This window comes from Neolamprologus brichardi, chromosome 22, assembly GCF_056152115.1.
Source record: "Neolamprologus brichardi isolate AB-2024 chromosome 22, ASM5615211v1, whole genome shotgun sequence".
In the NCBI taxonomy this organism is placed as follows: Eukaryota; Metazoa; Chordata; class Actinopteri; order Cichliformes; family Cichlidae; genus Neolamprologus; species Neolamprologus brichardi.
This window is the reverse complement of record NC_142124.1, coordinates 17,645,094-17,788,430: the sequence shown is the minus strand read 5'-3', so window position 1 is coordinate 17,788,430 and position 143,337 is coordinate 17,645,094. Positions and strand designations below refer to the sequence as shown.

The 143,337-nt window shown below is 41.0% G+C and overlaps 8 protein-coding genes and 1 pseudogene across 15 annotated transcripts in view; 4 read left to right on the top strand and 5 right to left on the bottom strand.

The window, feature by feature from the left end:
- Window positions 1–34,459: 34,459 nt before the first annotated feature.
- lratd2a (LRAT domain containing 2a) lies at window positions 34,460–36,376 on the bottom strand. The gene has a single exon (XM_006787799.3). It carries the CDS (start codon window positions 35,915–35,917, stop codon window positions 35,093–35,095), a length of 825 nt encoding a protein of 274 aa, XP_006787862.2. The 5' UTR covers window positions 35,918–36,376; the 3' UTR covers window positions 34,460–35,092.
- A 2,387-nt stretch (window positions 36,377–38,763) lies between these two features.
- fam91a1 (family with sequence similarity 91 member A1) lies at window positions 38,764–66,282 on the bottom strand. Of its 3 annotated transcripts, none has more exons than XM_035906580.2 (24): window positions 65,873–66,282; window positions 64,680–64,764; window positions 63,741–63,892; window positions 62,305–62,362; window positions 59,897–59,964; window positions 59,178–59,291; window positions 58,548–58,638; window positions 58,032–58,094; window positions 56,758–56,864; window positions 56,579–56,617; window positions 54,243–54,355; window positions 53,838–53,947; window positions 53,264–53,376; window positions 52,845–52,931; window positions 52,519–52,648; window positions 48,263–48,411; window positions 47,480–47,614; window positions 45,241–45,354; window positions 44,952–45,024; window positions 43,305–43,451; window positions 42,701–42,799; window positions 42,369–42,492; window positions 42,189–42,258; window positions 38,764–41,176 (listed from the first exon to the last, which is right to left on the bottom strand). In XM_035906580.2, the coding sequence occupies exons 1-24, from the start codon at window positions 65,942–65,944 to the stop codon at window positions 40,991–40,993; spliced, it is 2,499 nt and encodes an 832-aa protein (XP_035762473.1). In that variant the 5' UTR covers window positions 65,945–66,282; the 3' UTR covers window positions 38,764–40,990. The 3 variants fall into 3 exon arrangements, with proteins under 3 accessions (XP_035762473.1, XP_006787863.1, XP_006787864.1); XM_006787800.3 differs by having other exon boundaries at window positions 42,701–42,802; window positions 65,873–66,281; XM_006787801.3 differs by having other exon boundaries at window positions 42,701–42,802; window positions 53,264–53,373; window positions 65,873–66,281.
- Window positions 66,283–70,166: 3,884 nt separating this feature from the next.
- klhl38a (kelch-like family member 38a) lies at window positions 70,167–75,971 on the top strand. Its single transcript, XM_006788091.3, has 4 exons — window positions 70,167–70,377; window positions 72,788–74,144; window positions 74,246–74,351; window positions 74,541–75,971. Exons 2-4 carry the CDS (start codon window positions 72,789–72,791, stop codon window positions 74,840–74,842), a joined length of 1,764 nt encoding a protein of 587 aa, XP_006788154.1. The 5' UTR covers window positions 70,167–70,377; window position 72,788; the 3' UTR covers window positions 74,843–75,971.
- Window positions 75,972–78,288: 2,317 nt separating this feature from the next.
- spire1a (spire-type actin nucleation factor 1a) lies at window positions 78,289–111,069 on the bottom strand. 6 transcript variants are annotated; one of them, XM_006787802.2, is made up of 20 exons: window positions 110,578–111,069; window positions 106,204–106,235; window positions 93,629–93,895; window positions 91,830–91,955; window positions 89,110–89,184; window positions 88,775–88,939; window positions 88,543–88,629; window positions 87,276–87,405; window positions 86,443–86,484; window positions 85,067–85,114; window positions 84,598–84,752; window positions 84,093–84,174; window positions 83,860–84,002; window positions 82,741–82,764; window positions 82,006–82,035; window positions 81,231–81,368; window positions 81,048–81,118; window positions 80,532–80,559; window positions 80,270–80,421; window positions 78,289–80,180 (listed from the first exon to the last, which is right to left on the bottom strand). In XM_006787802.2, the coding sequence occupies exons 1-20, from the start codon at window positions 110,921–110,923 to the stop codon at window positions 79,919–79,921; spliced, it is 2,403 nt and encodes an 800-aa protein (XP_006787865.2). In that variant the 5' UTR covers window positions 110,924–111,069; the 3' UTR covers window positions 78,289–79,918. The 6 variants fall into 6 exon arrangements, with proteins under 6 accessions (XP_006787865.2, XP_006787866.2, XP_006787867.2 ...); XM_006787803.2 differs by lacking the exon at window positions 82,006–82,035; XM_006787804.2 differs by lacking the exon at window positions 86,443–86,484.
- Window positions 111,070–112,502: 1,433 nt separating this feature from the next.
- On the bottom strand, window positions 112,503–116,283 carry si:ch211-215i13.3 (uncharacterized). The gene is made up of 3 exons (XM_006787806.2): window positions 115,987–116,283; window positions 115,629–115,753; window positions 112,503–113,990 (listed from the first exon to the last, which is right to left on the bottom strand). Exons 1-3 carry the CDS (start codon window positions 116,123–116,125, stop codon window positions 113,865–113,867), a joined length of 390 nt encoding a protein of 129 aa, XP_006787869.1. The 5' UTR covers window positions 116,126–116,283; the 3' UTR covers window positions 112,503–113,864.
- A 907-nt stretch (window positions 116,284–117,190) lies between these two features.
- On the bottom strand, window positions 117,191–127,673 carry atp6v1c1b (ATPase H+ transporting V1 subunit C1b). The gene is made up of 13 exons (XM_006787807.3): window positions 127,522–127,673; window positions 125,154–125,334; window positions 124,963–125,030; window positions 124,694–124,779; window positions 124,474–124,568; window positions 124,152–124,243; window positions 123,266–123,364; window positions 121,562–121,630; window positions 120,428–120,520; window positions 120,014–120,107; window positions 119,681–119,778; window positions 119,460–119,583; window positions 117,191–118,089 (listed from the first exon to the last, which is right to left on the bottom strand). The coding sequence occupies exons 2-13, from the start codon at window positions 125,283–125,285 to the stop codon at window positions 117,991–117,993; spliced, it is 1,149 nt and encodes a 382-aa protein (XP_006787870.1). The 5' UTR covers window positions 125,286–125,334; window positions 127,522–127,673; the 3' UTR covers window positions 117,191–117,990.
- Window positions 127,674–128,869: 1,196 nt separating this feature from the next.
- Window positions 128,870–130,173, top strand: LOC148096744 (uncharacterized; annotated as a pseudogene).
- A 3,923-nt stretch (window positions 130,174–134,096) lies between these two features.
- Window positions 134,097–140,183, top strand: azin1b (antizyme inhibitor 1b). The gene is made up of 11 exons (XM_006787808.3): window positions 134,097–134,311; window positions 135,081–135,224; window positions 135,402–135,599; window positions 135,745–135,918; window positions 136,173–136,345; window positions 136,443–136,656; window positions 136,791–136,865; window positions 137,053–137,218; window positions 137,338–137,447; window positions 138,245–138,462; window positions 138,549–140,183. The coding sequence occupies exons 3-11, from the start codon at window positions 135,498–135,500 to the stop codon at window positions 138,622–138,624; spliced, it is 1,308 nt and encodes a 435-aa protein (XP_006787871.2). The 5' UTR covers window positions 134,097–134,311; window positions 135,081–135,224; window positions 135,402–135,497; the 3' UTR covers window positions 138,625–140,183.
- A 3,082-nt stretch (window positions 140,184–143,265) lies between these two features.
- The window catches only part of adnp2b (ADNP homeobox 2b), a 10,551-nt gene continuing 10,479 nt past the window's right edge, over window positions 143,266–143,337 (top strand). Inside the window, exon 1 of the mRNA XM_006787810.3 lies at window positions 143,266–143,337. This exon is cut by the window's right edge and continues 226 nt beyond it. The gene's annotated coding sequence lies outside the window, so the exon portion shown is untranslated.

The following is a 143,337-nucleotide window of genomic DNA, read 5'->3' as shown; positions in this document are numbered from 1 at the left end:
CACAATTCACAACAGTCACTGCTCCCTCTACAGTGTTGCTTACAGTTAATTAATAAATAAATACATGAACAAATTTACACCCAAAATGTTAACTTTAAGTAGCTTGATTACATGGAAATTTTCCATGTCATTTAGTTACAAAATGCAAAACATTACATTTAATGGAATCTGGTCAAATGACATTTACTGGATTGGTGTACATTCAGTTTATACCGAGCATTTTTCCGTAATGATTAATTGTTTAAATAAATAAACCTCTGATTTTATATATTTCTGTTGCATTTTATTCAAAATTATTGCTTCATGTGTATTTTATCAGAGCAAAAGAACTGTTTTGGTGCAAAATTAAAATTAAAATTCATTAAACACAGTGATCACCTAATTCTCCTACGTGAATCGCAACCTTATCGTGGTGGAGGGGTTTGTGTGTCCCAGGGATCCCAGGGGCTATGTTGTCTGGGGGCTTTTGCCCCCTGGTAGGGTCTCCTATGGCAAATTGGTCCTGGGTGAGGGACCAGACAAAGAGCGATTCAGAAGACCCCTATGAAAAAAACATCGAGGGAACAGTTTACCCTGCCCGGGATAGGGTTACCGGGGCCCCGCCCTGGAGCCAGGCCCGGGGAGGGTGCCCGAGGGCGAGCGTCTGGTGGCCGGGCCTTAGTCCATGGGGCCCGGCCGGGCACAGCCCGAAGAGGAGACATGGGCCCATCCTCCCGCAGGCCCACCACCTGCAGGAGGCGCCATAGGGGTCGGGTGCATTGTGTGCCGGGTGGCGGCCAGGAGCGGAGGCCCTGGCGGACTGACCCCCGGCTGCCAAGACTGGCAATAGGGACATGGAATGTCACCTCTCTGGTGGGGAAGGAGCCTGAGTTAGTGCGTGAGGTTGAGAGGTACCGGCTAGATATAGTCGGGCTAACCTCTACGCACGGCTTGGGCTCTGGAACCAGTCTCCTGGAGAGGGGCTGGACTCTGTCTCAGTCTGGAGTTGCCCCTGGTGAGAGGCGGCGGGCTGGGGTGGGTATTCTAATATCCCCTCGGCTTGCTGCCGGTACGTTGGGGTTTTTCCCGGTGGACGAGAGGGTTTGTTCCCTGCGCCTTAGGGTCGGGGAACGGGTCCTGACTGTCATCTGCGCTTATGCGCCGAGTGGCAGTTCGGAGTACCCAGCCTTCTTAGAGTCCCTGGGGGGGGGGGTGCTGGAAGGTGCTCCACCTGGAGACTCTGTTGTCCTGCTGGGAGACTTCAATGCTCACGTGGGTAACGACAGCGAGACCTGGAGGGGCGTGATTGGGAGGAACGGCCTCCCTGATCTGAACCCGAGCGGTGCTTTGTTATTGGACTTCTGTGCTAATCACAGTTTGGCCATAACGAACACCTTGTTCGAACATAAGAGTGTCCATAAGTGCACGTGGCACCAGGACGCTCTAGGCCGTAGGTCGATGATCGATTTTGTAATCGTATCACCAGACCTGTGACCATATGTTCTGGACACTCGGGTAAAGAGAGGGGCTGAGCTGTCAACTGATCACCACCTGGTGGTGAGTTGGATCAGGTGGCGAGGGAGGACGCTGGACAGACCTGGTGCACCTAAACGTGTAGTGAGGGTGTGCTGGGAACGACTAGCAGAGGCCCCAGTCCGCGAGATCTTCAACGCACACCTCCGGCAGAGCTTCAACAGCATTCCGAGGGAGGCGGGGGACATCGAGTCCGAATGGATCATGTTCAGCGCCTCCATTGCTGAAGCTGCTGCATTGAGCTGCGGCCGCAAGGTGGTTGGTGCCTGCCGTGGTGGTAATCCCCGAACCAAATGGTGGACACCAGAGGTGAAGGGAGCCACCAGGCTGAAGAAGGAGTCCTATCGGGCTTGGTTAGCCTGTGGGACTCCGGAGGCAGCCGACAGGTATCGACAGGCCAAGCGGAATGCGGCTCGGGCAGTGGCTGAAGCAAAAACTCGGGTGTGGGAGGAGTTCGGAGAGGCCATGGAAAAAGACTTTCGGACTGCCTCGAAGAGGTTCTGGCAAACCGTCAGGCGTCTCAGGAGGGGAAAGCGGTGCTCTACCTGCACTGTGTATAGTGCTGGCGGAGCGCTGCTGACGTCGACTGAGAAAATTGTCAGGCGGTGGAAGGAATACTTCGAGGACCTCCTCAATCCCACTGACGCGTCTTCCAAGGAGGAAGCAGAGTCTGGGGATGAGGGGAATGACCCGCCAATTTCTGGGGGCGAGGTCACTGAGGCAGTTAAACAACTCCTTGGTGGCAGAGCCCCTGGTGTTGATGAGGTCCGCCCCGAGTTCCTGAAGGCTCTGGACGTTGTAGGGCTGTCCTGGCTGACACGCCTCTGCAATGTTGCGTGGAGATCAGGGGCAGTACCCGTGGATTGGCAGACCGGGGTGGTGGTCCCCATCTTTAAGAAGGGGGACCGGAGGGTGTGTTCCAACTACAGGGGGATCACGCTCCTCAGCCTCCCCGGGAAAGTCTATGCCAGGGTGCTGGAAAGGAGAGTTCGTCCGCTAGTCGAACCTCTGATGCAGGAGGAACAATGCGGTTTTCGTCCTGGTCGCGGAACACTGGACCAGCTCTTCATCCTCTCGAGGATACTTGAGGGTGCATGGGAGTTTGCCCAACCAGTCTACATGTGTTTTGTGGACTTGGAGAAGGCATTCGACCGTGTCCCTCGGGGTGTCCTGTGGGAGGTGTTGCGGGAGTATGGGGTGTCTGGCCCATTGCTACGGGCCATTCGATCCCTATACAACCGTTGTAAGAGCTTGGTTCGCATTGCCGGCAATAAGTTGGACTGGTTCCCGGTGGGTGATGGGCTCCGCCAGGGCTGCCCTTTGTCACCGGTTCTGTTCATAATTTTTATGGACAGGATTTCTAGGCGCAGCCAAGTGGCGGAGGGCTTTCGCTTTGGTGGCCTCAGGATCTCATCTCTGATCTTTGCGGATGATGTGGTTCTGTTGGCTTCATCGGGTGAGGGCCTCCAGCTCGCACTGGAGCGGTTCGCAGCCGAGTGTGAAGCAGCGGGAATGAGGATCAGCACCTCCAAATCTGAGGCCATGGTTCTCAGCCGGAAAAGGGTGGAGTGCCCACTCCGGGTCGGGGATGAGGTCCTGCCCCAAGTGGAGGAGTTCAAGTATCTCGGGGTCTTGTTCGCGAGTGATGGGAGAAGGGAGCCGGAGATCGACAGACGGATTGGGGCTGCAGCTGCAGTAATGCAGACGCTGCACCGGTCCGTCGTGGTGAAGAGGGAGCTGAGTGTAAAAGCGAAGCTCTCAATTTACCGGTCGATCTACGTCCCTACCCTCACCTATGGCCACGAGCTGTGGGTAGTGACCAAAAGGACGAGATCGCGGATACAAGCGGCGGAAATGAGCTTCCTCCGAAGGGTGGCTGGCATCTCCCTTAGAGATAGGGTGAGAAGTTCAGCCATCCGGGAGGGGCTCAGAGTAGAGCCGCTGCTGCTCCACATCGAAAGGAGCCAGCTGAGGTGGTTTGGGCATCTGGTAAGGATGCCCCCTGGGCGCCTCCTGGGTGAGGTGTTCCAGGCATGTCCCACCGGGAGGAGGCCCCGGGGCAGACCCAGGACACGCTGGAGAGATTATATCTCTCGGCTGGCCTGGGAACGCCTTGGTGTTCCCCCGGATGAGCTGGAGGAGGTGGCTGGGGAGAGGGAGGTCTGGGCCTCTTTGCTTAGGCTGCTGCCCCCGCGACCCGGCCCCGGATAAAGCGGATGAAGATAGATGGATGGATGGATGGATAAACACAGTGATCACCTAATGGGTCTTCTCTGTAGAATAATGGAAAGGTCAAGGGCACATTTAACATTGTTCTGAGCTAGGTTAGGGCCAGCCAAGATCTAGGGTCAAACCTTTCTTAGATTAAGATTCTTCATGTTGATTCCAACCTGTCTCCATATTTATCATGCACAGTATGAGGATTTTACCAAGTGATGTGATGGTTTAAAATGTCACTTTGCTGCACAACTTGCACATGTTAGTTGCGTTGCTGGAGGGAGTGGTCATATTAGCTGGTTCCCACATTAGGAGGGCATGTTTGGGGCCTTCCCGTCACCATTGCGCTAACATTACAGTCACTGCTATGGCATGCTGATGTGTTTCATGCTTTTTATGGACTTTGTTTAAAAATGACCATGTACTCATAAAACTCCAGAACTGTATTTGGTGTTGCAGGAGATTAATTTGTCCTTGATTTGATTGTGGTTTTCTGACAAGAAAACTTTCTTTCTGTGCCTTACACATTACAGTAACCTGTGTACTGTGATGGATCATGAGCTGAATGGGCTACTAAATCATTGATGTTGTGGTTTTATTGCTTAGTTTGAGCAAAACGAGACACTGTAAATCATCAAAACTGAAACTTGGGACTGTTTTCTGACCAGACCATAAATCTTTAGATTTATGTTTATTGTTCATGTTTCTAGCATTGTTTTTCCCATCCTATGCATCTTATGCACTCTTACTTGTACATATAAGCCTGTTTACTTGACATGAATCTTATTTATTCCCGTTATTGGGGCATTGCTGTCTCATCCTTGCATGCTACCATCATGAATGGTAAGAAATCAGCTGCAGAAATGTGATTGTCACACACAAAATGGCACCACCTCTTAAAAACACTGCTCCATAGCTGCTGGTGGTCAAAAGTACAGCAGGGTAATCACAAGAATAATCAGCAAATTAATCAACAGCGACAAAACTCGTTACCCTTGGAAGTAAATTCATTTTTACAAGAAAACATGGAAAAGTGTAATTATCTTTTTCTGACAGCATGAACCTCCACTGGAGGTAAATGGAAGTGTTTGGGTGTTGTAAAACATGGAGGAGCAGGATCAGGGAACATCTTTCTGATGAGGTTATGCCCCCTGGGAGTGTGTGTTATGATCATGATTGTTTTCTATTCAGAATGAAACACATAAAAACATTAATAGGACATTAAAATATGCTGATGACATGGCAGTAGGAGGTCCGGTTTACATGATTGTTTTTATTGTGGCTGATCTACAAAAATAAATCAGTTCAAGTATCATGAATCTATCTCTCCTACTGATCAACAAGCTTGTTGTGAACTGTGTGAACCTGTTCTACTTTTCCTCATTATCTGTCATATATGCACTCCAGTGGCACATACTCCTACTGAACATGGCCAAAGTTCAAAAAATGAAATCAGTGTATGTGCAAATAATAATAAAAGTTCAGGCTTCAGACAGCCAATCAGAAAAAAGCTGGCTTAAAGGGAGGGTGAGTTACAGTGTGCTGTTTGCACCAATTTCCAATATAAGACTTATATGCACCAAAATGAGTTTGATGTTAGTATGAAGTCATACATCTCTACAATAGTGACGGGCAAGGTTAGGTGTTCCCGAACTGCCTGCAAATTAACATGATACATAGTCAAAGGAGCTTGCAAAGAAAAGCGTCTGGACTTCTTTAAGTTGCTTGAAAGAAGTCCAGACGCTTTTCTTTGCAAGCTCCTTTGACTACGATGACCTGGATAACTGAGAACCTTCACAGACAACATGATACATACACTCATCAGACTCATCATTGGGTACACTTGTTCAACTTCTTCCAGCTGCTCTCCTCCTGAGATTATTGCCTCTTCCTGGCAGCAAATTAGGAAATTTTAAGTGTTAAGCAAATATATAAACTGCAACACTATGGAGCCACTAACTGTTCAACTCCTCATTACGACAAATATATAATCAGCCAATCACATGGCAGCAGCTCAGCGCATTTAGGCATGTAGACCTGGTCAAGACAATCTAGTGAAGCTCAAACTGAGCATCAAAATGAAGAAGGTGATTTAAGTGACTTTGAACATGGCGCAGTTGTTGATGCCAGACAGGTTGGTCGGAGTATTTCAGAAACTGTTGCTCTGCTTGGATTTTCCTACACAAACATCTCTAGAATTCATAGAGATTTGTCAGAAAAAGAGAAAATATCCAGTGAGCTGCAGTACTCTGGACAAAAATACATGTGGTGGAAAATCATAGATGTCCTACCGATAAATCTGTGTGGTGCTCAGTACCTCAAACATATCAATATTTGAGATATTTATATATAAAACATTATTGAATCTGAATAATTCAGGCAGTTTTGAAGGGAAAAGGTGTCCAACCCAATACTAATGAAATATAACTAATGAAGTGGCCGATGAGTACTACATATCAGTAGTCAGATGTAAAGACAGATAAGAACAGTATAAACTTGTTTTCATTGTAATCTTTTATTTCTATACAATGTTACAAATTATCTGCAGGTTAAGTGAGTATGGACTTTGGCTTAACTGATATTGGGGTTATGTTGTTACTCGGAATGAAGCACTGCGCACTATGCAGTGCAAACAGACATCAGGAATTTACAACGCAGATAACAGCTTGAGCTTGATGATAACAGATCGTTCCACTGGGAACAATAGTTAATTACATTTTTCTTTATCTCCCTGTAGTTTGCATTCTTCAAAACCACAGTTTAGATAAACTGTTGATTGTTGTAGCACTAACACCCTATATATGGGGAGTTGTTATTTAGCAGCAGAAAGTTTTAAAGAGATTATTAAGCTGTAGGTCTTGAGGCAAAAATATGTGTTTTTAAAAAAGAAAGAACGAAAGAACGAAAAAAGAAAAGAAAAAAGAGGGAGAGAGACATTTATTAACCAAAAATAATGAGAGCAATGAAAATTGCCCTAGGAAGCAAAACTAAATACAAGGAAACTTAAACAAAACTTCAGGGAAGCGCAGTCTCACTGCTCTCTCAGTGTCTATATGCATGCCCTAGATCAGGGGTGTCAAACTCAAATACACAGTGGGCCAAAATTCAAAACTGAAACAAAGTCGCGGGCTAACGTTAATATTTATTGAAATATATTTATTCCTCCAGATATAAGAATGAATCTTTTCTTATGGACTCAAACACGTTTTGCTGAAAAACTGAATATGGAACAAGCAAAGCTTAATACTAAACAATATATATATTAGCTGTATAATACCAGTAGGCCAGCTCTAATAGTAATTTGGTATGGCTTCACGGGCCAAATGTAATTAGGCTGCAGGCCAAATTTGGCCCGCGGGCCAGAGTTTGACACCTATGCCCTAGATGTAAGAATATATATATGCACTGTGCATCCATATGTTTGCAGAATGACACTTGGTTATGTGCAGTTGCTCACTGCTCTGAACCAAATCATGGGGTTTTCCCATGATGCACCGAGTGTTTATTCCTTTTTCATTCACCTCTTTTCACTCTCTGTGTTTATACACTGTGATTTAGTTATTATTAACCTCTGGCTCTCTTCCAGTGTTTCTTTTGTCTCCCCCCCTCCTTTGTGGCAGATGGCTGCCCCTCCCTGAGTGTGGTTCTGCCAAAGGTTTCTTCTTGTTAAAAGGGAGTTTTTCCTTCCCACCGTTGCCAAGTTATGGAGCCCCGCAGGGGACATGGGAGAAAGAAAAATTAAGACGGACTTCTGCGAGATCTCGCAAAACAAACTCGGGATCTCGCAAAACTTTTGCGAGATCCCGAGTTTGTTTTGCGAGATCTCTGCTTTTTTCGTCAAGTTAGTCCCAAAAGTCCGTCTTAATTTTTTTTTCTCCCATGTCCCCTGCGGGGCTCCGTACCAAGTGCTTGCTCATAGAGGGGCAGCATTTTTGTAGGCTCTTTACCTTACACTATAAAACACCTTGTGGTGACTGTTTACCTTGATGCTTTAGAAATAACATTTAATTGAAGTTATTTGAATTAATAACAGCTGATATTCAGAATCACAGGTGATCCACAAATAACGGACAGAAGTTAAAATATTGAGCTCAGTCTAATTAACAGATAAGCTCATACATCAGAATAACTACAAAAAGTCATTCAGTGCTCAGCGATCACTCACTCCACTGATAATATTTGGAAACAACATGTTGTGAGAAGAGGACAGAGTCAAAATCCTTTTATAATCTTAAAAACCAAATTTGAAACATTATTCACTTTAATGCTGTGTCATTACAGTGAAAAGGCAAACATAATGTTAATGTTACCTCAAGCATAGTTTACTAGGGATTAGAACCGGTTGGAACATTTCATATGTCAATTACAGTCAAATTCCAGAAGAGGGCGGTGTTTTCATGTATCTGCCACATTGTCCCCTTTGGCTGCAGGAGTGTTAGGTTAGGATTAAGGTAAACAGCAATGTTAATGTTATAAAGAAAAACATTTCATTATGAATGAACATGTAAGTGTGTTGAAATCTACCAAACAGAAGCATTTTAAATTTCCCACCACGATCATGAAACATCATGAAACAAGATCCGATCTGTGTTTTAGGGGGGTCTTAATGCACAGCAGACCAGAACTGTTTGGTTGCTAAAGTGATCAAGTCTGAATCAGTGACGTTCAATGTGTCATCACATTAGTCATAAGGATGAAAAAACTCTTAAATTATTTACAGTGGCACCTTAAAGGCTTCTTCTCCTGCGCACGCCGCGGTTATTATCTTGAGAGCATCTGCATGTTATTTCGCAGTTTCATTAGCATTTGTTCCTCTTAGCCATAAAGAAGATTACTAAGTGTCACATGAACCTAATTTATGCTTCAAATACTGGCAGTGTATGATGAGTTCTTTCCAATAATCTTCTTTGAGTTCACGCCAGAGAAGCGTGCTTGAATTAAAATGGCAGGCAGAGGGTTCAACTTCTAACAGCTGTGGAGTCATTTGGAGTCAGTTTCCATGTTTCATATAAAAGCGCACATTTATCATGTGAGTCATCATAAGCCAGGCCACGACAAGGTGTTTAATAGGCGTGCCATAGCTGGGGTCAACGAGAGCTATTGAGGTCACCTGAGGCAAGGTGTCAGTAGGGACTGCAACACCTGGGAAGGCCAGACTGCATTATATAGCTGGTGTCATAAGCCACCGCCTCTCTTCAGCTGTGGTCATTCACAGTGGATATTGTTGCCTCATTTACTCCTCTCTCAAACCATCAGTCTTCTTGGCTGTTTACATAGGAGAAACCAAACAGTAGCCCAGTAATGACCAACGCCTCATGTAAAGACTGATTAATAATGGGACGAAGACTTCAAGGACCACCTCCAAGGCTCCCACTGTGGGTTTAAATACCTGGAACTCTGAGATTTGTTTTAGAACTACAGAAGAAACTTCTTCACAAACCCAAACAAGTCCAACTGCCTTCTTTCTAAGAACTTGAAAAATAGCTGGCGTTGTTTGCCTTAACTAAAGCAACATTCTTCATCTACTGCTATTTTCCTCCAGTTGTGCTGCTCTTTGTCTTTCTTACATCGTGAGACACTGGTGAACCTGCCTTTTCCATTAGACCACATGTGTCTCTTGCAGTGCAGAAAACAGAAAGAAAGAAAGGTTTAATTCAAGCTGCCAAGCGTACAGTGCATGCTCTACATCCCACAAACACTCATCATTGCATCCATTTATCTCCAAAAGCTGAGGCACAATAGAAAATAGGCTCTATGTCATTTCAGGCATGGAATCCACTGTATGTTTCCCGTGCAGTTTCCTAGAAATGTGTTATTCCACCGCCAGCTCTGTGCATTCAGGCTGTGGTGTTGACACTGACATCACTGACTCATACGAGGTGCACCTGAGCATTCGTGTCATTCATGAAACCCTGCTGACACAAAGCTCTGAATAATTCTTTGTTTTTAATGCTGACATGCTGCACTTACATTCCCAATCCTGATTATTTCTGGTCAAAGTCACGATGGCCTCGGGTTCCCCCAGCATGTACTGAGTTGAAGACTATTGTTATTTTATGCGCTCTAAAAGACGTTGGAGAAACACAGGTGCAAAACCAAAATCAAAGTGTGGAAAGCAAATTGTCCTTTTATTCTCTGACTCCCTTCGAGATGCATCGCGTTTTTCAAGAGTGACAGGAACTTCAGCAAGAGGCCTCGAAACCTCTACAAATAACAGACAAAAAAGAACAAAACAACAAAGTGAAACAAGATGTTCAGCTACCTCTTTAATCCTCGAGTACAGTGGTGTCTTTGTCTTGTTGGTGATACTGAAATGAAGGGGTGCGCCGCTGTCATCCTGCAGAGTGTTTTTACTCAGAATCGCCCTCTCATGCATGTCACTCATGCTTCAAAGGGCACGTGGTATCTTGTGCTTTCAGGGCTGCCTTGTTTAGAAGCCACAGTGTCGACCACCCAATACCTGACTTTTTATTTTCCCCCTGCAGACCCGAGAGCTTGAACACAATCACCGCCATAGACCCGCATCTGTGAGGAGAATAGAAATTAAGCAACTTTGTGTTTTTCATCATTTATGGCATAAAATGTAATCTGGAAGGAGTTGATTATTTCTTATTGAAAGGTACAAAACAGCTTCCAAAATGTGAAAGAATATAAATGAGAAATTAAACACTGAACAGTAAGAAACTTCTCGAGGATTAAAATATGTCCATTAAAATATGTAAGCAGTTCTCCTTGAAGCCCTGATATGTTGTTTTGTGTGTTGCATGAAGTTGTGTGTTGGACAAGCTGCTTCATTCCCACCCCCATGTAAAAAGAAAAATCGATAAATCAGCAGTTTCCCAACTAATGTGAGAGGAAAAAACATTGCACCGACCAAAGGAATTAGCTCAAAATGAAACAAAGAGCACAGTGTAGGGGGATTGGCCCGGGCCACACGGCCCCGTGTTAGCTGAATGAGTATACTGTGGCTGTAGCTGCAGCCTTTCATGTCACTGGGCTTTGTAATAACTCTTGTTCTCTAAAAATGCCCATTAGCCAACTTGCTGCTCATTTCATTTCCAGGATTAGAAGTGGAGCACATAGGTCCCTTTGTACTTTGGAGGAAAAGCACAGATCAGCTGTACACAGCAGCGGCATTAACCTCTCCCCTGCTCCTGTACTTACACCCTAAACTGCACGCTTGAGAGGACAGTAGCGAAATAAGAGGTCGGAAGTACATTTAGAGGAACTGGAGTATCTATCAACTTTATACTATTACACTAATAAGCAGCTACATTTCAGAGGATTGCACTGCTGTAATTCCAGAAATATAGAGTTAAATTACTTCTGTGTCGCCATATGGCTAATTTGAATCTAATTTAAATGTAAATGTAAATGTTAATGGAATGATGATCATCAGTTAAAAGAAAAATCCAGTAATAAAATTAATATATTTGCAATTTTTTTTAAAAGAGAAAGGGATTCCGAGCATACTACTTTTTTATAGAAAGTATAAATTACTTATATTTGCACACAATGACAGAATTGTTTCAGAAACAAATTAAAAACTAGCAAGTTTCAATATTATTAGCCCCATTTTATTGAGCCATAGTACAACCACTGCTGTGCAATGATGCGTTTTAACTTTGTGATGCTCTAGCCTTGTAAAACAAGTTAAAACAGAGGGTTATCTACCAGTTTACACACAGTATAAAACTTCAGCGAGGGTTTGAGCTGTCACTCAAGAAAGCATCGTGCCAAAAATAAAAGAAGTCAGTTTACACTTAAGAAAAAGAATTATTGATGCTCACAAAGCAGGAGATGGATATACAAAGTTATCGCTGCATTCCCAAGTGTCAACTGTAGTGAGGAGTATCATCAGAGATTACCACACAATAAACTGGTTAGAGATGTGGCCAAAGACCCCAGAACCACTGCCAAGAATCTACTGGATAACTTGATAGCATCACTGGAACACTGAACAGGATTGGACTGCGAGGTTGCAGACTGAGGAAAACTGCTTCAATCTAGATGGATGTATGGTAAGGACAACCTGGAGAAAGATTATGTATACTGTAACTGTTTCTGTTGCCTTTTGCTGTAATCTGCTTTGCCACCTTGTGTGAAGCACTTTGATGGACACTGTTCTTTTTAAATGTGCTATAGAAATAAATATTGATTGACTGATTCATACTGATTTATAAATATTTTGTGTTATTATTCCTGTGGGGATACTTCAGTGTGTCTGGAACTGGAAATCTCATCAAGACGGAAACAATTGTGAAGAAAGAAGGAAATGTGAAGACTTCAACCAGCCAGTTGAAAAACTGGGTCTGAGTCATATCTTTGTCTTCCAGCACGACAGCGATCAAAAACATACGTCACTCCTGGTGAAAAACTACTTCCAGACAACCAAAGTGAACTTGAGTTCACATGACATGAGTGGGCTGCATAATGCCCTGACATGAATCCCAATTAAAATCTGTGGGATGAATGAAGACAAAGCTAAATGTCAGATTACCATCAAATCTGGAGAAGCTTGAGAGATCATCAAATAGACGGGGATCGCTCAGGAGACGTGTGTAAACAACTAGCATCAATAAAACTACCATGCTTAGAAAAGCTGAGCTAAAAATTCATTTGTCATATCCTTTTTGCGTCATTATGGCAAACAATTGCTTTTTCAATCAGCAGACACATAGCATTTATCATTTACTTGGATATCAATCAAATACTTACTCTCTTTTAGCTTTGTGTTTACCAAACCATGCACAACAATGCAGAAAATCTCTCTTCAGATGCTTCGCCAGCTTGTGGCCAGCTGTCTGCCTGTCGTTTGGTGCCAAACAGGTAAGGCACTGCAGGTTTTTAACACTTTTTTTGACTTTTTCACTGAAAACACGTTTCTTGCTGCGTATAAAAGCCGCAAGAGTCATGAAGGAAGTTGAACTGAGACTTGAGCAACTAAGTAAGAATGAAACTTGCACGCTTGAATTTACTGTGCAGAAATGTGGGGCATAAAATCGGCCCTTAAAAACAATAATTAAAAAAAAAAAAACAGTCAGCCATACAAGGATTGTGGAATTAAAAAAGAAGGAGTGATATTTTGTTACACCATGAGTAGCTTTAGGGTTATTAAGCAGGAACTGAAAGCTTGTTGTATAGCAGTTGTAGGCTTTAGTGGTGTGTGAGTGGTGAAGATTATGTTTTTGAGCAGTATGTTATATGTGAAAAACTGTGGAAAGCTGCATGATAACAGAGTTGTATTAAAAAAAGAAGACATGCACTTTTTACTTCTAATGTTATTATTAATTTAACAAAAATGCAGAAGTGTGTAGCAGTAAGTGCACCTCGTGATTCAGCAGCTTGCAAAACCACCATTAGCAGCAATAACTTTAAGTAATCCTTTTCTGAATAACTTTATCAGTCTTTCAGAGCATTGTGAAGAAATTCCTTCAAGCTCAGCGTTTTTAAGGTCCCGCTACAGCATTTCAATCAGGTTGAGGTCTGGACTTGGACTGGCTTGTTGCAATATTTTGAATCTTTTGTTTTTCAGTCATTCTGTAGTACGTTTTCTGCTGCGCTTGGAATTGTTTTTCTGTTTGGGCCAAGCTTTAGCTGTCAAAGAGATGGTATACAGAGGACTTCTCTCAGTGATTCTAAGACTCTCAGGCCCTGTGATTACACAGCAAGCCCAAGTATGCTGTGTTTAATCTTCACTAAACGTGGTGCTGTACATTATTACCAGACATATATACTTTGTCTAATCTGGCCAAAGGACATTATTTCAGAAGTCATGTGGTTTGTTCTGATGCTGCTCTGCCATTTTCTTCTGAAGACGCTGTCTCTTGGCAACCCTTCAGTCCTTTTTGCAGTTTCTCTGATGCACAGTCTGACTTTAGGGTAAATTTCCCGGGGCATTCACTCCTGGAAAGAATGGAAACTATTTTCAGTATTTTCCAATTGCGAATAATCGTTCTCACTGCAGAATAATGGACTTCTAATTGTTTGGAAAAGGCAATATAACCCTTCCCAAACTTGATAGGCAGCAGCAATTACTTCATTTTACTAAAATCACTGCTGATGTCTTTCCTCCTTGGCATTGTGTTAACACACATTTGAATGCTCCAAACCAGCAAACTGGCAAAACTTCAAGATCCAAGTGTTGCCACTTGGCAGCCATCATGGCAACGCTAATGTTTTTTTTGGCTGACCCCCCCCCCCCCCCCCCCTTTTTTTTTTTTTTTCTTTTTTAACTCTTCTCAGCATCATTAAGTATATTGGTTTGCCAGCAGCACAAACAGGCCCAACAATACTGTAGCATGGGCATGCACTGCAGTAATGATTTGGTATGCCTGCCAGCACACAGCTGAAAGTGTTATCAACCTCAAAGGTTCAATGCGCTTCATGTTTCCAGGTTTCATTGTTGATGGGTAGAGCGGGGCAGGTGCTATCAAAAGCATTTAGGAATTCTCCTTTATTTTTCTGCTTGGGATTCTTTGAGTGCCACGGCTCTCTCATTTAATTTGCCTGATGGGAATTTATTGGAAGGTTAAAATACACAAATTTCTTGACCTTTATTCAGGATTGTCCTTTAATCCAGTAGTTGTTCCATAATCAGTGGGTGGATAGCTTGGAGAAAGTGAAAACATTTAATTGAGTAATAATATTGTTCACATTCTGTGATTAGTTCCATTGCCGGGGGAGACTGCAGGCTACATACAGTGCCTGAACTGTGCCAAAAGGGGGGAGAAGGAGAAGGAACCAATCCACATACTTGCACGATGGCCTACATCTCCGTTTCTCCATTTATTCTGAGCTCCTACGCGAGGTAATCTTTCACTCCTTTGCATAGCACAAAGACTTAGCTGGAGATAAGCTGCACGCCGCAGCATGAAAATAATATGAAACACTGCGTGCTTGAAAAAAAAAGTTTGAGAGATTTTAGAAGATGTAGACGAGCTTATACACATTCAGGTATGCAGGATCGAACATAAAGAGAAAATATGTATGCATACATTACTTTTAAATGTAGCAGCACTATGACTTGGGCTGTAAAATAAAAGCTTCGGGTAAATTCAGCGTTGGAACATGTGGGTGGTACATGGTTGATGGGATCCTGTGGTTCATTTACTCACTTCTTTTTGCACATAACAGGTAGCTGCTACATTCATGAATCAGCAGGTGATGGATGGAGAGGCACTTTAAAGCACTCAAAGGCTGGAGGAATGATGGACACATGAAGAGAAAAGCGAGACAGGAGTCGAGAGGAAGACGGCAGAGCGTTAGGAGGGAGACAAAGGGAAGGAATGGAGCGGCGGGATGTGAGAGAAAATAAAGCAAGACTGAAGATGGAAAAGGAGAGGGAGAATAATAGAACAGCAAGAAGTCAAGAAGGGGTGTTGCAGCAAGCTGGTAGCTCAGTTTGCATGGCTCCACTCTATGGGGGACTTTAATTACTTTTCAGCGTCACTGCTTCTCCTGGTCATGAGCTACATGCTCCGATCACCAGCCTCTGATTATCAAGCCTTTGTGAGGGCCTCCACCCGCTGTCAGGCTGTAATTACGTTTGCGCTGGAGAGCGTCTCAGCATGTCAGAAAGCTTACAAAGCCATTATCCAAGTGCTCTCTTTTCCTGCAGGCGTGAACTCCTCTGTGCCGAGGAACTCAAAGGTGAAGGCCTTTACATACATCGAGTGTGTTAAATGTTATTTGAAGATTTTTCTTTTTTTTAAGGGGAATTACTTCAGTTTCCATCTGTTAGCACAGTGTTGAGGTTAGAGAAAGTACGTTTTCAAGGCTATCTTTGAAAGAGTAGAGTAAAAATGGGAACTGATTGTGAGAATAAGTGAGATGATTCATAATGAGACTGCATCGTTGTGAAACTCTTAACTATGCTCAGTCACTCTTCTAACAAAGGGAACTGCTGCCTCACGCAACCACCTTTCTTCACTGTGTAGTTTAAAAAATGCCTTAAATATAAGAATAAAGTCATTTCAAACACACCTGTCCCCGTGGGCACGATGTGTGGATACATTTACAGAAGGCCTTGATCCGTCCAACACACTACACTGTGATTCACCAACTTTCCTCTCTTATCACCATTTACACATTTTTTAACTTTATTTTTATTTGCGCTCTTAGACTTTTCTCGTTTCTGTCCTCATTCAAGCATGCTGTTTTTCATCCTCCAGCTATACTCAATGAAGTGTAACACCTACTGCACTTAGTACTGTCTTTAGAGTTTGAAGCAGAAAAAAAAAAGCTGTATTCATTTTGTTGCACCTCTGCAATGCATTTAAAAAAGTCAGCCTTCCTCTACTCCAGGATCGTCTGAAACATAAAGTGAGAATTCAGGAAGCGTTTTATGTTTCAATCAGTGAGTTAATGGCATTGTTTTGCTATGTGGCATACCCCAAGTATCAGCAGCAGGTCCTATTTCATTTGCTGTGAAAAGGCGTCTAATGCACTGTGATATATTTTAGAACATGCATCTGTAATCTACGCTGAAAACGCACAACTATGTTTCTCCTTAAAACTGGAGGAGCACATAAACCTCTCTTTTATTCTCCTTTGTGACCTCATTACTCAAATTGGGGTGTAACCACAGACTGTATATAAAAGATGGATGGGCTTCGGGCAACATCACCTCTTGCTTTGTGGACTCCTCATACTGAAGTCTCAACGGTAGCTTTAAGGCCACCTAGATGTTGACTTTTTGTAGCCAAATTTTGCCATATTTGAATGTGAAGGTGTTACGTTGCGGTACGGTGAAAAACAAAGCACACGCCTCTTCAGGTCTACGGTTTTTATATATCAGGACATAATAAAACAATACATAGCAGGCCTGAAAATTGGGTAAATGCAACCTCAGATAAACAGCAGCATGACATATTACACCATGAAATCATTTTTTAAACAGCAATTAAGGTAAAACGCAGGGGAAGTAACAGCCAGGTGCTGAAACTCAAACCCACTTGGTTAATACATCATCACCAAGTGTGAGCACGTCTATAAAAACAGAAGTTTTGATCATTTGTTGGCCTGGAGCATTCGGGCGTGTTAACACAAAGCCAATGAGAAAAGTCATCCACAGTGATCTTAGAGAATCATCTGGGAAAAAGGTCAAATTAAATTCACTGTGTATCCCTGTCATATAAACAAACACCATCCAGATGTATGAATATAAAAAACTAAATCCACCCACACACATCCATTTTCTTGACTGATTATCCAATGCAGAGTCATGGGGGTGGCACTGGAGCTGCTCCAGTGGTCACTGGGCTAGTGCTGTGGTAGACCCTGGACAGGTCACCACTCTACAGTAGACATAATATACTCACTGTACAGTTATTATGAAGGGGGAAACTATCCTCAGAGGTCCTAACTTATTTTGTACCAAGCTGTACACGTGCCTTGAAATGCTATGAAGTTGGGCGAATTCACATGCGAGTCTACTGAGTCTGACTCACTTAAGTAGCGACTGGAGGAACTGCAGGAGGTTTCATTTTTCAACCTAAGAGGTTGATACTTGACTGTAACCCATGAGCCTTCTTCTAATTTCCGACAAAGAGATAAACCTTGCTCGACACCTCACAAGTGTGCTGTTACCTGCACTTGTCTGAAGGGCACACCTCTCTCAGTCATGTCATAAATCTGCACAGGGTCTCTGAGCCCCGTCCTTACCTTACAGTCCAGGGTCTGCATGCAGAGGAAAATTAAAAGTGCCGGACACTGCGCTCCATCCCACCAAAGTCAAAACGTTTAAGCTTGTGGCTCTTCTCAAGATTAGACAGATATGCATTATTTAAACTAAAGTTACATCATGTGACTCACTGAACTTACTGTGAAAGGAAAACACAACGCCACAGTTCACTTTTAATACTTTTATGCCAATTGTATTCACTTCAGGTCAGATTAAACCAGTTCAGAAACTGATAGACAACTGATGACAACATCTACATTTAATTCTAAAGGCCGAAAGCCCTTCCTATGAGACAAAGTTGTGAAATACCTTTAATTAAACAAGTTATGACACTGGCATAGGTTTAGGACAGCATGTCTTTTAAGGTCAGTCACTGGCACATTATAAATCCCAAATGCCAGTCTCTTTACAGGAGATTTAAAGTGGAGAAATGAACTTAAGTCTCACAGCGGACCTTGAGGTAATTTTACCACTGAGCACACACCGCTGTGAGGATTAAAAGGTGCAGGTCTGAGAGCCATACAAGCTAGGCTGTATGCGGAGAACAAAACCTGGCAACCCAGACAAAAACTGTTTCAGTGTTCAAGACGAAACAAAACAATGCAGTAAAACAGCCCACGTCACAAAACTGCAAAACACATTATGACCCTAGAGAATTATTTTAAATAAAATATTTATAAGCGTTAGAAATGTCACAGTTGTGGTTACGGCATCCTGCGATGGGGATTACAGCACAGGGTGGGTTCAGATTGTTAAGCTGCGCATTTTTTATGGATTACATGTGGAAAAAGAAACTAAAGAATTTCTGCAGCAGGTGCAGAGAGGAAATAAGTATCTTAAGGCTCTGTGTCAATACAGCAGGAAAAGGCGCTTTGTTTCCGCAATTGCATATTTGAACAGCGATTCACTAAAACAGACCAGTCTGTAACACATTACATGATGATATTCATCTGAGATTATATCTGCCTAATTTTAATACCTCCTAAGGGCTTGATGATTTTTATTAGGTCCTGACACCTTAGAATTGATAACACGTTGGATACTGATAGACCCTTACTCAGACATTAGACATGGATCTATGCTCTCGCACAGCACACTGACATCAAACTTCTCACATTTGCTTCTTGCCTTATGGTTGGTGAGCTGTATTATCTGCACTTAACAGTTTTAAACCCAGTAACATGTGCAGTGCCTCCCCGACAAAGGTTAGTCTGCTTTGCTGACTCACTGTTTTGTTCAAAACGAGCATACAAAATAATACAAATAAGGAAATGACAAAAAACTTCTACCTTGTGTTTCACCATCACTGTCATATTAGACCAAGACCATAATCTAAAAGTTCCTAAAATGTTTAGTAAAAATGAAATAAAGAGGTAGTAGGGGTTACAATTTTCTCTCATTTTGAACCAAGAGATAAAGTAACTGTCTTCGTTAATGCCAGTGTCCTCGCCAAGTTTCAGCTCACCACTTATCAAATCTCCTTTGGCCAGTAGTCCAACTTTCAGCTGAGTGTCACTGTCTTCTAAAATATCCTGCTAATCGTGAAGGAAACAGACAAAGGGGGCAGGAACATAGCTTCCTTGGCACAGTTAACACAGGAGATTTAGAAGGAAGACGGTTAACTAGCTCCCTGATTTCCACTACTTGGCTCAGCTGTCTGTTCGTAAAGCCTGACTGGAACTACTGCTTATGTGAAGCTCTGTATCCTGGCAACCATAGAAATGGCCAGGAGATGTGATTGGGACTTATCTCTGGCCTGAAGCTAAAACATCTCCGGGGGTGATTTCTAAGGCACAAATATGTCACATTTCAAACCACCTCTTCGGTCAAACACGTCGATTGTTAAGAGCAGTAAAACTCCAGGCCTGGAGTTCCTTTAAATACGCTTCATTACACCCACAATTTACATAGCAAGTAATATCTTCTCTGGGTGGCAGATATACTAAAGACTCCTCGTATGAACTGTTTTCTGGTTTGTTTTTTCTTTTCCCATCAAGAGCGAAGTGTTTCAGCCACCTTTGGTTGCTCTCATGCGTGATAGTGGCCACGTGCCTCTTTGTCGTGTTCAGCTTGTGTGCTTGCGTCTCAGCAAAGGCAACCATCAGAGGAGGCTGCGCTCGCCGATCAAAGCTCCCTGACACATGGCAAGATTTTTGTCAAGCTTCTCTTATAAGGCGGCAATGCTACCAATTACCTTCGTCCAGCCAGCCAGCCATCTCGACAGTCTGACAGATGACTTTGACCTCAGCAAACACAGAAGGCTTCTTGTGGTTGACACATGCGGAGGTTGATGGGTTGCAGCGCGGGTATGGAGGATGTGAAACTTATTCTCACACCGAATCCAGTACAGTACAAGCCTCCAGGCAGGCAGGCAAGGACAGGTGACTTACCTTGATGCCGGTTCCGTTCGACCCCCTAGAACAAATGCACCCCCTATGTAGTCTTTTCACAAACACACACAAATACACACATGTGACATATTCCCTCTAATGATAGGGTTCATAACCTTCTTCCTGCTGAGGCTTGAGAGCTCGCCCATACTGTTACAGAGCCGTGAGCCATGAAGTCTCCTGTGGGAAGAAGTGTTGAATGTGACGACTGCCTCGAGGTAGAAATGTCAATGTGAGGGCAATATTAACAAAGTTCATTCATAGAGCTACCCTTAGCAAAAACACACTGCAAACCACCTCACATAAAGCTGAAATAAAAACCAAATTGCATCAATAAAATGCTCAACACCAACAAAGAAAACAATAGCAGGACGTTTCCTTCTGACGGACTGTTTAGCTCTGAAACCGTGCAGGCTCCATTGTGTTTTTTGATGAAGTGCATTCCCACTCATTGTGCTTCAATGACTGGCTAACAGTTAAGATTTTAATCTCCATTCCACTAAAAAGCACCAGTATTCACTTGACTGTGTATCTTGTATGAACTGTGAGTTTTGGAAAGCATATGCCCCAAATCCTGACTCCAAACATTGTTACTAACACTTCCTCCGATGGCACGCTGTTAAAACACCCTCGTGTTAATCAGAATAAGGCTCTCCAGCGTTACGCTCCCCATGCAAAGACTTTATCCTTTGTTTTTTGTTGCTGCTGTTATTATCATAATCAACCCTCTTGCAGCAGTGGAATTTCCTCTTCTTTGGCTGACCCACCACCGGGCAGAGTGATGAAAATGCACCTCATGAGGGTGAGCTCATTATTCTGAGCTTTAACCACACTGTGAATACAAAAACAGAGTGAACTTACCTGGGTAGGAAACATCATGCCCAATAAATAACAAAAGAGAATTATTTATGAAGAGGAAGGGTGGTTTGGTTTTGTTCTTGCTCTTTCCAGTTAATGACTATGTGTTCACTGCCACACTTCTTAAAATCTGCATCAGACTGGATGCTTAAACATCTAAAATTAGCTAAATATTTTCAGCAATTAGCAGGATATACATATTTGGCTCTAATTTTCTTTTTTCTTGAGCTGCACAGATGAATAAAGAAAACAATGCAGTCATAGCTCACTAACATTTTAAAATGATTGTCTTTAAATACTTCTAACTTGAAGTTGTAGCTCATAAAATATTTTCATAAAATGTTATATCAGCAGGGACCTGTGGATAGCAATTAAAGCCTGATGCTCACTAGTGTTCTCCATCATGCCGGCCTTGGGTTAGTATTGTGTTTCAAGGTTAGAATTTGAAAGTGGCAACACCTGCAGCACAGGAGGTGGACCACATGGTGAGTACCTGACACACACCTTTTCACTAATGTGCTTCAGGAGGCAGAGCAGGTCAGCCATAAATTGGAAGGTCAGCGGTTCAATTCTGCCTCCTCCAGTCAGCATCTCAATGTGTTTTGGGGCAAAATACTGGAGTCCGAAAAGGGATTAAAGTGGTCAAAGAGATACAAAAGCATGCTGTAAATTTTCATTTACCATCTCTTGACTCAGTTTAGATTAGGTTAGGAAAAGTATATATATATTATATTTTGGTGTTTTCCCTGCCTTATGTTATCGTAAACCTAGATGGTAAACCTCATGTTTTTAGCTTTTGTGTGCACATTGCTCTCACAGAGCTAGCCGCCATATTTAACGTGATACAACCTGGAAACTGTTGCCTCTGAAACTGGATTAAAAGAAAGCACTGCACCAAAAGCAAAAGCCTCCTTCTGTTTTGCCTACAGTTTTTCATGTTTGTCTACAAATACTTGCTGGCCAAGCGGTAGCACGACTTGCGACGCGAACAGGAAATGAAGAGAGTTCACTTTCAAAGTTAAAGATGTGTGTCAAAACTGCAGCCAACGTGTTTCGAAAAGTGAAGCTTTTGTTTTGAAAGCAAATCCCACTTTAACCCTTTAGAGCATAGGTGTCAAACTCTGGCCCGCGGGCCAAATTTGGCCCGCAGCCTAATTACATTTGGCCCGTGAAGCCATACCAAATTACTATTAGAGGTGGCCTACTGGTATTATACAGCTAATATATATATTGTTTAGTATTAAGCTTTGCTTGTTCCATATTCAGTTTTTCAGCAAAACGTGTTTGAGTCCATAAGAAAAGATTCATTCTTATATCTAGAGGAAGATTTTTTTTTTCAATAAATATTAATGTTAGCCCGCGACTTTGTTCCAGTTTTGAATTTTGGCCCACTCTGTATTTGAGTTTGACACCCCTGCTTTAGAGCCAAGCGTATCGTACATGATACATGTTTTTGTGAGTTTTTGAGTCGTCCACATCATCAGTGTGACTTTTTTACCCTCAAAAAATGATATAAATTGCATGACACATTTTTAATGACTAAATTGCAAAAATATGGCAAATGTAGGAAATGTGATACAAATTAAAACTCATATATGCAGATTAAAATGTGATTTATTTTTTATATATTTTGTCTAAAGGTTCAACAAACACTCCATTGTGAAAACATGGCAGTCATGTTAATGACATATGGTTTGTGGTCATGTGTCCGCAAAACGTCAGTAGTTTTTACTTGCATTTCTTCGTATGCAGCAATAAACAGTTTTCACTTGAGCTCATTGAAGCTCATTCAAGCAAATTCAACATACCCAGGATATTTTTGCTTTGCCTGCAATCCAGTTGAGCTGTTACACAAAGGCAGTTATTAGCTCAATAAGTGATACAAAGGTTTTCCAACATAACAATAAGTGTGTTCACATGAAAGGGGTCACATTGGTCCATATGGCTAATCACAAAGATGTACAGACCCACTGCCAAGGGAAAAGCTGATTCTGTAATAATAAAACTGTTTTACTAGGAAAACATGAAGAGGGTTAAACAGAAAACCTGGACTGAATGCAACACAGCTGCTGCAGACACATCAGTATAAATATGATCACCCTATAAAAAAAACTGAATTATTTAAAAATTGCTTGCAGCCCGAAAAAAGCAGGAATAAAATTGCTTATAATAATTTATATTTGGCACCAAATTATGCTGTTTAGTGGAAGACATAAACTTTAGACCCTCTAAAACTTTAGCTCATCCTAATTTCCATGTATTGAGGTCTAAGAGATCTTCCTTAGTTGGTGATTGGTTTCATACATGTTGAGCTCTAAACCTGAATATAGTCTGCTCTAATGAAAGGATTTTACCTTATAATATAAAGTGCCTTCAAGTGATTGTTGTTGTGGCACAATATAAATAAACTGAACTGAACTGAATTGTTAAATGTTTAACATAAGTTACAGTGATGATGTATCTCAGTTAGAATCCAACCACCTTCATAATACTGTAAAGTGTAGAAGTGAATTCATATGTCATTTGATAAATAGAGATGTGTTTATGATGTAATAATATGTACATTTCCATTTATATTTACATCAGGGGTCTCCAACTTCAGGCCTCGACGATCACACCTGATCCAAAGTAAAAAAAAAACTGAACTGTGGTGATTCTTAAAGCCCTTTGATAGAATTATTATCAACAATAATCTTGATTCAGAGAGCTGATGTAGCTCTGTGGTTTTCAAACAAGAACAACATCTAATTTTGAAGCAACTTTTATAACAGCAGAGGCCAGCTGTGGGTTTGACTGCCTATTGTTTAAAAAAAAAAACATTCAACATTCAAAACATATTAGTAGGTTATGGCCTGGAAATGAAATACGTACAATTATTTTAGACTTACATGATTTGCCACCTGCCAGTTATCCAGATTGTTTTTGCTGATGGAGATAAAAAAAAAAAAAAAAAAAAAAGGAAACACTGAAGCACCCTTCTTTAGTATTTAGAGAATCTGACTAGCTCTTATTATGGTCGCTTCACTCAGTTAGGAAGCTTTCTAAACAAATCTGACGACACTAACACAGCCTTACTCCAGTCGTGTTATTCACCTGTTTGCAGATGAAACTAATAACTAATTAGTTTCATCTGCAAACAGGTGAATAGAGCTGTTCCAACAGGTGTTTATTATTTATTTTTATTCATTTATTTGCCCTTGTTGTCCTTTTCTGAAATGTTTAGTTGAAGTTAAAATCCATACAAACATATTTCAGTTGTTGTCCTTTAATAATTCGTTTTTCTTTCCTTTTTTTCATATCACTGTATCCTGTATTTATTTCCACTTTATATGCTGTCACAAGGTTGTAATTTGAAGTATATATATAAAGTAATAAATATATCCACCTGAAGTAAAATAACTTTTCCAAAGTGACATTTCTGAAGAGTGACGTAGAATTAGAGCCATGATAAAGGTCAGAGTTCACCCTCACATGTTGGAGAGGTGACTCAGCCAGCTGTTATCCTTGCATTTGACACTCTTGGCATCTGGAAGCCACAAATTTATGCAAATGAGCAGCAATTAGTTTGTGGATGCTCATTTGGCCTAATGTACTCCCCAGACACGACTAGAGATCAAAGACGAGATAGCCGAGGGATTTCCAGGATAGGCTAAAATTTCATGAATACTGATATGTCGTGTAACATCCTGGCTGACCTCCCTGCAGTCAGAATTCTGCAGAATTATGTAGCATACCAGAGGAGTCAATTTTCTCTTTTGGCAAAGCTGTTAGTGACAGCACCTCAACCGCCTGTAGAATCATTAGCAGAGGAAGCTCACCATACTGACACTATCTGAACAAATAGCCTCTCAGAAGAGACAGGTAAGCCAAAGCCTCAGACCCTGTGGAGAGAAATGTGAGTGGCTACCTCCTGAATGCTGATTAAGTCACAGAGGAGGGCATCCAAGTCCCAGCTGAATATCAACGATAAAATTAAAATGTCCCCCTTTCTTCAGTTTTGTCCTCGGTTTCCCTGAACCCCTGACCTCAGCTGTTGAAGTGAAAAATGAACAACAACCTAAGATCAGATTCTGAGAGTGATCGATTGCTATTCCGCTCCCATTTCACAATGAAAATGATAATGACACACACTTGGAGCAACACCTTGGTCCCCAGATCTCCAGACAGATGGCATGTGGCAGTTAGAGCATGTCCTCAGCTGCGTGCAGCTGCCCAGCAGAGAGAGGCTGTCGCTCAACCATCTACTCGTCCCCTACACTCCGTCGGCCATCAAAATTATATGACCAATATGCTCCCTTTCAGCGGAGGCTCGGGAGAACATGCCATTATGGCCCGTTTACATGATGTGCTCCATCCAATAGAACAGAAAGTGTGAATGTTTTGAGTTTATTTAGGCCATAATCCTTAAAAAACACCAGATCGAAGTGGAACAGACTCATTAAGAGCGTGTATTTTCCTTCATATTCATAATTGAATCCTTTCATGCAAACTTGCATCTCTGAAAAGGACCAAAAATCAGCTGATGGAACCGAAAAGATTGAGCAAAGTCGGAAAATTACTTTTTTTTTTCTTTTTGCTCGAAAATAAGTGCAAGCAGATGACAGTCAAGACGCCCATACATTCATAATTAATGTGAAAATTGGCATTTTGGTGCAGTGCAATTTTCTGTGCTTTCAAGAGCATCGCACTTTGAACAAGTAATTACTCAGGCAGCTTCGTGAAAGTTGCTGTTAATTTGTTTGTTGAGCGAAAGCTGCAGACACACGAGGAGGAGAGACAGAATTCAAACCAATTTTGGAGTACCGCTTTACTGCCTGCTACTCCTTTTTCTTGTCAGCCTTCTTGTCCTTTAAACAGCCTCTCAAGACTTTAAAACAGACTAATTATTTTAGACAGTGGCACTCCTGTGGCCTGGAGGGATCCAGCCCGATGCGGTCTGCATGGAGACTGTCACATAATGAGGTCGGGATGCAGGCAGGGGAGCAGACCTGTTAGACACATGCACACCGATGGCAACACAATCTTTTCAGTGTTTGCAGAGCATTTCGTGATAACACCTAATCTTTGATTCTATGTAACGTGCTCATCTTTGTTTAGCATTTCTTGAAAATGCATTAGACCCTTACAGTAGTTTATCTAATGTTGTGTTTCTCTTGTTTTGCTGGTGCTGGGGGGGCGTCTGTCAACTGCTGAAGTTTCATCATTTCATGGTGTGATGACAGGAAATATTTACCCTGAATTTGAGTTGTTATTTCAGTTTGATTCATTTGATTTGAGTTATTTTAGATGGTGTGACAGCTCAGACAGGCTCCATCCATCGGATGATGTTAAGTTCAAGCAAGCGTTAAATAAAATGCTTTGTTTCTGCATAGTTATTTTGTCTGTTTGCTGGTCCCGTGTTACAGTTCCTCTTTGTGCTCTGTTTGTTTATTCCATTTTCTGGCACTTTAATTTGGTCTTGTTTAAAGATTTGCTGTGTTGCGTTTGTGCGTTACTTTATCATCCAGCCTGATGCAGCTTCTGTTTATTTCACGTCTTATAATCTGGCATTTTTGTACAGTGCCTGTCTTCCTCGCGCCTGATCAGCACACATTCCATGTTCGTATTAGATCTTTGATAAATGTAGTCCACTCTCTGGGCTGTTTAAAGCAATGTGGAGTTTGAATCTTCTCTTCATTCTTCCTCCAGTTTCTTTCCACATTCATGCATGTTAACTGTTTGGTTATCTGCCTTGTTAGCCCTGTGATGGATCAATGGTCTGCCCTGTGTCCACTGGGATAGGCTCCAGTACCCACTACTCCCACAACCCCATTTGGATAGTTGGAAAAAGCAAGACGGAAAATGAATACATGTTTAACTATGAAAACAAACTGCTAGCTAATGGCAGAATTATTTTTGATGACTTGATTTTTCTAGTTAATGGATATTGAATGGTGACAACGGCAACTGCAAAGCAGTTAAACCTTAAATATGGAAATAGTGCCAGATTAAATAAAGTTAGCATCCAGATGTTTAGATATGCCTCTCTAATTAAACTTTGTCATCATTCGTAGATGAAATAAAAGCATAAAGTATTAATTTGTGTAATTTGTTGAGGTATGTTTGTTCCTCCCTTTGAAAGCTGCCTGTATATGCAGCTCTTTAAACAGATAAAGGAGCAATAAAGAAGAAATGTTAGGCTACCACATCCTTTGACTCACAGAGCCTGCCCTTGTGTCCTCCAATTTAGCGGCTTAATGGTGCGTTAACACCACAGAGAAAGGACTGTTTGGTTACAGTGTGCAAATTTGCGTTTGGTTTCCAAACCTCACATCTCACAGTGAAGTGACTTTGAGAACAAAGTATTGTTCTGCAAGGTGAGCTAGTCTTCTGGTGTACAGTAAACTGTAGTAAGACACGACATGCGACACGTCAGGCCGTTAAACACGGCGGATCGTTTTACTCAAAGGAGTCAAGCTTTAACGAACCTGTTCGCCGAAAGCTTTCTGTGAACAAGAGTTTAATAATTGTGTTTACTTAGCTGATGCAAATTGTCCTGGCTCCAGTTGGGGGACATTAAAAACAATGCAATTAATTTGACTTCAGTACCCCCAGTAAACACAAGGCCCTCTCCTCCCAAAATGACCAGTTCAAAGAGCCACTGCCAGCAAGCGTTGCCATGGGAAAGACCAGTATAACGGCGGCTATAAACAAAGCACACACAGACAATGAAGCCACCTGTCTCTTCTGCATCTTAGCCCGCTCGGCTGAGCCTCTCGTGTGTGGATCTCAAGCAAAAGACTTCCGCTTCAGGCAACGCTTTGGGAGAAATGCTCTGGCAGCCTTCCCGGTAAAGGGATACGTGCAAACTTAGTGAGATAAGCACAAAGTGAGTCCAACAAAGCGTATTCTGTCATGTCATGATTGCAAGACTTTAAATTTTAAAAGAACAATTCTTGGAATGAAATCATGAGCCATGAAAAATACAGAACTCAGTGTAGTTTTGCTGCTTCTTCGTGACTTTCTTGGTCTCATCCGACCATAAACTGTCTAGATAACAGACGCTGTCATTGTGATGTCATGTGCTGATTAGTGGACTTAGTTTGCTTAGCCCTCTAGAAGTCTCACGACTCAGCAGTAATCTTGAAAGGCCAGTAGGAAATTATTGTGGCTGGGTGGTTAAGGCTAGAAAAGTTAGCTGACTTTAGCAGTTACACTTGCTGTTGTGAAAATTTCCCATAAATTCCACTTTAAGGTGATGTGAGGGCCAGCCTCTGTTTTATGCCCCCTGTCAGTCATTGCAGACAGGCAGCTGTCCGCTAATTAGTCTGGCCATGCGCTAAATAATGCATAATTTGCAATTAAGTTCTGTAAAAATGGACCAAAATGTTTTTTATACCATTCTATAAGCATATTTCTTTCTTCTTTGCTGTAAAAATTGGTATTTTAACAACTGGAAGGAGCCCCGTCCCGTGGCAGACTGAGTCTACCCTGCCTCTCGCTACGAGTTCAAAGACAGCATAGCAATGGGCAGGCACAAAACAGGAGACTTCAAATCTGATTGGCTAACGGGAACAGGTATGACAGTTTAAACACAGGTGTTACTAATAAGTGCAGGGCAGACGTTTAAAAGCAGACAGGTGGACAGGAATAAGGAACAAATTAAAACAGGAAAGTAAACAAGAAGTATCTTAAAACCCTTTCAAAATAAAATACATCAAATATCGCTGATAAATATGAACGCATCAGGCTAGACAACACAACAAGTCAAACCACTGATGCTCACCCTGCTTTCTTCTACATTTATGCTACTGTCATTCTCTATGTTCGCTTTTGCTATTATCCACTAATTGCTGCTCCATATTGGCTGCTCTTCAGCAAAGGTCACACAGTCTTGCTTTCAAATGAACGTTGGATCCATCTCAGAATGACCGCCTCATAAAATCCTCATTATTCAACACACCAGTAATCAGTCATTGTGATTTGCTGCATTGCATTCTAGTTGATTGTAGCCTGATTAGTCATTTCTCATTTCGGCCATCTTTCAACTATGACATCACGCTGTAATCCTTGTCCCTGGGAAATTTTCCTGGAATCACTCAAAAGACACAGAGAGTGGTGGCTGCGTTGCACCCATGGCTGTGTTATTCACTATCAAAAAAGGCAGGCGCAATCAACAAAAGCCTTTCCCAGCATCCCCTCCCGTTTGTCTAGACAGGTCACGCCACAAAAACAACAGGGCTCGAATATTAAAACGTTCACATTCCTTTAGTGCTCACAAACTTTTTAATCAACTTTTGGGGGGGGAATGAAACCGCGGCGGCCCTCAGTGTGGGGGCAGTTTGTTGATCTTTTTAGTTTATTTTCTCATTTCTAGTAAAAGCTGTGTGTTCATGCGCCCTTGTAAATCTGTATGTTGCTGTCCTGAAGTGGATTAAACAAGGTTGTTTATTTGAGGACACTGATCTGCAGATAGTTTCACTGCTGTAAAAAGATACATTTTAATGGAAGCAAGTGAACTTGTTACTTTTTTGTTGCTTGATAAGAACAAAAAAACGCAGGAATTCAAAAAGCCATTATGTGCTGTAGATGATAATTTTGTTTTTGTACTCTAGTGTTATCATCATAGAAGTAGTTGAGCGTCACTTTCTTATAAAGACTTGGATGAAAAGATTCTTACTTATGCTACATTGAGCTACATTAAAAAAAGACACGGGGGTGTGGATGCGGGGTCCCCAGATGTCAGTCTACTCCTTTAAATGAGATGTTTTGCCTGAAAACAGTGAGCGTAATGAATATTTGCCCTCGGGCCTTTGGTTATAGACTTTAAAGGAGTACATTGCAGTGCCTCATAATCCAAAACCAAGGACAATGATCTTACCATCCATAACATTAAACAAGTGCTGCGAGTGTCTAACATCGCCATAAAAGTAACGAGCAGCAGTTGCATTGCAAAATGAGATATTTATGTGGGAAATGTGAAATATTTTACAATGAGCATTTTACTGATAGATGCTTTTTCAGTATCCAGGTGGTAATTCATGCTTTCCGAAGCATATATGTTGTTGCACAGTGGTATAAATGGGCTGACAAAGATGTTCCACTAAAAGAAAGAAAGACATACTTACACAATCTCATCCTTGAGTTCAAAGCTTTCTTGGTCTATTTATGAAGAAAATAATCTTGTTAGTAACTCTTTAAGTGTCTTTAAATGAAAGTTAATCATCCCCCTTTTTTAATCTGTGTTCTCACAAAAGGAGTAAAGAAGCCTCCATGTGAGCCTCACAAAGAAGGACTTAAAGGGGAACTGATCTTCTGATGTATGCTGATGTTAGACATGGCAAAGTGTCACAGTATGTGGAAGAAATGTCCATGAGCTAAAAGCTTCAGACTGCTCTAAACAGTAGTGTCGGTTGGAGTTTTTTCTACTCTTGATTCTGTATAATGTCAGTGAGAGTGGATATCCAGCTCTGGCTGTCAGCAGAGCAGCCCCACCTGACCTGGTTTAAAAACCTTTTGTTTGTGCGGGGTAGCCAATCAGGGAGGGAGGCCTTTTTTGTCCCCCAGATAGAGGAACTGAGTCACACTAAGGTCCAATATGATGAATAAGTATTATTCTGAACTGTGACTCATGCAAAGCAACTCTAAGAGTTCAAGAATAAAATATGGAGCTGGGAATAAGTATAAGATTTGTCTTTTGGGCTGTTAACGTGTTTATGTGAGTTCAACTGATCTCAACAACTCATCAGCATCCTGTTGAAACAAAGCCTACACAGCAGTGGGAGCAGGCAGAGCTGCTAGCACTGACAGTTCTAATTGGGTTGCCTTGGCAATATCCGAACTTTCACATCCCATCAGGTGAAAGGACGGAGGAGACCGTTAACTCTGGATGACTTCTGCTTCCCTGTAAGAGCAATCGGACTGTCCTTTCATCTACCATAAGAAGAAGATGCCAGATGAAAATAACACACACTTGGTGATAAGAGTAAAGGTTCCACATTGGCTACCAGGAACATCACAGGAACACCGGAGTAACTAGTTTACAATATACTGGCTCACATGTTGCTTAAGAACATAATTGTTTGAAAATGGAATCTTTATATAACTTTTTGACCATTTTTTTATTAATTAAATATTCATTTGCCTATCTGAGTTTGTGTTCTGCTATTTATTTAGGTTTTTCAGGATTTTTCGTGTCCACAGTGAGGCCACAATCTAGGAATTTTCTCCTTTTCAGGGGTCATGAGCTAAAAACCTCAGCCGACTCTAAACGAACCATCTTCAAACCTCAGTGAGGAAACAAACTAAAAGTACACATAGATAAAAACAGGGTCTCAACTGTCTCTCAGTCATTTTTGAGTTCATGTCCTGTAATATTGACCTAATCTGTCTGCAGTGCCACTCACATGGAGGCTGTTCGATCATTTTCACATGAGAGGATATTAGCTCTTTGCAGCCACGGCAGTAACAACTGCGCAGATGCACTCCTGTCTTTTTAAACGACTCCTGGCTCACTACAAAAGTGTCTAATATACTCTGGAAAGACTGAGCTCAACAAGACTCCAAGGATGGTTTACCGTGTCCTAATTTGATTAGAGTGCTGCAAAGAATGTGAAAGCAACCTCTGGCAAAATGAAACACAAAGTAGCTTTAAGAGCCCAGATATCTCTCACAGTGGTGAACCATGTGAACCAAGCTATTTTAGCATGTTAGTTCCTCTGATAGGTTTGACAGGATGTCACATTTAAGTACAAGTTAAAAACATCAGAAAGCCGTGGTTCCAGTTTTACTGTATACTTGACATGTCAACGCAACCTGCAGTCATTTTGCATTTCAGTTGAAGTAAATGAAATGTGAAGGACATGAGGTGTAGGTATTTGTTAGAAGTCCCCCAGTATTCTTAATTTTTGCGGGTGAAGTAAAAATCTATTTATGCGACGCCTTTCTTTTTAGTGCTCAGATTGCAACCTATATATAAGACACTCTGATGAATATTTGCCTTGCAGCAACATCTGAGTTTTTTCAGGAATAATGAACTGCACAAATAAATTAATATGTTCAAAACAGTTTGGAGTAATTGTTTGTTATGCACAGGCTTCAAGAGAAAACTGCACAATGAAGACTACTAAAATTCTAACTACTTACGCTTATCACTGCCATCAGTGAGGAACAATGTGCAGTCTTTCTGTCGATGTAAAGCTGTATCATCCCACTGGGGCTTTTAAAAACTCAATAACCATGTTCCATCGTGTTCTTAAGAGCTTCAGTGGAAACGGTTTACTGTCTGGAACACTGCAAAACTGAAAAGTGGGTTTATATGCAAAAACCAATGTAGCTTTTTGCATGATGGTCCTTTTGCCACCTGCTATTTGTTTGGAGTGCTAGTTAAATAGGAAAGTGGACAGATGGTCTAAAAAACACTGTAAACACTCGTTGTAGTTTGAGGAGGAGGGATTCTTCATTCTGTGAGAAGTTTTTCATCCAAACTTTCCTCCAGTTTGTTCACTGGGCCAAATCTTCACCTTACGACCTGTTGCTTCTGGCTGAATACAGTGCATGTCTCACTTCTGCAAGCAGGAACACAGGCAGGACGTTAGGGTCACCTGAACAAATATTGCTTAAGGCGCTTTTTGTTAATTATTAGTTCTGATCTACTTCTGGCTCCCTCTCCGGCTCCTGGAATCATCTCAGATTGTGGCTCTGTGTTTTTTCAGAGTTTATTAATGCAGGCATTTTACCTTCTGATAGTCTAAACCAGGAGAGAGCAGATTATCCAAGCAGCTTAGGTTACTATGGTGACACCTCTAATAAAGGTGAGCCCAGATGAAATGCAAAGCTACCTCATAACAACCGGTAAATCATGCACATTTCCACTAAAGAGCACAGATTTCAGCTTGTGCCTTTAAAACCGTGTGGTCAAATCAAAGTTGGAACTTCATGTTGTACTGAATGCCACTTTAAACCAGCAATTTGACCTATAAACAAATCAAGTAGGCAGTACATTTGTTTTCCCCTTAGACTTCTATATAGCTGGGTTTGTTTTTACAGTCAGACCATACCCATCAGTGTAAAAGATGAACATAGCATCCAGGTCTGAAAAATGAAGCCAATGCAAAAGTGCCAAAAACCTTCATCAATTTTAGTCAACAGGGATGTTTCATCAGTTTTTTTGTTTGTTTTTAAAAAAAAAAAAAAAAAAAACTTCTGTTCCTGTAGGAAAACTGTGTCCGGCTGAGCCCTCCTGCAATTGAGTCACTCATTTTGAGACATACAAAATAGAACTTTGAGTCCAATAATGGGTTGCAAGATATGTATTTTTACTGGCCAAAACACAACCTGGTCACTGGTGGTGTGACAGTGATATGGGACAAAAAGGCCTGGCTTACAGTCTCTGGTCTAATTCATCCCAAAGGTGTTCTGTGGGGTTGAGGTCAGGACTCTGTGCAGGCCAGTCAAGTTCTTCCATATCAAATTCACTCATCCATGTCTTTATGAACATTGCTTTGTGCACTGGGGTACAGTTATGCTGGAACAGGAACCCCACACCAACAGGATCCCCCCTCCACCAAACTTTACACTTGGCAGAATGCCATCAGACAAATATCGTTCTCATGGCAACTGTCAAACTCAGACTCGTCCATCAGATTGCCAGAAGGAGAAGCATGATTCATCACTCCAGAGAACACGTCTCCACCGCTCTAGAGTCCAGTAGCAATGTGCTTTATACCACTGCACTGGCTTTGCGTCACGCTTGGTAACGTAAGGCTTGGATGCAGCGGCTCAGCCATGGAAACACATTCCATGAAGCTCTCTACACACTGTTGTTGAGCTAATCTGAAAGCCACATGGATTTTGGAGGCCTGTAGTAAATGATTCTGCAGAAGGTTGGTGACCTCTGCCCACTATGCACCTTAGCATCCACTGACCCCAGTCTCGAATTTTACATTAACTACCACTTGTGGCTGAGTTGCTGTCGTTTCCAATCGCTTCGCCTTTGTTGTAATACCACTTACTGTAGTAGCAAGTGTGTAGTTAAAACAGCACTTGTTGCACAGGTGGTATCCTGTTATATTTTTGTCATGCAGCACTGATAAAAATAATCAACTTCATTTTAAACATATATTTCCACTCTGTGTGCTAGATCGCTAGATTGATGTGGCTTTAGTTTCCTGTATTTTTTGCAGCACTGTTGCATTCCCCTTTTTTTGTGATCACAGCGTCACAGCCTGAAACCGAAAGCCTAACTTAAGAAAGTTAAGAACCACAGATTTCGTCAAACCAGCTAAGGTAAAGAAAGCCTGGCTGTTTACAACTTCCTTTATCTTATACCTCTGGTGATTCTGAGAACAAGAAGAGAGGATTAGCCAGAATATGCTCATTGGTTAATGACTTGTAATTGACAAGTGATTAGCCAGTAAGTGTGCAGTTTCATACTCAGACCTGTCCCTCGCTCTTAACATCAACCTTCAGAACACAAAAGGTGTTGAGGACAAAACTCTTCTCCAATGCTTCACAGCAGGACCTCATTAACCAGTGAGGTCCTGCTGGGGTATGTGCATCCATGTTTGATTTTTAATACTGTCTATGATCCAGAGTAATCACCCCCTGCTGGACATTTTTTTAAAAATACAAGTTTCAGGCACTTCTACATGGACTTTACTTTTGAGACCCAGCATCTACATCCATCTTTTATGGACAGGCAACCAACAATTAAGAAAATGTATCATATGCAATGATGCACTGAATCCATATTGTGTTTCTCTTACTCTAATAATCAAACATAAGAGCACAGACAACAAGACTCATTTCAAAAAGAGACAACGATTCATGGTTTACTTAAACTTCGGGTACAGATAACAAAGACAAGCTCCACAACATTTTCTTCAGATGTGCTGGAGTGAGGATTACCCTTAAGGGCAGAATGAACACTGCTTGTATTCAGCGAGCAGCTCTCACACTGCTGTCTGGGTGAAATGAGATGAAGTTGAACCACACGAGTAACAAGACACACTATAAATAGAGGGAAAAAAATCTGCTCTACTTACAGAGTCATGACAGTTTAAGTCAGATGTGTAAAGCTTTTTATAAAACTATACATTCTGTGATTGGAGAGGCTTTTGGGAGGGGATGCAAATCAGGCTATTCAATTTATCTTAGATAGCTGAATTTATATTTGCTAAGGCCATATGGCAACAGAGGATGTTGAAGATTGTGGCGTTAAGGCAGTAGCATCGATGAACTAATAAAAAAAAATGATGGACCAAAAATCCACAGCTGGACTGATAATATTCAGGTAGGAATTATGACATCTGTGCTTTAACAGAAAACAAAGATATGGATGTTTGCTACAGGCTGGAGGAGAACAGTGTAACCGATTGTGTTCGGTAAAGGCTACTCAACACTTAAGTTGCAAAGCAATTAGCCTATTTTGAAGAGCACAAATAAGCGGATATCATTCAGATCCCGGCTCGCTTTTGATCTCCTCCATCCTGCTGTAATGAGCGGCCAGCTCCCGAAGCACGGCTGTCCTGCCCAGGTGATCGTTCCTCCTCTTCTCCATGATCATGTCCTCCAAACTCTGAAACTCCAGCACGTGCGGCTGTTTGCCCGTCATGAATATTTTCAACCTGTAGGGCTGCTTGCCTATGCGTATCTCCCCACCCATTTTGAACTCCCTCTTGCCGAACCTGCACCAGGCTGCAAAACACTCAGAGTTTCTCCAGCTCAGCTCCCGGTCCTTTAATCCCACCTGCTCCATCGCGTTCTGCACCACCATGTCCTGACCCAGAGCTTTGAATTTGTACAGCTCGTTAACAATCCGACACCTCCTCCCTTGACTCGCATCGGTCAGAAAGCTGTTCTTTACCTCGGCTCTGTGCAGGTGCACCACCTGGAAGTCTCCCACATACACCGCCCAGTGCGGGTACTGACCCGTAGCCACAAACTCCACCAGATCACCTGGTTTGCATTTGTTTAGCAGATTCTCTGGGGAGTAAACTTCCAGGTTCACCGACTTTGCGCTCTTCTCGTAAATGCATTCGTCTCTGTTGTAGACGGCGCATTCCACCTCTTCGCGCTGGTCGTACTGTTTCTCTTCCTGATTCGGGTCTTTATCGGAGCCGTCTACCGCGCAGCCGTCCTCCAGCTCGTCGTCGTCGTTGGAAAATATGTAAGAGACGCCGATCCGCGGACCGTCCTCGGCGTCCACGCCGTTGGGGTCCACTGTGGGAACTTCTGCGTAACTTAAATGCGACAGCCTGTCCATCTGGTTCCCCATGCCGCTGCTCACCTGGTAGCAGCTTGTGTAATGTGATCTGATGCCGAAGGCTGTTACCGGTCGCCAAACATCCCAACCATCTGCCACAAAAAGGCTAAAAAACTTCCTTCTCCCTGCCCTCAGACAGGGTTTTGTCCAAATTACGCATAAGAGTAACTCCGTTTACCGAATGCACCGATAACCACTCGGTGCCCCATCAACAAGTGGAGTTGGGAGGAAAAGACAAACTGCTTACAGATTCGGCGAGGACAAATATCCCTCAGGTGTAGCCTCACCTCCTGTTTCCCTGCGTAAAGTTACGTCCGCCCTCTGTCGCAAAAGAAACGATGAAAGCAAAATCCTCCACAGACACAACGACAGAGCGACGTGTTTGCCTACATACGTAGATATAAGCAGCTCAGGAACTGAGCAGCGTGCCACACCGGGTGACTCGGCATCAGCAGGGACTCTCTCCAGCTACACGCAGCGCCGCTTTTAAAGCGGAAGTGCGCGTAATTTTCACCACCGCATCTTTAATATCCGCTCCTGCTCTCTAATGAGTCGTTTTGTTCACTCGGATTCTCAGTTCATGCTCAGACTGACTCATTAAACTGTAAAAACAAAATACACAAACATTTTATTCTGTTAGTTGTTTGCAGTCAGATGGATCTACTTTGAGTCTGTTGGTTATTTTAATTGTAAATATAGTTTTGGAACTGAGGATATATGTATATTTGTGAGAACAAACAGACTAATTTTATGATTACTTTTTAGTGCTCTGGTAATTACTGCAGGCACACTGTCATGGTCTTAACATGTATGTAAGTGTTTGTGATGTTCTTTGATTTGTGGTGTGTATTGGAATGAAAGCAAATCAGTTAGTCAATCAAACTCGATCCTGGAATGATGAATCTATAGATAAGTGACTGATGCCTTGGTACAAATTACCACTGTCCTAGAAGGGGACAGTGGAGTGGGGTGTGGGGGCGGGGTTCTAACATCTGGAGATATTTTTACAGTTTTGACCACCTCTCTGTCCTTGAATGAGCTGAAGCTGCCAAGTACTTTGCCTGCAATCTCCTGGAGGGACCATAATATTTCCATTATGTTTGTACTGGCTCGTAGAATGCCTGGAGGTGCTCGGTTATGGACTATTTTCTCACCACTGTATCCCTCCGTCGAAGGGAATATGCTCCCCGAAATGGCACACACTGCTACTGCTGCTGCAGCAACCTCTGTGTGACAACACCTGTATGTGAAACGGCTTGAGGAACAGGACAGGTGCTGAGGGCTGCGAGCAAACTTGCAGTTTAAAGGAAACAAATGTTACATTATGAAGACGAGAGAGAGAGAGAGAGAAAAACTTTGCAGGGTGAATGACCCTGAGTGTGACCTCAGTATAGTTTCAGTGTCATTCTGTCCTTGGTGACTACAAATGCAGAGTCACCTATTACAGATTTCTGCAGTTTAAGCAGGTAGAAAGGTCTCATTTAAGGACTCAACAGATTAGCAAGGAGACCTTTGGGCAACACTCCTCCAGACTATCAGGTTAATTAAGAGACTGACCTGTCATAGAGCTGCAGAGGATCACATTAAGTTATTTCCCCGTAACCCCCGAGTAATCCAGGATGAATGTTTTTCCAGGTTAGTAAGACTGTGGCAGGGTCACAAAGTGCATCTGTAATGCTGATTTCCAGGTCACAACAGTGTCACTGACCGTTAGCACTCCAGATATGGATACAGCACTGTATGTAACTGTAATTCCACTTTTAGAGTTACACAAGCACATTTTTTCCTAGTTGAACGAATGTAATTAATCTAATCAGGCACAAGAGTTTGTAGACTTGTGACGTTTGTGGCCCCCAGATGCTCCCGATGCTCTACTGGAGTATGAGGGTGTGCATGTGTGTCATTGTTTGACCCAATACTGATGCAGCTTGATTCAAAGATCATCTCCTTCTGATTTCTCTTGAAATGACATAAAAATGACAAAGCAGCAGACTGCTGCGTGTATGAGGTTGGTGTAATTTCACCATTCACAAGCGTTTCATCCACTTCCGCTCAAGTTTGTGCTCATTGTGTGAATAAGCACAATTTTTTTCTGGGCTTTTGTGTGCGGCTGTGTGTGCGCGTGTTTTACTTTCCTCTTATTTCACTCTGATGCCCTGCAGCAGCCTCAGTCTGACACTGCATATGATAGGAGTCAAAAAATAACATGCAGAATGAATTCAGCAGATGTATTACACCTTTAGAGGATGAGGTTTTATATCAACGCAGGCTGAAGGTGTTGGGAAAGAAATAGACTGTTAGAGTGGTGACATGCAGCCTATTTGACCGCTTCTTGGTGCTTCTTATCCTCCGGTGGCGTGACCCAGTTTACGCCCCCGGTGCCCCCTGGTAACACTCTGTAATTTGTGGTGCTGGGAAATTACTGGAGCAGGGAGGCCTGGGAGACACACTCAATTAGACAGGGCTCCACCTGTCCGGTGGGGACACAGCCAGCCTCAGACTGACACCTTAATCTCCCCCCCACCCCCCACCCCAAAATTGCAGGCTTTTCATAGCTTTTTCAAAGGCTGCACAAGCAGGTATTCAACAATGCGTTTTTCAGCTCAGTGTCCGTTAAAATCTATGAGGATAGTTGAATATGTGTATACTTGAGGCAGATGGACAGAGCATCCGGACCGCTGCGTCTTGCACACCATCTGTTCCACCTGGCTTGGAAAACATCTAATGGCCTACTATGGTGTAATGTGATTGGCCACAAGTCAGAGGCTGTGGGCGGTGGAATCAGTGATTCAAAACCTTCAAAAGTGTACGAGAAATAAAATACACCACTGCAGGATATTTTAATGGAGAGGGGGGAGGAGAGAGTTTGATCTTATTACATATTTATTTATATTTTCATATACTTTTTACATATTTATCTGTAATAGTATGTAACCGGAGACGAGGCAAGATGGAGAAAAGGATAAAGGAAGGGCATGGTGAAGGAATGTCACTTTCTTCTTCTTTTTTTCTAACCAATGTAATTACAAGATCATGTTTAAATCTGTCAAATATCCACAGTCCCATTAAACAAGCTACAACAAAGAGTTCCTAAAATATCTGCTGACATATAAAACTAGCATTTTAAACACTGCGGTGGATGTATATCTAGGGGAGGAAGGGGGTAGGGGGTGTATCTGGGACGACTGAGTAACTGCAAGTAGATAACAAACAGGCAGGACTGGGAGGAGACTCTTACTGTGAAAGGTAGGCATGTATTAAAACACACCCGTGACGTGTACAATACTCACGCAACATACTCACAATGGTTTCTACAGTCATCATGCTTCAAAAGGTCCTTGTGACAGTCGTTTTTTCCCCTATTTTAGCATCACGGTATCAGAAACTACCACAAGTGGGTCAAAAACAGAATGTAGATTCGTTAAAAAAAAAAATGGAGAGAGAGCTCAACAAACTGGGTTTCCATTTTAAACGCAATAAAAAAAAAAGAAGTACTCTATATTCTCAGAGCAACACTGAAAAAATTCACGATAGGCTTCAGACACTTTTTGGGCCATCACATCTCTGAGATGCTGGGCAAAGCATTAGCATTTCCATCCCTTGGGTCTGCAACAGCCTTCACAACAAAGTTGCCTTCTCTCTAGACTACAAACCCCCTTATTTTTTTTCAAAACATGGTGTAAACAGAATCCCCTGGAGAGTGAGCAAGGCTGGCCAAGAGTGCACTGCACAAAAGCTGATCCACAGAGAGGCAGAGAGAGATAGCTGGCAAGCGACAGTGGCAACAGCCCTGGGTCGAACACACAGAGCTAACTGTTCCCATTCTTTTCAGTTTGGTTCAGTTTGATTCATTTTGTCAAATTCTTGATAATGGCTGGCAGGTTTTTTTGATCTGACGTTGGTAATTTTTATTAGTTAGACACACTACATCAAATGCATATTAACAATTAAAAAAAAAAAAGAAACTTGTGAGATTTTAAAAAAAAAACAACCTCCCAAAAAAGGAAATAAAACAAATCAGGAGATATGATCCCAGACCTGGTAGTTTTTGATTGGCTGAAAATAATAAGGCAACACCAAAATAAAAGAACAGAGAAAGGAGTAAAAAGAAAATAAATCATTATAAAGAAATAAGGTCTTTGGTGTTCTCTAATGGATTTAAAAAAAAAAAAAAAAAACGCAGTTTCTCAGATGCCTGGTATGACACTTTCCTTTTGGTGAGCTCTAAAATCACGTGCACACAACAAATGAGCCAACATTAAAAAAAATAATAATTACATGATGTTACTTCGTCCACAGGTTTGAAGAAATCCTGCACAGTGCAAATAATAAATGCCCCAAATATTGATTACAAGTAAAGAGGAAAGATTTTTTTTGTGCAATAGTATCATGCATTAGATCACTTAACATGAGACAATACAGGGAGGCAGCGGGGTCTTATCAACCTGGTTAAAGTCCAAAGAATTGGTCCTAGAATATGCATATTGTCAAATGATTCCTGAAGAAGTCTGTTCAACACTTTAATGTTTATTTTATAGGTCTTTTTTTTTTTTTTTTTTTTTTAGAACATCTATGCAATATTAACCATTTTACACTCTGCTCTCAAGGGTCACAAAACATCCATCGACTGAAGGGGTGGGGGTGGGGTGGAGTCAGTGGGAAAACAGCGCATTTGTTTCCAGTTAGATGGTCTTCCAGGTTAAATGATGTTTACCTGCATCGCTGTGATATAGTGTGATAATAGCACCACTCCAACAGATAACACTGCCTTGCTACGAATACGAGGAATCACAGAGGGGAGGGAAGGAGGACAGCAAAGAGGGTTGGTACTAGTGTCGATGATTCCTCATACAGTAGGTGAATGACAAAGTGCTGACGGGGCCAATTATCCTATGACTGGATACTGGTGGACAAGAAGGCGGGGCTTACGAATAAGGGAGTTTCCTTGTGACTGGATTTAAAGATGCAGGGCTGGAACCACAAACAGGAATTTCCACAGTGAGACGTGACGCTGTGAAAAGACATTAGCCCCCTTTGTTGGGACGCTGTTTCCTCGTTCCTAAATCTGGAAGTTTTGCTGATGCTTTATGTCAGTTGGTCTTTCTGCAGGGCTGAGATGTCTAGAGGAGGAGGGGCGCGCCCGCTCCATTCCTTCAGCTGCCCGTCCTTGAAGAGGAGGTTGAGGGCGGGCAGGGGGACACCGGACTCTGGCGGGGGCTGGCTGAGAGGGTTGGACACGCCGCTGTCCAGGTCAGAGGGCTGGCTGCCATCCTGCCAACACGGGGTCAAAGGTGACAGATCAGAACAACAGGCAGCAATGTGAAGGGCAGGGATATATTTTTATAGGAGGAAAAAAGCCAGCAGAAGGGTTCCAGTGAATACTGCTGCCACGTCCTTTCGCTTAATCATGTTACCTTCGTGCTGCAACACCCTGATTCAGCTCTGATTACTTCACTTATTTTTTCCTTTGTCCCAATATCTGTCTTTTCTTTCTTTCTTGCACTAAATGTTCACCCAGCTCCACTTCCTGTTTTGCACTGTAATGTTCATGTCTTTAATTGATCACTAAAATTAAATAAACACAACTTAATAAACAACTTAAAGTGGACCCATTATGCAGTTCCTTATTTTCTGTCACATATGTACTGTTACGATGTTGGATGCTCCTGTTACACTTGGCAAAAGCTTCAACTAATGAGGTCGGCGCATATGTAAGTAATCGCAGAGGGCTGAAAGCAGAGCTTACAGACTGCTTAAACTGAACCCTTCCTTAGTTGCACTGCAATCAGTCTGCATTCAGTTTGTTCTTCACTCACCTTTTTCACTCCCTGTGCATTTGTATGCCATTTTTATATGTCATTAACTTTTATCTCCTCTTTTATCGTGTTTGTTTTGTCCTCGTCTCTAAGCTCTGCTCTTTCTCTTTTCTTTCCCCTCTGACCTAATTTTAAAATATTTTCTCAAACAATGCTTAAATATTAACATTAATTATGCTAAAACAACATATTTATATTTTTACCACATTGTACTTTCCTGTTATTATCCTCTTTCTGTCTCATAAGGACCACACGGCTCGTGTCTTGACTGGACATTTGAATGGATTATCAGTCTGGGACGCTTTTTAGATACAAACTGAGACGATCTGAATCGGTTTAAACAGTTTATCAAAATAAATGGATAAATTATTGTCAACCTGACATTTGCTCTTTTCACTGGCCAAGACTTTTACTTTTGAGCAGGATTTCTTAAGCGGACACCTGAAGAAACTGCAAAGTGATTTTACCTGGAATGACTGAACGAAGCTCAACACCTTGAGTGACAGTTTTCGGCTCGAGTGGAGTAGCTCTTGAAGGCTGAAACAACAACAAATCTTTAGTCAAGGATCAACACACGTCAAAGCTCCTGTCACAGTTTTTATGTAAACGTTAAGCTTTATAGGATGCTGCCTGATTTTGGTTTTTACCTCTCGTTGCTGCAGAGCTTGTGCGAAGCAATCTTTCGACACACTTTGCGGTTGAGCTCAGAGCTGAAGAGGGGCATGCCAAAGCACAGTTCAAGAGGGACCCACTCGTCTTCAGATGAAAGGGCTGAGGGGGGAAAAAAGAGATTGGCAAGGGAAAGATGGACACAAATTACAACATAAGACGCTGACAAGAGCGTTTGGTGTTGAATTTAGCATGGAGCCTCTGTCACACTTTAGCTTTAGCTCTTAGATTCTTCCCAAACACTTTCAACTAACAAACATCTGATTAAATACTACTGGAGATATTCTAATTAAAAATAACACACACTTACTGTCTGTCTTTCCTTTGCCTTCACCGTTGTTCTCCTCTGTCACAAGCTCAAAGGACTCAGTGCTGCCATTAGTGTCCAAGCCTCCACCTAGATGGGTGTCTCCTGGAAGAGAAGTGATAAAATCTAAGTCACAGTTAAGGCTTTTGAGTGTTGTTTGTGGGTAAATGGTAAGAGCTAGAATAAAGCCTATAAGACCTTCAACTGAGAAGCTTTTTTAAAATCATTTCTTGCCATTTGCTGGATTTACATTGGAAATTCATCTGTTAAAAATCAGACCTGCAGTGTTGTATCTTTAACTTGGCGCGTTAAATGAGATTTGTGATCATTTACATCAAGATTCAATCAGCTGATCTGAAGGTAAAGGCTAAAAGTGTTCGATCCGTGTGCATTAGCAAAGGCAATCACAATAAAAGAAACAATTCTGCAGACAAACAGCATAATTAAACTGGACTGTGAGCGATATTTATCCAATCTGCACCATTAGTGCTATTATGGCCATCGCAGGTAAGGGCACCACTGCTAGTTCAACCCGGCATGCTTTCCATTCAGCACCCTCACATGCACAGCCGTAAAAAAAAAAAGTGCACGTGCGAGCTCTTGTTACCTCTGCACTCAGTGCTGTCGCTGGGCCTGCGGCGGTGCCTGTTGTTGGAGTTGAGCATGGTGATGTAGCCACACTGGTGCTCCAGATCCACATGCTCCTTCAGCTTCTGCAGGGCCTTGTGCACGCACATGTTGGAGTAGGAGAACTCTGCACAGAAGGCACACAACACACACAGTGGGATCGTGTTAAACACCAAACGGGGCAAAGCTCACACTCAAAATGACACGATGCAAAGATACGACCACAATTTATCTGCTGCATGAGGCTGTTATGGACTGTGTTTATTCATTTGGCCTGTTACATTTGTTCAGTAAGCACATTAGGAGGATGAGACTTAAATGGTACGTTTAAGCAAATGCACAAAGAGAGGGACTTTACAGGATTCAAAATCTAACAGTGTTTGATGAGTTAAAACCCTCAAAGCTGAAAACAGTGAATGTTTGAGTCAGCAGAGAAAAGATCGCAGTTTGAAGGTATGCTTGTAGTTTATGCACACCCTGCCAGTGAAAGTATACCAATGCTGATATATCATCAGTGTATAATACAGTATAACAGTACTATCAGTTAGCAATTTAAGGCTGTAAACCAAGGACACATTGCTACACTTTACCTAATCTCTCTATAATGTTAGGAAATACGAACATGCAAATAGAAAGACGTGAATACGTTTTATTTTTATATAATAATTTAATGTTCACTGACAGCCCTTTTAAGCTACATTCAGAGTCACCTTTAAAGAGGACATCAGTAGTAGAGAGACCATCCTTTACATTTAAGAGTAGCCTTTCAGGGTTGTTCTGTTATCTGATTCAGATTCCCTCTATGCATCTTACACCACAGGTTTTCTGGCTATGAGTCACCGAGTCCACCAAAAGCAAACTGAAGACTTTGTACATTTCCTCTTCCTTTGGAACACATGAACCCAAGGCCGGATTAGGAGCACAAAAAATGAGCAGATGGAAAAAGCCATATTTCACAACATCAATAAAAACTTAAAATGGCCTCATATCTGAGGTTTTTATTGTGTTAAAATCTATTTTTGAAATGTTTATATCTTATTGAAATATGCTGAATTGTAGGACGGGGTTCTATTCTGCACCATGAATAGCTATAGGAAATCAAATACAGAGTCTGCGAGGCCTCCTAATCTCCAATCTGTGGGTTTGAGTTTTCCGTTTCTGGAGAGAACAGTAGCGTGTCAAGAATACTATTGTGAAGCAAAAAAAAATCATGGTATCATATTTTCTTATGAGAAAAACCCCTTTCTCCTGTTATTTCACTATCACCTCTCATTCTTTGACAGCCACGGCTTTCTATGCATAGGTACACTTACGGTTCGCCGATGTTTAGCAGTGTTTGATTTATTTGAACAGTTTGATTTATTCAAGCACAGACATCTTTAAATCAAAAAGAAAAAGAAAAAGCTTTGATTTCTGTAAAATAAGACAACACAGATTCAGCATGTGAGACAGTCGCGCCTCTGTGCAAAGTCAGTCTCCAAAGGTCCATTTTGAGCCAAGAAAATGTCACTTTTTTAACATTTTGTCTGACTCAGTAAAACAGGACTCTTCATTATGGTTAAATGCAGGTTGGCTATTTGAAAGTTGCTATATCAAAACAATAGTTTATGCACAGACAGGTTCTTACCTCCCTTCAGATCCTCCTCATCAAAAGGGAATGGGATGTGCACCATTTCTCCATGCCCATGCATACCATGACCCTGTGGATTACATGCACATGTAGTTTAAATTACAATCAGTGCACATTTATACACAAACACAGCAAGAGTTGGTACAAAACGTACAAAAATGTCATCAGACAGCATTAAATGAATATTAAGTTAAATAATCTGGTATTAAAGGCAATATTTTATCCTCTCAACTTAGAGGTTTAAGACAACAACATAGAAAAATCAGCCTCATCTGTGTGAGTTTACCTGGATGAGAACAGCAGAGTGTGTAAGGGCATCGTTAAGCATTGTCAGCACGTTGGACGTAGGGACCACTCCAGGGTCGTGACCCCAGGAAGTTATCAATAACCTGTCATAGGCCTGAAGAGAGAGAAATGGTTCAAGGGATTCAGCAATGAATAACTTCACTCATCATCAGATCTTTCCAAGGCAGCTTTCAACAAACTGGACAAAAATAATAATATTAAGAAAAACACATTTTATTTAACATAAATCTTTATAAATCATAATAAATTCTAATAAATGATAGTAGATGTGTAAAAGTGGAGATAGGTTTGCAATTTTACACTTCTTTTTGCCCCATAGTAGCTTTATTGTTTATGTAAATGTAAATACAGGTTTCTACATGTAGGACAACATCACAGTTGAACCATTTCTACCAGTTTTTGTTTAATTTAGAAGATCGAAAAACAAAAAAGAATAAGAGGAAACACGATTTTCTTCTAGTTCAACTGTCATGCCATCTTGTCAACCTCCCACTAGGTCAATATTAGCCGGTTAAATTAATTAAGGTTCCACCCTGCTGCTGATTTTACATGCCAAGGATTTTGTTTGGCTCTCTCAAACTGAGAGAGCTTTTAGATGAAATTAAGGTGTTATTCTCGTGTCTCTGGTTAATTATTTTCACTCCATAAGTGACTTATGGACTGAAATTGTTTAAATGTGTAAGTTCCTGCACTGCCATGAGAAGGCAAAGCGAACAAACAACCGACTCCACAGTGAAGAGCACAGTTCCTCCACCCTTCGCTCTTCAGTGACAATGTCAAGCTGGCCCAGTCTGTCCTTTGATCAACAGACTCACACACAGGGCTCAACACCAAACAACACTTCAGACTTTGCAGTCTGTGTCACTTCATCAGCTTCTCTTTTCATTACGGAGAAATTCTGCCCGACTCTTCTTTACAACGTTGTTTCAGTTCATTGAGATTTATGGATATTTATTTATGCACAGCTCTTTTAAGGTCCTAAATTTCAATCAACTTCAGATCTGGACTTTGACTGGGTCATTGCAGCACATTGATTATTTTATTTTTCAGTCATTTTGTTGTAGATTCCCTGCTGCGCTTCGGAACATTGTCCTGTTACATGACCCAATTTCAGCCAAGCTTTAGCTGTCAGACAGATAGTCTCGCATCTGACTCTGGAATAGTTTGCTACAGAGGAGTTTAAATACTGTACTCTCCCCGAAGGGCTGTGGCACTGGAGGATTCAGGTTAACACACTCCAGAATGCTTCAGACCAGCAAGCTGCCAAAACTTCAGCTTTTATGAATACATTTACACTTGCTGATGATCAGTTAATCAAGTGCATTTGATTAGCAGCACCTGGCTACAACTTACACTCTTATCACCTGTGAAAGCAGTAAGAGTGTACTCAGTTTTTCACAGGACTGTGAGATCGTTTTAAGGCAAAAATCCCTTAAAAATTTTCTTATTTACCCCCGCAAGCCTCTACTCCATATGTTATCCCAGTGTGAGATGACCTGGTTCTCCTATGGAAACTCTCTGTCCTTCCACAGTCAATTTGAAATTCCCAAAATTCAAAAATTGCTTTCACATGATTCTCATTACATGTTAAGTGTTAGCCCTGCAACAGACTGTCAACCTGCTGGATGGATGGATGGATGGATGGAGCTGCGACATTTCTACTTTCTTACCTTTCCTAGTTAGCTTTTGCCTTAAAACTAGGTCATTAGTGTTACAATGACCCTATGAAAATATTTTGCAAGTTTTCTGAACCTATTGAAACACCAACAAATTAAGTGACATGTAGATAAAAGGTGCAAAAATACATGCATGCAAGCTATGGTCTAATAGATCCATTTGCGTGACATTACACATCTTCCCCTGAGAATCTACTGTAGTACTCAAGTCATCATTAGGTCCTTGTCTCACAATCCCAGTACTATTAAAACAAATCCCACAACCAGCAGGAAGCCTTTGAAGAGAAAAATGCAGGTTTACAGTGAGATATGACCAAGGTCCACGAGAGTCTTTGTTTAGAAAAGAGCTAGCCAGCGTTCTGATTACCCGTCCTTCCGACTCACTGAAGGTCAAAGATTTGAGAGGGTAGGTTTTAAAAGATAAGTGAAAATGTGACTCAGCCAACTGCTGGGCCAACACAGTACTGCTGTTTTTAAATCTGACTAGACCGTGTCTCTACGCTTCTGACTTACACACTTGATTAATCATTAGTTTGGACAAACCTGGAAAATGTCCGGCAGCTTGCGGAGCCTGGAGCCTTTGGAGAGCAGCAAAGACGGCGGGCCTTGGCCAGTCACATGATACAGGTACAGCTTGAACCAGATGGAGCTCACCTCAGGGATGGCTGGGCCAATGTGCTACAAGGAGAAACAAATACACACACGCACTCATACATACGTTTACAGGAGCAGAACTAACGCATGCACACTGGGCAGTTTTCCCATCTCATTCCTCGCATAAACTCACACTTCACATCAACCTAAAAAATAACACAGCCGCATGACAATAATTGCGTCCGTGTTGTTCTTCTGTCTGAGGGGAAACTGAAGCTGCTATTAGAGACGTGAGAAGAAAACAAAGACAAGAATTTGGTAAATTCCACTTCACTGAGTCGCAGCAGTGTTAGAATAAGCAGCAGCGTGAATGGCACAACAAGAGTTTAACTTCTTTCCCTCTGTCTCTCTGAGCTCAGCTAGAAAGCTGGAGTGTGGCCAGGCAGAGGAATTACTGGTGAGCCTCGCCTCCTTTCCTTCCCTTTTCTGTGTATAGCCTTGTTGTTGGGGCAACTGCAGGCTGAGCACTCGGAGCACACACACAATCACAAATCAATCCCGAGCGCATGAGTGTGTACACTACAAGAGAAGGCAAACACAACCAAACGGACAAACTCATTAACTGTCAGCTAGAACACAAACACACACACATAAACGCACTCAACATGTACCCAAACATCCCAGCATGCCAAATAGCAGCCCTTCTGCTCTCCTTCCTTCCAGGCATCATACCTGAGGGGTGCAGCTGCTGATGGGTCTGATCTCGTTGCTGAGCGGTGCCATCGAGACCAGCAGCTTGTAGTTCTTGTTGAGGACGCGGCTGCAGGTGGCCTGGTCTAGACCCAGCAGGCTCTCACAGCGCAACATGTCCAAGGGGAAACCTAGTGAGAGGAAAAACATGAGAAAATCCTGACTTACTTCCTAAACAGGCTAATGCAAATGTTTATGCGCATTAAATTTGTAGTGTTGTCTCAGGATAGAGTATTTCTTAACGCCACAGCGAAAAATTTGCACTCCACCGAACTGTTATGGTGAACTGGGAGCTTTGTTCCAATCATGTCCTGTCATCATGCACTGTGGGTAGTGACTAAAATAATGGGATTACAGATATAAATGAGCGAAATAAGAGTTGGCCTTGTAGGGTAGCTGGGCTCAGCTGTATAGATAGGGTGATGAGCTTGGAAAGCATGGAGCAGAGGCCATCTGATTAGGATGCCTCCTGACTGTTCTTCTTTGGAGATTTTCCAGGTGCATCCAGCTGGGCTGAGATCTGGAGTTTTTCAGAACTTGCTCGAGGGATTATATCTCTCATCTGGCCCAGGAATACCTTAGAAACCATAGGCTGAAGGATCTTTTTAGCTAATCTTCAGTGAAAAAACTGGTAATCATGTGTCCTAAAATGTTAACTATTCCTTTGAAAAAAAAAAGGGGGGCTTGAATAATTAAAATATAAAAATATAAGTGTGGATGCTTTAGACAATAATGTGGTTGATGATTGAACAGAACAAAGATTTTTTTTCTTGCTTAAGTTTTCAAAGGATATTTTTGGCATCCTTGGATTTAAAATCCTTGTATCTTGCAGTGGAACCTATTGAATCTAAGAAATGTCTGTGATATTAAAAGGTAAAAGACAGGAGGGCTGGTGGAGCTGACGAGGTGAGCAGACGATCCATGTGCCATAAGACCAATGCACAGGCCCAGGTTTGCATCCGTCCAAACACCATTTATTGTCGTGCCTTCCCCCTGGTCTTTATCCAAGCTTTACTGCATTCTCTCTACTGTCTGATCAAAAAAATGGTAAATGGCCACGGTCGGGTCGCCCCGACCGCCTACTGGTGTTGGCCAGAGGGGCCGATGGCGCAATATGGCAGCCTCGCTTCTGTCAGTCTGCCCCAGGGCAGCTGTGGCTACAACCGTAGCTTGCCTCCATCAGTGTGTGAATGCGAGAGTGAATGAATAGTGGCATTGTAAAGCGCTCTGGGTGCCTTGAAAAGCGCTATATAAATCCAATCCATTATTATTATTATTGTATTTGTATAGCGCTTTACTAGTCCATAAGGACCCCAAAGCGCTTTACACATCCAGACATTCACACACTGGTGATGGCAAGCTACATTGTAGCCACAGCCACCCTGGGGCGCACTGACAGAGGCGAGGCTGCCGGACACTGGCCCCACCGGGCCCTCTGACCACCACCAGTAGGCAATGGGTGAAGTGTCTTGCCCAAGGACACAATGACCGAGACTGTCGGAGCCGGAGCTCGAACCAGCAACCTTCCGATTACAAGGTGAACTCCCAACTCTTTAGCCACGATCGGGTGAAAGATAAATAATTTCAAAGATGCATAAAGTGACTTATATTTAATTATCAAAACGGGGATTAATAATCTACACGATTTGCAAATGTTTATTCTGACAGTATCAATTGTTTCTGAGTGTTTTGTTGTAAAAAGTGATTTACCGCCATAATAACTCTCATCATTAACTACACCTGTAATAAGGGAAATGGCACGCACACTTCAACTTTCTATTCTAATCATTCTAATACAGTTATGAATGGCTGGTCCAATAATAAAATTTTAAAAAAAGTCTCCTCTGACTTTACCAAACGTTTTTGTTTTTTTTCTTTGCTTGACAAATTTCCTTCACTTCCCAAATTAACAATGATCATTAGACTCTTTGGGGGATTAGTTTAGCTTCAGCCAGCAGGCTTTTACTGCTCTCACTCCTCAGCTGAGCAGCAGCAGCATGAGGAGCACACAAAGATAAGACAATCAGAAAGGAGGCACACGGCCAAACCAAACAAACAGCATCTGGTGGCGCAATGGAAGCTACACAGAAACTCAGAGGCTTGCTTTGTCGATGCTGGAGGACATACTCTCTTCTGCTCCCTCTAGAGACACAAGCTGAACAATACAGGTTTACTCTGTGTACATAGTTGTCCTTGTCTTCAGTATTTTCTGTGAGCATATTTAAGAGACAGCAGTGAGGGCCAAAAGAGACAATAGTGAGAGATGCCAGCCAAAAGCAGCACAACCAGCAACTTCTTCTTTGTTGAAAAAAAATAAGTAATCATGTATTGATTTTCTGAGATCACAGAACAAGTTGCTGAATGGAAGACATTTACCATTTTCTATAACTGCAGTCACAGCAGCTCAGAGTACTTTCTTAGGTAACAGAGACGGGATAAAAACATGAACTCCTGATCAGCTGAAAACAGACCACCAGACCCACTGATGCACTTCATAGCTAAAAGTTGTACTGTGTCACATTAAAAGGGAGCCTATTATAATTACTTCAAGCTCAGTGCTTTTGTTTTTAGACCCTATTATGACAGCGTAACTTTAATATTTGACATTAAAAATAATCATTGTTTATTTTATAACGGTGCAGCTCAGCTCATTTTATCTGAAAAAAAGCTGCTTAGCTCTTCTTCCTGTAAACCATCTTTGTGGCTGACACTTGTAAACAGAAGGTTTGAGAGGATTAGCCAATTACAGCCAGAGCTGTGTGTCTGAGACCTGATCCCTGAGATGACCACATTAGGGTCATCTCGCCCTTCTATCCCATTATTATGATTTAAGAGTAAAGAAAAAAACACTGTGTGAAACCAAATATTTAAAGCAGGCTGAATCCTGAGATTCTGGCTCACAATGATTATGAGCATCCACCACTATAATTATAACAGTAATTATATGGATGTAACTGTAGCTGTAGATAAGGTCATCTAATAATCAGAGTTTTGGTGTTTCAGTTCATGCATGCCAAAAGCAAAGATACTGATCAAGTTTCAAGGCCATATCATACCGTTCACGGTAATACCGGTGTAATGTTGGGCAACGATAAGAAAAAGGAAATATCGCGATAGAATATGGGTAAAACGGGCATGCGCAGTGCCTTTGTTTACATACGCACATGGCAGAAAAAGCATGGCGGAGACGGGGAATGAGGAGAGAGAAAGTGGATTGTTGAATGAAACGGATGAACGAGAATTGGTTTGTAAAAATGCTGCAACTTCAGTGATGTGGAACTGGTTTAGCTTTCATCCGTCAGATACACAACAAAGCACTATTTTTGGTAGAGCATGCTAGCGGGCCGTCGTTATTATTGTGTTTTTTGCAAAGTACGGCACACTTAAAATCAATCCTTTGATTTTTCTGAAAATCAAAGGATTGATTGTGTGTGCCTTATGTATGAATTCTGGTTGTGTTTACTGACCTCAAAACTATTTTATGTACACGGCGCCCGAAAATTTGTCAAATGTTTCAGTACGACTTTGCTAAGCTACGAACCCGGACCGCTTGATGGATTGTCGGAGCATTACGGCTATATTAGGCAGGAGCCTCGCGGAGTGATACGTACTGTGCTTCAACATAATATTACCATATTGTGTGTGTATAACCTCTTCTTAAGTTTTGTGGATATTATACATGGTTATGCTGAGGATATGTCGGCCAGTTTCCACTGGAAATGCCTTTTGGTTAAAGTGTCAGCAAGGATTTGCATTTGCACGTTAAAATTTTTATATAGCTTTAATGCACATAAAAAACAGCTGCTTGTTTAAGTGAAAATACATTGATGGGGTTTTTTGCACTAACAAAGTTGTGGAGTTGTAAAGTAATTTGTCTAGCGTCAATTATATTGTCAGTTATATTGTTATCGCAAATTTTCAAATGTATATCATTATAAATATTTTTGGTCATATCGCCCTGCTCTATATTATAGATAGTAACTCATTTAGCTCACAATCGACCACAGTTCATAGGTAATTGTCCTTAAAATAACAAAAGTGACCTTGCCTTTGAGCACACTTCTGGATGAAGACCCATTGGATGATCACTGTATACAATTTTTACTAAAAATCTGACCAACATTGTAAGAAGGGTAGCCAGTCTTGTAAACTGGGGATGGACGGGTGACTGGTAACAGACCCCGTGTCCTCGTCAAAGTCCTCATTTGAAAATAAAGGCGGTGTAACTGCATAATTACCTATGTTTGGAATATCAGGTCCCTGGTCCTGAGTGAGTTCTTTGTTGTAGCGCAAGAAGAGAATGGTGTTTTTCAGGGTCAGAGCGTGGTCAAAGTAACGCTGAGCCTCACCCTCTGCTGTGCTCTCCACCTGAGAGAAACAGAAACGAGTGCAGAAGTTCCAACTCAGAGTTTGTGTGACTGTATTCAGATGTCTGCATATAGTGTTTGATGTCTGTACATACATGTGTATTTGTTGCACCTAGTTAGCATCCTCTCAATTTAAGCTAAGGTTTTGATGAGAGATTTTCTGAGAACAAGAAAGAAATTCTGATTTCTGGTCTCACCTTCTCCAGCTCAGCCAGGAAGCTGTCGAGAGTCTCATCTGACAGTTTGCCCACTTCAAACATGGTTACAGCATGACTCTTCAGGTTCTGATAGCACAACAACAGAAAACAATTAGATCAACAGTAAACATCCATTTTTTACAAGATAAGTTTTGTTTTTTGTGTTTTTATATGATTAACAGCAGTGATAATTGATTATTTTTCCAAAATAAAAAAAAGTACACTCATATTATAGTTCAGACTGAGGCAAATATCCATCTGCACCATTCAGCGAGCAGCAGAACTCACATGCATGAGCAACACTGCATTGATGAATATTTTCCCTCTGAGAGATCACAGCACAGCCACTATCTTTATCTTATGCTTGTTACCCCACTTCCACTGACGCGAAGCCTTCACGTCCACACTCTTTCACTTACCGGCGATAAGTTGCCCATCATCAGGAAGGCTGTAAGGGTCGAGTCAAAAAGGAAGGCGATCCTCTTGGTGGGTGCAGCTGGGATGCTCAGGCTGCTAACGCTACCTGTGTCTGCTACAGAGACATAAAAATATGCTGTACCACTCATGCATACTGCAGCAAGTCTAACAGCACAGCTACATGCGAGTTATTCTTTTAAAACTCAGGAAATAAACTAGTGTTTTTATGATTAACTGCATTTAGAAGATGAAAACGAAAGCCTCTCTCTATCAAACAGGCCTGATTTACATGGAGATGTGATTGATCAACAGTCACTTATATGACAATATCTACTAAAGCAAATTTAACAGTGACACCTTAACATGTAAAACAAAGTTTAAATATAAGAATGTTTTAGAGAAACACCTATTAATGTGAGAATGAGTTTCAGAAACATGACTGAGCTTTCTTAGGGATTAATTAACACTGCTGCTTCAAACTTCTGAAGTAGCAATCATAAAGTGCTCCGTGTGCGCACATCAGCATTTGCATGCACTGCAGAATATGCCTGTGTGTGTGTTGATGTGTATACAGACCTTGGTCTTCCAGGCTAGTGGTGTCTGTATCTGTGGCTGAGGAGCCTCCCTCCATTACAGGACTGCCCTGCTCCCAGGACAGCAGCATCTTCTGGGGGTCCATAGTGCTCCTACAACAGTACATAACAGTACACAGTACATAAAGGACACTGTCACCACACCCTAGTAGTTCATCATGTCCTAAAGCTGGGAAAATTAAAACTCATTAAACATTGATGGCATTGAATTTTTATAAGAATAACGTTGGTGTGTGGCGGTTTCTGGAATCTCAAATGCTCGAAGCTTCAATTAAAATGTTGGTTTTTCGTGCGCTCAACTGTGTAAATGTAAAAATGTATTTCAACAAATTGCACTACACTGAGGTTTCAGATGGTGTTTCGCTGACTGACCGATGACAACACATACTTGAGCCTGTTAACAGATGGGGCGTTCTTCCAGGTGGGGTGGAGCTGGTCTGAGCTGAACACCTGACCTTTCTTCACGGCGAAGCCGAGGCGACAGTACATGGACACTGCGTTCTGATAAAACACAGGAGAAGCACACGCAGATGATGTTTGATCCCACAAATAACATATCTGACACCATATGTACACTTATCAGCCACTTTATTAGGTACACCTGTTTAACTGCTCCCAGTCACATGGCAGACACGTGACGCGTGTATGGAAAAACGTTTCCTGGTTTAATGAGCCTCGATTTCTGCTGTAACATTCAGATGGTAGGGTGAGAATTTGGTGTAAACAACATGAAAGCATGGATCCATCCTGCTTTGTAAGGGTTCAGGCTGGTGGCGATGATGTAATTGTGTAGGGGAGACTTTGTCTCTCGCTTTGGATGCTTTAGACCCACTAAGCATTATTTAAACACCACACATCTGATTATTGATGCTAACCATGCAAGACCCTTTACTGCCATTAAGGTTGTTCTGAAAGCAAAAGAAGTCCAACCAAGTGCTGGGAAAGTGTATCTAAAGAAGTGGTTGTTGAGTGTGATAGTGATACAACAGAGAGAGATGCAATAATAAGGTAAGGAAAGAAGAAAAGTGGGTTACAGATTTTGCTCTAAAATGTCTTGAGACCGTCACCAGAAAATTTGGTTTTTTTATCTCTCTCTTCTGGGAAACATCTTCTGGGAGACTAAATTTTATTTTCTAGTACAGAAATCCACCCTGCAGTAGTAAGTGTAACTCAACAACTACGCTGTCTAGATTCAGGCAGTTATATCCATACAAATCATAAACTTTTAAAGAGTTTATTAGCAAGATATTTTAATTTAGACCTCATTTAACATTTTAAGCTAAATATCAACAGTAAATTAAAATTCCTGAAAAAAACAACTGTATTGTCAAAAAAAAAAGTCAACCGTTTCAGTGCAAAGATGGACAAATGTCATAAAAACGTGTAGCCCAAGAAAACCAACCCCCTCAGTTTGAATGGCTTTAAGAGGATTTGAAATTACATTGTCAAATTATACTGTAAGCAGAGATGCCTTGTGAGAGTCTCCAAGTGACTAAAAGCAATCTGAATAGTCTTTTGGATGATGCTCTTAGGGAGAAAAAAAAGCAATTACTGGCTGCTGACTCAACTGGTCTCAAAAACTGAAGAAAAAAAGAAAGGTAGTACAGCTGTACTGTACAGCTGTCTGGCCTTTTCATTATTTCCTCCACTTCTACAGTCATCAACTCGCCATGCTGTTAACTCTTTTACTCAGACATGAGCATAGTGAGCTTGATTGCTTTTCACACCTTTACACCCGAGAGGTGCAGGCTGAGGTCAACTAGTCATCCTCTTATCATATCAAAAGAGGCCCTGGGAGGAAGTTTCTTTCAAATGACTTAGGCCATGAAGTGATTATTGCACAAGAGGAAAGTTCAAACTCAAGTCAGGATGGGAAAAGTTTCTGCACAATGGAGACCTCTCAGACATCTCAATCATCTCAGAAGCTACAGGCCTTCTGCTGGAGACTCGCTTTAGATCGCTGCCTTCAACCACTTCTCCTAAGTGCTGCTTTTCAGTTGCACCAATGAGATGGGACCAAGTGATGATGGAGTGCAGCTCTCCACACAGAAGGTCATAACACTGTGGCAGAATTTAGGTCCGTGCCTGATAGAAAGTGAATAGGAAACTGGGGGGGGGGGGGGGGGGGGGGGGGGGGGGGGGGGGTCAAACTAGAGCAGCAATTCAACAGGAATGATGCCGCTCAGCCCCTCTGGTGGAGTCATGGGTCATGATGGATCTAATCGTGGCACTCAGATACACGTCTGCCTGAGTGTGTATCCAAACCGAAACGGCCAAATTGTGCTGAAATGTCTCCTCACTTGGCTACATATTATCAAAGCTTTTCCCCCCTCAGAGTTAGTCTCTGAAATGCCAAGAAAACACAAATCCGATGTGATAGCTGCTTATCAGACAAAATGCCATCACCCAAATTTCACAACGTCACGTCCTTGAAAAGCAAATTCCTATTTTTTTGAAACATACGCAGCAAAACATATTTTTCAAAACAAGCTGCTCCCTTTCTTTCATTTAGTCTAAACGCTGCTCTGCCATGTGTCTTTGCAGACAAAGAGAAGCGAGAAGTACATTTAACAAATCTCTTCTAAAGCAACAGTGGAAGCGCAGAAAATCACTTCTGCATTTTTCTGTGAAAATTTTGAAAGACATATTTCTCAGATCTACCGTTTCCCCATTTCTCTTCTGAAAAACTGCACTTCAGTTACAGTATGATGAGCAGATGCCTACCTTCACTAAGTCCAAGTCGATCTCCAACACATTTGCCAGCTGGGAAGCGCAGAGGGAGGCAGGATCAGGAGACACAAACAAAGTGTTTGGTTGAAATGTTGATCAATAAACAGACACACACACTCTCTTACTATGATCGCAGCAGCCAGAGGATAATGAAACACATTTCTAAAGCCTACCTCTGCTACGTTTGTTTGCTCATCGATGGACACAAAGATTTTGTACAGAAGCGTTTCAAAGTAATCACCCTGGACCCGGTTCATGACAAACCCTTCCAGTGGGGGCACTGAAAGACACAAACAGTAACCAACAACTGTTCAGCAACTCTTCAAACACAGAACTGTTTCCGTTCCCTTCTTTTTAAATACACTACAGTACTGTGCAAACGTGTGGACTGACCTCCTCATTTCCCACATTGATCCCACACTGCTTCAACAATGTTGAGATCCGAGCTCTGGGGAGGCCAATCCATGCCTGATTGTGTTTCCCAATGTGTGTTTTTCTATGCAGCTATGAATTTACTTGACTGACAGTGTGTTTGGGGTCACTGTCATCTGATTTATAATTCCATCAATTTACCACGACACAGCCTCCACCATGTTTTAAGCCCTCGCTGATTTGAGCATCACAGACCTGTTGCCACTGATTTTCAGTCCAGTTCTTGTGTAATTTGGCAAACCTCAGCCTTTCCTCCTATTTGACAGCTATCCTTGCACTGAGACCATTTCTGATGAAGCTTCAGTGAGCAGTAGATTTATCAACTGAAATGCCATCTATCAGGTCCTGTGTCAGGTCTTTGCTGGATTTTTCCTATTTCTTAAAGACATGGCTTGAAGATATTGTTTGTCTCGTGCTGGGATATGCCAGGTTTTCAGCTAATAGTTGTTTGGGAATCATCTTGTTGGTGCAAAAACACACAAACTGTGTCATGTTTGACATTTTTAATTTTTCGACAATAGAAATGGGAACGAAAGAAGTGTTTTTGGGACAGGCTGACAGTAACAAAATAACAAAAGATACAATTTAAAATTAGCTCTTCGCTCAGCAGCCTGTTATGTGTAGACACATATTTGAGTTAGATGCTTTTTTTGTGCTTGAATGATTCACAGATCAGGTGTTAAGTGGCTTAACAAACAAATGCATTCTGCTGAAAATGGTCAGTTACAAGGACTGGAGTAAAAATAAGTAAAAAAGCTGCCAATATCCAAAAGAAAAACTTTTGCCAGAGAGCCTTGAGAATTGTTTCTTAAAAATCACTTGAAAAATTATAAGAAAATCTGGTTTCTTTAAGGAAAACATAAAGAAACTCAGGTTAACTTGAAATTTTTGCACAGTACTGTGTCTGTAATACTCTTATAACACGTGATTTCAGATTTAGACAGCAAACTTTCTTAGCCAAATAAAATAGAATAGGGATGTTTAAACACACACACACACACACACACACACGTACCTGAGATGCAGCTGTCATCAGATATGGGAACATCTAAGTAGATGAATCCCCGGTTGTACAAGCCTACAGCAGAGAAAAAACAGCATAAAATACTCTCTTTGTATATTTGCTGTTGCTATTTCCATGTGGAAACTAATATTATGACAGAACCTGTGCAGTTACTGCTTCATCAGAGTAGAATAATAGTATGCTGGAAAAACGTCAACCCAATAAAAATCTCATCAGAATATCTACACATATTAAGATTGCAAAGCGTCTCAGTACATTTTATTCTATTTGTTGCCACTCAGTTACCAGCACTCCTGTGTAGAGGTTCATCACACTCAAACTGATCTCTAATTAACGTCTAAGTTGCAAGAACACAACCTTCATCCTTGTGTTTCACCTCCGAAAATCAGTCCAAAACACTGAGGTAAGACTGAATCTGTTCTTACTATAAACAAGTAACAAGATTTAAACATTTGCCACCTAATTTATGGTTGAGCACGAGCAAATAGAACTGAGTATTTTGCTCACTTAAGACCACGTTGTACTCCATGGATCCTGCCAGCTGAGGACCAGAATCTATCATCTTATCAATGGCTTTCTTCTCAGCGGGAGAACAGATCTGCAAGTTGATCCAGTAAACAGATGACATTAGCACACACCTGTACCACAGAAACATGCTTCAAAAAAGGGTTTAAAAAAAAGCACCCATGGTAATCCATCTATATATTATGTGTTGATTTCTGTTTCTTTATTTTTCTTGTGGAAAAAAAAATTGTTAGAAGAATTCGCTCATTTATTTTTTAGGTTGAAAACAAAAACATTACACCGGTAATTCTTCACCGTCTTCACTACACTCATTTCATGTTGTTCCTTGTTTATCCTTCCTTTGGCAAATAAACATCTAAACAGGCAGAATTACGCTAAACTTCCAACATGAGGATCCAAGCTTTCTCATCCTCCCTACCTATGTTCACCCAGGTTTCTTTGGACTGTCTGTACCTTAAACCGCATTGCTGTATGTATTCTGTATGGCTGTAAAGAGCTTGAGGCAAATATGTGATTTTTGACACTGAGCTTTCTATAAAAAGTGACAGGGTCTTATTGTATATTATTTAATTGAAACAAATCAAGAAGAAAAGAGTCAAATTTCTATCGCACCCTTATGTCGTCCTCGGTGATGTAGCCTGTCTGTGCCACCCACCACGGCTCCACGGAGATCTCGACTGGTTTGGCCGGCAGTAGGTCCCGTGCTGTTTTCCTGCGGAAAAATTTCTAAAGGTGGAGACAAAGATTATTAAAGAGGGCTGAGCAGAGAAAAGTTAAAGATATTAATATTCTAACTACAAAGATGGACAAACTAAAGAAATATCCACTTGCACCCATATGTACAAATTGTTAAGATCATCTGTGAAGATGATTTTATACTTTAAATTGCAGATTGGAAGACGATAGTATTAAAAATATGAATTTTAAAAGCATTTGAACATCACCCATTAAATACATTCTGTACCACTCTTATGACTCATTTTCAGGCCATTTTTACACCTATAGTTTGATTTTGTTTAACTTGTAGCTTTTTCTTGTGGTCTGGCTTCATTTGATTTCATTTCACAGAGCCAGTATGTGTCACTACAAACCATGTGTGACTGTTTAGTCTGCTTATTGATTAGACGTGTCTGGAGCAATCAAAGTAAATAAAGCAAAAAGGAGAATTTACTTTGATTCAAGTTGCTAGTCCGTACTGACTTTACTAACCATCTATGGTACACTGTCGGGCCCCAGATTGCAAAGTATATCTGGCTTCGTTCAGCTTAAACAGACTACAAAAAGCACAGGTGTAATAAAACACATTAAAATACATATTAATGACATCTTACTTTGGAGGACCTGCACTGGTTCATCAGGTCGATGTACTGGTTTCTCCCAATGCCAAGTAGCCTTAGACCTGTGGGATGGTTGGAAACATGAGCCAGTCAATTTATCACAGGTGTATAAAATCAAGTCTTTACCAAAGATTGTGAAGGAATGAGTTTCCCAAAAGAGTTCACTAAATTTAAACGTGGTACTTTTATTATTGGATTTGCAACAAGTCCCTTTCTGAAATTTATTCCCCCCTAAATATTTAACAGTCAGTTATAAGTGGTATTACTGCAACGTGGAAGTTTTTAGGAACAAGAGTGCAGAGGCACATGGTGCATAAAAGTCACCAACACTCTCCTGAATCAGTAACTGCAGTTTCAAACCTCCTCTGACATTAAAATCAGCACAATAACCGTGTACCAGGAGCTTCCTGGCATGGATCTCCATGGCTGAGCAGCTCCTGTCGGTGTAATGTGTAGGAGGGTCAGTACTTTTGTCCAGTCTAACCTGGCTGCAATGATCCTGCAATATTCAGTCTGGCTTCTTGTAATTACAGATTGACCTAAGAAGTTCGTCAAGAAGGAAAGTTTGAGAATCAGTTCCTTTTTAGTGTTTTTCCAACTTCTTTCAATAAAAGTTATTTCAGTAAAAAAAAAAACCCTCATGAGGTTTGTTCAAAGCTTGTGCAAGTCCAAACAAATCCCACACAAGTCCCACACCCCTTCTCCAATACAATTGCCTGACACACACACACACAGGCACACACACACACAATCCATCCCCCAACCGGCAGACAGAGATAACAAGAGTAAGCGTGTGCATGCATATTTATTTCTAATCAAACGAACACATTTTTTCTGAATCTGAGGAAATTCTGGGCCATGTAGCAAAAACTTTCATGTTACACTAAAATATTCAAATTTGTCTAAAACTCCCACCTCGTCCCCTCCCCTCCCCTGTGCTGCACTGGGTTGCAGGGGGCAGAGTAAAACGTGCAGGGACAGGTGCCAACGCAAACAGGAACGAGTAAGATCGCAGAATCCTACACTTGCACCCTGCTGCTACACCAAGACACAGACACAACACACAAACATCCACCCACGTAAAACTGTCTCTCACACGCTCTCACTGCCTCTCCATCCTCCCACTTCTGCATGACACACTTCCAGACTTCCTCCAGAGAGATTAGTGGAGTGAGGCCCCTCCGAGTACGGCTACGATCGCCTGCTGGCGGCCTTCTGCTTCCACAGCATGAAGGTCCTGCACTGCCAGGACTCAGCCACTCACTAGTCAACACCAAAGCCCATTTCAGCTGACAACTAAAAGTCAAAGATCACAACCAGTGCACGTGACTTTTAACTAATTTTAATCAGGCTCCACAGTCATTTCCCAGAAACGCAGGTCCTCACAAATGAGGCCATTTTTTAGGGGGAAAAGCAATTTTCATTATAATTAAATGGCATTTACACCAGCCAATTAAAACCCATGGCAATGCTCTGGTTTGGTTATGGAAACACAAAGCAATTATTTAGGTTTGTTATTGAATTTAATAAGCGGGTTACAAAAGCATTCCTGTAATAAAACAACAAAACCACAGCAGGGTTTGGGCTTTGAGAGAATTAACAGCAGTTTTACTAAGAAGCCTTAAACCTCCAATATTCATGAACCAAAACACACTAAAAACACTTCGAATAATGAGTCGAGAAAACTGTACAGAGACAAACAACATGAGCTACTCATGCCTAAAAGCCAGGGTGCCAATCTTCATCTTTATCATCAGCTTTTCAAAAGCCAGATTTTCTGAGAAACATTTTTGACACGTTGCTTTAATTTATCTTTCAAATGTGATGTGTTACACAAGCTGTCTCCCCTAAACAGAAAAAAAGAAGTGGAAATTAAGTAAAATAAACTGCCAATTATTTCTCTTGATTAACTGCTTGGTGTGAAAAATGACAGAAAATAAAAATGTATTCAGTTTTTAATTAATAAAAATGGGGGGGGGGGGAGATCAGGACATGCTGAAATGCCGAAACAAATGAATGTTTGCCAGAAGAAATTACTTACACGACTAACTTAATATCAAAATAGCTACTGAATAACTTTCTGTCAATCATCTTAGAAATTAATGAGAGATCAGTTTTGATACAGGTAACACAAGTACAAAGGAAGTGATAGGCACCAAGAATAACACAGAAAAGCCACGCAACCAAAAAAGACCTGTAAAGCGGTTTGAAGGGCCTCTCCAGTGAGCTCCTGATTGTTGTTCTCACCCCTAATCTTCCTAAACTCTGGATCCTTTAATAACCATTCAATAACAAAAATAAACAATCAATAAGAAAACAAAATTAACAAGAACTGGGAAAGTTGGGGAGCCAGAGACAGTCAAGCCATTTTAAAAGCGTAGAAGAGAAGAAAAATAACTCACAGTCAGCTGCAGTAAAGTTGGGCAAGGAGTCGTAACTCTTCTCACTGTTCATAATATCCTGGAGGTGGAAAGAAAAAAAGAGGAGAAATAAGAAAAAAAGAAGAATTAAACTAATTTTGTTCTCCCCTTTCTATGTCCCCTGTCTCTGATTAATAACAGGATTAGCAGATCTGAGCAGCCGTGCTAATTTCGACTCCAAGTTTTCATTAAGTGCTTAAGACGGATTATCAGAACATGACATAGCCTTTGGCAATTTAGTGGTCACAATTAAAGCTCAGTCAAGTTTGGTTTAGCGTGCAGCAGAAAGTGGGTGAAACCCCCTCTCAGTGAGCTGAAAAATAAATGCTGTTCCTTTATGTGTATTTATAGGTTAGGTAAAAGAACATTAGCCACATCTGTCCTATGAAATGGGAAGTACAGTAAATGTGGAACAATCGAATGTGACAGTTAGTATCTGCACACAGAGTTGTGGTAATGGAAATACATCTGAGAGCAGGCTGTATAAAGGAATTACACCAACTATGTAGTCAGCCACAAAATTGAAGTAATTAAATTACAAATGCATTATTTTCCATCTCCAGTCCCGTGAACACAAGGGCTCAGTCTTTGCAATCTAAATGAAAATGCCAAAAGTCAAGGAGAACCCTTCTCCCTGACAGACCGGTTCTCTCTGCTTTATCAGTGAGTGTGAGCTGTCATGCAGGCAAAGCTCAGACTGACTGCAGAGCAAACAGCAAAGATTTTTCCCGGGTGTGTTTGCCCTGGGATCAATCCTGTGCATGGCCCTGAGCTGGTAGACGAGGCTTTACTAGATGCTGACTGACACCTAGTGCCTGACTGATGCCAGATCTGGGGAACATAAAAAACATAGCATATTCTTCCCTAAAGCTACACAATGTCTTATGACGTCCTTAATCTTACCTTTTAGGTTAAAAATGAACCAACACACAATCATTCTAGCCAGTGACAATACACCCATTTATCCTTTATGCAGGGTGACCATAATAATCCAGCACATCTACTCAGGTGTACCAAACAATGCCGTATACTCGTACTATTCATGCAACAAAAGCACATTGAACTAAACAGCTGGGAGCTGTGAAAAGCTCAGATTCCTCTACTTGTATTGGTCTTTTGGATTCCTTGTTTTGTCCCTGCAGTTCCTGCACTCATTCCCAGGGATGCCAAAAACTGAAGACATTGTTCATTTTAAATGAACAGAGACTGCATGTTTCCAGTCAATTAGAAAACCTTTGCCGTTGAACAATAAGTATGTCTGCTCTGTTCCTCTGGGTTTACCTGCCCCATTGTTCTAAAACCAACGGGAACTGACAGAACGACAGATGTTGTGAAGAGGCTGTTCACAGAGATTATGATAATGGGAGCAAAGTTAATGCTCTGGTATTGCACTCATCAACGCAGCATGAGTTGCGTACCTCCATGATTCCTATGTAATACGAGAACGGGGTGACTCGTAGCCCTTTGACCATGATGTCAGACAGGTGGTAGGGGTACAGCATCAGGTGGTCCCGGCTGTACTTCAGAAGCTCCTCATAATATTTGCGCTCATCCTTCCTCACGTGACGCACTGCTCAGAAAACAAACAGCAGTCAGAGTGTACATACAGAAACAATCTCTCTACATCAACACCACAACTAAAGTGATTCGATGTAATACATAATGCACTTTATTATACAGGTACATACACATGTTTAGCCACTGTATGATTTTCAGTTGTATATTACCTTTTCAGGACAAATATGAAGGATAATCCTATGATCAACACCAAAAGCAGAACAAAACATGGACAGAGCTAATAAGACATCACCCACAGGTGAGTGAAGTCCCATTTGTAACCCGTGTGCTTACTGTTTTTGCTGTAACTTTTTTTGAAACCTGACATAATGAGTGAAAGTTAGTTCTAAATGGGAACCAGAGGACACCGCATGCTCACTCGCTAACTGACAAGCAGGATCCAATAGCCGTGCCCTGGTTTATCCTCCTAATTATCACCATAATTTACAAAATAAACTTTGTGTTTTGCTGAATTTGCTTTGAAAGCAGAGAGTGGGATTACAGTTCCATCAGAGAAGTGTTTACTGAGGTCACAGAGCCATGAAGCTTAGTGCTGTTTTCCCATAGACTTTTATGAAATCAGAAGTCTTACTGCAATGATAAAATAGCATTGGTAGTATGTTTCTCTGCAAGGTGATATGGTGAGAAAGTTTTTGCCCATCATCAAGCACTCTCTGGTGGGGTTATATTTATCCCGCCACAAACCGCTGTCTGTCTTTTAATCTAACACTCAAACATCATGTAGCTCACCCTGTATGTTTACCACTGCTGTGTGTGTGAGGGGGGATAATATTGCTCACCTAGGTTATTGCGGAATCGCAGCTGGTTGCGGATGCTGTACAGGAGCACTTGCTTCTCATACTCGCGCTGAGAGTTCCCCAAACTCTGCAGAGAAAGGAAAATGCCCGGGTGAGACCACGTTAATGTGTCAGGGAATGAAACCAAACAGGGCCTCTTTTAAACCTCCTGTTCTCCAGCTGTCTGTGAAATATTTTTCCATGCTGGAATATTTCCTGCTATTAGATGTGATGTCATATGTGTTGAGAAACGTGTGAAACCATATTAACTGCAAAGATGCAATGAGGGATTTGAATTTGACACAGGCTAAGAGGTAGGTAATAAAGCAAGAAGCATCGTCTTGTGCTTGATTTTGGTAGCACATACCTACAGCATACTTCTAGTTACTTACAAGGCCAATACACCGATTGGTATTGGACCAATAATGACCTTAAGCAGATCAGATATCAGCAATGACCTGTCTGATCCTCAATGGACAGTTTATGTGTCATGATGTAATCCACAGGTTTTAGAGCCACGGTAGCCCCTGGATTCATGATAACTCACACAAAAAATGAGAAGAGATATTTTAAATTAAAGAAAAATTAACAATGGAGTTGGGGCATAAGCTTAATATTGTATCTAAAGCTGTTTTCAGCGAGAGAAAACTTGTTATATTGTGCACATCAGGCCAGATGTGTACACCAGGGGCCCCTGGAGTCTCACTGTTTCTGATGAGTAATCCAACTTTTCAGAGGGTGTATGAGGATGCAGCAGCTCAAACTGCTCGTCCACCCACCTCCTCTTCACCGAGACATGTTGGCGTAGTGGCACAAGAAGAAAAGGGGGAGGGGGGGGTCATGCATTTTACTGACTAACTGTAACAGCACATTTCAATAGCATTAAATGCACCAGGCACAAATACGTAAAAGCCGTATCTGCAGGTGACACACACGCTCTAAAATCATGTGTTGCCCCCACCCCCACCCAATCAAACAAACTGTCATGTGATGCCAGTGTGGCTTCAGTAGCTGGAGTGTAATAATGGTCAGTTATGGCTCCGGCTGGATGGTGAAGCCCTGCAGAGGACGGGGAGCGAGCAGTGCGACACTGACAGCTGCCGGTATGACAGAGAGCAGCCCCGGTGACATTGACAGGTTCCCCTTGCGGTGTCCCCCCTCTCTCCGTGCCCACAGGAAACGTTAAAAGTCGGTACCTGTTTGACGTTAGCTGGGAGCTTGTTCCACGGGTAATTCTGCCTGATGTGAAATTCCACGTCCGTGTTCATCGCTAGCTAGCTAGCTGGCTACAAGTAGAATTCCTCGAGACGATCGGAAACGGGCTCTCGGGAAAGTCCACGGTGACCTCGCCCCCCCCGGACACCCAGCAACCGAGCGAAGGGACACCCGGTTTGAGGAGATTTTTTTTCTCCAGCGGTTATTTTCCTTCACAATAAACCGTAACTTCCTTGTTGTATTTTCGAAAGAGCCGTTCGTCACGCTCGTGGCTACTTTCGTCACTTCCTGTTGAGGAGTGACCGTGGACCTGAATGGAGCAGGAGAGAGCGGAGTTTCAAATCAGAGATGATGTTAGCGCCGTCCAAATCAATGGTTTATCTTAAAGTGCGATTATTACTGCATTATTTTTAGTATTTTTAGCACATGTGGAGCATTTTCCACCCCCACGGCAGCCTGTTTTATTCCTAATGACCTAATGAAGACGTGAAGCCAGAAAGTCAGGGGCGGTCTGACTGACTGGATGGGCCACTTTGACTGGTGGGGGGGGGGGGGGGAGTGCATAACATAACTTGTTTTAATAGGTCTCATTTGAGATCATGCTCTAAAGATAGCCTTACAAGCTGATGAGGACCTTCTTATTTCCACAGAGACAATAATAACCAAATAATTAACATGGGCTTTGTTGTTACTTCAGTAACATGTGTTAAAATTTTCATGACTAAACAGAAAAAATCAGCTGAGAGGCACAATGATATTTTTGGATGGGCCTCCATCCCCCAAAGCCTGTCCACATCACCGATGATGCAGAAAAGATATTCTTTTGTTTGAGGGAAAAGTCTAAGGAATAGTCTAAACCTGCAGGGCTCTGCATGTTTTTGGAATCCTGCTCAAACTGGAGTAAATATTATATATGTCTGTAGGCTATGAGCATATTTTTTCACACTCACACTGTGAGTATTTGCATTTAGTGTGGGTCAAAATATTGATACAGCAGTATCTTATTATTGCTTCCACTTTATTAGCTGGGGGTGGGGTTGGGGGGTCAAAAGAGGTTATTATTTAACTGAGACATTACTGAAATATAAAAATTATGATAATACACACAAACTTAGATATTTTGATGTAGTATATAATGATACTATTGGTGTTGATAAATGGTCTGGTACATGTATGTTTATATTATTTCTAACCAATTTCAGTACTCATAACACTTTTCTACAAGTGTCCCGTGTGTATCTAACATTCAGATTCACAGACTGTCGGCAAAATGTTGTCATAGTATCATTGTCACACTTATGACCAACTCTAGCTTCACAGAAAGACAATACAATAAAACAGTGCAATACTTGCATGATTGTCAGGTTTGCATCTGCACAACTCTGGATTGATGTGGGTTTAACTACACAGTCATCTTTAACACAGGGCATTATAATTAGCTTAAGTAGCTGGAAATGCTTTCGTTTTCCTGTCAGACATAAAAGTGCAAAGCCAAAATGATCTGTTAAAACACTTCTATCACCTGAGCTAATTTTTGGAAAAGAAATTCATTCATTTTTTAGGTCCCCCAATCTGTCTTTCTCTCATTTTCACACCATAAAAAAGCCTTTAGTGTGATAATATACCTTCTGTCCCAGTAGGTCTGTTATCCTATCTTTATTCTGGTCAGAAAATATATACAGTATATTTCAATATTTCAGTGAGTGGTTAATGTGATCATTATTCAGCAGTGGAAACAAAAACAAAATTCAGGTTTGAAGCCGGTATGATTAACTAAAAATAGAAAATCATAAATCTGTCCCTGCACCCTGACCTGGAGTTTTTACAAGTTGTTTTTTGTTTGATTTGCAGTTTTGTTCTTACAGGAATCCGACGTGTAAGCATGAAACTATCACTTAGTGACTGGTGACTCAGTGTAAGATTTCACTGCAACACCAAAGTGGCTTCTGCTCTTGGGTCATGATATCTGGCTTGCTGACAGCTCACTTTCTTGCAGCTATGTCATTCAATCTGCCTGCATGTAACTTCAGTTCCCTGTCATATGCCGCTAAGCAAACATGACAGTAATTCATCTGCCTGGCAGACAACCGGCATAACTCCATGGAGTGCAGAAAGGGGCTGCAGATTGAGAATCCTCATGACATTATAGCTCACAGATAATATAAGGAAAAGAAGGTTTGAATGTCTTTTTAAAGTCACACAAGACTGATTTGAAAAAATATCACAAAAGGCTCAATCTGATCTCTGAAGGAAAGGAAATCTTTGCACCCTATTTCTGTAACAGTGTTCCCCAGCCTTCTCTGGCGTGTGATCTCTTAAAATAAAGCGTTGTCTACTTGTGAAACACCTCATCTAAGGCTACAGTATGATATAAAAGCTGTGAAAACACACATTGTTTCTAAACTAGAAGCATAGAGGTGGAAGAATAGTGTTTCTTTTTTTTTTTAATTAAATATACATTTTTAAAAATATACTGTTAAAGTTCTTCATAGTCTCAAGGCCTTAATGTGCAGGGGTTAAAGTGGGATTTAACAGCAAGGGGAAGCCTAATTATGATCTGCTGTAGCCATGCAACAGCAAACAATGACTCACCTTAAAATAAATACCAAACCTGATTACTACTGTGAGCTGCAGAGGACATTTTTGCTTTGTGAACAGCGATCAGACCTTCTGTAACCCTGAGCTTTTCTCCTCTGCTTGTGTTTAATGTAAATAATAAAAAGGAAAGGAAACAAACTGTCAACTTTATTTACATTTCAAACCATCTGACATGATGTCGTCTCACAGCAGCAGCAGCTTGTTTTATTAAGTAATGTCTAATAATCAATTTTTTAAATTTCTTACAACAGCTATTCTTTATGTACTGATGATGTAATTCCTCTAGAGACAGTATTTATTATTGTAAGACTCATTCACACTCTGAGTACACACAGGGGAGTCACAAAAAGTGATTAACTAATAAACTGCTTGTAATTTTATGAGCCTCACAGTTAACTCTCCACCTGCTAATGCACTGAGGTCCAGGCCTCAACTTTCAGAGTCACCGATCGCTATCAACAAAACATTTCTCTGTAATGTATTCTGTGCTTTTAAATTTGCATGTATTTTTGAAACTAGTACATGCTCAAGCTAGTAGGTTTTGGTCCGTTTGTGTTGTTTTTAAAGTGATATACTTAATCACAAAGAGAGAAGTTTTTAAAAAAAAAAAATAGGCTGGCAGATGTTTATGTACTAAAAATGAGTGACTGTAGCCTGTTGCTAGGTGATTGCCAGGCATGTAGTTTAGCTTTTGTGGATGTAAGTGATGTACTGTCATGAAATAAAAAAGTAAAAAGAACGGTTTCATAAGGTGCTACAGGTGCACAAATGCTACAAAACAGGTAGCCTGCATTTTTTATGCATCATTTTATACATAATTAAACTTTTGTGAATAGAAATTAGATGTTACTGATGCGAAATAAAAATTATCTGATGCTTTTATAAGCTCTTAGAGATGCATAACTGTTAATAATAGGTCATTTTGGCCAGTTGCTATGTGGTTGTCAGGCAACATAATGACATCATTACACATAATTCAGCCCTTTTGGATAGAAATTAGATGTTACTGATGCAAAATAAAAATTATATGACACTTTTATAAGGTGTTATAGGTGCATAAATGCCAGTAATGGGTCATTTTAGCCATCATGTTGCCAAGCTAAGTGGTTGCTTGGCAGCATGATGACATCATGATATCTAATATAAATGTGGACCTCCATGGGCCTAAAATGTACCTGTGTGCCACGTTTGGTTGCTCAACTCTTAAAGGTATGGCAAATACTTCTTGATGATTTGACACACACAGTGCAACGAGTTAACGGTCAAACGGGTGATTAATAGCAACAGTGGTCACGTCCAGTTGTGCACGTTCACGGACACAAACAGAAACACCACCACACCTTGAAAACTGAGCCCAGTTCTTACAGCTGTTTCTCCTGATCAAAGTGGCCCATCAGCACCGTTCTATATTTGACTACATCCTGGGTTACACACATGAGGAAGGGGAGGAGGAGGAGGGATGAACTTGGACGGCACTAGAAGACGGACAAGGGTTAGCAGCTCGGGGAAACTTTGATGAAAGACCAGCCTGGGTGGGAACAATGCCTGAGTCAGGACCCTGTGATGGTTCCCCTTCCTGCGGCTATTGTAAACACTCCCTCCACTGGACCCTGGCTGAGTTGTTAAGCTGGCAGCTGGGTACCAAACAGCGCTGTGTCACATGAGAGGCCCGGCTGGAGTCACAGTGGCCCAGGATACTATTCTTAGCTGTAGGAATGTACACAGTGGCCTCATGGCAATCTCCACAGCGCCCAACTGGAAACCCTTCCCTGAGTCACTACCCATTTTCTCTCTGGGTAATGCTTAAACTGTCTTTCATTTGGAATTAATCCTTTTTTTCTGTCAAGACTGACGACTTTGGATAATATTGGTCCTCCGAGGACAGGAGGTAAGGGCTGAGCTAATCACAGATACTGCTGATGAACTGGAATCATCTTGTTCACACAGATGTTTGTCTCAAACTCCTCAGTTTAACTCCAGTTTTATTATTAAATCTTCAAATGTGAAATGTCTTTTGTATTAGCATAACTCTTAGTTAAGAATCTATATTTTCTGGTTAAAACGTTTCCTCTTGTTTATTGGGCATTTAAAGGAGTGAGTCATTGCATTTTATTACATTTCTTTATTTAGACTGGAACTGTTTCTCAAAAATAAAATGCCATGGTATAAATTGTCTGTTAAAAGTGTAATAATTTAAGCTGCATACATGATTAATTCATCACCATCACCACTGTTGACTAAGTGATTAAGGTGCAGATGGATTATTTTTAAATTCAGATGCAGTTTATCATGAGAGGTTCAGCAGCTCCACCAGCAGCTCTTGTTTGAAGTCTGAGTTAAAACTCCCAGTTGTGAAATGCCACTCACAGCTATTGGCATTTAATAATATACAATAATGATTAGTGGTCTAAATATATCAGACAGGCTGGACCATGTAAGTGGGAGTAAATCGGTAGCTGGCACGGAGATGATTTGAAGACTTAATGTTGCTAATAGCCCAATGAAATTCATGCTCTTTGAACAATAGGATCACCACAAACCCTCCAGCCAGAGAGGGACGCACTGGGACTAAGAGAGAAAACATGACATATAGAAAAAATAACAAGAGAGACTGTGAGGCCAGTCCAGAGAGAGATGGGTTGCAGAGACAAACACAGATGGTCCGCTGATACAGTTCTGTTTATGTTAGTGATGATGGGCAGCTTGATTACTGAAATAAGCCCTAATGGCACACGAATCCTGTGAGATCATTTAGACAGGATTTGGAACAGAAATCTGTGTCAGTCATTCACGTTAAAGACAGCTGCTACGTGGGAGGTTTAAGAGTTTGAGAGGAGACGAATAAGTGAAAGGCTTTGTTATGAACCAGATCACACGGTTTTCGAAGCATGCATGATTAAGTTGTTGCAACTACAAATTTATTAAAATCACACTTGTGAATCTAATTGGTGCACTTTGTGGAGCTCATGAATAAAGAATATTAGAGTGGAGGATGGATGGAGAACGGTTAGTAAATCAGGAAGGAGAGGATTAGGAAGGAGGAAATGAGGGCAGCTATCACAGTCCTGGAGAGTGAGAGGATGACTGAGCAATGGAGAAGAAGTGTGCTGGTACTGATTTTAAAGAACAAGGGTTACAGAGGGATGAAGCTGATGAGACGGACTATGAAGATAGAGGAAAGACTTGTTGGAGCTAGGATAAGAAGAGAGGTGAGGATCAGTGAGCAGCAGTATGGCTTCATGCTGAGAAAGAGCTCTACAGATGTGAAGCAGAGGTGTAGAGGTCGGAAGGAGTTGCACTGCGTCTTTGTGGAGCTAGAGAAAGCATATGAAAGGAGCAGCAGACATGTATGAGGTCACCAGCGACACGTATGGTAGGAGTGAATGATGGTTTCAAGGTGGGGGTGGGATCAGGGATTGATATTGTGTTTCCTTTCTCGCTTGCAGTGGTGTTGGACAGGTTGACAGATGAGGTCAGTTCATGAGCTATGATGTTTCCAGATGACATTGTGATGTGTAGTGAGAGGAGGGAGCAGGTGGAAGAGAGCCTGGAGAGGTGGAGGTATGCACTGGAGAGAAGAGGAATGAAAGTCAGGAGGAGCAAAATAGAATAATGTGTGTGAATGAGAGGGAACACTTCACTGTAACAGTGAAGCTGTGTGAAAGGTCATAAATGTTGATGAGTTTAAAAACCCAGGGTCAGCCATCCAAAGCAACAGACAGTGCTCAAGAGAGGTGAAGAAGAGTGTGAAGGCGGGGTGGAGTGGGTGGAGACGAGTGTCAGGTGTGATTTGTGACAGAAGAGTGAAGTGAAGGTTTACAAGATGGTAGTGAGACCTGCTGTGATGTTTAATGTGGAAATGGTGGCACAAACAAAAAGACAGGAGGCTGGGCTGAAGGTGGCAGGGTAAAGATGTCAATACTTTCACTGGGACTGACCAGAAATCAGAGGGACAGCTCAGGTAGAGCAGTTTAGAGACAAAGCTAGAGGTGCAAGGCTGAGATGGTTTGGACATGTGCAGAGGAGGGACATTGGATATATTAGGAATACATGAGGAAAAGAGGAAAAACAAAAATGTTTGATGGATGTAGTGAAGGACATGGTTAGTGTGACAGAGGAGGATGGTACACAGAGAGTAAGATGCAAGCAAATTTTAAAAAATGTGGTCGTCACTAATATTTATGTAGATCATCACATCACACATCATCAGCATAGTCGGTCATCCACTTTCTCCCACTGGAAAACAAAAATACGACATCAGTCACAAAATGATTCCTGCTTTGTCATCCCTTGTGCAGAATGGCCACCAGACCACAAGATGTTTTCTCTTTCAAAGATGCTGAACTTCCCTCTCACCTGCTCGCAAAGCTCAACGTCCTCCGGCAGGAGCGCATCCTGACGGACGTCCTGCTCTGCACTGAACACCAGGAGATCCCCTGCCACAGGAACGTCCTGGTGTCCAGCAGCCCGTACTTCCGCGCCATGTTCTGCAGTAACTTTCTGGAGAGCAGCCAGGCCCGCGTGAATCTGAAGGGAATCTCTTCAAATGTGCTCATTGGCATTGTGGACTATGTTTATACGGGCTGCATCACCATCACCATGGACATTGTGCTCCCACTCATGCAGGCAGCTTCCATGCTTCATTACGGAAGCCTCTTTGAAGCCTGCTCTGTGTTCCTCCAGGAGCAGCTGAGCCCGGAAAACTGCCTGAGCATGATCCGACTGTCTGAGATACTTCACTGTGAGAGCTTGAAGGAGAGGGCCAAGGAGATGGCTGTGAGGTCCTTCTCTGATGTGGCCGCTACAGAAGATTTCTGTGAGTTGTCTCTCCCGGAGCTCATGTGTTACCTAGAAGACGACCGACTTTGTGCTGAGGAGGAACAAGTGTTTGAGACCCTGCTGGCGTGGATCCACCATGACCCGTTCTCACGGAGGGGCGCAATCCACGATCTCTTCAAGAAAGTCCGTCTGCGCTACATCCACCCAACTTACCTCTTCCAGTTCATTGCCAATGATCCACTGGTGCAGAGCTCCAGCCTTTGCACTGAGATAATCGAGTCAGTCCGTCGCCTTATGCTTACAGTCAGCGCCAAGTGCAGCCGTGAACTGAAGCCTCTGTGGACCACACCGAGACGTTATACCTGCAGAGAAACGCTGGTGGTAGTTGGAGGACGCAAAAACAACGAACAGACTTCAAGGGAAGCGTTACTCTATGACGAAAGGACTCAGCGTTGGCAGTGGTTGGCCAAGCTCCCCTTGCGCCTCTACAAAGCTGCGTATGTGTGCATTCACAGTATCCTCTACGTCCTCGGCGGGCTCAGCCTCTGCATGGCATCAGGCGACAGCTCGGTCAGCGCTACAGTTTACACACTCTCTCTCAAAACCAACCAGTGGAGGACTGCCGAGCCCATGCTGGAGCCACGATATGCCCATCAAAGCGTCTCATGCCTTCACTTTATTTTTGTGTTAGGAGGCATCGGTGTAGATAAGCGCATCTCTCAGTCAGTAGAGAGGTATAACAGTATGTTTAACCAGTGGGAGGCCATGGCACCCATGCCTACAGCTGTGCTTCATCCAGCTGTTGCAGCCAGTGATCAGAAGATCTATGTTTTTGGAGGGGAGGACGCCATGCAGAACCCAGTCAGGCTGATTCAGGTAAGGAAGGTTTCAGTCAAAGTTAGCATTCAGTGAAGAACAGCCTGCGATGCTCAGGAAATCCAAAAAGGCTGATTGATGGTGTTTGTGCTGTTGCACAGGTGTATCACATCGCTCGCAATCTGTGGTCCAAATTAGAGACAAGGACTGTGAAAAATGTTTGTGCTCCTGCCGCCGTCATAGACGACAAGATCTATATCATAGGAGGTAAGGATGCATTTTTACTTTTAAAAAACTGAGAAAAAAAATGTTGTTCTCAGCAGCTGTTTTACGCTGGCCTATATATAATATATGGCCTATAATATAGTTTGACTCATATTTTGACATGCTTGGTCGATTTTGGGATTTGTTGACTATATGTAATTTACAATGACTTACCAACCATCTAATCTCCAGGGTACACCATGCGAATGATTGCCTACGACACCAAAGCCAACAAATTCTTCAAGTGTGAGAACCTGAAGGAGCGACGAATGCACCACAGTGCTACAGTGATCAACGGCAAGATCTACGTCACCGGTGGACGCATCCTGAATGGCCACGACTTCATCGAGGACTCGGACTGCTTCGAGTGCTACGACCCAAAAACAGACGTTTGGACCTCTAAAGGTTCTCTGCCGTACAAGCTGTTCGACCACGGCTCTCTCCCGCTAGTCTGCGTTTCCAACAGACCCAACCCACCACGACCCACCATCTAATCACCGCTTGCTCCTTTTTATTGTAATCTCCACCTGCCATTTGCCATTATTTATTGGCTTCTAACAGAAATGGGAAACCATGTCAGAGTGACACCATTCTTCCACGCAGCTCAGTAAAGCGGCATTTAAGGTCGGGCTGACTTTCATCTGCATCAGAGAAGAAGAGCTCAGCTGGCATGCAGAGGTGTCATTTCTAAGCATCTGGGGAGGAAGTGAACCGAGAACCCCAGAAATGATGAGAGGCAGCTGCTCGGACACGTATGTAATCCAATCAGCTCTTTAAAAGCTGTTTCCGCAGATGGATACACTTGTATAAAGCAAACTAAATGTGTTAATACTGTATTTTCCAAGATATTTGAACACAGCCTGTCACTCTGCAGGGCAGCTGCACTTAACTCTTGACAAAACTGAAACTGGTTAAATAATTTGCACTTTATAGGTCAAAAAATAATACATTCCTTCTTGACCCTGATGTGTATCAGAGGGAACTGATTAATGAGTAATAAGGGCTACTGCAAAGTTGTACTTGCTCTGATGTTTGGTGAAGTTTTGCAAAGAAGAACTTTTTTTTTCACCTGTGGCAACTTTATTCCAGTCTTGGGGGGTTGATTTTCAATTAAAACCCAACAAAGCTTGTTCTGTTTTTAAGATGTCTGCTTAAAACATGGCAGAACTAGTATGTAAAGATGTGACGTTTTGGATCACTCCAAGATCTGTGAGCAAATATTTCAATGGTGGTTTACATTCATATTTCACTGTGCATGCAAATGTTGTTAGATAAAGACAAACTGTGGCCTGCTGTGAGCAGCCATGAGTAAAAAATGTTGTTAGAGATACTTTTTGTGTGTTTACAGGCTACATCAGACTGCAGGGGCAAACTAAAGGTGATCTGGCATAATCACACCAACTGATCTGGAATTAATTTTTTTATTCATTTGGAAAATCATAGTCATACAGAAAGAAATCCTTACCTGTCAAGACTTTGATTGCCATTACATCCATCTGTGTCCTGCAGCCGTCTTGTCCCTCATGGAGCATGCATTCAGTGTTTTGCTCCAGCCCTTGGTAACTCCATTATTGGATAATTTGTGGTATACATCTTAATGTTTGAGACTTTCTCACGAATCAACTGAACAATGCATTGCTGCTACTTGCACATTAAGAGACTTCCTCTTTATTTTTGTATGCAGTATTACTTGTACGATGTGCATAAATGTTGTGTTTATGTACTAAAGAGAGAGTCAAACTTCTTATTTGTTGCATCGATTCTTTCTGCACATGAAAACAGATCAGCTGTGGCAAAATCGCATCTTAGTTCAGCTTATCGGTCTTCATTTTGAGCAGGTTCGTAATTTGCCTGGAGACTAGCTGAGTCACGACCCCCTCGTGCATGAGGGACACCATTAATGCACAAACATGTTCTGGTTGTCAGGTGACACATTTTCTCTCCGTACATCATTAAACACCAGTGCAAAACCCATTAAAATATTGGGATGTTCCTGGAATGTAGTGAATGCATTTCTTTATATGAGTGTCAACCTCTTGACCCTTCAGGGCACATTCTCCTCATGCAGAGCGTCTGGTATGAGAAGCTCCACATAAAGGCTTCATATCCGGTTACCACTGCGCCCCTGAGAGGCTCACTGTTTGCAAGGTATATGGCCTACTTAAAACTAGCCCTCCAGCAAAGCTGACCTTAGGGGAAGAGATTTGGGATCAGATTTCACTCTTACGCTTTAATGCTTGTCCATTAGTGTTAGTGGAAATGCTGAAACTTGCCTACAAGCACTAACCAAATGGGAATTTCATCACTGTCTCTGAGTTAAATGGCTCCTTGTTAGCCTGGTCCCTCTAAATGCCTCTCTGTAACCGTGTGTGAATGCATTCAACAACTCGTGCTTGCAAAATGAGCTTAATGTCTAAACTCAAAATGCTGAATCCACCAACGCGGTGACTTTTCTGATTATGTCACCGGCAGTCACATGCTCGGCTCAGTCAAACAGAGCAGAATGTAAGAAAGCCCAGTGAAACCTTCCACTGAGCTGCTGCTCACACAGCCTTCTCAGATTGTTTACAGACTCTGTGTTTGCTCAATACCTTTCCATAGAAACCAGTGTGTGAGGGTCACCCTTAAGGGAGGCTGTGGCCTGGGCAGGTTATTTTCAGTATCTGTTACTAACCCATTAAGGGGTAGCATATCATTGCCTATTCTGTGTGTCTCCATAAACACACACAGTGACTGCAGCAAGAAGAATTATATACATTTATATATATGACTGACATGCTTCATGTAAAAACCATCATTGAAGTCACTGAAGTGCAGACTTTCAGCTTTAGTTAAATGGGTTTAACAAATGTATTGTATTAACAGTTCCCCATTTTCAGAGTCTCAGAATTAATAGATTAAACTAACATAATTTTAATTATAAGGATTGTTTTAAATATTTTTACTCCCTCAAGTCTGCAGTCCGTGAACTCCACCAGATGTGCTGCATTTCTTGCCTTGACATCCTCTGCCTCTTCACTTTAGCCACCGTCTATCTGCATTCAGTCACTAAAAAGCCGCTTTCCTGAGAGGAGCTCCGGTGAGTGATTTGAACATTGAAGAACATGTTGTGGTTTGCCATTTACTTTGGGTTGCTATTAATTTGTGAAGCTTTGTCCAGTTAGTTTTGCGGCATTTGTCTAAATCTGAGCAGAGAGTATAGCTCTGTACACTTCATAATTCGTCCAGCTGCTTCAATCAGCAGTCATATTATGTATACCCAGTGGCGGTCGCAGCGGTAGCCCATGCCATAAAATTACCTCGACCAGGTGTAGCATGCATGAGCGGTTTCTCTCCTTCTCCATACTTTTCCTCTTCCCATTATCCAACTTCATCTTGGTTTCACCGGTCCAAAGAATTTGTTTCTTGGACTGTGCAGGATGTTTTCTAGCAAATCTGGACTTCCTGTTCTTGAGTGTAATCAGTGGTTTGCTCCTCAAGAGTGTTCTTGATTCGGTCAGATGTTATTTGCGTTTCTTAACCATGAAAATAATTCTGTCATCATCTACTTCAGTCTTCTTACATGGCCTTTTAATATTGAATGCATTCCTTTTTGATTTGGCCATCACTTTGATGCGTCCCAGCATCTCATTGGACTTCATTTTTCAGTTAAATATATTCAAAGTGAGTTCAACATTTGTTATCGGTCAATTGTTCAATTAATTTTAAGCTTCTGAAAATGCATGACGATACAAATAGTATAGAAAAACTTATGGATTTGTCTGCAATACAGATCCTTTACCACCTGATGTCCTCGTGTCTGCAGGCTGATGGAGAGGAAACACATTTTATTTTTATTTTGCCTCTATCGCCCTCTGCTGCCTATCACAGGTTCGCACAGTGCTCTGTAAGCCTGCAGGCATATAAGGCTGAATTCTGTAATGGGACAACCGAGTCAGACTTAAGAATCATGATGATTTTATTAGAATTTCCTTGATAAACAAAAACAAACAAAAAAGCACAGTACAGCATGCACACGTTCCTTTACAGATCTCTAAAATAAAACTTATCAGATGGACTATTTCATTGGAACATGGCATCATCGTTGAACAGCCTGGTTAAGATTTGTGTTCATTTTGTAACAACTTTTTTTTTTTACCCCCAAACACACACTTTGAACACATGTGTGAGACTGTGTGATTTGAAAAGGCTAAAATATTGGTAAAGGATGACAGTCCTATACTTAAAGTGCCTACATTCAATTCAGTGGTGTGTTTCTAGTGGATTCAGTAATTAGTCCTTCCTGTGAAGCAGCCAGAAGTCGCTCAAACACATTTTCATTCATGAGGAACTCTGGGAAAAAATGGCACTATGAACCCCCAAGAGGTGAAACAAAAACATTATAAATCATAATCATTTAAGACATAAATGAACAAAAATAAACAATAAATTGATCCAGTAAAAGTGCTATTTGTGATTTAGAAGGGTATAACACTGAGAAGTTTATAAACTATACAAGAACAGAAATAAAACTTTATTATATTGACAGAAACATAATAACATTAATAATAATAATAATAATAGTAATAATAATAAACAACTTTTTTCAATAAAGAAACTCTTGAGGCAGAAATCCTAAAACGTGGTAAAATTATACTTTGTTACAGATTTATATTAAATCAAATTTTGGAACAGTTAAGATATACAACATGTACAAACTCACGAACCCAACACGTCTGTGCTTCTATTGCCAGCCTGAATGGTGAGAAACCAAACCTTATGCACAGTAGGTCCGTAACTACAAAAGGCATTCAGAGAAAGAAATTACATTTTGGCACCAGGCACAGAATTGATTATACATTTAATTAAATACTAAAACCCACCCAGAAAAATAACCAGGCTATTTTTAACCCCTCAACGTGCTGTATCAGCCACATGAGATCATAGCAAATATACATTTAAACTGGCTTTAAAAAAAAAAAAAAAAAAAAAAGGAAGAGATGTAACTTTTGGCATAAGTGTTGCTGGAAGAATCAGAGGGGCAGGGGACTGGCAGACATCTACCCCAGCAGACCTGACGGGAGGCTCTACAGTGCATTTCTGTCAAAAGACAATCGTTTGTTCTTCCTGAGTGCTAGACGTAAACAGGAACTGGAAAACCTACTATGATTGGGCCTTTGAACTATTTACACGACACCTGCACCTTTTGGCTTTCTGTATCATTCGCTCCCACTCACCCTTACCCCGGTTCATGATGGTGACATCAGCAGCTCTTTTTATCTTCAATAACGTCAGCCACATGCAGAAGCTCAGCTGCCCTCTGTGACCCACATTGCAGCATCCTCTCAGCCAATCTGAGAGGATGAAGTATCAGAAACTTTACTAGCTTTAGCTTGGAATGGACTGGCCACATGGTCACTTCTTACTTCTTTGCAAAACTCCACTTTATGTACACACATCACTGTGGGAGGGTTTTTTTTTTGTTGTTTGTTTTGGAGTTTTGTTGTTTTTTTTGTTGTTGTTTTTTGTTGTTTTTTTTTTTAAATTGAATGACAAAGCTTAACTTAAAGTGCACCGACCAGTCCGATGTTCTACAACTCATTGATGGTTCGCTCCGAAGGCCTGAAGTTGACAGAGGTGGACGACGACATGTAGAACGACTGGGTTCTGCGATTGAGGCGGGCCCGCTTGGTGGCCACGCACAGGCTGCGCCTGCTGGAGGTGATGATCTCTGTGATGAACTTCTTGCAGTCCACACAGACCTCCATGGTGACCCAGTCCTCAGTGAGCTCCTTGGGCAGCTCTAGCTCATCCTGCGACCGCCCGTCTTTGCTGATGCTGTGCTTGGACAACCTGAACAGAGACAACTGAGTGAATATCTGTGCGCACACAGGAAAGCAGTCGCAGCCACAACATGATGATGCCGCCGATTATTAAGTCACCTTCTGCGCAGACTGTGCCGGGTGTGCGCAGACCCAAACGGCTGCTTGTCTGGCTCAGCTGGGGCAGATGTGCCTGTGTCTTCTTTAACCACAGCACTGGGACCCAGAGAGTAGATAGGCAGTGTGGAATAGGGCTTAGACGGCAGCCGCATCTGAGGCAAAGAGATACAAAACAACTGAACTAAAAAGGCTCAGGTAGGTCTTAAAGAATGAGTGTCAAATACTAAACTGATGTTTCAAGTAGGAGTTAACAGTCTCGTACCTTTTTCGAGCACTGGGAACACACAGGTCTGAAGATAAAGAATAAAAAACAGATAAGCTGGAAATTCATGAAAACCACTTTACTGATTTTGTACTGCACTCCTGTCAAACTGTCAGTTAAAGCTTAAAACAGAAACTAATGCAGCAGAGCCAGAGAGACGAGCTCCTACAGTAGATAGTTTGGCTTCTTTAGTCTCGACTCAGACTTCTTTTCATTCACTTCAGATTTTTTTGAATTGAAAATCTCAACTATACTGCAGAAAGCACTTTAAATAACGTACGCGTTTGAAGAAAAACAATGAAAAATGTAGAACTACTCATATGATTTATCGACTAATGAAATACCAGCCAGGATGTGCTGGGCATGTGGCTGTTTGATATGAGGCCAATTGGGTATGTTTGGTACGTAAACAGGAAAACTATAAATTTGGAAATCAGTGTCAAATACAGACTTTGTTTAAATGTTGGAGTCTCCCTCTTTAAGTCGAGCTGTCCTTTTAACAGCGATTCAAATTACCTTTTGCAGAACTGGCAGGTGTAGGACCAGGTGAAGATGGAGAACCTTTTAATCCTGCAAGAAAAGCAAAGCTGGACAGGGGAGGACAAAAATTGAGGTGAGGAAGGTGCACTAGTGTTTCAAAATCAATGTGACAAATTATCAGTTTAACAGAAAACCATAAGTTTACAGGTGGTTTTGTACCTTTCCTTTCTTGAGAGCGTTGTAGACTTCTTTGTATTGCTGAAACTTCTCCAGCTCGGCCTTGACGAGGACCTGCCTGATGTGCATCACCTCTTCCACCGTCAGAGCCAAACACTCCGCCGGATAACAGAACTCCTCCTGCGGGGGAACATGCATCACATCATCAAACCATGCTCACGAACACACAGACAGTGATGTGTTTGACAAACCCAAACAAAAATGCCCCACTGCACACCACATCACCTAAACATGCAACGAGATGTGAGAATGGAAGTTTCACACCGCCGCTGTGAAAATAAATGCAGAACCTCCATGTGATGCAACACAACACCTCCCATGCTGGAACCACAACTCTTGGATTTCTTTACTTTAATCCAGATTTGCTTTATTCTCTGTCAAAAACATGTTTTGAGCTCCTGTTATTCACCAGATGTTTCCAAGGAAACAATCTGTAAGGGGATCCCCCATCATGGTGCCAGCTGAGCTCCCATCTGGAGTTTTACAAAAGCAGTCCACAGGGGTGAAAATGTCTCAGGGAGCACATCTACTGATCATCATCATTCACTGGTATTGAGTGCTTGTATAAGATCTGGCCTCATATATAATCTTCCCTGAGTTATTTTCAGTACGCCACAGATGTTGCATTCACTCAAGCAGTTACAACACAAGGTCCCATTCATCTAAAAAACAAGCCGATTGAATTAGACGCCATTCAGGATGGTTTCCCCACGCAGTGCTTGATATAATTTGATATTTTGCAGTAGTGGCGACATACCGAGCCCTGAGCGCCACTGCCGGCATCCACCTGACCAGCAGACAAAGGGAACAGGATATTTAAACAGAAGCAAGACCTTATATTCCAACGAGCTAATCACACACAGTACGCTCAGTAAAATTTAATACAAGAACTGCATGAACCCATTAGGTGGTCTGTCAGTTACGTCATCAGCTTACAGCCAACGTTGTTACCAAGCATAAAATCTAATAAAAAGATATACAAAAAAAAACATATGGATTACATCATCACATTCAAACGTGCATGAGCACATAGGATTAATTCATTTTTAACAAATATATCTGGCTTGACATTTCATTTTTGATCTCAATGTACCCCTCAAAAGGAAGGCTGTTCACTGACATTGCAGCTTTCCTTTCACTCCATTAAAATCCTTTCACACGTCCGCTGCCCACCTGAACTTCACCCAATCAGGTGTCCTCACATAGACCTCGGTTTCTGCCAAATCCTAGTACAAAGCTTGTGTGCTGCCTCTTGCGCACACTATACGGCCAGCTCCCTCAACGAAACCACACAGAGTACATCTAGCAATAAAAAACAGCTTTGAAGAAGCCGGATACAGTGATTTAGGCTGCATCTTCCAACCTTGATGGCATTCCTTTAAATCACTTTCTCCCTTGCGTGCATGCATGCATTCCTTAGTACTAATTGTTAGGATTAGTGGACATTGCAAATAAATAAATAAATCGACAAACAGGAAATTGACCTAGTTACCTTGCCACTGGGATCCGTCATTAGCTGCAGCATTTGAAAATAAGAAATAATTTAAAGTGAGTCTTTGGAAGAAGATGCTTAATCAGAGTAAACATGTAAACGAGATATAACAGGAGTACGAGAAAGGGAGGGGATGCAACAAAGACCTGACTGTTCTACATTAACTAAAGAGCTTCAGCTTCTTATATGAATGAAGTTTGAGAGGGTGTTTTAAACCAGGGAAAAGCTGCACAGGCAGAAATCCCTCCCGCCAACTTCTGATGCACACTCAGTCATTTTGTTCTGGAAACAGGTCTGAAATAAGACAAACTGCTTAACTCAGAAAGAGAAACGAGGGTTACCCATAGCAGGCATCTGAGGGAGAAAGAGTTAACATCCTAGTATTAATGAACAGTAACTTTTTATTCCAACTTTTAAAAGTGACTCATTAAAGATGTCTTAGATTAATCTCGTCACTGTTTGTTGTTTCTACTGTCACCTGGACAGATCTTAATGGAAACAACAGAATCAGCAACATTTGTCACTAGTTATGAAAGATTATGGAAAGGATTACGGATCGAAGATTTAAAATATGAAGTTCTCTCTGTGAAAGCTTTCTAATTCTTGACATGCATCACTACAGACTTTTAAAAGTCGAGTCTGGCTTAATTAGAAGCTCTGAGTTTGGCAGTGTTGAAAAAAGAAAAAGAAAAAATACATAAATAGTGAGAATAAACCAACTTGACCTAAATCCTTTTCATACAGCGCTGTCCTGTGCTTTCAATTAGATCCATCAACTTCACTAGAATCATAGGACCAAGCTCAGAGTCAGAGAAAACCAGTGACCTCACTGCAAACCAATGGCCGGTCACAGGACAGGAGTAAATTCAACAGACGTATTGTACGTCTGGTGCTGTTAATCGATGTAACATTCAATTCAATCATTCGTTTTGATTAGCGAGGTTGATATTTCATCCAACTGACTACATATTTCCAACTGGTGGGTCATGAACTGCATTCAGAAATGCTTCCGAGTATCTGCTTTTATATTTACTTCTTTTTTTTTTTTAATCATTTAGATGATAAAGATCCGTCATAAACAGAGAGTCCAATAGAAATAGCCTCCACAAGGTAACGTACCAAAGACTTCGAGCTCTGTCTGGATGGTGGTAAGAAAGGCCTGACGCTGGTAGGGGACTCCTTCTCGATAGAGTGCCGCCTCTGTGAAGATTGTCGCTTGTCTGGCTGTGGGGTGGCGGAGACAGGCAGGAACTTTGGAGGAGCTGGAGACATGGGACACAAATGTGCATGAAAAAGTCTGCCAGAGAGGGAACATTTAATTTGTGTAATACACTATGTTCAAAAGTTAATACCCTTCGTGGCTGCGACGGAGTCAGGAGACGTGTCTTCTATCAAAGACGTAGACATGCTGGAGCTGCTCCGTGTGGTTTCCTCCTGTCATGCAGGAAACGACATATTAGCAATTCATCGAAAATTCATAACTACCACAATCAAGTTTGTGTGCCTATTATTAACGTGTCATTAATAATTGTGAGAGCTTGCTGCTAAATCAGAATGTCACTTTAACCATATTATAGCAATATTGTGGAATAAGATTCTTTTAGATATAATGATGCTCTGAGCTCGAGAAGCCATCACATACATATCTATTTTTTAAAAATATTTGTTTTATACTGTTTATTAGAAATCCTTTTTAATTTTGTGCATGAAAAAGTTAAGATGGTTTGTTTTCTTTCTTTGCGCCAAATGGGACTGTGTATAATTTTGTTGCTCTTTTGGCAAAATAACCAAGATTCTGATGAAGTCACATGACACGCATGATCAGTCGCAATCAATCATAAGAGTCAGACATCTTACATCGGAATCTGAGCCGTCCAGCTCTGCCAGCGTGGGCGCTTTGAGCACCCTCTTTCTCTGGCTAAGCGCCTGCCCACCGCCCTGATTTGGTCCTGCTGTGCTGCTGGACAGTGAATGGGTGCTGCAGGTCAACTTCCTCCGAGCATCAGGAGTGTCTGTGGGTCAAACACAGTCAATTAAAGCGGGAAGATACAGCGTCCAACATAATAAACAGAGACACTGTTACAGATGTCACGTGTACACATGAACCACACATCACGAGTCAACTTCTTCAGTAGCTGGTATTAAAGACTTCTTTACAGTGTTATGACAGGACACCACAGAGGCAGAATTGAGGAAGATAAACCTCAGCCACATGCCAACGGTTCAGATTTTCTCCTCAATTTCCCCGCACTCATTTTCACGACACTCCTGCTTTGTCACACAGACTCCAAAGTTGCCACGACACGCCGGTCCGTGTGTGCTTTACCTGAGCTGCGGAACAAGTCCTGAGGAGTGCTGATGCTTTTCCCTGCACCTGCAGATGAATTAAGGGAATATAACCTTCAGTCGAAGCTCACACAGACGTTAACAAACACCAGACTAGAACCACGGGGAGGACTCGACAGCGACAAGCATCTGTCAGAGCAGAGGGCCTGTACAATGAAGCAGCATTTGCGGGCTTAGCGAGGTAACTCTAGGGGGGGTGGGTCCGAGAAGATCTGGAAGGCTGCCCTGTAGTTTTAATAAATATGTGTTCTTTACTTGAGCCTTTAACACCACCTGGGTTGCAGCTGGAAGAATAAACTTAAGACAGCCTTACCCAAGAGTAAATCTCAGGGACACATTAATCCAGTGGGTCTCAGAGTGTGGGCCATGAAGAATAAGGAGGTTGACATTCACAATTTATATATATCCATATATGTGTGTCTATCTATCTATGTGAGAAGTATGCAGCTCTATGGAAATTAAACCACCTCTAGCTGGAAGCAGAAAACCTGGGTTGACTTGGAGACGTGAAAACCTGTGACTGACAGCGCTTTGCGTGATCACAGTTGTAGCCCGCTTCATAGTACAGACCCCGGGTGTGAATTAACAGGACGCTGTGCGATAGTGGTCTATATTAAAGCTTAAACACATTGTGCCTAAACTAGAAAGCACAGAGGGAGAGGCGTACGAAGGGAAGTGCGGGGGAGGAAGCAGGGAAAGACAGTGAGTGCAGCCACAGTGCTAAAAGTTATTCTTGCACATAATTTGGATCGTGGTCACCTCGTGAACTGTAACGCTACATTCGAACCGTCATCTCCCATTCTCAACCATTTATCTAAGGGTTTAGGCTGCTGACAGCAGCGTTACATAATTCTTTCACTTTTCACATTGAGAGGGAGGATTAGGATGACCAACAGGGGAGGCAAGCCGTAGAGAGAGTGATGATTTGTAATCTCACTTTACTGGCTCTGGCCCAATTGCCATCTCATAACAGCTATACCACAGACAGCCTCTGTGACTAGCATCTCCCCTAAAATATATGCCCTCCCTCTCTGGAGTTTGTACGTTTATTGTGTCCACAGGCTGCCCGTAAAAATCACCCCAGCAACAGAACATTACCAACACAGTTTCACGCATCCTAAGATTAAGGTGCACTGTGCTGACCCATCTTTCCTCTCACCTTCAGAAAGTGTCTTTATAATAAACAGCCAGTAAGTGACAGCAGTGTGTCATAAATGCACTTGTACAACACAAGCATGAAGTATGTGGGGTGTGTTTAAATCAGGGAGAAGCAAGAATCTAAGTCCTAAAAAATAGCCTAGAATAAAACACTTGCACAACAATAGGATAGAACATAACAGGTGACATGAACTTTACCTGATGAGTCAAAGCTGTGAGACATGCTAAGGGGTCGCATGACTGACAGATATGCCCATATTTGGGAGGGAAAAAAAAGAAAAGGAAGCAAAATAGAAAACAAAGAAAATGTTATAATGGACGATGATGTCAGAATCATCCCAGTTTAACACTTCCATGCGTTCACAACGGCTCCATAATCTCAGATTTTCATAAACAGTTTAACAGAATTGCCCCATATGTACGATTATGCAACAACTAAACATTAGTTTACTGAAGCCACTTACAAAGGGATTGGTCTATGAACTGCACAGAACACTGGATGGTAAAGACTGCTGTTTCTTTTAGCTTTAATTGAAACCATGTTCAGCTGTCCATGTATAACCATTATATACTAAAAGAGGATTACGACCTATGTACTGCTCACTTCAAAAGGCACTGGCATTACATAATGAGTAAGGTCACAAGCAGAGGCCTGGGCATCTTTGGGCAACTGCAGTAACAGCTATACTAAACACATGAAGGCTCACAGCTGCAGTCAGCATGATCCTTGTTTAAACACTGACGCCTTTAATAAAGCGAGGAGATCGATGCAGGAAGCAGGCTGTTAGAGTACTCATGATGGCTGGAGTTAAGAATGATTAATTCATGGATAATGTTTTATGTCCTGAGTGGATGGGTTAGGTTCACTGAAAGCTGTCATGCAGAAAGTTAAGAACAACGCTCCCCCAGAGAGATTTCTTCTAAAGATCAATACATTTGCGTGTGAGTCGGAGCAGTGCGAGTTCGTGCTTATATGTCAGGCCATAAGTAGAATCATTTCTGAGCGTGGGTTTGTGTAATCGTCATCTCACCCAGACGGTTTCTGCGGATCATGTCGGGTGAAACCGGCCTCAGCTTCCTTTCCGCTTTTATGTCCTCCAGCAGTCGCTCGTGAAGGCTCCGGGGACGCGGAGGGTGTGGTTTGAGTTTGCGAGCAGAGACCTGTCGTGACAGAGGAGTGCGTACTTGATTACCAAGATTTTCCTCTCACACCTCTGCTCTGAAAGAGTGCGTGATGACGTCTTTCAGCTATTCTCTCAGTCAAAATTAATCATTTAGCTAAAAGCAATGATAGACTTGCATGTGTCAACATTCACACTCAGCCCTCTGGCATCTGTAGCATCGTGTATGGCAGAGTACTGGTATCATAAGTGACAACCAAATATTGATGTCACGGACTTCAGCGTTTTCACAGCTGTGCTGAATATAGAGGACAATTCAGTCACGTCACTGTCCAAGTTCAATTTTACTGTACTGAAAGTGGAGTATATGAGGTATACTTAAATACTATACATGACAAATGCTAGAAAGGACCAAGCATTTTTTTTTAAGTAAATTTAGGATTCAATAATTAAACTGATGTCATTAAAACGTCAAATCTAGTATATAACAGAAGATTTGTTTGCTTTTTTTAAATGCAACATTAATATGTCTGCTTTATTTTGCTTCTATATCTGTCATTTTATTTATTTATTTATTTAGCTCACAAAAGTTTTTTTTCCCTAAACAAAGCTATATATCCATTTAAAAAACATAATTCCTTTATCATGGATGCAGCTTAAACAAGCTATAATTTAAAGTGTGTTTTGAGCATACTACAATTGGCACTTTTGGTTGACTGGCTAATGGCTAAAGCCCATTAAGGGATCACTAGAGAACTAAGATCAAATCCAACTTAAGAGACAGGCAGTGGGCGCCCTGGCAACCAGGACCACTAAAATGGGAAAACTGCAGAAAAATGAGCTTTATGGCTTTGCAACCAATTTTCCCTAGCGACCGTGAACAACCACTCACCAACTGCTTTTCTGTTGACCAGTGGTTGCCTGGTTACTGACTGGTTTCAAGTTTTGTGTGACCGAGAGCTAATCAAGCAACAAATAAACAGGACATATTTTTAGATTAATGCCAAAATTTGTTTGAGATAATTAATTTAAAAGTACATTTAAAAGTGTGTATATATATATATATATTTATCAAATACAATATTATTGTGTGTAATTGCAAATTAATGAATTGATGCATTTTTATTGATTTTGAGCCTCGATACTAATTACTGGCACCGTGTTCTGCACGACTCACAGGGTTGAGAGGAGGTCGTGACCTGATGAATTCCAGAATGACCTCATGTGCGCTCTTCTTTAACCGTGGAGGAATGTCCCCATTCACCTGGGAGAAGACATTAAAAATAACATGAAGACGTGATAAAAAATAAAAAAATTAAAAAAAAGGAAGGTCACGCTACAGAACAAAAACATCGCTTGTCTTTGGAGTTTTTTTGTTTTCGTCCTCTGTGTAGTTCAAACACCCTCACCATGACTTTTCGCAGCTTGTAACGTTTTGAACGGATGTCGTCCATCAACATCTCGTAGGGTGTGAGCTGGTACTCTATGGGTAGTGGGTTGTACTGGCGCTCCTGGACCTTCTTCAACTTTACACCATGTCTTAGATCTCTCATCACCTGTACCCAGAACCGTGCCTGATTGGAATACAAGCGGCACGGTTAGTGATGCACTTATGCATTTGCAATGCCTTTCACTGGTCCGGCCCACTCAAGATCAAAGTAGGCTGCATGTGGCTCATGATGTACAATGAGTTTGACATTTCTGCCTCAAAGTGATACTTGATGCACCAAGTAGATCTTCTTACCCAGTCTGCATTTTGCAACTCATTGAGGTCTTTAGCAGGTTCTTCCTGAGTCTCCCCTTCCATCTTCCGAAGGTTCTAGGCAAGATAGCAAAATGGGATAACATGGAATGTTAGCGAGGAAACAAATGAGACAGAAAATGAGCAAAGTGATGGTAGTGAACTTGTGCCCAACTCTCTCCCAGACAAATATTAGGTTAAGGTCCTAGGCATATTGCCCATAATGTCATGGCAGCCAGTTCAATTAATCAATAAATGTGGATTCACATGACCAGGCGGATCCTTCTCATCTTGAAATCGAATTTATGCCAGAAGGAACAAAAGCCCAAAAAAGGTCAATGAACAACTAATGACTGCCATTAATATGTGACTGCTGAATCTGTTATGCAGAACTGTTCTGGGTGACCTACTTCAGTTGTGATACTGCTCAAGATAAACCTCCTTCCTGACATGTCCAATACATTCAATCTTTTTTCTGTGCTGGTTAATCTCAATTTAAAAATGACAAATTACCATAACACCAGAGTTTTAGATCAAAGAAAGAAGTCCTTAAGGGGAAAAAAATATTGTTATGTAGTATTTTAACCTCCGACTCCCACTGTTCCCACCTCTGTCTTTCAGTGAAAGTGATATGAAAGTTGCATATGTATCTCCCACCTTCACTTCTCTGGGGTCGTTCCTGTTTTGAACGATGATAACATTTAGTGAGTCAGTGACGCCATTTTCAGTACATTTACATTTGTTTCTAGTCTGGCTGGCTCCCAAGAGAAGAATGCTGTTCACAATCTTGTTAGAGAAAAGTCCGAAACGGTGAGAGAAACTAAAAGAAAAACTGATCATTCCCTAATTTGTAAGCATGTGTGTGGTACAGTGTATGGTTGCTTATTAGCAATCATCCAGAGGCCTTTAAGGCTACAGCCAGTCCTCTATACACCAGTGGTCTGATGCAATCCTGTAAGCTCTTTAAATTGCTGTAATAAAGTTAAACTTGATTCTATAACCACACCGTCTTACATAAGACTGTTTGCATGAATCATGTCTGCTACAGAAGCTAGTGTTTACAGTAGATATTGTACAGCAAACCTACCATTTCTGGCTTTGCTACATGGTCTCCTTAAACTTATTTCTCTCTTAAGATCCCACCTCAGCCTTTCAATCTGGTCTGTGCCACTGCAGCATCTTGACTCGTTTTCAGCCATTTTTCTTTTTAGATTTGCTGATTTTCTTGGGATCACTGTCCAGTTTCAGCAAAGCTTCAGCCGCCAGGCAGATGGCCTCACATTTGATTCCAGAATACTTTGCAGACATTGAGTTGACCATGAACTCCGCTGTGTACCAAAGTGCCCAGGTGGCTGCAAAACAAGCCCAAACCGTCACCCTTCCACTTCAGTGCTTTATCGTTGGTATTAGTCGTTTGCGCTCATATGCTGTGTTATATTAATAAAGCTGCATCTAAACAAAACAAGACTTTTTGAACAACATACTTTCGGACAGATGAGGCAAAGTGAAGAAGTTTGTCTACATTTGGAGAAAAGCTGTGCAGACATGATGTTTTTAGAGCGCAAAGGATTTCTGTGACAACCCTTCCAAACAGGCCATACTTGTTCAGTCTTTTTTGCTAATTGCACTGCACTAAGGTTTAAGGTTGAACATACCACCTGAGGCCTGTAAACTCTGAGACATAGCTCTTGGGTCTTTTGCATTTTTTCTGAGCAATGCACTCTGAACTTGGAGTGAATATCATGCCATTGTATTAACACTCATACCAGAAACTGGCAAAACCTCTTTTTCCCCCCCTTTTTCTTTTTTAATATATAGGGCTTCTAAGACTTGCTGATGATCCGTTAATCAGAAGCATTTGATTAGCAGCACCTGCCTCCTGCTACTTAACCTCTTAATATGGAAGCAGTAAGGACGTATTTAGTTATTCAAATGAGAATCGTTTTTCCCCCTCATGACTGTAAAAAAGAATTTATATTACTCTAAATAAAATCACAAGAAATTTGTCTTTTAAGTGAGATGGGAGCTAAAACTGTTTAAAGGCTGCTCATTGACCTTGACTGAGTTTAATTATAAAAGTGCAAATTCACATAGCAATTATCTAAAAAGAAAAAGGAAAAACAGCACAAGTGGGTATTCCACCCTAATAATTCTCAGCTACTCCAGTAAAAACATCCCGCTTACACAACTGTTCCTGTTAGGTTGAGCACAGCTACTTGAGAGAGGATGCCAGAACACGTCCATTCAGAATTAAGTTATGCCAAGCACTCGAGCTCATGGCTAGCCTAACAAGAGGGTCATCCAGGGACACCTACTGTCTCAGTCAATCTGTACTATAATCACTTCGTGGACTGTTGTTGTTTCCGCTTCTGGGCACCACTCTGGGATTTTCTTGCCCCAGCAATAAGTCCGTTGGCCGAATAGATCCCTATTCCAGCAGTTTAAGCAAACAGATGTACCAAACCAGAGTGGTAAAACGGTTAGAAGAGAGTTTGGTCCTTTATTACAGTCTGTTCTGTCCATCAGTTTTTCTTAGCGCTCATGTTTATAATATGAGAAATTTGTGACGTGCCCTCTTAGTTCTTGAGTGACTTACATAAGAGTTCGCCCAACTTTGGAAATGTAGCGATAACATTTAAAATAGGTAAGTGCAGAAGACTGTCGCACTCACCTGCACTTAAATTAGCAATAAATTCATAATGTCACACATCAAAAGTTCATACCTCCTTGGCACTCCTGATCTTCTCCAAGAAAGTGCGTAGTTCTCTGCTCTCAGCGTACAGAGCCCGGCACACAGCCTGGTAATGGTTGGGGGCATCTGATGGACTGGGAAGGTGGGAAGAACATAGCTGTAGAGGCAAAGAATGCAATGTATTACATATACTGGTGCTTGGAATAAACAATCAATAAAGCTGCTTTATATCTGTGTGTGGATTGAAGCACACATTTGTCAGTACTCCAAATTACACACAAACCTTTATGTGCATTTGTAAATCGCCTTTATGCTTGTGGATCATACACTTTGTACACTTTTGTAACCCTATTGAGACTAATTTAACTCCAATCTGGACCAAAGTGGGCATTTTAATTCTCAAAGTCATGCCTCATGCGTGGCTAAAGACATCGTGTGATGTTGGGGAACTTGACAAAAATAACACTAAACCTGCTTGACCAGCTGGAACAACACTGCCTGACAATCACTGGTTGCGCACCATTTAAAGCTCCGACCTGCGTGGTATCTGAGTCCAATTGTTGTGACAATAAGAGTTACCTGGAGGAGTTATGCATGCGCTGTCAAATAATCTCCAAAAAAACAATAGGGAACCAGATGGATGGCATATTTTCATTTTCAGGTAAAGGGCTTGGCAAGCTGAAAAAATGTCTGACTGCGCAAACAGACGCCTTCTTGTCATGATGGGAAAATAACAGGTGATATGACACATGAGAAGTGAGAGTTAAACATTCTTAAAATATCACCGCAGCTGTCGTTTCCATTGTTTCTACTGATAACAATTCTCTGTGGAAACATGCAAAAAAATGTTTATATGGAAAAACCAAGTGAAACTGCAAAATAACAGCACGACTTCTGGAAACCACAAAGTGTGCAAACATAAGAATATGGAGTTAAATTTGATGTTAAACTCAGGGCTTCATTTGATGAGCCATAATTGGCGTAAATGTGGCTGGATCCAAACCCCTAACTGACACTTTCAGTAGAACGATACCAGCTCATGTAGCCTCCGCTCACCCCATTGTACAAGAGCAATGAGGAAACCCATTCGGCACTTTAACATTTAAATATTTCTGTCTAAGTAGGATGCCAGCTAGCATGTCCTGTCATACTGTACCAGCTTCACGTTTCGCTGGAACTTCAAAGTGACATACCTCTGTTTGTCAGAAGAGAATAAAACTGGATGTAGATGTGCCAGATCTGGCCGCAGCCATGCCATAATGACTTTACACTGAACAGAGTGATTGCTGGAGGAGTAAGAGCTTAGGGAAGACCTGATATTTGTGTTCCACATCAGTTTTATAAGGCTTTATAACAGGCTGAAATTTTCTAACCCCATTCCCCTAATACCAGTGTGTTTACAGGGCTATAATTACCCATCTTATTCAGAAGCTACTTGGGGAATTTACAGTGTGACAGCTTCTATCAGGGGAATACGTTTGTGCTGGGGTGATTACATGCGGCTGCACTGCTTTCTTAATAAGCCAGCTGTAAAAATGTGGCAAGCACACAAACTATACGGCAGTTTATTCCACACAAAACAGAAAGCCACACATTTCACATGCCTGCGATAGCTTTGCTTCATTTCAATTTGCTCTGCCATTTCAATCCATTACGGACCAAGTGATCAGACTGATGAAGCTCTACAGCAGAAACACTGCAGTTAATTATTAGAGTTATTAGAAGCAGTATGTGTTGAGAACAGATTTATGTACTCAAGGAATCTGGCAGACAAACTAAGCTCTCATTGCAAACCGTTTACATGTGTATCTTAATAAAATAAAACCCTACCATGATGATGTCTCGATAGCTCTGGATGCTACTGATTGTACTGCTGGAGCCATCGGACACGAGGTCCCCTTCCTCCTCTTCTTCGCATTCATCCTCTTCTTCTGTGGCCTCGTAGCCCTCGTCGGGACAGGGGTCACTCTCCGTTTCCTCCGTGTTGGTCATCATGTCGATGAGGCGCTCCAGCGGCGGGCTGAGCTCGCGCTCTTCGTTTTCTTTGAGGCCATAGTCTAGAGCTTTGTAGATCATGACACCCAGTGAGTCAATAACCTAAAAGGAAGAGGTTGTGGGTTATTATTTTGTACAGGCCACCAAGTTGATTTTACATTTTGTAGCTTTTAGGCACTCAGGGGCTTGAACAACAGATAAATTCTGAAACAAACAGTTGTACTTGTAAGTGTGGACTTTAATTATTGTGAGGATCACTTCTAAAGGTGCACACACTGACAGCTTCCATCATCTCCCAAACTGGAACACCAAGAAGAATATCAGTCTTTAGCACATAGGTTTGCTTACTTTTTCTAGCACGCTATGTGAGTCATTACTCATTGTGTTAAAGGCATGAACAGTACAACTTTTATGCATTTGATAAGTCAAATTGTGTTTTGAATAGTTATGATGAAAAGATTTCCACATATGAATGCTTCATAATGTCACGCGAGTCTCAGTCGGACATGTTTCCCGACAATAGTAAATGTTCTGCAGAGCATCAAGGAGGCAACAACCATGACTTCTGCTCACTGTGTGAATTCTCTGGATAAACACCTCCTTTGTTCTTACATGGCTCAATCGGATGTTACTCCGACGTGAGTGACATAGCAGCTCATGTGTCTCGCAATCATCACAATTCACATGTAATGTGTGAAGTACAGAAAGAAAAGGATACGTTTTCTTGTCACTAGTTAGCGGTATTGTGCACACTAATAATTAAAATTCACTGAGACCAACAACAATGACCTTGACTGTGACTATGATCACAATTTGGGTGATCATTGCATTTAAGTTTGGTTAAATTCTGACCAATACTGCAGAAGCAGGAGCGAACTGTGGACAGACAACTTCAGCTTGATGAAATCAGACCACGTTTAATGAGTAATCACGTCGGTCACTCCACAAACTTCCTTTATACTGTATTCAGTGTCATATGTCCTCAGTATCGTATTTGCAGAAAGCAAATGCAGTAATACTCTGCTGTAAGTCTTCACTGTATTGGTTCAAATCGGTGGCTCTTCTTAGCTCGAGGGGTAAAAACATTTCTTTCCCGTCTGCTGAAATCTGTTTACTCCAAGTTAACTATGCCGACATTATGTTCTTTCCAGCTGACAGACGACATTCAGCTTTTTGTCTCCTCCAGCTCATGCTCCGCTATAATTAAAAGCACACCAGCACATCCTCATGGAACAAGCCTCATTTCACAGTACCCTTGCCTTACTCAGATAAACAACCGTATCTACAACAAACCTCAGTTCACCTGAACGGAGGACAGTTCACGTCTTCAAAGTGATGAGTAAAAAGGCCACAGTGTAGCCGACTGAAACTTAATAATTACCATAATCCAGGAGATGATTTCATTTCATCACTGCCTTTTCTCATTAGTAGGACATGACCTACATTTTTGTTTTCTTTCCTGATGTTTCAAACAACTATCAGATCACACAAAACTGCTAGTTTTACATCAGCGCACTTAGTTCACCGATCTAACCCTCGGTCTGAGGTCAACAAGTGTCGGAAGTATTGGACAGTCGACCTGAAACAACCTTGGAAACGTCAGATATCGTTATGACCGGGCCAAATGATTTCAATCAGAGCGCAGTGGGAGTGAAGACATTTAGCAAAGTACCCACAAAAATTAAAATACTATTCTGCATGTGGACATCCTTTGATACTCAAAGGCTAAGAATACAGAGCACTTCACCTGAAGTTTCAGCAGCAAGCACAAAAATCGACTTCAGTAAATTTTGCCATTTGCTGTAACTTCTGTGTTTATTTTGTTTGCCACTTGTCACCAGAGCCATTAAATAAATGCTCTGTCATTACTGCACTGCATATTCTATTTCCAGATGTGTATTGTTGAAAGAGGGAGGCGTCCCAAACAAACCAGACCGTTGCTGTGAGTGAAGCTAGTTCTGATGGGCATGGCTGAATATGCGCTGGTTTGGTGCCAAAAACAGCACTGCACACGTCTTTGGAGTCTGGGAGTGTACTACATGGAAGAGAAGGGTGTGGAGTGCACACGTTTAGGTATGTGAAGGTCAACAAGGCGAAAAGAAACTAATTTAATCAGACCGACTACTAAAATAACTGACACTGAGAAAACCACGCAGTTCTAGAGTGTGGGATTTTGCTTGGATACTGTATGATCAATTTTCACAGTTGTGACAATGTACTTGCACATTGTAGCTTAAATGTTTGTTTGTTTTTTGTTTTGTTTACACTTTACAAACACCGCTTTGCAGTATTTGTATTGTCCAAAAGCCAAAACGGGTCTGGTAACATATCTGAGGAATCACAGGGTCAGACAAAAAATTCTGAACCCATGATCATGGTGAAAGATCGAGTTCTGAATGGGCATCAGTTTCAGTTAATTCAACGCAGTGGGATTTTAGAAACTGTATATAATTAATTTCCAATTTTATCAAACAAAAACTAACCTCTGCCCAACAATGCCTGGCCCAGCCATCTTATCTTCACAGCCAGCTAAGCGTGCCATTGCAGCACCCAGAGGAGCAGCAGCATGCTTTTATTAGCGACAGCCAGGTAACGACCGTGTTTGCACTAGCTTCGTCCACGTTTCTCAGCATTATGAAGTTGAGATACGATTACAGCACGTCGGTACAGCTTTAAAATCACCTGAGCTCTGTTGGACCCCATGTGTGACAACAGAAAGAACCATGTGATCATAATGTCATGAGCATTAGTCCTCAACATATCTGCGTGGAGTCACAACACATCACTGTAAATTGTATAGATTTTTCATCATTTTCATTACTTAAGTGTATGATATTTTGGAACATTATGAAATTGAATAAGATCACCGACTCTTTATGAAAATATTTTCATAGATATAAATAAATCTGTAAGTACGCAAGCAAGGAAAGCGTCTGCTACTGTGTGCAACTCAATATTTTCTTATTATTTTATAATGGCTTTTTCTGACCTGAGCACCTGCTCTTCAAAGTCTCTGTGCACAGATATGCATATTGGATTATAACCAATAATACAATTTGTTTGCCTATTAAACATAGTTTTACATCGTTATCATTCCTCAATCATCTGTGTGCAGTTGATAATCCTGTTCCCAGGCTAAAACAAATATCCTATTCCTTAGTGTCTTATTATGTAACCTTTTAATCCATCTGTAGTACAACATGCACTGTAGTGGGCAGGGAAACTAGGAAATTCAGGAGTGACAGTCTGCACATAGGGATCTCATTCACAGGCAAAAAGGATCATCATCACCATGTATACATAAGAAACCTCGTGTATTCATGTCCAGGCTAAGCAGTCTCACTATACTACATGTCCAGTTAAGGAACATATTCTGTAGTGGTGGGTCAAGAGTACGTTTAGCCAACAGTTGTTGTTTGAATCAAATTTTCTAATCAAACACAAAATTAGTTTCAGTGATTGTCCAGTGGTTCAACAGCAACTAGCACAGTAAGGATCACTGTTTAATGCAATAATTAACCACCAAGTACAATAATTTGGATGAATTTTGCCACATATGGTCCATACATAAATATAAATGGCTATAAATCACACTTATGCCTCCAACCTGCAGCTTACATGCTTGATGCTTTCAACTGTATCAAAGTTTGCTTCTTAATTTTATCTTATTAGATATTTATGTGAATTTTGTCATACTTAAGTATGACATTTAGAGTTATAGCCTTAAACATGTATTAAGACTGTATTAAAACTAAACAGTTCGACTTCAAGTCCAAGTGAAGTGAAGTCCTGTGCCAAATCTGAAGAAATTCTCTAAACATCTTCAAGAGATACTGAACTCACAAGAATGATATCAACCCAAAAATATCGGCAGCCACGGCTGTTGGCTGTGCAGACGTGTATAAATCTGTAGGGGCTGCATAAAGAACAGTTCAAAGAGTTCGGTTAACTGTACTCTAAATTGTCAGCAGGTGTGAATGTAAGCATGAATGGTTTTGGATTAGCCCTGTAATAGATTGGCAATGTGAACAGGGCGCATCTCGCCTCTCACCCTATGACGGCTCACAGACTCCGACTGGAGTTAAGGTTACCAGACCCCAACTGGTAACCTTAACTCAAAGGGAGCTGAAGCCAAAGATGACGGATAGAACAATCAGTGTTCAGTGGGAACAGGCCACAGGTCCACCAACACAGCAGCTAAATAATTCTGTTCAGCGACATATGGAGAAAGTTCCTTTGAGTTCAAGTCAGAAGGAACGGGGAAGAGGCATCTTAAGTATCAAAAGCCAGACTTATTGAAAAGAAAACAGGAGAGGAAATAATGAAAATACAGATTGTGGTGAGTGTAACTGAAAACAGTCACATCTGAAGACTTGTGATTCAGAGGATTGAGGCAGTGAGGTCGAGGAAGAGGAAGCACGTGGGTAGACAGCTGTGAAAGGCAGCCAGGAAAATCACTGCTGGGGTTTAAGCTACGGTTAAGTGTGGTAGCAAACTACTAGGTGAATAAGGCTCCAAGGAAATTCCCAAGCAGCCACAGCAGGTAACACAGGATATGACCAGTGTTTAAAAATGCCTAGTAGGAAATGCAGCAGATGAGTCATCTGGGTGCCGAAGAAAAAGAAAATCGTAACACAGAATGAATTCAGCTTGAGCTCTGTGACAGGCTTTCTCAGAAAGTTTACAAGCATCCTCAAGATTGTGAATCACCAATCCACTCAAAATAGAGTGCACTTTCCCACAACCTCCACAAAGAAAGATAGTAACCATCTGCATTACATCACTGCATGGGGAAAGTTTTTTAACAATTCCCCAGTTCAGATTCCCCAGATTAGGCTCTGTGCTATGCTACTACCTGAAACATTTACATAATAATACACCCTTAAACAAAGAACACTTTGCCATATTCCTTCATTTCCTTGTTAGACCTACTTCCTTAAAGCCAGTATGTTCCAACCACAAGCAAAGCACGCTAAATGTTCTGTTGGTTGCAAAAGCAAACACATTCTTCAAGCACTCAAGCAATTTGAGGACAGAAAAGCTAAATAATTAGCATGTTCTTATACATCTAATGTGGCTTATGCTACCACTGGATCTGCTACCAGCTTGGATGATGAATTTTAATCCTAAGGGATAACTGGAAGGCTATTTGAAACCAATAAAAAGGCTTGGGTGTCAGCGACTTTAAAAATTTGCTGATGGCGCACATGTTAACAAGTAAAAATGGTCTGGATGCAAGCTAATTTGCCACAATATTTTAATGCAGTGCAGTTTCCAGAATCTCATCTCAGTGTGATTCTGGTTCAGACATTCACAGTTCGAAGTGTTGCCAACACCTACAAAAATCAGTGTTTCTTTTCCCAAATATAAGCATTTTTGGTGAGGTTTTGTCATTTTTACTTACTCAAATTCACCAAAATTAGCCTGGAAAATACACAGCCTATTGTTAGGCAAGCAAATACAGACTTTTTGTTTAACTTTATGTGGACCAATAGAGTTTATGCATATAGTGAGCCTCCAAAGGACTATTTTAAGCCAGGAAACACCATGACTATGTAACCAGCTTTGCCATATTTTCATTGAACCAGCTAAGCAGACTAGGTTTAGGATGTTAAAGAGGGAGTTTTAGTGTTTTACCAACATTAAAGCACAGAAACCTATTCTGCAAAGTGTAGTTTAATGTGGGTTTTTGAGCAAAACAGAACTCTTCCTACTACTGTATGTTTTATGTGTAGCCAATTCAAATTTTCACTACTTTAAATAGATCGCAAAAAACTCAACTGTTTACATTCTCTTGTATAGTTGTAGTTCTTGTAGCTGTATAAGCTGAAAAGCAGTACAAGAGGAGCAACCAAGATGGAGGGAAAAAGCATCGGTGAGTCAGCGATTACGCAGATGTGCAAAGAATGAGTCGTTTGTGCTGAAGAGCAGCACATCCTCACACGAGCAAAGCAGAAAGAAGTCAGGCTCATGTGCTGCTGAGACCTCTACCCAATTTGTGCAGAATTTACAACTAGTCTGATCATTAAACATAGTACTAGTCAAATAATCCTCAAGGTAAGGTTCAAGGTACAGGTGAGTAAACTCAAAGTTTCACTAGTGATTCTAAACATGCAGGTTGTCGCCGGCCAATGAAATAACTGGTGGGCCTTGCTTTAAGTCAAGGTGGCGGGTCAAATCCCATCGCCTATCACTTTGGGTTCTTAATAAGATCTGGTTGTATCTTTCAATGGCACTCACCTCGTGCATATACCAAACTGTACAAACTTAAAGGCACAATTTCAGCAACCTGAAGTCTTCTTTATATTCTTTGACAACAGACTGTCAGCATTTTAAAAACGACCTAGCAGGAGTCATGAACGGGACCAAAGCTTAAGAAACTTGCTGAGCTTAAAAACATTTCAACTATAGCAAAAGCTCAAGTCTAATATTGTCGTCATCATTTCCACATCACACAAGAGGAAACATCCAAGTCACAGAGGCCAATTTGAGGTTTTTGGTTCATCTTTAAACTGAAAATGTAGTTTGCAATTTGTAGATTTTATCATGGCTAATTTCAGCACCAGGCTCTATGATGCACATGAACTACATGATCTTTTTTGACTCAGCCATAACTTGCTATGTTCGGATCTTTAAAACATGTTAGGTGATACTTGTAGAAGCATGTGCGAGAACAGCTTTCTGTGGACAGAACTGCCTGTACGAAGCCTCTATGTGACCTAGAACATTTCTTTTTATAAGATCTCCATTTCTTTTTTTAATCAAATGAAAGCATATCAATAAACTGCATGTCTGGCCCTTGATGTGGCCATTAATGAAATGAAATTTGCTTATTGAGGTTTTGCAGACACGTAACCACATGATGTTAATTTGTCCACCATCTTGGACAAATGACAATCATGGTGACAATGTAAGATCGGGCAAATAAAGTCCCATCTGGCAGCCACTGGGCATGAGGGGAGAAATTAAGATTTCCTGACCAGTTGCAAGTAGTTGCATGATTTTTAAATGACCAGTCACGCAGGCCTATGAAGGTCAGTTCATGACCATCTGTCAGTCACCTGTCGTGAGGGAAGAATGTGCATTACTGATTTGGAGAAAAAAGAAAAATCCCTCCTTGTGATTGCTTTGGTCACTACTATAGTCAGTAATGCAGTTGTAATTTGCATGAAAGTGATGGACGTGTCTACAAACACTGTCCAGCTACTCTCCAAGCTGTAGTGGAACCGGAAATGGAGACAGTTTCCCTTTTGCAGACTACACCAACTATCCGAACAGATTCCTGGAGCAGAGGTAACACAATCGTACAGCCCTGGGTATCACTGCGGTCTTTAGATTTCACAAAGGCGTCAGATAAGCCGCCTTCAGCATTTGCTGCAGCAGTAGAGTGAAGCCACCACAACACAGACAGTTACATAACCAAAGTTAAACCGTGAGGTCTTCCACTGCAGGAGCGGATGCTCAGCCTCCTCCGGTCTGAAGCATCACCTTCCCATTTTAGAGTGGGACAGAAGACTGAGCTTCTTTACGTCTTCAGGTCAAACTCAGCTGAGTTTGCATTCATCAGTGAAGTCAACTGGAAAACGCTGAGCCCTGAGAACAGTCAGCTCTGATGTTACGTATGATCATTTCCACTTCAATGGGAAACTGGCATAAAAGCAGAAACTGAAAATGCAGGATAACATTTTTGAAAGAAAAAAGGCACATACAGATAAAAACTACACATGAGCTGAGACTGAATGCATCACACAAAGAATCAGCTTTTAATCAAACAGCTTCAAGCCAATGGCAGTGTGTGGATAGACCTACAGAGTTTAAAGGCTGCAGTGAAATACACTAATCACCAGCTGGAAAAGTCCTCCCACTGAGTTTGACCTAAATGCTGTCAGAATCCCTAAAGTAGCTCTAAACACCACACAAATCTGGCAGACAGCTTCTATGGCACAGCAGAAAAACAGCTCCTCTTGTTCCAAAAAACACAAAGAGCTAAAGATCTGATAACTTTATAGACTTGACAGACCAAAAATATTAATCTCTCAAGCCTGGCTGGACCACATAAAAAAGAAACAATAAAAATAAATACTGAGCAAGAGCTTCTTCAGTGTTAGATATAAATAGAAAACCTTGACCAGAATAGCACTAAATGCTAAACAGATCCCTGCGGTTTAGTTTCTGTGTGAATTTTCTTGTATAGGCAGAAATGTAACCTCAGGGACTGTAATGCCAGCCGCTTTAAAAGAAAAGCAGTCAGCATCCCCCCCCCAAAAATCAATTGATCAATTTGAATAAAAGCAGGGTGCAACATAATGAGGTCACTGGTACATGTTGGGCATACAGGGATCCAACTGAGACTCACCCCGGGGGACTGCGACTGAATTCAAAAGCTGCGTCTACAAACAAGCATGCAGAAAACAGATCAGAACAATCCTCGGCCGTGCCTGAGATCTACATAAAGAAAACCCTGTTTCTTCCACAAATGTGCACTCTTTCGTCACAGCTGACATAACTGAAGAGCAGTCTCTGCAGGGACAAGGCTTATAACCTCTAGTGACTCACATAAGGGTGATGGGAGAAACATCCAGCCCCTGCGCTTACAGAACCCTCATAGCAGCACCTGCTTAACCCGCTACAGAGTGGAAGTCACTACTGCACGATGCTGAAATGCAAATATATGCAATTTCTACCCAATCTGAGAAGCTTAATCTACAAAACACAACATGATGGTCCCCACATGGACTTTAAACTGATCTTTAAGGGTATAATGTTTTAAGCAGTAGAAAAACAGACCTAAAGACAGGTTGCATTAACTCCAATTTACTGAGAATCCCTAAAGCTAAACCTCAGCCCACTACAATCTATATTAATTCCAAGGGTTTACTTCAAACATTATACTGGAAAACTAATCATTTTGGCCCCAAAGTGCAGATCTGGCAACCTGGGGACCTTGTAATAGGATACTACCAGTAATCTCACCTTAATCTTCAGATGAGGACAAACTAGGTTAAGCTTGTCCTGTAGGCTACAACAGAAGGTGCACAGTACAACTCAAACATTTTTTCCTAATATGCCATCGTTTTTAATGTCAAGAAAAGATTATTTGTTTCTCTAGCATTACTGATGATTACCTATTACACCCATTTTTACTGGTTGTAAAGCAGGTGTTAACAAGCTAGTGATTGGCTCCAAAAACTAGAAGCAGAGGTAAGAGAGAGGGGTAGTGGCTGACTCACTTCCACAAGCGACTGAGACACAACAAAAACATGTAAAGTCGAGAATTAGGAGCACAGGAATTAGGCCATAAACACCTTTGCACCTTTTGTGTGCAAGGGATATAAATCAATTTTCCCAAATTATCCGAAGGCAGATTGGTCAGGGGAAAACAATGGGATGAATTTACAGTTCTAATTAATGTCAGAAGACTTTACATTATTAAATTAAGCTGAAACGCACTGTTACCAGCTCTTAGAGGCAGGCAGTTACAGCAGTGATCGGATCACTAGTTGAGCATGCCAGCCCGTCCAGACAGACAGTGCTAACATGCTTATGCTCAGCAGGTTTAGTTTAAAGCATTTACACGTATTGGCTATACTGACGTATTGGCTATACTGACGTATTGGCTATACTGACGTATTGGCTATACTGACGTATTGGCTATACTGACGTATTGGCTATACTGACGTATTGGCTATACTGACGTATTGGCTATACTGACGTATTGGCTATACTGACGTATTGGCTATACTGACGTATTGGCTATACTGACGTATTGGCTATACTGACGTATTGGCTATACTGACGTATTGGCTATACTGACGTATTGGCTATACTGACGTATTGGCTATACTGACGTATTGGCTATACTGACGTATTGGCTATACTGACGTATTGGCTATACTGACGTATTGGCTATACTGACGTATTGGCTATACTGACGTATTGGCTATACTGACGTATTGGCTATACTGACGTATTGGCTATACTGACGTATTGGCTATACTGACGTATTGGCTATACTGACGTATTGGCTATACTGACGTATTGGCTATACTGACGTATTGGCTATACTGACGTATTGGCTATACTGACGTATTGGCTATACTGACGTATTGGCTATACTGACGTATTGGCTATACTGACGTATTGGCTATACTGACGTATTGGCTATACTGACGTATTGGCTATACTGACGTATTGGCTATACTGACGTATTGGCTATACTGACGTATTGGCTATACTGACGTATTGGCTATACTGACGTATTGGCTATACTGACGTATTGGCTATACTGATAGACAGATGCTACCCACTGAAATTAAATGTCTTTATAAAGTTTTCTGACAACACTATTATCATTCCCAGTTAAAGTGAAATTCAATTCACTTTAACTCCATTTTACTTTTGTGTTTTCACCCTTTTAGCATCTGGCATTGGCTATTTCTGCAAGAGCTAGGTTCTCATGCAAATCGCCAATTAAAAAGAAATGACAAAAATACAATTTCTAAATTTAGATTTGAAAATATTTAAACTTCAGAGTGCTTCTAAAGGAAAAGTCAGATGATTGGTCCACATAAAAGCAGTGATTTTAAAAAATAAATTCCAGCTCTAATAAAACACATCAACGCTGTCACCATCACGTGGGAAAACTGAGCTCTGCCCAGGTGACAGGTAATTCCTCCAAAGCGCAAAACCCAGGGTGGAGACATGTTTTCAGTCTGTCAGCAGGATTACACAAAAGCAAACAACTGGAGTTTCATGAAACCTGGTGGGGAAGTGGAGCATATCCACAGACACAACAAACGAAACTTGGGCGTCAATTTCCTTGATGGATTGGATAGAAGAATTAATTTCCACTTGCAAGATGCAGACGGGAATTTTTTTAAAGAGCAAAACCAATTTGCATGATACCTGAGCAGAAATCTTTTTTTCCCCTCCTTTTTCCCCCTGAAGAGATCGCCATCACTCTTTAAAAAAATAAATAAATAAATAAAATAAAAAAATCAGACAAGAGCCTTTGGGATTTGCAGAAGATTCTCTCCGAGTGCTCTTTTGGTTACATTTGTGCATAAGCTGATAAATACAGTTTTAAAGCCTTAAACCACACTTCCCTCAGTGGAACTTTCACGCTTTGAAAAACTTGGTAACAATAACCATTATGCAAGATATTATCACCACCAAAAAAAAACAAAAAACAAAAAAACACACCCTCTTCCCAGCTTATTTGTAGAAACCAATCATGCAATGGCAAATGCATGAACTTGCAAAGAAAACCAACCCAGGTTAAGCATTTTCACTTCTAACCAAGCTGCCACAGGTCGGTGGTAAGCCCTGTGATAATCAGTGTTGACCATCAGCTGACAAAGAGGAATCCTATTTCAAACTTAGCCATGCAGGGACAGCTGCATACTGTGCATGCCTGAGATCACGTGAACAAAAACAAACATGAACTGCTCAGACCTGATGGACTAATTACAAAGTATCCTCTCTGTACACATAATGAAGACTTCTCCTCCCAACATTATACAGCACATAGTGCTGGACAAACACACACTGGGCACATGTCCTTTTAACGTGGTTTTAGCGATGAGAGCTAAAAATAAACTGATGAACAACAACATTCGGTGAACAACAACAGAGCTGCTCTTTTTAAGTGCAGCACAAACAATAACTGCAGAACAAAGTAAAGAGCGCTATTTGTATTGCGCTCTTACCCACTTGCTCAGGTTTAAGCGCATCACAGGTCTGGCTGGGATGTGCTCCCCACCGCATATTTCTCCTAGTCTGTAAAGTGAAAATGGACTAACGCTTAATATCTGCTTGCACTCACAAGACATGAGGGAATGTTTTTGTGCAGGGCCAGAGTGAGAAACGCTGCACCACAGCTGCCACACCAGCCCATTTGTAGCGTTCCTTCTAAGTAATGGGAGCAGTGATGGTCAGACTAGTGGCAACAGATTGTGAAACTGTTTTGTCTGCGTTGAAGCAAATTAATAGTCTTCTTGTGAAATGAAAAGACTGTAAACATTTAATTCAAACATTTAAGTAACATCCAAATGTTCTGCTGGAATCACTGAAAGGAAAAAAAACTGTTCAAAACTGATTACTGGCTTTCTCTACCACAGTGTGTCTTTTGTCCCATCTTCCCCTCCTCACCCCACCAACTGGTCAAAGCAGATGACTGACCCTCCCTGAGCCTGGCTCAGCTGGAGGTTTCGTCCTGCTAAAAGGGAGTTTTTCCTTCCCACTGTTGCCAAGTCCTTGCTTACTGGGGGTCGTGTGATTGTTGGGGTTTCTCTCTTTTACCGTAGGGTCTTTACCTTTCAGTATAAAGCGCCATGAAGTGATTGCTGTTATGAGTCGGTGCTTCTGCTTTACCTATAAATTGAATTAAATTGAATTGAATGTGAACTCACCTCTAATGACGTAGGGGCCGACTGGTATTTATCTGTAATGACAGCAGAAAGGAGAGTTATTCACTCATACAATGAGGATGTCACTTATTGTGCAAGTAGCTGCCTGTAACAATCACTAAGTCAAACACACCCTCTTAATCATTTATGGGAACGCACTGTACAAATCATCCAAAGGCCCCTCGAAGCGAGGAAAACTTCACATGGTGTTACAAACTAAAATGAAGGTTAGAAGAAGCGAGCAAGATTACTCAACGGCACTGAAGATGATTGTAAAAAGAGCGAGTTAATAAATTATTATGTTTTCCTCTCAAGTCGCGGCACGCTGCTCGCACATCGCCTGAGGCAGACAGAGATGTCAAAACCAGCCACTGGGGGCTGCTTGTAGTAGTATTTTCATTCAAACATCGAAACGTTGCTTTCATTCTCTCGCTATTGTTTCCATGGATACATTGCTTAAAATGGAAAGAAAGAATAAAAGAAATCAATACCTCAAGTTTATGGCCTTTCGATAAATAACTGCATAAAAGCTGAAATGTTACCAATTATTGTTTTTGTTTTGTTTTTTTAAATGACTACACATTATCTTTCATGTTTTGGGGGGGAAAAGAAAAAAAAAACTAAGCAAATCAGGGTTTACACATCTCTTCAGGCAATTATTTTTCCACCCAGCACTGCCTCAAGATCTCCACAAAGCATCCTAAAAATCAATAGAAATAAGCAGTTCCTTTGTATCCAGAAGAAAAATATAATAATAAATCAGATTTTTAATGCCAACAGCATAAAAATAAATATAAATAAAAATCAAAAAAAGACTGCAGTTTGTGTTCAAACACGTCTGTTCATAATATCCATCTTACATGATGGAAAAATAATGCTTGAAATATCCAGTGTATTAAAATATATCCCCAAAACATCCTGACCCAACATCTAATTTTTTCCTTTTCAATACAATTTCAGCATGTTGTGTTACCAAAATAAGTCAGTATATGAATTTCATATTCATATTTCATATTCCCATAGTTTTGCGATGTGGAAAATAACAGCCAATGTGGGAGAGTTCGGGATTAGGATGTGGTTTGGGTTACAGTTATGGGGTCAGGGCTCGGTGTGTGTCGGGATGCTGTTTCTACATCGCAAAACTATGACATCACGATAATGTGACATTAATTATGATGATCTGGGAACAACACCAACACAGGGATGTTGATACAGGGGTTATTTTCAGCCTGTGCAACAACTCTGTTGAGGGTACTACTGCTCCAAATTACTTCAAATCATTACAAAGTTTTTTCACCCATAAACAACATGAAAGAAAGAAAACGAGCAACTTTTAAAATTCCAGGTGCTGGGAGGACTAGGAATTTTTAACTATTGGTTCAAGTTAAAATTATGAACTTCAGCCCTCATTAAGTTACCCGAGGCAGCGAGTTGAGCTACCTATAACCACCGGTAAGAATGAGGCAATAGTTTAAAGTACAGAATGAAAGAGCAACAGTCCAGACTGTAAAATTAGGTCAGCACATATAAATGAGAAACTTTGGCCAGAGATGCAATCGTTCTGCGTACTAACACTGGTGCCATTTAGGCTTCAACTCATAAACTATTCAAATGAAATTAGACTTCCTGCTCAAGGACACATCCATGAAAAACATTTGTTTCATAGTGTGCAACAACTCTGTTGCAGGCCACTAAATAACAGCCAACAATTACTCATGAATACTCATTCGGGAAACACTGGATCCTCTGTTTGTCCCAGCAGAGGAGCGGTGGCTCAGCCAGGACCCTTGCAGGCCAAGTAAATCTCAGCAGACATATTTAGAGGAGTGTAGTGTCAGCCTGACTATTCTGTTCATTCAAATAGCCTCTGTGCTGCTGAAAGGCATTCGCGGCTTTCACAGAGAGACACGATAATTAATCTGCCAAGTCTTTACCCATCACTACCCGCAAGTCAAATAAATTTAGAAGGAAAAGAAGCTCCTGCTGGTATGGATCACTGAAATCAGGGTAAACATCTCGTCTGATGCAGCATTCAGGAGAGGAGGCAAAGGTATTCTTTCCCATGCTCCATGTGAACTGATCTGACTGCAGCATGTTCATCACGCCTCGATTCACCGCAAAATAAGCCAAGACTTGGTGCTGCTTATTAGTCTGATTCTGTTTGCTGTGCGTCATGAAAATAAACACTTCTTCGCTTGCTGAGATGTCTTGATAACCACCCACAGCAGCAGTCAAAATCTTAATATAGGCCAATATCACTAGAGGGGTTGAGGAGCTTATTGTTGGTGGTCTGGGAGCTGGCCAAATCATGCCACCTTGTCACTGACTCATGCAGGCCATATGCAGGTTGCATAAGCCCTGATTTTATGCCGGTGTGGTACACTAGCCGCTCAGCTGCTGGATGCTTAATAGGTCTCACATCTCTCTCATCACCAGGCCTAATAGGAATCAGGACAGGGCCAAGCTGTCCCAAAAATACTCCAGCCACCAGCGAGGAGGAGCAGCAGAGGACTCTCCCCATAATCTCGAACTGATGTGCACTCTGAAAGTCAGTGCATCTAATCAACACATTTGTTCTATTTTTGGTGGTGCAAAGATGCTAAGCGGCACTGAGTGAATCTGTTTATTCTGAGAGCCGGAGTCACAAGAAGACAATATTACTGGTTAGTCTAGACAAGGCAGAGCTGGACAGAGGGGTCAACTCAAAACAGGGGGACGGAAAAAATAAGAAAGGTTCAGATAGGCTCCCCACATAATGTGGCTGCGTAGAAAGACACACCCAATCTCATCTCTGAAATATTAATGGAATGCAGTTAAAGACATTACACACACACCTTTCTCCACACCTGAGCTGCTGTACAAGACTAAGCCTTTCTCCTGTGTATAGAGATACACTACAGTTTCATCTGTAGTTTCAGTACACAGAGACCTGCTGGCTTCTAATACGTTTTTCTGGTGTGGGTCTTATAGAAGTCGACCGTTTTCATCTTAGACATCTACTCTCACTTTAGATCCATCTTACCTCATTGTATCATGTCAACCAAACAGATCGTGTCACTCCCAGACTGCTGGTTTACTTATTATTCCTAGGATATTTAAAAGTAAAATTTTGACGATCCTCCCTTAGTTACACTGCAATAGGCCTAGATTGCTGGGGGCTTCCCATGATGCACTGAGTGTTTCTTTTTTACCATGTTTATACACCTCTCTGCATTACTTATTATTAACCTCTGACTCTCTTACACAGTGTCTTCCTCCCTTCACCCCAAACCGGCCGTGGCAGATATCTGCCATCCCGCCTGGTTTTCGCAAAGGTTTCTTCCTGTTAAACATTTGGGGTATCCCCCCCACTTTCGCCAAGCACTTGCTCATAGTGGGGGGGGTCATCTGACTGGTGGGGTTTTCTCTGTATTATTTTAAGGTCTTCACCCTACAATGTAAAGCATCTTGAGGCAATTACTGCTGTGATTTGGTGCCATATAAATAAATCTGAATTGAATTAAACATAACTTGCTTTCCTATCTGTACAGCCAAAAAAGTCTATTTAGTACCCGAAAATATCTGTATAGAAAATGAGCCTGTATTAAAGAGTTCAAGGATCCTCTAAATCGTATGACGGAAACAAAAACAGAGTGGATATAGAGGATGTATACAGTCAACATGCGTACACAAACTTCCGTCCAGCTAGATTTAAATTGCGTGTAACCTCTCAGCCTACACCTGGCACCTTGCTGTTGAATGGATTCTGCCTCCTGGCCCCAGATTTGCCCCCAATTCACCCCAAAATGTCACAACAAAGAGCAGCTATGACTCATCTGTCTCGGCCTCGTGCTTGTAGGGAGTGTTTTGTTTCACCGCAGTCTGGCACCCAAAAAGGTGTTCTGCAATTTGAACAGGTCACGTGATTTGTGTTTGCTGACTAACTGACCGCTGTACTCCAGGGGAGCGTGGCTGTGAGGCAGCCCTGCTCACAAAGCAGTCTAAACCGAGCTTTAATATGAATCATGTTTGTGATGTAAATATCAGTCGCTGCGCTGTTATGAGAACAAACCCGCAACGTAAATAATTCATCACACAAGCTTTCGTGGTCTTCCCCCCCAGCAGCTATGCGGTGATCTATGATGTATTATTAACAGGCGCCTGTAAACAAAATCGCCACATGGCTAAAAGCAGGCAGCTACAACAACATGGCCTCTTCGTAGGGATGCTCCATTCGTTTGGCCTGTCAGGGATGTGGAGGAAAATGCTTTTTGTTGTTGTTGTTGACGGCTGCCTGTTCAAAGCCAGTCTCCCTCGTTTAACCTGTGCAGTTACTCATAGCACACAAAGCTAAAGCGGACACCTGCCCGGTCTTGGTTGGTTGGTTGGTTTAGTTACCTGCGCTGTCTTCAAAGTGCAGTTTGACAGTCCCGTCTCTCCCGAGCCTCACATTCCCGGGTCCCTCAATCCTTCTCGGGTGCTCGGCTGATGAGACAACGGCAGACTTGGAGCTTCTCCTCCGGTGTTTCTGCGCTAAAGTCCGACAACACTGGTAACACACTGCCCATGCCTGCTCCTCGTTTATCGGCTGGCTGTACAAAGCTAGGATTTCTTCTAAAGAGAGCTGCTCGGCTCCGTCGCTGCAGTCCATGTTCACGTCTCCGATGCTCAAATCGGCGGCGAAATTCAGGAGAACGGTGGGCGAAGTCACCATCCCGTCCTCAGTCCCCGGTCGCTTGGCCATCCTCAAATCATTTTTGCCCACATAACGTAAAGGGGAAAACGAACAGATTTGTCAGGTAACGTCCCAGAGCTGCCCAGCTACATGATAAGATGTAGCCTCCTCCGTCAGCCAGGTGTTATCTGTACCGTCACCGTGGCCGTGGAGCACCAACGGTTCACAGCAAGCCACAGCCAACCGAGAACGTGATCCGCGCGGTCCTAAAGCCTGAACGTTTAACTACCAATTAACATCAACAACATGCAAAAACCCCTGTCTTTTATAACTCACAGAACTTCCGGTGTGTAATCAACCGTCATTTTTTTTTAATCAAAAATATAAATTAATAAATTATCATTTAAATTATATTTTTAAAAAAAAATATCAAATATATTTTATTTAAAAAAAATACTTAGCATACAGTATGAGTCGACACACCTGATTTGGGCTTTTGTTTTAAAAAGGTGTGTCACAAAGGTCAACAAATCATGTGGTGGACTGTACTTACTCCTATAACTATTTTTCAAGGAAATGGGAATTGGGCGCAGATATTTCTTGAAACATTTGCAAACATACTTGGAAGTACAGGATTTCAGTCAAAAACAGAGTTTGTGCAATTCTAACCAGCTTCAAAGTCAATATTCAGTATGGCTGCCTTTAGTCTTCAACACAGCTTGAACTTGACTGATGGTGTGCTATTGTGTGTTTTTCCATCCATGTGTTTGGGATCATTGTCATGCAGAAAAATGAAGCCACTGTCAATTAGATTCTTTCTAGATGGTACTGCAAAGTAGATCAAAATCTGGTGGAAATTTCACTGTATTCTCAGTGTTTTACCCCTGTCCCACCTCCTCCATATATACTGACAATCTTAACCAACATTTCACATTTGGATTCATCACTCCACAAGACCTTTTGTCACTGATTTTGAGTTCAGTTTTTATGTAATTTGGCATGCCTCAGCCTTCAGTTCCTGTTTCCCTTCCTTATGAAGAACTTATTTCTTTACCATTACCAATGATGGACCAGCTGACACAGGCACAAAAAGGCCACCAAAAAAAAAAAAAAAAGAAAGAAACAACAGCAAAAAAACAACAACACATTCCTCTGAAAATGGTCAGGTACAAGGACTGGATTAAAAATAATTGAATAAGCACCCAATGTCAAAAGAAAACATTTGAAAGACCTTCAGATCACCTAGAGAACTATTGATCACGACCACTTTAAAAATAAAATTAAAATGAAGTCTGTTTGCTTGGAAGCAAAGTACAAAGAAACTCATGACAGAAAACTGTTTTATAAAATGATTTGCTCACTCATCAGAGATTGTCAGAGTTGGCTACATAATGCTTGGGCAAAACTAATAAATTACTCTCTTAAAGGTAAAGAGACCATTACACATAATTACAATTAAGCCAATTTTACATTGGGAAATGTAGTCAGTAACGCTTTTGAAACTTTATCTTATAATTGAAACAGTTTATAGCTCAGTGCAAAACGCATGCTTTTCCAGTCTAATCACAATAGGAAACAGAAAAGGTTGATTTCTTTTCATTCGTGTAATGAGAAATAAATGCTCAGATCACTTGTTTCCCCCCTGGATTTCATACATTACAAAGCCAGCAAATATTTTAATGCAAAGAAGAAAAAAGTAATTTTGAAACATACACGTTGAGGTTTGTTTTGCCATCACAAGTATGGCGCGGTCTGTACACATTTCATCACATCATCTAAGTAAAGTTATTAAAAACTCTTGACAAGCGACCATTATCACATGCACACCATTTTAATTCAGATTCTTAAATTTATTTATATGACCAACAGATTGTCCTTCATACAATCATGTGAAGCCGACAGCCTCCGATAAGTCAGAGCTTTTCTTAATTTCTTAACTTTCAAACCTCTTTGTGTTTAGATATTAAGACCTCAGCTGATCAACTACGCCATCTGCTGGTCATATGATCTAATTTGCCAGATGCCCCATCCTGAAAATCCTCCTGAGTATGCTTGTATTTACATATGTTGGATAGGCTTTTTTTTTTTAATTGATTTTTTTTTTAATGGCTTGCTATTGATCAAGTTTGGGCAGAGACTTTGATTAAATTAACATAGCACCGATCTATACATGCAGACCGGTATTAAGCCAAAAAAATTTACATGTTACAATACTAAATATAAAGTGTGCATTTTACAACGTAACAGAGAGTAAAGTAGAAGTATTGAACACAACAGTATAAAGCAAACTTTCAAAATCAAACTCTGAAAGAGAACACAACAGCACTTTGAATCAGGATTAATTGTAGGCACATGCGGATGTGTTTGTATGTCTTGCGAAAGGCTGGAAAAGGCAGTCTTTAGCCTTCGAGCTTCACGCCTCCAAGTCTCAGCTTCTAAACAGCACTTCTGGTTCTTTTAAATGAAAATTACTTACAGCATTGACTGAGGTTAAACAGCATCGGTATTAGTTCCCATACTACTGATAATCATTCACAACAAAAGGAGTATACTTGCACAAAGAACTGAAGCAAATTCTTAGGAAGGCCTCACACAGAACACACTGCTTGTAATTATCATGTGCATATGGGACAATCTGCTCTTTTTTTCTTTTCTTCTTTTTTGTTGTTTTTTTTCTTCACACTGGCTGAACACAGTGACACATTCCCTGACTGGCACCATAAGCATGGGAGAGAAGCATGGTGTAAAGTGTGAACATTGCTCGTTACCCACTCTCTTCTTCGCACATGCATTTGCAATGGCACAACGAAGATGCAGCATCCACAGGTCTTTGGATGGAGACGTTTGCAGGTGCTTGTGTTGTAAATCACTGCAAACAACAGCCAGGATCTTGCAAAAAAAATAGAAAATAAAAATAAATAAATCAAATCAGCCACGCACGTCTTCAAATCTCCATCTTGTTCTCTGGAGAGGCACTCGCATCTACATCCGTCTTCCTCCTCGTGGAGGTTCATCTTTCGTCAGAGGCGTTTTCAGGTTCTGGATCGTCACTGCTGTTGGCGCTTACCGGCTGCCCATCCTTAGACAAAGCGCTGGCCTCCTTTGATGACCTCCTTTTGGAGTCACGAGTAGATTGCTGTGAAAAGATTTGGAATGCCACTTCATTTAAATGTCACCGCACTAGACAAACAGCGAGTGGGCAAAGATGGCCAATTGAGAGGTGAGTCACTGAGGTTCTGCCATGTGTGGAAGGTTAAATTATTAATACATATTTTTTAACTGTCATTTAGAAAAACTGAAATATAATTGGTAAGATAAAATAATTTTTCAGATCTTTTTTTAAAGCTTATTTCAGTTTTGAAAACAACAAAAATATTTTCAATTTAAACCTCACAAAAAAAAAGAGTTTCTGTTATTACTTTTCCTTTTTAAAAAGATAAACTCACCAATCACTTTATTAGGTACACTTTGCTAGTACCCCGTTCAGAACGGTCGTAATTCTTCAAGGCACAGATTCAACAAAGTGCTGAAAACATTCCTCGGAGGATTTTGGTCAATACTGACATGACAGGATCACGCAGCTGCTGCAGATTTGTCTGCTTCACCTCCATGATGTGAATATCTAGTTCCACCACATCCCAAAGCTGCTCTATTGGATCAAAATCTGCTGACTCTGGAGGTCATTTGAATACATTGAACTCATTGTCTTCTTCAAGAAACCAGTTTGAGATCATCTGAGCTTTGTGACGTGATATGTTATAAGAAGCCATCAGAAGATGGGTAAACTGGTCATAAAAAGATGGGCATGGTCAGCAACAATACTTGGGTGGGCTATGACATTTAACCAATGGTCTGTTGGTACTGTGGGTTCACAGTGTGCCAAGAAAATATCCCCCACACCATGGTGCCTAAACTTTTGATACAAGGCAAGATGGATCCATACCTTCATGTTGACAACAATGGCGTCACAATCAATGCCGCCTATATCACCTTGCTTCTCCATTCTGGTGCTCAGTTTGAACTTCAGCAGGCCGCCTTGACTATGTCTACATGCCTGAATTCATTAAGTTACTGCCATGTGATTGGCTGATTTGTTGCATTAATGAGCAGCTGAACAGGTGTGCTTAATAAAGTGGCCAGTGAGTGTAAATGATAATGGATTGATGTTAATTTTATACCTGACGAAGGTCAGATGAACTGACATTTTGTAACATAATGAATGAGCAGTAAGCGAGACAGTATGTGTGAACTATATTTAAGTGTCTTTACAAAATTTCCCACAGCAAAAACAGCACGATTAGCTCAAAGAGTTTCTGGTATGTACTATAAACAAATGCAAAAAATCTTACTAGAATAAGTTAAATCAGAAATATTAGGAATATCTTACATTTTTTAAATAACTGTTATTAATAAATGTTGAATCTGACTGTGAAGAAACAATGAAATGGCATATAATACTGTTTAATTATTTGCTTATAGCTGTCTTGTAAATCAGCTGTGAACATTATTGTTATGTAAAATTGCAAACAATGCTGTGAGGAACTTGCATAAATGGCATGTGGATGGCTCGAGCTGATTAAGCTTCTCTAGCTGCGCTCTATGTAAACATGTTAAAAGCTAATGATGAATATAGTTACACTTTAATGACAATGACGGTGATTTTGCAGGTTTGGTATGTGGCATTACTGGTGGTGCTCAAATCCTGCTCATGACCATGTGTGCAAAGATGTTTTAGGACTCACACATGCCAGTACCTTCTACCAGTGACACCTACATCACTAAAAGAGCGTCTGGGTCTCCTCTGGTGGTTGGAGCTGCTGGTGGTGAGGGCCTGCTTCCCACACTGGGTGCCCGTGTTCACCATCCTCTTCTCCCTTATGTTGGCTTCCAGAGGTTTACCTACAGGGCAGTGGTTAGTGTTTGAAATGTGGCAGTCTTTCAAACATGAAAACAAGATAGTAGAGATGGCTGCGATGGCTGTGTCAGCTCGGTCAAGTTGTGGTGTGAGTGGTTTGTTTAGCTTGTGGCTGCACCCTGTCAGCATATATGGCACCTAAAGAGAATGCATTTGGATTTGCATCTTAATGGAAGATCTTTCTCTTCATTATTTTAGAGATGACGGAGGCTCTTACTGTTTGCTACTGGAAGAGGGGTCTCTACATCCGTGTTAGTAAGCCATGTCGATTCTGTTTCTCTTGTCCAGCTTTCATGGTACCTCGGCTCGATGATCGCGTCCGCCCGACTCCCTCCACAACCCATCGAGATAATCATCCACGGCAGGTGTAGCTGAGGCTGACGCGGGCTTAAACACGGCTCGCTTTGTCTCACAGCATCCGCAGCATCTCCTCCCTGGCTCTCTACTAAAGCTCCATCCGTGTTTCCATCATCAGTCGGCGGCTCTGAAGCTGCTGCTCTCCTCAAACAGCAGTGCCAGCTGACCAGCACGAGCTACCTGCGTCACCAGGAGAGGGCGGAGCTTAAAGTGGCTCCTGATTGGCCACGAGGGAAATCAACAGCTGCTATTGTCAGCATCATCACTACGGCCAGCATCCTCATCATCAACATGGAAACGTGTGTGCCAAACGAAACTGCTCTTTCTGTGTTTAATGAAATTTATCGAGTTAAATCTTTACAATCAACAACAAAACGTGGATGCCAGTTTTTATATTTAATAAGGCGCCAATAAATTACTTTTTATAGGGGATCTGCATTTGATAATAATGAAGCTTTAAATGGCTTAAAATACTTTATGATCAGAGTAAACATGCCCACAAAATATGCGTGTGTGGATGGATAGCTGTGTTTGGTGACAGAAAATTAATAATATGCTCCTTCTTATTAAGAAACACTGAATATGTAGAGTAGGTATTTTGTAAAAGACACAAAAAAGATGAGAAAAAACAAACATGTGAACCATTATGAGCTTGATGTGCATCTTTGTGTAAAAACACGTGCATATACATGCACAAAGAGAAAATAAGATGCACTTTGGAATAAGCATGTACGACAAAACCTCACACCCTCCTAATATCCCTCAGCATTGTCACTGGAATCAAATTGCATTCATTTATCTTTGTTTTGCATCTCTTTGAAGAGTCTGGTCATTTTGCACATGGTTGTTTTTGTCTCTGATTAGTGTATGTTTTATCTTTAAGATACACTAACAAAAAGTGTATCTTGTATCAACAGTAACCTTAAAATGATCCTTGTAGTACCTAAAACCACATCTTTATTTCCTCATAAATCATAACACCCCTTAACAACTTAGCCTTTATCTTTTTTTCCCCATTACTTTATTGAGCAGATTTACACAGCATAAAAAGCCAAAGTCAAGGATGTTTCATAGAGTATTTAATTTCACATTTATTTAAATATGTGTTTTAATTTATAGATATACTGACAATACAGTATTTGCACATATACACATTATTCATTGTTTTCAAACTGCTTGATATACAGAAATCACAGGAGCATAAGATCAGCGAACATATTGCTTCTTTGTACCGTAAAATGACCAGTTTCAGTGTTTCACAGGTTTTAGCTTGAGAAGCAGAAACAACTGTCAACATCTACTTACAAACAGGCATTCCTTACAGGGAGCTATAAACACGTCACTTTTAAAAAACTGAACAAACATATTTACTGATTTTGGAGGCTTGAAATAAATACTGTAGTTAACACGCACACTGATTTATTTATTTTTATTACCACTTACCCCACATATACCTTTCATGTTAATTTTAACAAGTAGGGTATGGAAGTAGTGACAGTAAAAACACTGTATTTTACATAGCATTTGAAGCAATGAGGGAATACCAACTATTGAGATGGAGGAAGCTGTTTACTTAAGTAGTGTGGTACAAACAGAAAAAGACAACAAAAAAGTTAGCTCTCATTTAAGTATGTTGGAACAGAAGTTGTGATTAGAGACCAGTTTACCTCTAAAACAGATCCTAAGTATAGTCGCTAATCAGCACTCTGATTCCTAACAACTTATAAGGGAGGAGGCCCAGGAATGTACCAGGAACATAAAACACAGGAAAGGAAGGAAGAACCCAAAAAAAGTAAAAATAATTTAAGGTTTGTGGATGTGACAGTGTCACATCAGAACACTCCTGCACGTGATGATAATGTATCTAGACCTTGAAATCCAGCAGGTTGCAGTCGATCTTGTAGTAAACATAGGGGTAGTACTCTTGCTGGCTCAAGTTCAGCCCTGGGATGTCCATGGAGGCCTGAAGGCAGAGAACAGTAATTATACAAGAGAATGTGACAATACATTATCATTCTCTTTGGAAAAAATAGTTTTTCCTCATTTAAATAAAGCTACAACCAACAGATTGTTATTTATATTAATTGAAGGATGTAAAAAAAAATTTTAAAAAAAGGGGGAGGTGGATGATTCCCAAGGAGATACACCCCGTGCAGCACGTACTCCAGGGTTTAGTCCGGCTTTGTTCGAAGGCGAAAAAAAACAAAAAAAAAAAAATCTGTGCCTAAGTTTAATTATTACAATATGCTGTCCATGTGTCTTGTGGCCCAGCAGGAATCTCTAGAACTGAAAAATGAAAAAAAAAAACCAAAACACAAAAAAAAACACAAAAAAACCCTGCAGTTCCTCTAGTGACCACTTAAGGGTGCCCTTGTAAGTGAGTCAGTCTCCATCCTATTTTAAAAAAAACAATAATAATTCCCATGTTACTTGGACAAAAAACATTTGTCTCCATTGCCCAATTTTCCCATTCATGATTCATGATTCACTCACCCACCCAATGCCTCAGTCACATAGTCCTAAAGACCAATCAGCAACCCTTTGTCCCTTGGCCAGTTGTTGCCGGCATTTACTTTGAAACCAGTTAACTAGTACTAATGAATGTATCATGCAGGCCTAGAGACCGGTCAGTGATCAGTCAGTTATCTCTCCTCCACCACGCAACCGAAGGCCGCTGGGAAAAATGTGCATTCCCCAACCAGTTGGCAAGTAGTTGCTGCAGTCACCTGCAGCTAGCATGGAAGCATGGATGCTCTTTTCTACTCTACGCGATCACTCAAAAGTGCTTTACGCAACACATCTCATTTACCTACTCACACGCATATTCACACTGGGATGAATGAATTGGGTTTCAGTACCTTACCCAACAATATTTTGGCTTGTAGACTGGAGTAGCCTGGGATCAAACTACCAACCTTAAGATTAGTAGCTGACCTGCTCTATCTACTTTAGCCACTCCAAAAACAACTGTGACGGAAACTGGAAATGGAAACCAGTCACCTTCAAAGGTTGCAGTGCACAACTTTTACTCTGAAGATGAACAAATGGTTGCCAGGGGGTCATGAACTGGCCTCTAGGCCTGTCTGAGTGAGGTCAAAATTGCATTTTTAGGAGTCTACAAACAAACTGGTGACCTCATGGTGGCTGCATTCATCCTTTATACAGTCTGTGTTTTTAGTATAAAGGTAATTTAGACTCGAGGTCATAATCTGTGGTGGATTCTTACTTTACTGTATAACACAGTCCTCAGATTACTTCATTTAACACTGCCAAAAAAAACAAACAAAAAAACAAAACAGGTAAGTAATGAACAAATGTGCTGCTGAGACTCACGTCAATGATTGCAGCACTGCTGTCCAGGTGCTTGTACAGGTCGTACAGCACCTCTCTGAGTTTCTTCATGTTCTTCTTGTTGGGCTGAAGCAGCATAGCCTGGAAGTTGACTGGCAGCCCATATCTATGAAATACAAGGTAACCATGAATTCGAGAGCCTGATGGTAAAGGATGCACACCTGTACATTAATAAATTCATAATCTCCTGCAAGACAACTCACCTGAGCACCGACTCCACAAACACGCGTAGAGCTTTTATGTGAATCCACGCGATGAAGGCCTCACTGAAATTCACCTTCAGCCATCGTACCAAAGGGCCCTAGATTGAATGCAACAACATATCATCAATTTTTACCATTCTTAAAAGTAAGGGTGATAAATACCACAGCAATATGAAAATGAAACAGCATGCTTACTTTCTGATTACTAGTTAACTATAACTATAAACAGCAGTTGCAAAAGGATGTACAGATGTACTACAAAAGCAATTCTTTCTGTACAGAGCGAGCTCCACTAACTACACACATTGTTACTGAAGTAAGCAGCAGGCATACAAACTGTTTCTTCTTGTCGGTGGACAAGCGTGTCATCTCTTCTTTGTCTGCCTTCATCTCCTCCTCATTGTACTGGAAGTCCCGCACTGTAAACCTGAGCCAGGACACACAGCAGAGAGATGGCTATCAGCTTTCACAGAGATGAGTATAATCAAGCACCTACTACACACACACACACACGTCCTCAAAATATGTTTCGCACACACAGTCGTGCACAACCACAGCCTACTTCAATCCTCATGAGCCACTTATCTATTTATGGAGCATTTATAACTAAAGGAAACATTTGTCATTCAGAGAAAACACAAAGCTGGATTGGCTGGAGTGTATCAAGTGCAACACGCAACATAAGCTTTAGACATTAACTCTGAAAAGCTCATATTCTTTTGAGTAAACAGAAGTGGATTAGTTTACTTGTTTTCTCTAGCCTTGTGTTTGAAGTCATCTACAGCTTTCCTGAAGAGGGTGACACTGAACAGACCGCTGTCGCTGTCTTCAAACAGCAGCCTGGAGATGAGGACAGAATGCACAAGAGGTGTGGGAAAATAAATATCAATACAGCAGAGTATTTGGGTTTGTGGAGCAACAATGCAACCACACAGAGATGCAATGCATTTATATTTGATCATAAAATAAACATTATGTAATATAATAAAAATACATTTCAAATGCAAATCAAACTTTTTAGTATAAAAATAATACATTTCAATAAAACAACATTTTTACGTTTATTTTATTTAACAGTAATTTACTTTCTTCAGCTGCCGACTTTTGCAACTTTGCAAATTGGACTGTTTAAAATACCTGTAATAGTACAACAGTCCACACATGTTTGCACTCAGTTAAGTTGGACTACACTTTAATAAAAACAGTTCAGTTTGTCAGAAAATAAAAATGACTGAAGTGAGAAAAATATAGAAATTCTTGTTAAACCAGACACTGAGAAGGTTGGGAAAAACTGATACACTTTGGCTTGTCTTACCACCATGCCAGTTTAGAGGAGTTAAAAAAAAAAAGAACTGGTGATACCTGTTAAGTTGGATTTACTATAACTATAATTATACTATAAAGTGAAACATCCCTCACTGGTGACCATAGAAATCAACACTGGAGAATATTTTCAGCTAAGAATAAACTCTGTTTAATCAAACTATGCAAACTGTCTTCCTGCTGAGACAGCTCCAGATTTGGATCAACAGGTTGTCGAGGTCACATCTGCCCAGAAAGTCTAAACACAATGTCCTAAATCACCTGGCCATGTTGACACAGGGTCAATTGCCTTCTACAGGTCAACCACATAACGTCTTCTATTCTAATACGGGTCAAATAATTTTTTACAGTTCACACGTGAAATTGTTCCAGTTTTAATCAGAGTCAAGCACAAAGTTAAACTCAGAAGAAGACACAGGAAGTAAAAATTCTGGTCTACCTCAACTGTTATCATAATAACATGGAACAGCCATGTGCAATTCATGACATGCACAAATATATCTAAAAGCAGACCTTTCTTGTACCTTTTGTATTTAGCAGCGTCTAGAGAGGACTTACTTGGTGGAGCGTGGTACGACCATTTCAGCCAGTGTTTCGTATGTCTTCTGCCAGTCAGCGTAGCTCGTCCTGATGAGGGTGGAAATGAGAAAATAACATCTTTGACTTTTATTTTATTTTGATAAAAAACATTCTCAGACCAAAATTAATAATTGAACCTTTTCCACAGCCAAATTCTGTACAGTTATGAAATTACTTGCTCATAAATTAATGATCACAAAACGTCTTCACACTGTCTACAACCCAGATTCCAAAAACGTTGGAGCCCTGTGTAAAATATAAATAAAAACCTTATGCAATTATTACGCAAATCTCATAAACCCCACAATTTACAGTAGGACATGCAAAACATCAAATGTTTACAATGACAAAATGGACAATTTAATTAAAATATAAGCTAATTTTTAGGTTGATGGCATCAAAGCATCTCAAAAAAAGGCAACAAACGGCTGGAAAATTAAATGCAAGTGGTGGTTAAAAGAAACTGTTTTCTCAACATACAATTGTGAAGACTTTCTTTAAACATATCACCTGCAATACATAATATCAATAATGACTGAAAGAAGAGAAATCTCTGTGTGCAAGGAAAAAGGTTGAAAATCAGTATTGGATGCACGTGATCTTCAGTGTCTCAGGCAGCACTGCATTAAAAACATGCGATTCTGTCATTAAAATCACTGCGTGGGCTCAGGAACCCTTCCAGAAATCATCATCTGTGAAAACAGTTTATTGCGCCATCTACAAATGCAAAGACTCCACACGTGAACATGGTTAGTGTTGTTTCTCGGCACTGCTATATATATATATAGGAGAGTGACCTCTCAACCTCTGAGGATCTTTGAGCCTCTCTATGCTGGTTTCCGCCAGCTGCTGATTGGTCCCTATCAACATCTGGTATTTCAAAAAATAAAATAACATAAAAATCCTACTCCCAGCAGCACTTTCCTAGCATAAATGACAGTAGCAGCGTTCTAGTCCTGTCCTCGGCCTCCAAACCTTTGATAGTTTTGTGCATGTTTTTTGTGGAGACACATTAGTTCTGCTAGACCCTGTGACTGTTAGCTGGTGTTTATATTTTGTATATAGCTTAACTCACTCACTGTGTGTGTGTGTGTGTGTGTGTGTGTGTGTGTGTGTGTGTGTATCACTAAAGCAGAAGGGCTGAACTCCCTCTTCGTTTCTGGCTTGTTAGTGAGTTGAGTTTAGCACACTCTTTGTTTGGTTTTGCTTCACGTAGGGATTAGGTAGCAGTATTCCTTAAAAGGTTTTATTTGTTGTTTTGCCTCAGTTCACCTTGAACATTTTTTGCTCTGAGTTATGGGTATATTGGCCTTGCAAAACATGGACGCAATATCCTTTGACATGCCTCCTTGTCAAGGTCATGCGACACAGTAGTTTGTTTTTTTTTTGTCTTTTTTTAGACATGGCCTTGTTTTTGACACTTGTTGGCATCAAATTCAAAATGACTTATTTTATATTAAAATGGTACATTTTCATAGTTTAAGCATTTGATGTTTTCTGTGTTCTACTGTGAATAAAATGTGGGAATTATGAGATTTACAAATCATTGCATTCTGTTTTTATTCACATTTTACACAGCGTCCCAACATTTTCGGAACTGGGATTGCACCATGAATACAAGCGCTCAAGAAATAAGTATTCACAAGACACACACACTACATGCAATGATGCTGGTGCACTTACTTTGGGACGACCACCAGCATGGTAATCAGGTACTCTGAGTCCAGCACAAAGTCCTCTTTCTTCACTATGTCAGCCAGACTTCTGGTCATCAAGCTCCCCCTAGAAGAAAGACACATGCATATACTCAGAGCACATGAAAACAGAGAAGATGTTGAATAAAGTTACATACAATCAGTATTGTTAACATTATTAAAGCTATGCTGAAAAGGAAGATGTTTTCACATTATGCTCGGGCAACAACCTAAAACATTGTTTTACTCTACAGTGATGAGAAAAAAAATCCTATACATGTGACAAAAATGCACATACATACAAATTTTCAGTGCAACTGTAAATCCAGCTTTTTAAAAAAAAAAAAAAAAATATATATATATATATATATATATATATATATATATATATATATATATATATATATATATATATATATATATATATATATATATATATATATATATATATATATATATATATATATATATATATATATAGTGTCCATGTGTGAAAGCTCGTAATGCAGAGCACCCAATTCCACAATATCAATGAAACACAATGAATGAAAAAAAAAGCATGGTTTTTGTTTTTGTTGTTCACTTTCACTTAACCAAAAGTGACTCTTGTGAGGTGAATAATCTCCTTTGCATGAGCGCGCTGGGCCAACATAGGCCCATATTTATGCAGGGGTGAGCTGTGGTCTGAGGGACACACATTTCATTACGAGGCTCAGTGCAGATGACTATGTGCCCTTTAAATTCCTTGTAATCACACACAACTCTTCAACCATGCACAGATGGACTCCAAGCAGACTTGAAACAAGTACAACAACAACAGCTACTCGTCCACTGCGTCCACAAACGGCTGTGCTAATGACGGCTTTTTTACTCACGCATTCTTCCTCTCCAGATTCTGCAGGTTTCCCTTTAGATTGTTGTAAGCCGAAGCTCTGGCCTTCAGGTCGTTGTCTATCTGAGTCACTTGCTAGAAAACCAAGCAGGTATGGGTGAATATATCACCGCTGATCAGTGCAGCTGGAAAAATCTGATATAGTCAGTGTACACTGGGACAATTTATGTCTTAATACAATAGATGAAATCTCAACTCATCAACCAGGACTTCAGCAACCAAAACTTAGACAAAACAACAAATTTATCATAGGGATATACAACACACGGCACTAATAATTAATTTACTAAGAGAGTTGATTTTACCTTGGAAATGATCTCCGAGATGTTTTTCAGAGACTGTTTGATCGGATATTTCGCCATATCCCACTGAAATCTGGTGACATAGGTGACCAGGTCAACTGTATCAAGTAGAAACAAGATCAAAGACATCAGCATCAATCTCCATTTCCATATACTTTAATAGCTGTAAAGCAAATAGACTTGTTTTTCTGAGAAACTGCCTGATTATGTAAGCAGAGGTTACCTCCATTGGCCAACAGATTCTCCTGGACTTTGTCTCGGCTGTCCTCCAGAACATCGGCCATGTACTGAGCAACCTTCTTTACCACACTGCATCCGATTTCAGGATGAGTAGTGAATAGAAAACGAGCAGAGAGAGCAGAAAAACGAAACAGCAATTAGCATGATTCTATCTAAATGTTCCTTTCACTCTTTATAAAACTGAGCTCACAACTCTTCCGCTGCCTGACAAACACATTACACAAAACTCTGTCATGTTTCAGTAAACTTTACCTTTCCACAAAAGTGTCTAGTTTAGCCAGCTCATCTGACAGGCCCACTAAGACATCCAGAGTCCCAACCTGTTAGAGGTAGACCAGAAAACATAAGCAAAAAGGCAAATAAAGGCCACGCTGGTGTCCACCTATGCATTCCTCACTGAGGCCTTAGCCACAGAGGACTGCTGTGTTTTGGGGGGTTTTCACCTTGAGGTCAGGGATGTTGAACTTGTTGTTAGTGGAGAGGTTGTTGGTGCGCGTAGTGGCCACCATCAGCTTGTCCCAGGTCTGCTGGCAGGTCTTCTCCCCGGGAGCCGAGATCAACCAGAATTCTGTCATGGCTGCTGGCAGGAATTTTGTCCCCCGTGCCGCTGATGTAAGGAAGTTACTGAAGGTGAAATAACAAGATTTAATTTTTTCATGTTATGTTTTCGATTTAGTGAATGGGCAGCACTACCTGAAATGCTCCAGTAAAATCCTAATCTGATAATATAATAATACTTATCTAATGCTTTGGAGGCAGGTTATTCATTTTGCATCTTTACTTAATTAACATATGAATGCATGGCTTTTACCTTTTACTTTTACCTTTAGACCAGACCTGGGCAATGTACAGCCCGAAGGCCATATCCAAGCCATTGGTTTTTCCTGATTGGCCCATTTGAGGTTGGTGGGAAATTAGAATTAAAATATAAATAAGTATACAGTCAGTAATCAGTCTCAAAACACTCTTTGATAAATTCCTCACCATAAGCTGTAATGAGATAATAGCTTACAATTTTTTCTGATTTTGCGGGGATACGCAATACAAATTTGCTGCCTTTATTTTGAAGTTGACTGCTACTTCTTTTTTAATGTACATAGGTATGTTTATGCAAGCATAAATGTAAATGTTGCTTTGGAACCAACATTTATGAGAAATGTGAGTTTGCTAGTACTGAAAGATGAGTGTAGAGTTTTTAATAAGACATGGACTGAAGTCAGAGGTAAAGCTGTGTGTTTATTTTGTTGAGAGCAAATTGTTGTTGAAGGATTACAGTCTAAATCGCAATTATGAGACTAAACACACTGAAAAATACAAGAACTTGACTGATGCATAGCGGGGACGGACATCTGACATTTAGCCAACAAAGCTGCAAAAGCAACAAGCAACAAGCTCATCCAGGAAGTGAAGACCAGCTGTGTGATTTCCCACAAAAATCGCAAAAACACAAGTTATCCAGCTTCTGATGGAGTTTACTAGAGTGTGTGGAAGACAGCTGAACTAATGTGCCTTGAGAAAAAAAAGAAAGATTTGAGAATATAACCCTCTCCAGGTGAACCAGAACAAGATGGTTCGAGCATATTGCTGGAAATCTGGAGCTTCAGTTAAAAATACGAAGCGGACAATTTTAACTTTTTGTCCGCAACACAGCCCAATTATTCATCTTTGCACACAGGATAGCCAAAGGGTTTGAGATTACAAAGGAGTTAGCAGCTATGTGCTCAATGAAAAGTAAATGTATTGTCTTTTATATAATGCTTCCCCACTTTAGTTGAGCGCTCTATACATGCCTCATTCACACAAGCCCTTTTTCCAACCTAAATGGTTCCTATCTGACATTCACACTCTGATGAATGCATCACAGAGAAGCTCGGGGTTTAGTATCTTGCTAAAGCATGCAGACTGGAGCAGTCAGAGATCAAACATCCAGCTTTCTGATTATTAGAACACCTGGTCTACCTTCTGAGCTACAGCCACCTAGTGTTGTGCAGTCTTTGCTAAAATCGAACCATGTTGTTGATGTTGTAACTAAAATTGTTCAAATGCATGCTCAATCATCCAGGTAAGAAAATCCCAAAAAGTTGATTCTGTTTTTCTGGACGTACAGTTAGCTTCTTGATTCACTACAGGCAGAGCACTTTAAGTCAGTATCACTGCTGGATCTGTATTCTTCTCTCAAAGTTAAGGAGGCCCGCTCAGAAGATGTGAGCAAACATTATCGGTATAAAGTTTAAGAAATACAGATCAAATACAAAAGATCAAATTAATAACTCTAATTAATTAATTAAAAACTGTGTTCTCACATCTTTTGATTAAGAAAAATCTCACTGCTTTCCGATCACTTTGGATTAGACAGACACACGTCAAACTAACACTGAATGAGTCATGTAAAATTCCTCTTTCTTCCTCTTTTGAGGTTCTGAATCTTGAACTTCCTCATTATTTCCCACTGGTTTTAAAGAGTCACACAGACATACAGAACTGGCTGATTTCATCACAGCTACACAGGAGAGACAGACAAGTCTCCATGTCTGCTGACTGACTGTCATATGATCAACTTCTTGTTGATGCAGACCGCTAAATAGCGACCCTCCTCTTGATTAAACACACAGAACGCCACATGAATAGAAACCGCCGCTCTTTAATTTGTGACTCGGTATCAGGGAAAGGAAAGAAGAAGAAAAATTCAGTGACAGCAGAATAAACCTGTTTCATGCAGTGTTAGCTTGCTGCTGCTGCTGCCAGCAGCTTGTTTATCAGTGTAGCCTCACGGTGTCACGACGTCACTAACCGAAGCACCGCGGTACTCACCGACGCGTTTAACGGCTTCAGCGCGCAGTCCACTCGGTATATTTCAGCCAAACACAGGCAGTTTCCTGCACATAGCGCAGATGACAGCGGGTTTTAGACACACGGGGCCCCTTCAACAGAGCATCTCACTCAAAGTCAGCTGATCAGAGGAGGAAATCTGCGCGCGCAAATGGCTGCCGTCACGTGATCAACTCCTCGTGAGATTGAGTGGAACATGTCTTAAGCAGGTTGTACTAGGAACAAGGAGACTTAAGCATAAAGTATAATTCATTAAAAGTAAAATTTACCTTATATTTAAAAAAATACTTATCAAACTAATACTGAGCAAATAGTTGATGGTAATAAATAAATGGTAAAAGAGATCAACCTAATGGGGAAGTGGGAGAAAATTGCTAAAGTAACAGATACATTATACTTAAAGTAAGAGGTGAGAGTGCGAGTCATAAATGTTTTTCGTGTGTGCGTGCGTGTGTGTGTGTGTGTGTGTGTGCGTGTGTGTGTAAGATATTAAAAACAAAAACGGAAAGAAAACAGATGAAGGTCAAAAACTCTACTGGGAACTTTTGGTTGGAAAAGAGGGTAAAGCTTATATTTATTTTTATTCACATATTACACAGACTGTGTACTCACCTAGCAGCCATGCGCCTGGGCTATTTTCAAGTATCATTAAAGTTACAGTATGTAAAATCTCACCATTAGATGTGAGTAGATTGGAGTCAGTTGAATTCACTTTTCTTGTCCCTCCTAATTCAAGTCAATGAACGGAGCTACAGTGGGTAAGTAGCTCTGCTAAATCAGGTAATTCCAAAATGCCGTTCAAAATATCTTTGTTTAATCTCTTTAATTGCTTTTTGGAAAAGTTTTTACGTTGGTCAACAGAATAAAAAACATTGTACACTGTTTGGGCTAACTTTTCATAATGTGGGACATCAGTACTGAATTTTGAAAACGGAATTTTATGCTTTTAGTTGTTTTTAGCAACCAAAAATATTCTGACAATATAATTATTATGATACTGAGAAGACAAATCGTCAAAGATGTGTTGTCAGATAAAGGTGGAGGTGTGGCTGTCCTTGTTCCCTTTCTGTAGCAGAACTTCAGAAAGCTGACCCAATTCATCTGACCAGCTCTTGTCTGAGGTTTAGACCAGAAAGAATATAATTATGATCATGAACCTGAAGTAAGATCCTCCAAGACACCAGGGAACCACTCCCAGCTGTGGGTTCACCTCCTCCTGCTGAACTCAAAGAGCAGCAAACAACCAGTCCGGAGACATTTTACATTACACAATTTTTGGAGTGTATTTGACAGTTTTTATTCTCGACTGTGATACAACAACAACATTTCAATGGAAGCAAGTAGAGGAATCTACAAACCCATCAGGGTATGTGACAGTTTTTGCTTGTACTGCATTTCAACAAATTGAAGAATTTGATGTAGTTTTTAAGCTGACAAACTGAGAATCGACTTAAGTAGCCATAAGGAACTTCTTATTTCTTTGACAGGTGTTGTTCAATACACCCATTTATAACATGGCTGTGAAGATCTGCTGATATCTTCCAGGCTACAGGGCTCAGGTAAGACCCACAGTTGACATAAAATATCAGGTAATATCTGAGGACCTGAGAGTGGTGTTGATGAAATGGCTCCTTTTATTTTTACAACGATGATGGAGTTTCTTAGACTTCAGCAGGGGAATCAAATCCCATCACACATCACTATTGGAAATCTGAGAGGTGGAGAAGAGCAAAGAGACACTCAGAGAGCAGTGAGTTACACTGATACCTACAGACCATCCCCGTCACACCTGACAGTCTGTTTGTGTTAAAGTGTAGATGCAGAGAGAAAACCTCTGTTTTGTTTTCTTTTGAAGGCTTTGAGAGTTTGAACTTGAGGATTTTGACTAAAAAGAAGCCAAACCTCTACTGAAACTGGTGAGACTAGAAAACTCACAAGACTTGTGGTAATTTGGAGATTTGTTTTTTTCATTATTTTTACATAATATCTAAACAAAACTGCACTGTAAATATGTTTTCTGTTTCAGGTATGGGTAGTGAACATTATTAATAATGAGGGACATAGAGTTTCAAGCCTGGATGCTCCTTAAATTTCCAGAGGCCATACCTCCTAAATTTCAGTGAGTTACATCTGACGTACGTTTGTTAACGGTCCAGCTACAGTGTTTCAGTATTTCTGTGATGCTTTAAATATGTTTAAAAGATCCTTCTTTTAACTTTTTAACTTGAACTTATTCTACAGAACACCTAAACTCCTCAATGTGGTCAGAAATTACATTAAAATCCTTAAAGAGAAGAAGCAGGAGCATTGCTCCAAACTGCTCACCGCACAGGAAGTGGTAATAGCAGTAGTTCTTAGAATGCTGCACGGCTTCTGGGAGCGTCCTCCTCCCCCTCCTTGATCCCTTTGGATCGAGTCTCCAAAACTATCACATCAATAGAAACCCAGGCCATCTTCTCCCGTGGCATCAGAAATGACATGGTCCAGACAATCCTGACAGAAATCAAAAAGAAAAATCCTTTAAAAGTTCTACTCAACAACATTGCAAACTTTGTACCAGTTCTGCTCACTACAATTGCTAATGTAGCGAAGAACCATATCATCATCATCACCTTTATTTATAAAGCACTTTAAAACAACCACAGCTGACACAAAGTGCTGTACATAGGAACTATATAATAAAAGTACATAAGATATAAATAAAAGAAAAAGTAAAATAATTAATTAAATAACTAATTTCATTACAAGAGAAACTAAGTCTCACTGAGGTTAAAAGCCAAAGAATAAAAGTGGGTTTTAAGACGTGATTTAAAAGTGGACAGTGAAGGGGCCTCGCTAACGTGCACTTGCAAATTATTCCAGCACAGATCTAGAGCGAGAGAGTGGGCTGGAAAGCCTGCAGTGAAATACTGTATAAAGTCCTTGTACAAATAAACGTTGTGCAGGAAACTGTCTGCTGGTACAGGTCCTTGTTGCACGAGGATATACTAACTAAACAACAGCTTTGTTCTAGTCAAGTTTCTCTCTAAATCAAGCATAACTAGGTCTTAAATATTCTTTACACCTGTACACTTGATCTTTATTCTGTACAGCTGAGCTATGACATACTGCCACAGATCTCTTTTAAAGCCATTTTGACAAGAAATTGTGTTTGAATAAAAGTGTTTCCTGTAGCCTTATGATGGCACTGTACCTGAATAAAAGTAACAATTTTCTCATAGGGTTAATAACATGTCTACCAACTATTTCATGTCCAAATAACTGCTGAGAGTTACTTCAAAAGGGTTATTTAGTAGCAGGTTATTTTGTTTACATAAAAATCAGTCACTGTGTATATTTAACGCTTAAAATTCGATGTGATGCCATTATCCTGCCTATGCCTAGCAACATAAAAAGGTCCAAAAAGGTTAAGTATTCAGTGTACTGTATAGAGATAGAAGTTACTGACAAATGACCAATGCCTGAAGATTGCTGTCTCATAGATATTCAGTGCCACCTAAAGGCAGTAACTGACAAGTAAGACAGAACAGAAGTTACATGATTACATCTTACCACAAGAGGTCGGTACAGAAAGGAAGAAACTGAACTTTTAAATCACAAATACATTAATATAGTGGACACAAATTATGAAGGTTAAGGCATAAAAAGGTACAGCATAAAAAGGTAAGCAAGGTAAACAGGTTGAAATTAGTTTTTTTTTTCTTTTTTTGCACACAGTCCAGTAAAGACTGTATACTTTTCCTCTGCTCTAAATGTGTGTTTTTCAGGCTTGATGCTTCTTTTTTTGTTCTGCACTTACAGAGATTGTTGCCTTGGAAAATCCCAGTAGAGTTTCTGAAATACTCAAATCAGCCCATTTTACAGCCGCAGCGATGCCACGTTCAAAGTCACTTAAATCACCTTTTCTTCTCACCATTCTGATGCTCAATTTAAACTTCGGTGGGTCATCTTGACCTTGTCTACGTCCCTAAATGCACTGATTTCCAGCCATGTGACTGGCTGATTAGATATTTGTGTTAATGAGCAGTTGAGCAAGTGTACCTAACACAGTGTCCAGTGAGTGCATTTTAGTCATCAGGCCCTTTAAAATGTGATACTGCCTTTTCTGTCTTAATATTTCTAGTAACATTACTTAAACTGCAGTGAGCACATGAAACATCCCTGCAGATTTCTTACTGAAGTCTTCACACAATGGAAAGTGTGTTAACTTTGAAAATATTTGTTAGTTATGGTGGTAAATTGAATTTATTTGCTACAAACAGTGACTAAATCTAATTTACTCCTGACCCCATGGGCCCCAATATGAAACTTGAAGCACATACTTTTATACTTCAGTTGATGGTTTTCTTGTCCAAATTGCCCAAATAGACTTTGAAGTTTTAGATTAAGCTTTAGAGTAATTTTTCAGAACTACAGTAATTTGTTTAGCTGTTTCTGCAATATGTGCAAAACAGTTGAAAACACCGGTCAGGCGAGGGTCATAAATAGATTCACTGCAGTGCTTCCAGATGGGACTTTCCATGTTGTTTGGTTAAGCATTTCTGGGTCATGCTGTTTTGTGAACATTGTGTCTACTGCAGCGTCATAAAGCGAAGATAAGCGCTCTAGGACCTCCACGCTGTTTACAAACACACGGGTGAAGACGTGCAACACGTTGGTTGGGTGCAACAGAAAGTCATACGACTAAAGTGCCCGCAGGCTGTGTTTCCGCACTTATCTTTGCAGTGTTCCAGTGCTTTAGCGTCATACTGAACTGTGTGTTTGTTGAAATTAATTTTACATCCCTTTTAAGCTGAAATTATCGCAGCCAAAATAAGGCTATGAGAGACCGTGACAGATCTTGAGGATCAAAGAACAGAACATTCTGAAAAACTCTCACATCTTATTTCATCACGTGACGAAAGCACCAATACCAAAATGTGTACAACTGAAACGGGGAGCGTGTTTTGTTTGCATGTCTTGTGTTCTCAGTGTCATAAAAGTGTGAGTCACCAAGCAAAGCTTTAGGAAAAGACTCAGGTGGCTACCTAAAGACAGGGCAGGTTGAGTGGGTATGACTTAATTAGATACCCTTTTAATCAAGTTTAACAAGTGCGGGCCTTATTCCCATGCATACATTCTCTAATGTTTGGCCTCAGGTGCACGTTCAGCTTCAGGTAACCCATAGTTAGATTTATTCTGAAGTGGGGATTCATCCATCTTTACATGCACACTGTCAATACAGCCACAACAGACAACAATTAATACAAAATAATACAAAATAGTGAAAAAAACTGACTAAACATAACTTGGACTTGATAATATATTATTCAGCTGTGGTTCACCATTCAGCCTGTTAGTTTCTTTTCTTTACAGATAAGTATTTAAACCACTACACCAAAGAAAAAGATCAAACAAATTGAAATTGGTTACAGGCAGAAATGCTGCAATTAACAGAAATCCAAAGCACACTATTATACTATTATACTATTGTAAATTTAATGTGCTTTGTTTTGTCACCATTGACTTTCATAAAGATAGCAAATAATCTGAAGGTATTTGCCAACAGGTGCAAAGAATCCACAGTGATGGCATATTTACTGCATATTGTTTTTTAATGTACTTTGGAAATTGAACAGCATGGCTATAAGTATAATTTATATTTGCATTAATATGTTTATAAATAATTCCACTTTGAATTCCGACTAATAGTCGGACATCTCCTGCCTTGTCCGTGTGATTTTTATATGCAAAGACGGTTGCTTACATTTTACAGTGCATTTGTATTTAGTCGTATTGGTAATAATACCAGAAGCTTTCTCTTTGGCTAAACAGAATACTGGAAGATAATCAGTAAATGAAAACCACAGATATAAGAGTATACACTCTGCAAAGATAGCTATTTTCATCTGGTCTGTGTGTTTTTTTCCACTAATGTGGTAAAAACCTGCTGTGGTAATATTCAGGTATTTTCTTCCTTTTTCTCACAAGTTTGATGCAGACAGCAGACCCTTACTGGCACAGTCACAGAGCGTTTAAATATTGAATTCAACAGAAATCAAGAAAATGTGTTATTTTAATCTGTTGTGTTCGTTGTTCATTCACAGCGAACTGCTGAGCTAAACACAAAGCAGGTGCAAAGTTTCAGCCACGCCTGAACAATACTATTTATCTCTGGAAATTAGACAGATGCTGATAGCTGATATCTTTTGACAAATGTGACATTTAAAAAACAATTACTGCTTTCTAGAAAATGTTGTTTTCACATTCTGTTTATGATTTTACATAGTGTTTATGCCCTATACATAGTATTTTCCTAAATATAAAATATAGCAGCTATAGCTCTGTAGCAACCACAAAAGTGCGTGTGAGCTGTTCCCTGACAAACGGAGCAGTTGTATTCTTGAGCTCATTTACTGGGTGGCCCTATTTGGAAAGTTTATGGTTATGCAACCTGAAAAAACATCACAGATGTACTGCAGCCTGTATAATTTTCGGAAATGCGTATTTGGTATGCGCTCACGAATGCAGAGCGTTAATTGGTCGAACTGAACGTTCAAGCCACGCCCACGAGCCGTTGATTACCTTTTCCTCTTCCCCAGCCTCCTTTTCCAGTCTATCTCCACCCCACTCTCAGGCAGAGAAGACACTACTCGAGCGACGCGCGTTCTTCGCCTAAACATATGGCAAAAACAGCCGTCTTTCTTTCTTATATCATTGTGCCCACTACTCTTTAAAAATTCCGCCGAAAAAGAGAAGACGATTTTCCAAAACCTTCTGGCCGTTATCTCACGTAAGTACAGCGAAGTACTTCGATTGAGTTCTTTGGATTCAGCGGGCGGACGTAACATGGCGGGCTCGTCTTTCTGCCTTCTTGCTGCACATGACCGAGCCACATATTGAAATATGTGTTTTCCGGGTGTTTTCGTGTTCAGCTCAATGTATTAAGAAATTGTGACGCAGTCACGGCACCACTATGTAGCTTTTATTCGTTTATTGTGTCATTTAGCGGCTTGTTATTGAAATTCTAAGGACACCCAGCTCTAACGTAAGCTCCTTCCGTCGTCAGTTAGCGGTTCTGTCGTTTCCATGAACCTTTCAGCAGTGTGTTTTGTCACAATGGCGTTTCCTTTGAGCAATACAAATTTCTTTTAACTAGTCAAATGTAACGTATTACATCTGTTTGCTCTAGTTAGGGGTTATGCTTTGTCTGCGCATTGAAATAATACTCAATTTGTCAAGTTGTGACACTGTTGTGAGTACTACAGCGCATGCGCGTGTTTTATTTGGACGGCTATCGCGTAAGGAGTACCAGCAGCCATAAAAACACTAACGACAGGGGTAGTAGTTCAGTTACAGGCATTAAGTCGGGTGTAACTGAACCGATAAGGGCGTTGTGTCATTCAGGTTTTGACCCATGACAAATATTCAATAGATAAGACCTAAACATCAAAAGCAACAATCAGGATTGTTGAGCCTCCTTAACAACGCTGTGCTACATGTTTCCTGAAAGTGTCTTTCCTCTGGATCTATATCTAATACTGAGTGTGCTTGTACTTCAGGGCTCCCCTGTCTCTGCACAGGTGTATGAACGCTACCCAGAGGGCCTAGGGGCGGCTCTTTACCGGGAGCACTTTGACTTCAACGCTGAGCCACCTTGGGATCCTAGCTGATAAAGGGACAGGTCCATCTCCTGACTTGTCCATGTGAGTAGCTATGTGTGTCTTATACACAAAGATGCATGCCTTTTTTGTAGTGAAGGTGTGTGTGAGTGAATGACTAAATTCTGCACACAAAGCTGGTTTGTTTGTTTGTTTTAAAGGCCATAGTCATATATTCCTTTCTTCTTCTTTGTTTTTGTTTTTTTTACCTCTTCTCTCCAGTTTGTTGCATACCGGCAGGACCCATTGGCTCAGTCGTGACCCCCTGACTTGTTTATCTGCTCTTTATGATTGTCGGATTAACGGAATACGGTTGAGATGAAAGGACTCGCTGACCAACCCAGCTACATCATTGAACTACTGGAGGGAGGAGTGACTCTGGAAGATGTCATTGATGGACACATCTGTGAACAGGCTCTGGTCAGTTCAGCTTCTATAACACTCTCTTGAGGCTATCCCCGAATCCTATTTTGCATCAGTGAATTACTTAATCTGATGGGATTTGTAGTTATACATGTTTGATAAATTTGTTTACCTGCACCCTACCTTCTTTCTGATTTCTCAGGTGGAGAAAAGTGCTTTTGTGGTGGGTGATCTCGGTGCACTGATGCGACAGCATTTGTGCTGGCAGAGCCTGGTGCCACATGTGCAGCCCTACTACCCAGTCAAGTGCAACAGCAGCCCTGCGGTCATTGAGTTGCTGGCATCCTTGGGCCTAGGCTTCATTTGCGCCAACAAGGTAAGCTTTTTCATGTAGTTTTGACTCAGTCAGTAATTATTTTTAAGCTGCAAAGTGCTTCATCCTCTTATGTAAGCACTTCATTTTTTTAAGGGCAATTACATTACAAGCATCATTGATTGGTAGTCAGCTGATGACTGTTATCCTTTCAACTTGTGCAATGCATTTAGTACTGCTTTTGATTGTTTTAATGAGTGTGTGGTTTTATTTTTTATTTTGTTTATTTATTTTTTTGTGCATCCTATTATCTGCAGGCTGAAATGAGCCTGGTGCTGGATTATGGTGTACCACCGGAAAGCATCATCCTCTCAAGTGTGTTCAAGCAACTGGCACATATCAAGTATGCTGCCAAGAACAACATCCAGCATCTTGTGTGTGAAAATGAGGCAGAGTTGTCCAAGATTGCCCGTCTGCACCCTAATGCAAAGTAAATGAGCAAACTTTTTTTTTAATAAACGCAAAGTCCAAAAGAAGATCCATGGTCTAATTTAAAATGCATCTGACTCCCCTCCCACCCCTTCCAGATTGCTGCTGCAGTTGACCACAGAGGCCCATGCAGCTGAGACCAGCATGACCTTCGGCTCCTCTCTAAAGAGCTGCCGACACCTGCTGGAAGCAGCCAAGGAGCTGGGAGTCGAGGTGGTGGGGGTAACCTTCCACATCCCCAGCTCCTGCCAGGACCTGCAACAGGCCTACACCCATGCACTGTCAGATGCCCGCTGTGTGTTTGACATGGGGGTGAGTGCTGTCCTAATTATGAAATCATAACTCTAGTAGTAGACATATATTAACTTGATACCCCCACCCCCCAGTATTCTGTCTTGAAATGACTTTATCTGATATGACAACTGTCTTTATCTGTATCTACTCAGGTGGAAGTGGGGTTTAACATGAACATCCTTGACATTGGTGGTGGATTTACTGGCTCGGAGTTTCAGCTGAAACAGGCAAGTAGTGAACTGAAGTGAGTCATTTAGAAATGCTTCAATCTTCTTTTTAACTGCTTTATTAGCAAGAAACATGAAGTTACAGGTTTCAGCTCCAAAAGCATTTATTCCTATGATCCAGTCCTTTGTTTTTGTCTTTTTGTTTTTTAATCTGAAAATATCTGATCTCTCTGTTCATTGTATGCAGGTTGAAACTGCAGTCAGGCCACTGCTGGATGCCTACTTCCCCCAGCTTTCTGGTGTGCAGGTCTTGGCCCAGCCGGGCAGCTTCTACGTGGCCTCCGCCTTCAGCCTGGCTGTCAACGTGATTGGCAAGAAGGTGGTGACTCGTCACTGGGACAGCCTAGCTCAAGGTGAGTTACTTTACTCTCTGAGGTTGTGATTATTTAATTTTTCACACAATCAGAACCAAACTAGTTGAAGTAATTCTTGTTTTAGATTTCTAAAATGGTTATCTAATGTATTCACTCAGGTGAGAACAATGAGGATGCTGAGTTCCTGTACTACATGAATGAGGGTGTTTATGGTCCATTTGGCCGCAAGCTGCTGGGAAACTCCATCCCTGCCCCGTCAGTACACAAGGTTAGTAGAGGAGATTAAACTCAATTCATGACTGAATAGATCATGTGATAGCAGCTCTAAGAAGATGTCAATTTAATTTTGAGAACTTGAGGAAGAAGTCTTGTTTTGGATTTTTATCATTGAACCGTAATAAGACACCACATTAGTTATTGTTTTTCCAGACTAAACCAATAACTGTGTATCCGTCTGATCTCACATCAGATGATATATGAAGAGCTATAGTGTTAGTGTACAGAAGCAGTGGATTACACTGATCAAGACCATGTTGCATTGTGGCCCCTTGAGCGTTCCCAATGACTAAATAATAGCTAACACTGTCCAAACAGAGAAACAAACATGGAAAACGCATGAGTCTGTGCTAATACTGCACGTTGTAGTGCTTTAAACAGCAGATGGTGTGTTAACTATACTTTTATTTTTTATTTTATTATTATTTATTTTATTTTTTTCTTCCATAAGTGTTCCCTCCTTGAGTGCTAATTGCTCTTGGTAATGATCAGCCTCAGCTGGCCTCTTCCTCAGGTTTACTCTCCACTTTACATTTCCATTGTCCTGTAGAACAAAATCCTAGATAATCCAAAGCAACCTGATACGTTAAGGGTTCAAACGTTTCCCCTTCTGGGCTTTGAGCAACTCATAATGAGAGCTGTGAAACTAAAACCATTAGGTAAAGGAACTAAGGCTGTATCTAACTGATTAATAATTTCAGCGGTCCAGGGTAAAATTCACGCACATGGTTACTGTTGTCTGGTTTTTTTTGCCCGTTTTGATGGGTTTTGTTTGCCCCACCCCCCCAGCGTGCATTGTGTGCTGAGGAGGCAATGTATGCCAGCAGCCTGTGGGGGCCCTCACTGGACCCCTTGGACCAGGTGGTGGAGCGCTGCCTGCTACCAGAGCTCAGTGTGGGAGACTGGCTTCTGTTCTCCAACATGGGGGTGTGCGGCCTAGAGGACCTAAGCTGCCTCTCCACTGCCCCCCCACTGCCCGTCTACTACACAGTCTCCACCTCTGACTGGTGAGTACGTTGGTGTCTGCCACTCATGAAAATGTAGCAACGATACGAGACATTAAGAGAATTGATCGTAACACTGTTGTCCTCAGGTACGAAATGCAGGAGGCCGGCGTGACACTGGGTGGCGCCATGAAGAACTTCTCGTTTCTCCCGTACAGTCCCTAAGTACCCTCAGCCTCTGTCCCATATTTTATTGCACAGATCTGCCTTACCTCTGCTTTCACTGTGTGAGAGGAGAGGTCAGTGTGGTGTTTGGGATGAGGGGTTAAATGTGGTCAACATTCCAGCCGCTTTGGAAAACAGCAGTGTCCTGTAATTTCTTCCAGAATTTCACTTTTGTACCTCCAGCAATGACACACGGTTGGTTGTTTGATACCTCAGTTCAAATTTTTTCCTGGAAGATGATCCTAGTTTTGACTCTTTGCGACTTTAATCTGTTTGCTAAAAGAACTCTTGCCCAAGCTTTTATGACATTATGCAACAAAATGGATGACTCTTTGGAGATGGGACCCCCCACCCCACCCCTACCCCCCCATATGTTTGGGGTGGTTTGTTTCCTAATTAAAATTCAGTTTACAAAATGTACAATTGATTTAGATCCATTGAATCACATGCTTTGTATTGATTACCTATCAATAGTTGTGTAGCTCCTGTGTCTGAGAACAGTACATTTGGTCTGTAGGCAATTTTTGAAGTGTTTAAAAGAATCACTGCCACGTGAGGACTCTGCACCTCGGACTCCTCACTTGGCGCTGCTTAAATGAAATAATGACAATGATGTATTTTTCTGTATTGCAGTTCACTTAATGCATCTTGTTTTTGTTTTTAATATTTATTGGATTCAGATATAATTTGGGCAAATTTAAAGCTCCATCCTTGTGTGTTTATTGCCCAGGTATTAATGCAATGGCCCATTTAACAGTGTTTTCGTGATAAGTTATTGGGTTTTTGTTTGTTTGTTTTTTGTTTTTTAAATGATACATGGATTACGTGTGCTGTGATTTCCATTTGTGACCTCAGTGGTTTCCTTTTACTCGAAAGCCCTGATGGAATTACTGTAGGAGATTCCCTCTGTGCTGAACTGTAGCTTGGATCCAGGGACACTGTATTCAGTGCACTCCTTTCTCTCAGAGGTTAATCTGGTTTAAAAGGCACAAAATCTTATGTGGGTTAAAGGAAAAATACTGTGACACTTGTCGAGGGGATTGGACCTTGTTCACTAGCTCCTTTGCTGGCTCTGAAAACCAACAAAGGAAGGAGGGATTTTCTCTCTCTTTTTTTTTTTTTTTTTCTTTTCCTTTTGACACATGCTCAAACACAAATGATTTGTATGTGTCAGATATGGATTTACATGTCTGTATCTTTAAAGTGAGAGATGCTAGTTGTACACAGACCTCTCTGGGGCAGTGCAAATGCTAAATAACATGACAGACCTTTCATGCCTCTGAAGTCGAGGGACTTCCTGCACAGTCTCCTCTACAGCTACATGTTCACTCATGTTAAAGATGACCTGAAGCATCGGTTTTTGTTTTTGTTTTTGTTTGTGTTTTGTTTTTTTTGTTTTGTTTTTTTTAAATCAACTCTCGCCCCTGTGTGTCACGAGTGACTAATGTATTAATTTGCTTGTCTAAGGCACTAATGGACCATAGCCTGTTCTTTGACTGTACATTGTGCTCGTTAAAGTAATAAGTGATTAATTTAATATACATTTCTGACTGAAATCATTTCATCTGGTGTTTGTGTGGTTTTTGGCATTGGTGGGTGGAGGGGCTGGAAATACAACATTGTTCCTGTAGGCCAGCATAATTTGGAGCTTTAGCAATTTGTTGTATCCCACAGCTAGGGTTATTTTGAAGACAATGACTTTACTTGGATATACAGACTCTTTAAATCTGAAGAAAACGTAATACTACTACAACAGCCTAGTTATAGACAAACCTGGCCTTTAACTGATTCACAGATCTAGTGACATCACCTCATTTTAACTCTGTAAAAACTACAAACACCTAACACAAATCTTGTGGTTAATAAAGTTAACAAAAATCTAATGCTAGTTAACAAAAGTAGACTTGAACTAAAAACTGAAATAAGTTGATGTTTTAAACAGCCAAGAATGTGCTGCACCAACCAGTATTATTCTTACATTTATTATATATTTTTTAGTTATTGGTGTTTTAAAAAAAGGGTTTTTGTTTGTTTGTTTGTTTTGTTTTTAAGCTAAAATATGTGGACTATTTGTCCAATGCAAGATGTGGGAAGTTGCGAATATTCATATGTCGTCACCCGGGTCTCAATCCAAGCCTTCTCTTGCTTGTGTTGATCAAATACTTTATTACTTTTCTGGTTAGTTTTTTTTCCCCTGGTGTTACTTCAGTTTGTTTGCTTGTTAATTAAAATTTAGGTTAAAATAGCATTAGTTTTGCAGTATTTACCAAATTAAAATGGGGTGATGTTATTGGACCTCTGCATCAATTAAAAGGCTCTCAAAAAGGGAAAAAGCTAAAATTTTGGCTGTTAATACTCATGGACCATGCCTAGTTACATTTTGTCCAACTAGAATTAACAGTTTTATTCATATTTTTAGTGGTCTGCGTATCCTAATAGTATGCTGGTAAAGTAATTTAGGTCTACTGAAGTTAGTTATGGATCCTAGCTTTCCCATTGCAGAAATGCTATCTTTTCGACAGTGCAAATATATTTGAGGGGAAGGGTAATAACCATTTGCTGGCTGTCCACTAGAAGCACTCCAGCAGTTTATCACACTGCATTGCATCTTTAGACAGAAAGAAGCTTTTAATCACCTGCTGCTGTGGGTCCTGTTATAATGAAAACTGACCCGCTTGCGGGATTTCATCCTAAACATTACAAAAATTACAGTTGAATACAGTTGTGTTCAATCTGTACAGTGTTGTGTTTCCACCATACATTGCAACATTTGTCTATGTGTTCAAGCAGTGTGGTTCATTTTCAGCACTTAGTTTAAATTAAGAGCTGATCCTTCAGATCAGAATGCCAGTGCGGCCACAGCTGCGCTGAGAGTACACTGGATAAAATGGATAAACCCCTGCCCTCACTGTTTGTAAATTACCTTGCATGCCCTGTCAGTGAATAAGACACCCAGCTCGGACCTGTTAGTGTTCTCTGAAGCTTCCAGTAAGATCCATGACAATATACAAAACAGGGTGTAATTTTGATAATTACATATTTATAAGAAAGATGTTTTAAGTGCAGACCATAAGCAGCACTGGGGCACGAAGGAAATATTGATGTGTTTTGTGCAAAGTTATTTCCTCAGAATAAATACACTTCAGAGTGAATTAAAGCTGCTGAATTATTTCCTCGATGTTGCACATCAGAATCGAGTTAATCTGAGGGATGTATTTGTCTAACGGGGATCATTACAGCTCCTATCAAGTGTCTCATGTGCCTCAAGTGTTCATTAGAGAAGTGTTGCTTGCATTTTAATTGGTTTAAAAGATGAATAGATCAGCAGATGGATCATGCACAGTGCTTTCCATTGTGTTTGGAGTGTGTATTGATAAATTGGACATTGTGCTTGACAGCAGTGGATCTGATTGTAATAAAAAATAAATCAATAAAATCTTGCACCTAAATGGTCTGCAGGGGGAAAATACACACAGCAGTGCAGAGAAAAATAGCTTAAATTCAAGGTTACCACAGACTCCATCGATCTGAAATTATATGCTTGCGCATCCACATCATCCACTCTTTGACTGCACAAATAGAGCAACTCTGAGTCTGATTGGACCATTGCTAATTGGTCTAAAGTGAACACCCTTTTGTTGGTATGAGCAAAGGAAATCGCAAAGAAAAAGAATGGAAATCTTTGTCTTCGCTAACTTTGGGTTGGAGACAATGCTAATCTAACTTAGCTGTTAGCCTTAGAGATACATACTGGAGTACAGTCATCAGTATGGCACTTCGTGTATCCATTCTGTTTGCAGTATCTGACTTGGGTGTGAGCCTAAATCAGGCAATGCAAGTGTTGGTTATCAGGCCATTACAAAGAAGAGACTGTTGAAGAGACTATTGATTTGTTTATATTTCATCCGGTTTTTGCCTAAACTGACCTTGGTTGTTAAGGTTAGCATGCAGGCGACAGTCAGATAGGTGGTTAACGCAGCACTCAAGCTGTGCTTGAATTACCTGTAGGCGGGAAAAGGTGAAGGTAAAATTGTCAACCTGGAAATTGCTATGATAAACTTTTACAGTTAGCTACAACTATGTATAAAATATATGTAACAAGGTTTCGCAGTTGGTATAAATTACCACATGATGGTAACTAGCCATTTTGTCAAGTTGTAACTGTAAAACACAATAAAAAATCCTCACACTTAATCTTTTGCTAGCCTAAAGACATCTAACCTACTCATTTCGCTTTCTCCCTCAATCAAAATGGTGGCTCAAAGTAATTGGGTACGGAAAGTAGCATGATATGACATCACACGCCAAAGACCACCCATTTAGCTCATTTTCTCGACACCTCATTGGTTGGGCTTGGGCATGTATCACGTGACTTGCTGCTGTGGGGGGTGGGGGGTCGCAGGAGCCACGCCCCCTACCTAGCTATTAGATGGGAATGGTAAATGTGGGCTCACCAGGTCAGATGTGGCATGAAATTCAGAAAGTGAACCACAGAGTGCGTCACCTGGGCAACCGGGAGCCGGGCTGAGGGTCCCAGTGAGAGAATAAAAAGTTATTCAGGTTTTAGCAGGCGAGCTCTCCCATTGGTCAGTTTGTGCTGTATGCAAATGAGGCACCTACGTCAGATCCTGAACTTGAGCGCCATTTTTTCCTCAATAGGGGGGAAGAAAGGGACAAAAGCTGGACCAAAAAAGAAAAAAAATAACTTGTCTC

What these genes read in the sequence shown, in the direction of transcription:
- atp6v1c1b (XM_006787807.3), bottom strand. Translation starts at nt 125,285, where the DNA reads ATGACAGAATTCTGGTTGATCTCGGCTCCCGGGGAGAAGACCTGCCAG. An exon ending in GAATCTGTTGGCCAATGGAG is followed by an intron (nt 124,569 to 124,693) that starts GTAACCTCTGCT and finishes TACTTGATACAG; the next exon opens with TTGACCTGGTCACCTATGTC. An exon ending in CCGACAAGAAGAAACAGTTT is followed by an intron (nt 119,779 to 120,013) that starts GTATGCCTGCTG and finishes CATTCAATCTAG; the next exon opens with GGCCCTTTGGTACGATGGCT.
- azin1b (XM_006787808.3), top strand. Translation starts at nt 135,498, where the DNA reads ATGAAAGGACTCGCTGACCAACCCAGCTACATCATTGAACTACTGGAG. An exon ending in GCTGTGTGTTTGACATGGGG is followed by an intron (nt 136,657 to 136,790) that starts GTGAGTGCTGTC and finishes GTATCTACTCAG; the next exon opens with GTGGAAGTGGGGTTTAACAT. An exon ending in CTGGGACAGCCTAGCTCAAG is followed by an intron (nt 137,219 to 137,337) that starts GTGAGTTACTTT and finishes GTATTCACTCAG; the next exon opens with GTGAGAACAATGAGGATGCT.
- lratd2a (XM_006787799.3), bottom strand. Translation starts at nt 35,917, where the DNA reads ATGGGGAACCAGATGGACAGGCTGTCGCATTTAAGTTACGCAGAAGTT.
- klhl38a (XM_006788091.3), top strand. Translation starts at nt 72,789, where the DNA reads ATGGCCACCAGACCACAAGATGTTTTCTCTTTCAAAGATGCTGAACTT. An exon ending in ACCCAGTCAGGCTGATTCAG is followed by an intron (nt 74,145 to 74,245) that starts GTAAGGAAGGTT and finishes GCTGTTGCACAG; the next exon opens with GTGTATCACATCGCTCGCAA. An exon ending in CAAGATCTATATCATAGGAG is followed by an intron (nt 74,352 to 74,540) that starts GTAAGGATGCAT and finishes TCTAATCTCCAG; the next exon opens with GGTACACCATGCGAATGATT.
- spire1a (XM_006787802.2), bottom strand. Translation starts at nt 110,923, where the DNA reads ATGGCCAAGCGACCGGGGACTGAGGACGGGATGGTGACTTCGCCCACC. An exon ending in GCACTTTGAAGACAGCGCAG is followed by an intron (nt 106,236 to 110,577) that starts GTAACTAAACCA and finishes CTGTCATTACAG; the next exon opens with ATAAATACCAGTCGGCCCCT. An exon ending in TCACAGCTTTGACTCATCAG is followed by an intron (nt 85,115 to 86,442) that starts GTAAAGTTCATG and finishes ATTCATCTGCAG; the next exon opens with GTGCAGGGAAAAGCATCAGC.
- fam91a1 (XM_006787800.3), bottom strand. Translation starts at nt 65,944, where the DNA reads ATGAACACGGACGTGGAATTTCACATCAGGCAGAATTACCCGTGGAAC. An exon ending in ATTACATAGGAATCATGGAG is followed by an intron (nt 62,363 to 63,740) that starts GTACGCAACTCA and finishes TTCCACCTCCAG; the next exon opens with GATATTATGAACAGTGAGAA. An exon ending in AGCAAACAAACGTAGCAGAG is followed by an intron (nt 56,618 to 56,757) that starts GTAGGCTTTAGA and finishes TGCGCTTCCCAG; the next exon opens with CTGGCAAATGTGTTGGAGAT.
- si:ch211-215i13.3 (XM_006787806.2), bottom strand. Translation starts at nt 116,125, where the DNA reads ATGATTATCTCGATGGGTTGTGGAGGGAGTCGGGCGGACGCGATCATC. An exon ending in CCCTCTTCCAGTAGCAAACA is followed by an intron (nt 115,754 to 115,986) that starts GTAAGAGCCTCC and finishes ACTGCCCTGTAG; the next exon opens with GTAAACCTCTGGAAGCCAAC. An exon ending in CCAGACGCTCTTTTAGTGAT is followed by an intron (nt 113,991 to 115,628) that starts GTAGGTGTCACT and finishes ATCTTTTCACAG; the next exon opens with CAATCTACTCGTGACTCCAA.